The sequence below is a fragment of the Coffea eugenioides genome, chromosome 10 (genome assembly GCF_003713205.1).
Source record: "Coffea eugenioides isolate CCC68of chromosome 10, Ceug_1.0, whole genome shotgun sequence".
NCBI lineage: Eukaryota > Viridiplantae > Streptophyta > Magnoliopsida > Gentianales > Rubiaceae > Coffea > Coffea eugenioides.
In genome coordinates, this window is record NC_040044.1 from 12,166,280 (window position 1) to 12,310,458 (window position 144,179).

The following is a 144,179-nucleotide window of genomic DNA, read 5'->3' on the forward strand; positions in this document are numbered from 1 at the left end:
ATTCTTTGACTGGTATGAGTCTCAACCAGCCTAAGTTTTCACACCAAAACTCGTAGATACAGTCCAAACTAAGTCAAAATTCATAAATCTATCCATAGATATATCTCAATCAACTCATCTGTTAGAATACTCAGTAGAATCTATAGATCCAACAAAATCAATCTATGTATCCACAGCAGAATTTATTAACCTTCCAGATTTACAAGAATTCCTGAAAAACAATTTTATAGAGCTACTATATTCTCTAGTAGATCTATCAAACCTGGTAGAACTACCAAATCAAAAGTCTATCAATACTTCAAAACTTCCGGTATCTAGTCAACTAATAAACAATTCTAACAATAACACTAGTCTTGAAACAGAAAAAGACATAGAAGATCCCACAGTAAATGTTTTGGCAAAAATTCAACCCCTTGTCAAACCTATAACTGTTAAAGATCTTCAAGTAGAAATTATTTCTCTCAAACAGGAAGCTAAGACAATTGAGACTACAGCTCAGTCTGCCACTGAAGTCTATCTTATTACTGGTTATCAGTAATAATTATATTGCAGAAATAGAAACTTTATTTGATACAGGAGCTGATTTTAGTTATATTCAAAAAGGGTTTATTCCAACAATATTTCTTGAAAAAATAAAAGAAAGCCTTAGAGGACCTAATGGTTCCCAACTAAATATCTAGTTCAAATGTCCAAATCCAGTTTTCATCTGTATCGATTAAAGAGACATTCCTCTAGCAAAAGACCTAACCAACAATGTCATATTTGGTACAACCTTTGTCACCAAACTTATTCCATACTTAATCACTGATGAGGGGATCATACCCCAAAAATATGGTCAAAACGCTCTTTTATCCTTCTCTAGACTAACAGTCCAAAAAATACTGAATAATTTATCCCTTAAATACAGCCAAATCAATTTCTTGAAAGAAGAATTGTTTACAAAAGAATAGATAAACAACTCCAGAAGTCAGAATTCAACAAAAAATTCAGAATCTACAAGCAAGAGTTCAAGAAATGGTTTGTGCAGAAATTTCAAATGCATTTTGGGTAAGAAAATAACACATTGTCCACCTTCCTTATGGACCTAATTTTGAGGAAAAGAGTATTTCAACAAAGGTTAGACCTATACAAATGAATCAAGATTAACTTCAACATTTTCAAAAGGAGTTTAATGTCCTCATGTCTAAAAGAATTATTAGTCCAAACCAATCTCCACGGAGCTGTTCAACATTCTATGTCAATAAACATTTAGAAATCAAAAGAGGATTTCCAAAAACATGTAATCAACTACAAAGCTCTGAACAAAGCTCTCCGATAAATCAGATATCCCATACCAAACAAGAAAGATCTACTTCAAAGGATTTATTCTGCCAAAATATTCTCAAAATTCAACATGAAGTTTGGATTCTGGTAAACACATATTCATATTGTAGATAGATACAAGACAACATTCATAGTACCATTCGGGCATTAAGAATGGAATATAATACCGTTTAGTCTCAAGAATGCACCTTTAAAATTTTAAAGAATCATGAATGAGATATTCGGCCCCTACTTTTCATTCATCATTGTTTACATTGATGACATCCTGGTGTTTTCAGAAAATATTGAACAACACTTTAAACACTTAAACACTTTCCTTTATGTTACATAGAAAAATGGTCTAGTTGTATCTCAAAAGAAAATTAGTCTTTTCCAAATAAAAATTAGGTTTCTTGGACATTATATTCACCAAGAAACTATTACCCCCATAAATAGGTGTTGATAAATTTTTTGATCAAATCCTTGACAAACAACTCTAGAGATTCTTGGAATGTCTAAACTATGTTCAGATTTCATTTCAAATCTCAGCAATATAGCAAAACATTTATATGACAGACTAAAAATCACTCATACTTGTGGACGGATATTCATACAGAAACAGTCAGGAAAATTAAAATCCAACTCAAAGCTATTCCTTCTTTAATTCTTCCAGATCTAATAGCTCAGAAAATCATAGAAACAGGTGTTTCTGATTTAAGCTATGGTGGTATTCTTAAACAAATAAAATAATAATAAGGAACAGATCATTGCTTTTGCTTCTAAACATTGGAACATTTTCCAATAATAATATTCTATTATTAAAAAAGGAATTTTAGCAATAGTTTTATGCATCACAAAATTTCAGGCTGAATTACTAAATTAGAAGTTTTTATTTCGGGTTGATCGTAAATCAGCCAAAGATGTTAAAAATCTTGCATCTAAACAAATTTTTGCAAGATGACAAGCAATTTTATCAATTTTTTATTTTAACATCGAATATATTAAAGGATCTTCAAACTCTATTCTTGATTATTTAACTCGTGAATTCTTGCAGGGAATAAAAGATGCCCACAAAGAAAAAATAACAAGAAAAATTTTTAGACAAACCAAGGCCATCTTCTCAAACAACTAAATAAGACTCTTCAAATCCATCCAGTTCATTCCAAACAGAAAAGAAACCCTCTTCAAACAGATTTTAAATCCTCTCTTCACTCTAACCTATATCCATAACTACTCCTAAAACATGGGGTAAATAGCCAAAGAGGAAGATGAAAAACAAGCGTACTTTGACTGTCTCAAACAATGAATTGAATCACTACGATATCAGTCTGAACCAATAAAATACCCTGTTTGGTGAATACAAAGTCATGTCAAAATAGTTCTAATCTAAAACACCAAATCCAAACCACTCATTATCCGTGAGCTCAAAACTTTAACTATTTCTGAACCAAAATCAAACAAAATTTCTAACTAATGTGTCAAATCTAGCACCTATGTTCTTATGATCCAAACAGAGTTCGATTTTTGGCATGATGATCCAAACACATTAACTCAGATCATTCTCCCAAATACCTACAATTTTATACCTCAAATCCTTACTAAAATATTAAAATATTACAAATTTATTCTTACAGATTCAAAATCTTTGATTCTCAAGTCCCATAGAATAGACGTAAAAGACAAAAATGAAAAGTCAATCGAAAAATTTATCATCACCCATTCTAGTGCCCCAGATATTAAAAATAATCAAACCATCAGAATGAGGAACAAACTTGAATAAATCCAAATTTTTTATCACCACCTTTAATCCACCATGATATACTTATTGGGACTACAAGGCAACATGGTTCCATACCTTCTCGTTTCAAAATTATTTAAACCAACATTCTTATCTTTTCTATTTTCTGAAAACAAACAAGTATGATTTTTCATCTTAGTTTGTAGTATGGTGGAAGACATTTGGATCCAACTTGAAAATCTTTCCTCAAAATGTAAAACAAAACTACAAACTATTTGAAGAAAGGTTTAAGTCTCCAAATAATTATATTTCAAATAGCCTATATTTCTTCTCCATATTTTCGGTAGCATGGATCTATCAATGGAAAAATGAATACATACAACAAACTCAACTTCTGCCACTACTAGTTTGGCAAGAATATTCAAAATGGTAGGCTGCATTCAATAGAGATTATATTTAACCAGCAAACATCTAGGCTTGATTTCAAAAGAATTCTCGAACAATAATATCTAGAGATAGCCAAACAAGCCAATTTCTGCAACAAAAGTTCATATCTGCAACCAAATTGGCATCAATCATCGACAAGCAGGAATATGTTAAACAGTTCAAAGAAATACTCTTACAACTAGATTAATTTGAAGAAAAATCAAAGATTTTAAAGGAAATTTTGACAAATATGAAGGACAATAAAATGAGGATGATTGCTATGCAATCTTCTCACAAATTTCATAAAATCACAAATAAATTGGTTCAACTGAAACGAGGATAAAATCCAGAGAATATCAACTAGAATTAATTCTCAATGTAGTACCGGAGGTTACTGTAGCGGTTCGATAAGTTACTGTACAACTATGGGCAAAAAGATAAAATGTATACTGTAGCGGTACTGTACACTATAGCAAACAGTAAAAAATACTATAGCAGGTATGTTGTAACTTGAAAATTTTGCTATAAATAACCTTTAATCCCAATTCAAACACACATGATTCCAAACATTATTTCTTTGACTCAACTTTTCTTTCTAAATTAAAGAATTCTCTCCTCCTTCTCTCTAGAATATAAATTATTTTTTAGGGTACAAACTTAGGAGCAATCTTTGATCAAGAATCAAGCAAGTTTCTCAAATTTTGTAAGTTTTCTGACAAATTTTGTATTCAATAATATTCTGTTGAATGGTCAGCTGAGCCTAAAAACTCATAATCTAACTATCTAACTAACGATAGTCCGATTGCGACTCACTTCCTTACTCTTATTTTTTACTTTTCTATTCTTTATTTTCCTGATTTAAGAGGCTAACCCTTCATCTTGTCTGGTATCAGATCCATTACCCCTCGTCTCTTCCTCCCGTTTGGCTCTAATATCAGACGGAATGAGAGGTTAACTACTTAAATCAGAAAAATAAAGAACATAAACAATAAGGATTAGGAAATGGGTAACAATTAAACTGTCACTAGTTAGATTGTTAGATTAAGCAGTAGAACCAGCCATAAAAAGAATATACAAACAAACTATATAAAACAAGTTAGTATGTTATTTCAAGCGGTATAACCAATCATAGATTATTAGTATAAATAGAATAAATAAAACAAGTAAATGAATATGAATATGAGGTGGTTTAATTGACCATTCAACAAAATATTATTGAATATAAAGTTTGTAAGAAAACTTACAAAATTTGAGAAGTTTGCTTGATTCTTGATCAAAGTTTACTCCTTAATTTGTAGTTTGAAAACTAATTTACATTCTAGAGAGAAAAATGTGAGAATTCGTCAACTTAGAGTGAGAAGTTGAGTTGAAAAAATAGTAAGTGTTTGTGTTGGAATTGAGTGGTATTTATAGCAAATTTTTTAAGTTGCTACAATACCTGCTACAATGATTTTTACTGTTTGGTTCAGTATATAGTACCGCTATAGTGCGCGCTATAGTGTACGGTTTCTCTTTTTACTTCCATAGTTGCATAGTAACTTATCGGACTGTTACAGTGAGAATAATAATTTTTTGTTGATTTTTTTTGGATTTGTTTATTCCTGTTCTGGTTGACCAACTTGAATATCCTTTTAAAGCATCTGTTTAGCAACTAGTTGCGGATAATTCTTGTGGTGTTTCTCGAATCATTTCATCATACCCAGGTGTCTTAACTCTCCAGTTCTTGAGCCAATATTTGTTGAGGATCAGTCTTTGAACTTTTCTTATTGTCATAAAATTTTGATCCTTTAGGTTTCGATGTGTAGTTTACTACTCTTGTACCGACGTTATCATGTTTACGTATAAGGTACGGAGGGATCCGATCACCAGTTTTCAAGTTGTAGAATACAACATCATAGTGTCTGACTCTGTCTTCTCTACATCCTTGTTGGTAGGAATAGTAGTCATTTACGAAGAGCGATATTGAATCATCAGAAAGTCTTATTGGATAATTTTTAATTCTTCTAGAACTAATTTTTCTAGTGTTTAAGTTTTCTGCGGCTGCCATGTTTTTTGCAAAATAGAATTGGTTAGTTTTAATCTTTTGAAAAATGGTTGGGGGCATTTGGATCGAGAAGTTGAGATATTATGCCCTCATATGTGGTTAGATAAGGAACTAGTTGGCTGATAAAAGATATTTCTCATATAACATTGTTGGTTAATTTTTTGGTTAGAAAAAGGTGTCAGGGATGGATAAGAAGGAGAATTGGATTTGGACATCTGACAATTTGAAGCTGATTTCGAGTTTAGAATCATTGGCTCCCCTAAACCCTTCTTGGATTTTTTCAAAGAATTGGATTGAAACAAGGTTTTTAAAAATACAATTTTGGTTTGTTCCAATATCAAATAAGGCTTCAGTTTTGATTACATAATTATTACTACTTAGTAATCGGACTTGGACCAAGTAGTCTTTATCATTCTGGATTTTCTTAGATAATTGATTTAAGAACACAGTGTAATCCTAAGTGTTTGAAATTGTGGGTTTTTTGGCTGGTACTAGATTTTGAAGAACAAGACTATCAAGTTCTTGCTTAGCTTTGATTGCTCTGATATCTTCTTTAAGAAGATCAATTTCTATTTGAAGACTTTGAAGGGTTAATGGCTTAGAAAGTTTAGAAGGAAACATATCAAGAATGTTTGTGAGATTATAGGTTTTGAGGAGTCTTGTGTCTTTATTTAGCGGATTTAAGAAGGTTGAAACTTGGTTCAGGAATTTTTTGAATTTGTTCAAGTAGAGTTGTCTTTTTTCTATTTTAAAAATATCTTCAATGATGTCGAGGAGAAGATTTTGCTCCTTCGTCAACACATTGACTATATCATTTTCATCACTTGTGGTTTGGAAAGACGGTGTTGAAATATCATCATCTAACTGATGGACATAGTCTTCTTCTCATTCAGAATCATCAGTATTTGATTCAATCAGAAGATTTGATATTTGGGTTTTGATCTGGTCTTCTAGATCTAGTGTATTGATTTTTTGATTGATTTTGCAATATCGGGTTATATGTCCAGATTTATGACATTTGTGGCAAATGATTATAGGTAGGGCTGATCCTATGACTTTTGGTGGTTGTGTAGAAGGTAGTTGTTTATTGGACTGGTATCTCTTTTTCTAAAAGGAGAGTTTTTCAAGATGTTTTGTGGGTTTGGGTCATTTATGGAATTTTTTGTAACAGTTAGGTAGGCCAAACAGTTCATAGAAGGATCCAAGATCTTTTCTTCTTTGGGTTCCATCATTTGCAAGTTGTCTGAGCATCTTATCATGTCGACATACTTTGAGTGCAACCTGTTAAATTTGGCTGGTTAACTGTCCATAGGTTATTGCCTCCCATGGTGCAGTTTCATTATATTGAGTCCTGAGTTCTTCTCGAACTAGGTCTCTTAGTGATTTAGGAAGGCCATCAAGAAATGTTTCCTTTCAATAGGCTTTATTGTCATATGATCTTGTATATATTCTAGTTAAGAATGTATCTTTGTACCATTTGAAGTCTAAGAGACTTTTACATTTGAGATTGTTTAACAATTCTAATGATTTTTCTCCGAATATTTCTGAGTCACTGACGAATGTCTTTGCGATAGTGAATATTAACGTTGGTACTGCATCTGAGATGGTGTCTCCATCTTGAAGAATTGGTTCACTATTGATATCGATTTTGAATGCATTGAAAATGATGTCCCTGTCTTCTGTAGTGAGGTGTTCATCCCACCAACCTTTGAGTTGCCCAGTAAATCCTATTATTAGAATATGAGCAGCTAATTGGTTAGTACAACTATGTGATGTCCGATAGGCTGTGGTCATCATTGTCATTTGTTGAAGGATTGCAAGAATATTGTATTTGAAAACTCCGTCTATGCTCCATTCATAGATGTTGTTTGCATTATATGAATTTTGCAAGATGTTGGATTTTTCTTCAACAAGGATATCTGGATAGGTAGTTCGGGAGTAGTATAATTTTTTAAAAAATTTTCAATTGAAAATTTGGTTTTGTGAAGAAGAAGTTTGATGTAATTTGTTTAAAATCAAAGATTCTTGGAATTCTTCTTTGGTTATTGTGCAGTCTGATTGGCTATTGGGGTAGAAAAGGATTGTTCAATTTTTGCTATTCATTTTTCTAATTGGTCTAGAGGTTTGATTTGAAGGTCTTTATGAAACTTAATTGGTATTTCATGAGGTTTAAAAATGGGTTTGGTGAAAAAGTGTTTATTGAAGGAGTTTTGGAAATAGGTCGGGTCAGGAGATACTTTCTGAGTGTTTGTAAGTACTTATTGGTGTAGTTATTCTGTTCATAGATTCTCTGGATGTCCTTGGCATTGACTGTTCCTTCATACTGGGCAGTTTTGAGCTTGAATGGTTTGGTATTGATTTCTGTTGATTTGTATGAGAAAGTAATTGATTTTGACGGTGGACGTTCTGCTTGGACTTCTCCTTCAACTATCTGCCACATTTTTACTACATTTATTGTTTGGAAAAAAGGATAATCAATTTCATTGTTCTGCGAATATACTTCAAACCAATTGAAGAACTGGATGTGTTGTTTTGTTCTTCTCAGGAAATAGTAGAATTCTTCTTGTATTTCTTGTCAAGGTTGTCCCTTGTATTTGTTGAAGAACCATGTTCTCTTAGTATAGTTATATTATGCATAAAACTCTGTCCTGAGGTTTTGTTTGTCGATTCGGTACTCCATTGTAAGTACCCTCAACTCATCAAGTTGAGGTCAATTATCCGTTACGAAAGAATATGTAAGAGATCTAGGAAGTCTTCTCGATCCACGTCATAAGAGGATCCGTCTTGAATTTCTGAAGGGTTAGGCCTGCTAGTTGCATGCCCTGTTTGTGAAATTTTGGAAAAGAAATCCAAATCTTGGAGTCAGGTTGAGATAGAGGATGTTGGTGATCTTTCTGGCACTGATCTTCTTCCTGTTGTTGAGTGTTTAGGTATATCTATACTGGTTGTTGATGAAGATGATACCCTAAAACTCATTGATTTGGATAGCTTCGGAAGCAAATTGTTGGATGCTTTAAACTATTGTATTTTGTATTGGTTTTGCTGGTGCTACTTTAGAAAGTATCCAACTTTTTGGGAGTGTGATTTGGTTCCACGTGATAGATCTTGGGACTGCGATCCGAGATCTAGCTAGATATGTTTGAAATAAGACTGTTTCTCCATTTTATAATGTTTTTAGGGCTCCTGTCCTGAATGCTAAATTCATAACCTTGTGTTGAATTCTATAAATAATAACTACTGAAAGAGTCCCTGTCTTGACTCTATAGTTAGTAGTTTTTATCTTTAATGATAAAGTATCTAGAATATTTCTGTCTTTTAAAGAGACTGTAAAGTTTGGAAAATAATTAAAATATACTGGTCCTCCGCAGAGGTTGGTTTCTGCCATTCCTAGGAGGGAACCATTGAATTCTAAGAATATGCTATCTCTAAGGCAAAGGAATGGGGATGTGTCTAGTCCTTCTCTTGTTAATGGTTTGGCTGCAATTTATACAATTCAAAATGAACATAATTGTATTTTTCTCTATTTTTTTCGATTGTTCTTTTGGATAACAGTTTGATTTCTTTATGATCAGTATCTAAGTCTATAGTTTGTTCTACTGTTTTGATTGTATAGTCTGAAGTAGAAAATATCCATTTTTTGTCTCTTTCGTAAATATCGGTTTGAGTATATTTAGAAAATTTTCAATTTTTTATGTCTTGATTAATGTCTGATATATTTTTTTTTTTCTTTTAGTATAGTGTTTGAAAAAGAACTAGAAGAGTTAGAATTGGTTTTAAAAAAGAAGGCCATAAATAATGACAAGTAAATAAACAGTTAAACAAATAAATAAACTTGCAATCCTCTTCCCTTTAGCATAGAATTCTTCGGAATCCATGGAGGATAACTATATTTCTAGACTGATTATAACAAAGGTAGTACGGATCTTGCAAGGCTAGTCTGGACTTTTGAGAGAAGCTAACTATAAATAACGACTATACTTTTAAACAAATTTTAATGAAATTAAGATCTAAAAAAATAAATTTGTTCTTTTGAACACTTTACCGTCTTGGATCTCGGACCATAGGAATTTTAACATTCCTCCAGGACTTACTGCTAAATTTCATGGCCTTATTACCTGGACCGGTAGTTGGCAATTATATGTTTCATACTCATGATCCCATATCTATATTTTTAGATTAATATTAACAATATTATAATATATATTTGGAAATATAGTAATTACCAAGTTAACCAATCTCATTAGTTAGATCCAAACTTGTAGATCTTATACTAACAATATCATAATAACTAAAAATAGATAGCCATCACCCTATTTCATCCTCTAACTCTGATATCAGACGGGATGAGGGGTTAACCTTTTAAATCAAGAAAATAAAGAACAGAAAAGTAAAGAACATAAACAATAAAGGTTAGTAAGTGGGTCGCAGTCAAATCGCCACTAGTTAGATTATCAGATTAGGCGGTAGAACCAGACATAAAAAGAATATATAAACAAAATATGTAAAAACAAGTTAGTATGTTAATTTAGGCGATATAAACGGCCATGCATTGTTAGTATAAATAGAATAAAAAAAATAAATAAATATGAATACAAGGCGGTTTAGTCGACCATTCAATAGAATATTATTGAATATAAAGTTTGTAAGAAGACTTACAAAATTTGAGAAATTTACTTGATTCTTGATCAAAGTTTGCTCCTAAAGTTGTATCTTAAAAAACTAGTTTATATTATAGAGAGAAGGAGGAGAGAATTTTTCAATTTAGAGACAAAAGTTGAGTTGAAGAAATCATACTAGGAATGGTGTGTGTTTGTGTTGGAATTGAGGAGTATTTATAGCAAATTTTTCAAGTTGCTACAGTACCCATTATAGTGATTTTTACTGTTTGTTACAGTGTACAGTACCACTACAATGCACGCTACAGTGTACTGTTTGTCTTCTTACAGTGACTTCCAATGTTACAATGAGAATAAGTTTTTGCTGATCTTTTTTGGATTTTATCCTTGTTGAACCAGTTTATTTGTGATTTTATGAAATTTGTAAAAAGATTTCATAGCAATCATTCTCATTTTGTTGTCCTTCATATTCGTCGAAATTTCCTTCAGGGCTTGAGGTCCTTCTTGCTTTTAAATTTTTTTTTTCAAATTGATCTAGTTGTAAAGTATTTCTTTGAATTGTTTAACATATTCCTCTTTTTGTCGGTGATTAATGCCAATTTGACTACATACATGGACTTTTGTTGCAGAAATTGACTTGTTTAACTGTCTCCAGGTTTTATTGTTCAAGAATTCTTTTGGAACCAGGTCTAGATGTTTGAAGGTTGAATATAATCTCTATTGAATGCAACCCACCATTTTGAATATCGTTGCCGAACTAGTAATGGCAAAAGTTTAGTTTGTTGTATGTATTCGTACTTTCATTGGTAGACCCATGCTACCGAGAATATGGAGAAGAAATGTAGGATATTTGAGATATAATTGTTTGGAGGTTCAAACCTTTCTTTAAATAGTTTGTAACTTTGTTTCATATCTGGAGAAAGCTTTTTTCAAGTTGGGTCCAAGTGCCTTCCACCATGTTACAAACCAAGATGAAAAATTATACTTTTTTTATTTTCAAAAAAATAGAAGAGATAAAAATGTTGGTTTAAATCATTTTGGAAGGAGAAAATATGGAACCATACTACCTTGTAGTCCCAATAAGTATATTCTGATGGATTAAAAATGGTGGTAAAAAGTTTAGGTTTACTTAAGTTTATTTCCCATTTTGATGATTTGATTATTTTTAATATCTGGGCACTAGAATGGGTGTTGATGAATTTTTTGATTGGCTTTTCATTTTCTTTTACTTCTATTTCGTGGGGTTTGAGAATCAAAGATTTTGAATCTGTAAGAATAAGTTTGTAATATTCTAATGTTTTAGTAAGAGTTTGAGATATGAAGTTGTAGGTATTTGAGAGAATGGTCCGGACTAATATATTTGGATCATCATGCCAATAATCGAGCTCTATTTGGAGCATAGGTGCTAGATTTGACATATTGACTAGAGATTTTGTTTGATTTTAGTTCAGAATTAGTTAGAATTTTGGACTTACGGATAGTGAGTGGTTTGGGTTTAGTGTTTTGGATCAGGACTGTTTTGACATGACTTTGTGTACATCAAACAAGGTATCCTATTGGTTCAGACTGATATTCTAGTGATCCAACCCATTGTTTGAGACGATCAAAGTATGCTTGTTTTTCATTTTCCTCTTGGCTATATCAGTCCATGTTTTAGGGGTAGTTATGGATATAGGTTGGGGTGAAGAGAGGATTTGAAATCTATTTGAAGGTAAGTTTGAAGAGAATTTCTTTTCTGTTTGGGATGAATTGGATGAACTTGAAGAGCCTTGTTTAGTTGTTTGAGAAGATGGCCCTGGTTTGTCTAAAGATTTTTCTTGTTATTTTTCTTTCTGTGCATCTCATATTCCCTGCAAGAATTCACGAGTTAGATAATCAGGAATAGAGTTTGAAGATCCTTTAATATATTTGATGTCAAAATAAAAAATTAATAAAATTACTTGTCATCTTGTAAAAATTTATTTAGAAGCAAGATTTTTAACATCTTTTTGTAAAACATCTTTGGCTAACTTACAATCAAGTCGAAGTAAAAACTTCTGATTTAGTAATTCAGTCTAAAATTTTTTAATGCATAAAACTATTGCTAAGACTTTTTTTTTTAATAGTCAAATAGTTTTGTTGAAAATTGTTCCAATATTTAGAAGCAAAAACAATTATTTGTTCCTTATTATTTTTTATTTGTTTAAAAATAACACCATAGCCTAAATCAGAAACATTTTTTCTATGATTTTTGGAAGAATTAGACAAGAAATAGATCTGACTTAGGTTTTAATTTTTCTAACTGTTTCTATATGAATATCCGTCCACAAGGGTGGAGTAGTTTTAGTCTGTCATATAAAAGTTTTGCTATGTTGCTGAGATTTGGAATGAAATCTGAGACATAGTTTAGGCATCCCAAGAATCTCTGGAGTTGTTGTTTTTCAAGAATTTGGTCAGAAAATTTATCAGTAAACTAGATTGACCTATTTATGGGGGTAATAGTTCCTTGGTAATTATGATGTCCAAGAAACCTAATTTTTGTTTGGAAAAGGCTAATTTTCTTTTGGGATACAACCAGACCATTTTTCTGAATAACATAAAGGAAAGTGTTTAGGTGTTTGAAGTGTTATTCAATATTTTCTAAAAATACCAGGATGTCATCAATGTAAACAATGATGAATGAGAACTAGGGGCTAAATATCTCATTCATGATTCTTTGAAATTCTGAGGATGGATTCTTGAGACCAAATGACATTACATTCCATTCATAATGTTCGAATGGTACTGTGAATGTTGTCTTGTATCTATCTGTAATATGAATTTGTATTTGACTGAATCTAGATTTCATGTTGAATTTTGAGAATATTTTGACAGAATAAAGCCTTTGAAGTAGATCCTTCTTGGTTGGTATGGGATACCTGATCCATCGAAGGGTTTTGTTCAAAGTTTTGTAGTTGATTACAAGTCTTGGAACTCTTCTTTTGATTTTTGATTGTTCATTGACATAGAATACTGGACAGCTCCATGGAGATTGGTTTGGACTAATAATTCCTTTAGACAAGAGGTCATTAATCTCCATTTAGCAATGTTAGAGTAATTCTTGATTCATCTGTATAGGTCTTACCTTTATTGGAATATTCTTTTCCTCAAAATCAGATCCATAGGGAAGGTGAACAGTGTGTTATTTTCTTATCCAAAATGCATTTGAAATTTCTACATAAACCATTCCTTGAATCCTTGTTTGTAGATTCTGAATTTTTTGTTGAATTTCTGACTTCTGGAGTTGTTTCTCTATCCTTTTGTAAGCAATTTCTTTTTGCAAGAAATTGATTTGGTTGTATTTGAGGGATAAATAATTCAGTATTTTTTTGGACTATTTATCTGGAGAAAGGTAAAAGAGCACCTTGACCATATTTTTGGGGTATAATCTCCACATCAGTGGTTAAATATGGAATAAGTTTGGTGACAAAGGTTGTACCAAGTATGACATTGTTGGTTAGGTCTTTTGCTAGGAGAAATATCTCTTTAATGGGTACTGATGAAAACTGGATTTGGACATTTGAAAATTTGAATTGGATATTTATCTAGGAACCATTGGCTCCTTTAAGGCTTTCTTTTGTTTTTTCAAAGAATCTTGTTAGAATAAGCCCTTCTTAAATATAGCTAAAATCAGCTCATGTATCAAATAAAGTTTCTATTTCTGCAATATTTACTGATAACTAGTTTTATAAGAATAAAATGCTTTTTATAAGATATTATGTTTGGTTGAGAAGGATCCTAGGGATCTTCAGTGGCAGACTAAGCTGTAGTCTCAATTATCTTAGCTTCCCGTTTGATAGAAGCAATTTCTGCTTTAAAATCTTTAACAGTTTCAGGTTTGACAAGGGGTTGAGTTTTTGTCAAGACATTTACTGTGAAATCTTCTATATCTTTCTCTGTTTCAAGACTTGTGGTATTATCAAAATTGTTTATTGGTTGACTGGATACCAAAAGTTTTGAAGTATCGATAGACTCTTGATTTGGTAGTTCTACTAGGTTTGATAGATCTACTGGAGAATCTGGTAGATCTATAAGTTTGTGTTTCAAGGATTCTTGTGGATTTGGTAAGTTTATAAATTCTGGTATGGATACATCGATTGATTTTGTTAGATTTATGGATTCTACTGAAAATTTATAAAAGGATTCTAGTAGATGAGTTAATTGAGATAGATCTATGGATAGATTTATGGGTTTTGGCTTAGTTTGGAGTGGATCTATGAGTTCTGGTGTGGAAATCTAGGCTGTTTGGGACTTATACCGGTCAAAAAATTGGATATGTTGCTTTGTTTTCCTTAAGAAGTCATAGAAGTCTTCTTATATGTTTTTTCGGACTTCTCCCTGATATTTCTCAATAAACTGTTTTCTTTTAAATTGGTTGTAGTTTGCAAAGAATTCAAATCTAAGTTTTTACTTGTCGATTTGGAATTCAGGAGGTTTGTTTTCTAGTTTCTTTTGAATGATTGCTCGATCCGAACAATTCGGATTTGTAGATCATCTATTAGTTTGGTGTTTAGGGAGGATTTGAGAAGGTTAGACTTTGTTCTATAAAAAGAAGCCATAAAATAAAATAATCCTCTTCTTTGCTACAGAATCCTTTGGGATCTATGGAAGATGACTATATTTATAAACTGATTATAACAAAGACAATATGGATCTTGCAAGATTAGATCTGGACTTTTGAGACAAGTTAACTAAAAATAACGACTATACTTTCAAACAAATTATAATGAATTTAGTATATAGATCTAGAAAAATAAATCTGTACTTTGGAACACTTACTGCCAAATCCTGTGGCCTTACTGCCTGGACCGGTGGTTGGTAATTACAGGTTCCATGCTCATAATCGCATATCTATATTTTTAGATTAATGCTAAGAATATTATAATATATATTTTCAAATATAGTAATTACCAAATTAACCAATCTCATCAGTTAGATCTAAACTTGTAGATCTTATATTAGCAATATCATAATAAGTAGAGAAAGATAGTCATCACCCCACTTCCCCTTCTGGCTCTAATACCAGACGGAACGAGGGATTAGCCCTATTATAATTATATAATATATTAGTATAATTAATATTTATATATATTATATATATATATTTATATTTATATTATAATATTAGTATAATTATATTTATTTATATATAATATTTAATTTAATTAGTTACAAACTTATAGTAATGATATTATTAGTTATATGTGTTATACAATGTATATTAGTATATGTAATATAATTAATATTATCAATTATACTAATAATTATACATGTTTACTAATTGAAATTATTAATTAGTTAGACTAAATTTATTAATACATTTAATTAGTGAAAATTTTTTATATCCCATTTCGAAAGAGCCAATGAAGCAAACATCGATTATAGTAATGATATACATTCCTGGTACTGAATCAAACAGATGTATTGGAATGACTGACTCTATTCCAAACCCAAGATGAGTGATCCCAAATTCAAATTTGATTCAAATGTGCTAACCAAACGCCTACTAATTTTTTGGATTCATGGCTTGAGTGATGCTACTTTCTATGCAATAGTTGTTGTAATTAATGTAAAGGTATAGTAATTAGTCATCCTCTCAATATTAATGTAAGAATATTTTAGAAAAATAATAGGTCAGATACTTTTTCAATAGAGTTAACTAATTTTTCTTAAATTATATGAAAATAAATCATGACTATTAAAATGGGACAGAGTGAGTATATAAATAAGAAAAGTACATTTAAGCAGCCACGGATTTAAGGGGGGGCTGGTGGGGGCTTAAGCCCCCCCCAAGCCGCCGGAAAACCCCCTATATATAGGGGATTCCGGCGGCCAGTGATAGAAAGCAACTGATGTTTACCTTATGCCATGTCAAAGAGATGAAACGTACTAACTTGAGAACAGATATACCACAGACTACTATAATTATCCAAGTAAATGTTCCGGCACCAAAGAGGGGAAGGAAGAAATCAGTAAGTGTTCAACAAAGAAACAGCCTATGATTCTCAAGGGAATCAAATTATTTTTCAAAAAAAAAAAAACTGTATACCTCCTAAAAAAGAAAGAGCACTACAAAAATGTTAGTATCTAGTTATCCAAACTGATTGTATCAAGCAACAAACATCAAGAAGTACACGAGCAAACGCACTTGCCTTGCATGTCGTAAAAACCCATGTGTATTCTAGAGCTGTTTCGTGAGATAATGTTCTCACCTGTTTGCAATGATGGAGCCAAGGGGGCAGAGGGGGGCCATGACCCCCCTAAGTTTTGAGAATTTTAATTCATAATATATAAATATGTGTGTAAAATAAAATTGGCCCTCCTAATTTTAGTCATTATGAGAGTTAATTTTTACAATTTTAGTTTATATTATGAGAGTTGATATATATATATATATATGTATATGAATTAGTCATCTTTGAATGGAATGGCTTGCAAGCTTTAATTTGCCATGAATGTCCATATGCCTGTTACATTCATTGTTTGGCTCATAGGCTTCAATTTGCTTTAGTTGCAGCTTCTAGAGAAGTAGTTTCTGTTCACCAATTCTTCTCCAATTTAGTTGCAGAGAAGTTCTATCCGAATGATTTTATGGAGCAAGAACTAGTACGTCTAAAAATAGAACTTCAACATTTTGAACTCGACATTCCAAATCATCATGAATTGCAAGAATTATCTGGTATTCATGAGTTATGTCAAGGCTTGGTGAAGACAAAAAAATCAGTGATGTATCCTCTTATTGATAGATTGATTAGACTTGTTCTTACTCTTCCTGTATCGATTGCAATTACAGAGTGGGCATTTTCAATTATGAAAATAATCAAGACAAAGCTCCAAAACAAGATGGAAGATAATTTCTTAAATGATTATCTAATTGTGTATATAGAAAAGGAAGTTGCTGAAAAATTTAGCAGTGATTCAATCATAGATGAATTTAGTTCTATGAAAGATGTTGAGCTCAATTTACTTCTAAGAAAAGATGTTGAAATTTCAAAATATGTTAACATAACTTTTATCTTTTTTCAATTGAAAATGGTTATATTTATATTACATGGTTATATATATATATATATTGCATAGGTGACATATTGGAGAGCATCTTCTCATAATGTGCAATTGGATGGTTTGTAATGTTATAAGATATTTAATCAAAGATTATCTTTTTTGTTAATTTTTGTTATGACTGTACCGTATATTTATGAATAGACGTACCTTTATAATTAAATTTAATATTTGATATTTTTAGATGTCATATATTTAAATAGAAGAAAATTATTTTGAACATAATATATTAAGATAATTTTATTAGGAAAAAATTTTGGCCCCCCCCAAAAAAAATTCCTGACTCCGTCACTGCATTTAAGAGCTTACAAGACTGAAAGAGCAGCAATAAAAAAAAAGGAAGCAACATTAAACTCTTTACATGATGAAAAACCAGAATATTAACGTCATCGATGATGAGGATGATGATGACATCTACGGAATTGACAAATAAAATATGGTGGCATCCGAGGGAAAAAAAAAAGAGGAGCACATTTCAAGCAATCTATCTAAAAGAGTCATTACTTGCAATGTTTAGAAAAGCAACAAAGGCATTCATTATAAAAAAGTCAATCTTCTATGCCTATGCCAGATATTACTTGTAAAGTAAGTTGTTACAAAATTGTTCACATCTAAATATTATTTTTAAAAAAAGTAGAGGTCTTGAGTTTTAATTCGCTTATCCCTTTTTCGCTTCTTAAGTCTTATTTCTTCTCTGCTAGAAAAAAATTTTAAAAATATTTTTTTTATTTGAAAATTGCAACTTTAGGATATGTTTATTCTGCTACCTCAAAATTAACTACTTCTGGAAGTAAAAGAAGACCATCACACAGCTGTACCATCAAACAAGGTGTTGAATTTTCATTTAGAGTGCTAACCCAAGTATGTTTCATTGCAAACAAAATCGATAAAATCTCATTTGTGGAGGAAAATATAAAGAGAGTCAGTACGGCAAGTTTAATTTTTAAAAAAAAAATTTTGATGCTATACCGTTTCATGCAGCTGATATTGACCAATACTACAATCAGTTATTGATTAGATTGCTAAAGTTGATCATAGTATTAAAGGTTCCTCAACTTACCAAGTTAGGGATGAATTGAATGAGGAATTAGAAGAACTTGAGAACTATGTATAAGGTAATTATAATAAATTGCCAACTTTTGGATGTATAATTATATGTGATGGGAGGAGCATTCATACAAAATATCCAATAATAATCAACCTTATGATATGTCGACATATGATATATCATAGTTCTACTGACTGTGCCAATGTTAACAAAACTGCTCAATTTATTTTCACTTTAATGGATAAATTAGTAAGGGACATTGGGAAGAAAATGTTCTACATGGTGTTGTGAATAACGAGTCTAGAATGAAAGCAGCTGAGAAGCTGTTAAGGAAAAGGAAAAATACCTGTTTTGGTCAACTTGTGCTGTTTATTGTACTGGTTCAATGTTATAAGACATTGGTAAATAGACACTGTTATAAGACATTTGATTTAATATGGATGCTATAAAAGAAACCATTGCCTGTTGAAGAAGATAAAAACTTTCATATACACTAGTGACAGGGTAGTGAATCTCATGAAGTCAGGTATACAAAAGATGGAACTCTTTAATCAAGCATTACGAAGATAAAGGACTTTTTTGAATTTGAACACGCCTGATGAAATTAAGAAATAATTTTAATATACGAAAAAATAAACATATTATCAATCAAGAACATGCCTCTACTTTTTATTAAATCAAGAACCATTTCACTAGAAAAGAAATTTGTGAAGGTTGTAGGCGAGAAACTTTAAAGATGGATTTAGGAAATAGATTTTAAAATAATGAAAAAAGAACAAAATAAGTAAGATTTAATAGGAGGAGTTTAGAAGGAGTTTGGTCCTTTGCAAAATCTCTCTTCTCATCTATCAGCTTTACATCCCAATCTTTTTCTTTTTCTTTTTTTTATCGCTGGGTATCGGTCACTCCGGACTGGTAATACCGTCTGTGCCACTATTCCCATCGCCCGAGGAGAGCGGGCCCCACCGATCCCCGAGAGTATCACCCCGAACACTCAGCCTTGGGGTCGAACCCCAGACCTGTCTCACCTGAAGAGGCTACACAAGCCAGCTGAGCTGCCCGCGGGGGGCACCTTTACATCCCAATCTCCTTGCGCTATTTCTCAGTCTTCTCTGTAGTTTGGGTCTTCTAATGGGAAGTTCGAGTTCATCAAATATATAGACCCAGTCCTTACCACCTCTGTTAGTCAGATAAGGCTACACAAAATGGTGGTCACCTTTCACTACAACTTATATTCAATCGCAGCATATTCAAGCATGGTTCGAAAGGAACCCCAAAACTATTAAAAAGGCAGATCACCAAGTATCCTAGTTTCTGCAACAAAAGACTTTATCAGCACCAAAATTGGCATCTGTCACCAACAAAGAAGAATCTGTCAGATAACGTAAACAGATTCTACAGCAACTAGACCAATCGCAATCACAAGGTCTATTTAGAATCATCAAAGAACAAACAGGCAGAAGAATCCTTGGACTCTATAGGCAGTTACGACGGAGTTCAATAAAAAGAAGATGACTGTTATGGGATTTTTGGCAAATTTCATAGAATTATACAAAAGTTGTAATATGTATTAGTAAGACCTATAGGACTTACTATTACATGTTACAAATTTTGCAGCAAGCCCTTTTCCATCAAGCAAAGTAATATACAAGAGGGGTTTTGGTATCAGAGCCAAATGGGGGTTCCACCAGGTTGGAAAGTCATCCTTGTTTGTTTTCTTGAAACAGAATAAATATGAATACTGTATTGGTTTATGTGGCTCTGAAATGAAAAAGTTTGGAACCAAACTGTCTTGTAGGTGTAGCCTGGGGGATCAAAAGGATTTGAAATGCTCGGAGTCAATTGAGATTGGTTTCTCATTTACAAGGTTTAATGACCTTAAGATTTCGGCCACGTGAATGGGTGGCACATTCCTCATTGCTATCCTTTAGGTTACTAGTGAATGATCTAAAGGAGACTGATTGGGGATCTATCAAAACTTGTTTGTAATATTCTTGTGTTTAGGTAAAGGTGGAAGGGACGAAGTTACAATTTGGAGGTAAGATTGTCCTGGCCAACAAAATAGGTCATTTTTCTTTATTTTGTTTATTGTCATTGTCTACATCTACTCTTATTTTTATCCTAACACATATTAAGGGAGTGACTTAACAGGGTTACGGAGAATAGACGAGGGTTGAATCACCATCGGATCATATGAGTGCAAGAAGTATTTATATGGATCTAAAAGAAGTCACGTTAAGTGACAACTTTTAATAAAAGATAGGACAGTGCTACAGTGCCTATAGTTATGGTAATGATGGTAGGGAAACCTACTATTACAGGTTTCTATTACCTTTAGTGACAAATCGAATTTTTTAGCGACTTTTTAAATATTATATTAAAATAATTAATATTAACTTTAGTAAGTTTTTAATTAAAACTAGTAAGTATATGCCTGAAAGATAAGTTTTAGTCAAAAATGGAAATTTTTTAACTTTAGTAAGTTTTTAATTAAAACTAGTAAGTATATGCCTGAAAGATAAGTTTTAGTCAAAAATGGAAATTTACCCTTTCAGTAATTTAATTTACTTATTATTTGACAAATGTTACTTTTGTTTAATTTAAACTTACTAATACTAAAAGTAAAAAATTGACATATTAAAGTAAGAAAATAATTGGTTTCTGAAAACGGTTTGGGTTTCCGCATCTCTCTAAAGTTGCTTCCCTTCTTTTTATTATCTTCTCACCTCACGGAAGATTGTAGAAATTTTTTCCTGGAAAAGGAAGGAGTACGATCATCATCTTATGGAACGGGATTAGCTTTTGCTAAAATTTAGAAAATTGATCAAGCGGGCTAAGCAATTCTATCATATCTTCAGGCTGAACTCTTCTGGTAGGTTTCATGCGTCAGTCTCTGTTTCTGCCTTCTACTAAGCATTGATTCTCATTTCGGTCAATCAATTGGCCTGCCTAGGCATGGAGGAAAAGCTAAATATGCTTTATAGATAGCACAGGTTCAGGAGAAAGGGTTTCCCCCCTATGCAATTATTGATGATACGGGTACACCTCTATCTAATACTATGTATCGATCGTACTTCGAATTAAGAAATTTAAAAATGCCGATTATATGCATTACTGCACATTTTTATGATAATTATTGTGTAGTGTTTTACTGAGTGATCTCATCTTTAAAGCACAATGATTTTGATGCCAGATTTCAATTTTACTGTTACAAGTAGTGTCTCCTGTTTTGCTCTGTGATTTGGAGTGAACTAATTTGTCGTCTCCAATCATCCATTGCACTTATTGCAAATCATTAGTCACTGTTTAATTAGCAAAATTTTGGTTGTCAAATCGGTTTTTAAGAGCCAGGGGGCGCACATTAATTGGATCAATATGGAGATTTCTCGGCAGCAAGTTTTCATCACATGTTAGTATAGATTTTTCTATGTAGACTGTATGCCAGAGAGTGATTGTTTTAGTTTGAACTTTCCTCCTCTTGGTGAAATCCTTAGAATCTGCAGTTTGTTTGGCTACAATTACATGACTGGTCGATACACCAGCACTTTTTTTTTTTTTATGTATCCTATCAGACAACAAGGATTCTCCCTCCAATATAGAGTTGAATCTGTGAGCCAGCTTAATCTGCATCTGCTAACCGACGATTTTGTGCCTCATTCCAGGTGTGGATTTTAAGATCAAGCTGCTCACTGTTGGTGGGAAGAAGTTGAAGCTTACAATTTGGGATACCGGTAAGCAGATCCTATCATTTATAGTTTTGCTAACTGTTTATGGCAGCTTTCCGAATTCTCTTTATGAAGTTCTTTTGTGCAAATATGATGATACACCTTTACTTTTATTTGTTTTTTTTTTCCTATCATAGGCTCAAGTGGTAAATCTCTTTGGACATAGAACTAGCTGTAATTTCACAAAATACAGCAGGACATTTTGCGCTTTACCTAGTACAAGTCAAATGTTTGTACTTTCTCTACTGTTCTCAACATGCCGTGCCATCCTAATTAACATTTTCCCCAGAAGTTGTTATTATATGTAAATCTTCTTATCTGTCAGAAGGTTTTGTCTTGCCATCGCAGCTGATCATGCAACTTCTTCCTCCTTAAGATTAGAAACTGACAATCAGTCCTACTTCACCATGATCAGACCCAATTTGGGTTTGTATTCCTCTTTTTCCTAGTGCTGCTAATGGAAATTTATTGTTGGGATCCCTGATTCATGACTTAAATTTATTTTCTTTTATTCATGGAAATTTTAAATTTATTGTTGGAAGTTACATGTGCTATTTTATTTTAAAACATATTTCAAAATAGTATTAGGAAATTTATTTGAAATAACGATAAGATGTTTTATTAATGATTAATTCTTAGTACCTTAGTTAGTAAGTACTCATAATATACTTGTATAATACATGATTATAGGTATAATTTAAAAAAATTATTTATATATTTTAAAATACTATGAAAAATAGTTTGACTTTTCACATAATCTTGTGAAATATGTAAAAAAATTTTGTCGTATTATAAGCTTTTAATCATTTTCCATTTTTGAAAAGTTTGAAAGTTCGAATAACAATAACAACAAATCTTCCTAGTTATATATAGAATATTACTTGTTTATATATCAAAATTTTTATAATTTAACACCTATGAATATAATAAGATGATAAAGTTTTAATAAATTTACATCTGAGACACAAGAAATAATAAGAGTAAAAGCCTAAACAAAATGAGAAATAATATAATAATAAAAATGACAAAATTAGTATAACAATTAATATAAGAAAATCAGTATGATCTGGATTTTTTCCCTTGGGAGATTGTTCATAAGAATAGGATCCAATAATTATAAATGAAAATCACATGCATGTATAATCTATTGTATAATTTAAATTAAATTTAGTTCACCTATAAAATGGTCCTAAAATAATTAGTACACTATGATATATGTTATTTTAACAACAAATTTTTTTTTTACTAAAAGTCTGAAATATCCATGACATATGTATGAGGGATATTTTACCATATTTGTATCTCACATCTAATCATGAAAGTTAATTTGAGAAAAACTATTTTTGACAATAGAATTATTTTGAATTTAACCAACAAGTTGAGATTTTTTAAACAATAAAAGTGAAATATTTTGGGAACTTAGTTGTTTATTTTCCCATAATTAAAAATTTAAATATGACAAATTATTCTTACATATTTTATAAGGTCATATGCAAAAAAAAAAGGTTTTCATAGTATATTTAAAATGCTTCAAACATATAACATTTATAAATGATACGTACAATTGTAAGTTTCTTTAAGTAAAATAGTAAATTTATGCCACAAACTATTAAGTTTTGATGATTAACCAAATTTACTATTCTATCAACAATATTTACTATTAATCTATAAAAACTTACTATTAATTGAACTAAGCTTACTCTCCAAAAACTAAGTTTCAGATATAGAGTAGTATTTTACTTCAAAAAAATAAAGTTAGTTCCATATTTATTCAAGTTTACTTTTTGAGACATAAAAGTTACTAATATATCGAGTTCACTTACTATTTTTTATGCAAAACTTACTAACCAAAACTTTAGGAACTATTTCATTTAGATGACCAGTACAACAGGTAATCAAATGGTCGCTAAAAGTATTTTTACCTGTTATATCAGGTAAAAATAGTTTCGTTACCATAACTATCGTTACTTTAGACTTTTCCTAAAAGATAAGTTTTGAACTCTTAAACCCCCATTTCAAAAAGACATGTGTGGCCAACTATTAGAGAGGTAGTTGGTTAACAAAATAGGGTCATTGTGCCAAAAATTTGGTTCAATTGGGTAACTAATCATGTATGTTGCTGTTTTGATATAATGGCTAGGCGGAGTGTTTGACAATGATGGTGCAATTGAAACTAATGATTGATCAATAATGGTTTGCTTTTGTCTGGGTTGAAGTAGCTATTTGTTTGGCATGGGCTGGACTTTGGACTGAAGCCTTTCTAGTGGCTTGAAATTGCCATGAAAAATAGTCCAAAGTTTCAGCCCACTGTTTAATACTTTACAAGAATAAAATGTGTGTAGTTCAGTTGGTGTTAATTTGATGTTAACTTGGTGTCATCATAAGTATATGCATAATTCTAGACTCGACTCCAAACAAATAGGGCAACTACTTTGATACCACTCAGGTGTCTAGGTTAGAGTTCAGAAAAATTACTTTGTTGTCAAAGAAGAGATTTTATCAATTGATGCATTTCTAAATTTCAAGATGATTTAATAAATAAAAATTTTCTGTAACAAGTTGATTGCAAGATAAACAAAATATGTTAAAATTTTAATTTCTAAACAAATTTTTACAAGATGGCAAGCGATATTATCCAGCTTGGAGTTTGATATTGAATACATCAAAGGAGAAGAGAATTCATTGCCAAATTTCTCAACTCAAGAATTTTAGAAACGTAATGGCAAGATAGCTTGATTGCAGGGCTAACAGACCATTGCTAAGCTATCCTAACTCCGCAAGTCCAAGGCCTACTACACCAAGAACTACACCATCATCGAGCCCAACGCCTTTTACTCTAAAGATATTTGTCCAAGGCTCCAAGCACTCACTCAAATAGCCTAAGCTCACCCATTCTACGGCCTTTTTTTTTAGTAAATTTTATATACATTGACAAGTGTATACATTATCACAGTTGAATGCACGACATATATGTAAAATTTAGATATCAAACTCAAATTTGAATTAACCACTAGGCCAATGGCTCAGTGATCACCAGGGAGGGACTTCCCTCCTTAGACTGTAGGTGAGGGTTCGAACCTCACCTGCAGCGAAAAAAATCTAAAAGTTGTGCCATAGCACTCCCTTGGTCTAGTTGGGTCTGTATATCCACTAACCCCTACAACAGCCTCTTTAGGCGCCCCCTCCCCCCTAAATTAGGATAAAATAGGTTATACAAATGTATCGTTGCTGACAAAAAAAAAAAAAAAAACTCAAATTTGAATTATGTGTTATACATCCAATGGCGAAAGTGTATACATTGTCAATATATAGAAGATTAATCCTTTTTTTTCTAATCAGAAACACCTCCACAAACACGTGATTAGACAAATATTTCTACCCCTATTCAGGCCAATACCTCTTCCTATTTACAAAATTATTTTCTTAAAGAAAGGAAGGCTTCTATTACCAAAACTAAACTAGATTATTTTTCAAAAAATTTTTGCAAAATTGATCCAAACCTACTTTCACAATGACTATTATTATACCACTGAATGCCTATTCAAGACCCGCAAATTCTATGAACAAGTTCTTTTACAGACAGAGTCCATTAAAAGAGTTGAATGGTCTCTGAAGGAATTAAGTGAAGAAAAAGTCAGCTACTACTAGATAAAATTTAAAAAATTACTCAAGATTACAAAATGGCTTGTTTTTGGGTATGGTACTTTTATCCAATTTAAGACTCCAAGGAAACCACCTGTATAAACTTAATGGCCTAGCAAAATATATTCTTCTTTGGGCCACATTTCCATACTCGATTTATCCAATTAATACCAACAATTACACATGATATTTGCCAATGGTTCTACAATTGGTAGGAGAATTTTGGAGAATTTGGGACTGAATCTGACTCTACACATTAAGGGTTCAAAGGATCTGGTGCTGTATTTGATTGATCCAAGACGGATCCTTGGACCAGATCTAAAACCGCAAATTTGAGACCTCTCAAACCACTATTCCATACCTAAGACCTTCAATTCAATACTTACTTTCCACTCAAAGTAAGCATCTGATCCCAAAGCATATCTTTTTCATGTCTTTGCATCCCACTAGTATCCATATGCAGAATCCCTTTACAGACTTCTTGAATCATGAAAACTGAAAGGGTCTTCTTGCTATACATATACCTTTTTATTCTCCTCATATCCACAGATTATCTGGATATTCAAAGATCACAGATATTCGCACTTTATTGCATTCCTTTCGAAAGATACTAAGATATATTCACACACTCATGTTAGTACAAACCTCTTCCTGATTTACCATTTCAGTGATGTATTTAAGTTCCTGAACGATGTGAGTCATGCTTGGTCTGTCCACCTTCTTTTCCTTTAAACAGGCAAGAGCAAGCTCAGAGAAGGCCCTAATACTAGACATCATTTCTACTGAAGGTTTCTCTACTAGCAATTTTTTGTCCACAACTTCCATGATGAGGCCACTATTAGCTTTCTGACTCACATAAATGGCTAAATTTACATCATCATCATCTCGTGAAAAATCAATTGCTTTCGCTGAAGTCAAAATTTCTAGGAGCACAACCCCAAAGCTATAAACATCACTTTTGTCAGTCAGCTGGTAGTTGCGGTAATACTCAGGATCTAAGTACCCTAATGTTCCTTGGGCACAAGTGGATATGTGACTCAATCCTGGGCAAGCCAATCTTGATAGCCCGAAGTCTGACACTTTAGAATTGAAGTCATCATCTAAGAGTATGTTTGTCGACTTGACATCTCTGTGGTAGATTGGAGTATATGCTGCTGAGTGCAGATAAGCCAATGCTTCAGCTGTTCCTAAAGCAATTTTTAATCTTGTTTTCCAGTCCAGAGAATGGGAGTATTTGCCATGCAGATGGTCATGGAGGGTTCCATTGGAAATGTACTCATAAATAATCAGTGGTTGTTCAGCTTCAACACAATACCCTAAAAGTTTTACTAAGTTCTTGTGATTGACTTGAGAAAGTATGCGTAGTTCATTGAGGACTTGCTCTGTGCTTTTTACGTTGCCCACCTTTGCTGATTTTATCGCAACAACAGTTCCATCTTGAAGCTCACCTTTATAAACTTCTCCAAATCCACCACTCCCCAAAATCCTGTTTTTAGAGAAACCATTTGTAGCTTTTATTACCTCTTTGAAACTGAACATCCTTGCAGATTTTCCATCATTCTCAAGCTTCAACATGTCTTCTCTTGCTTTAGCAAGCTTCGGCTGGCCAGAAAATCTGACTGACTTTCTCAAAGTAAACGTAGTTAGTGCCACAACAAAAGTTAAAAATGCAGAAATCCCAAGAGAAACTTTCAGAGCGAGACTAGAGTTTGAGGTCTTCTTGTTCGTCGTCAAGCAAGTTGCTGAGCCATGATTCCAATAATATCCTTTATTGCAAACACAACGAAGATTGCCAGATTTACCAGCTGTTGAACATGTCGAAGGCCCAGTGCAGTCAACTTGGGATTTGCAGAGGGGTTCAGCTGGGGGAGCCCATTGTAGTTCCAGTCCCTCCTCCCACTCACTTGCAGGTTTTTCAGCATCCAAGTGAAGGATGCTTCTAAATGCTTGGCAGCCCGAACTATGCAGCCTTATCTTGTATGCTGATGGCATGCCACCAGCAATAAAGGTGCAGCATGGTTTAGGACCACTTGCACACTTTGGTGCACGTTCTTCATCAACATGTTCAGAGCTCTCCAGGTACCTGTGGCAAAGACTAGATGGAGTGCAATTGAGAGGAGAGACCATGAGACGAGGTGAACAATTGAATAGGAATATAGTATTAGAAGAAGTTAGGTTAAAAGGGAGTGTCTGGTTCAACCAGAATCCCTCACTCCTTGGCATGTCTTGAGTGATGCAAGTGCCAGGCACCCAGGGTGATGGTTGCAAAACCATGCGTTGCAAAGAAGGCATAACTCTGAGGACAAGGTAAGAGCTCCCGTTGAGGGAATCAAAATAGAGTTTCTGAGAGTTTGGGTCACAACGTACATGATAATCTGAATCACCACAGGTAGGATTGGTGCTTAATGGATATGGAATTTGTAGAGAGCCACAGCTTGGGCAGGTTTTCTGGGGTGAAGAATAATGAAAGAAGTGGAGAAATAGCAGAGAGACGCACAAACTAGATAGTTTCCACTGGGTAACGCTCATGGTCATGCTGTAGGAGAATGGGAAGAGGTCAAAAACACAGCCATACAAAGAAGAAAGCAGGGGTTAGATAAAGGCTAAGCTAAAAGAATAATATGTGAAGTGAAAATGAAAAAGTTGGTGGACGAATCCATGATAACAATAATGACAACTATGGTACGGGTGGGACACACACTGTGTGTGTATATTTAAAAAAAATAAAAAATAAAAAATTAGTTAGAGAGATTTTTGGAAGGAATACAATGTTCATTAATAGATTAATTAATCAGCTAATTGACAAGTGTAATGATAGTTATGTAGTGATAATTATATAACAGTAGAAAATTTTTTAGATAAATAATAGTAAATGTTATAAGGGTTTTTTTGAAAGAAAAAATGTTAACACTTTTTTATTAGCATCAAACTCCTACATACGTTTTATTATATAATACGATATTACCGTCACGAGTTACTGGATTCTTAAATCAAAAAAAAATAAAAAATTGAGAATCATAAAAGGAAAAATTGTGTGTTTAGACAAGAGATTATTTGCTCAAATATATTTGCTTACGTCACCATTACAATTTTTAATACATTTTTTTATTTTTTTAATTATCTTTTTATCTCACATACATCACATCAGAAAAAATGCTACAGTAAAAATATCTCAAACAATTTACAATTCAAACACAATTGTACTTAATAAAGCTTGCCATATATGTTCTATAACTTCAGTTACATTCATATACATTACAAACAACCCAAAATAGAAAACTTCGGCTTTGTTTGGATTGCCGGTTTTCGTCGAAAAATTACGTCGTTTTCCGTGATCACATTTCCCTATTACCTTTTTTCCTCACATACATCAAATCGCTACAGTATTTTTTCCATGAAAAATCACGGAAAATGCAATCCAAACACAACCTTCATCTCAACTCAAAAGCATGAAAAAACCTCAAATTTGCTTTCATAAATGCCTTTAAGGAATCCAGTCCAACGCAAAAAAGTCAAGTAATGTTGACCTTTATATACACGTAAAGTTAAACTACACGTCAAGAAACCAAATGGTCCTGCAAAACAGAACAAATGCCATCACCTGTTTTACACTTTTACTAATTCCAATTCCACACCCCCCAAAAAAAATTACGTAGAAGGGCTTTTACTACCAAAATATTCTACATCGGCCTCTAAAATCTCTTCCTCTTCGTCATCATCATCGTCCCCGTACAAAGATCTGGCAACAAGCATCAGCTGATCTTCAAGATACCTCTGCAACAGCCTCTCTCCGTTTCCTCCATCTTCCCCCCGGATCTTCCCATCTCCGGCGCAACCCTCCTCAGCAGCCGGGCTGCTCTTCCTCCTCCTCCTCCAACACCCCCAGCGGCTGAGGTGGAAGAACAGCTCCAAAGCACAAAGAAACGGAAACGTGGCACAAATCAAAGGAAGAAGCAACGGGGAGAAAAGGGCTAGAATTAAATACTTAACAAAAGCACTAGCGTTATTACTAGAACCAAATAGCCAAGATGCTAAAAACATCTTGCAAGAAGAAAGTGGTGGGACGTCTTCGTATTCATCTGGGATTCGAATGGGTAGCAGATTCTCTTGATTGCTCTGTTTCTTGTGGTTCTGGCACTTAGGGTGGCCGTTGAGGTTGAAATAGGAACAGAATACCTTGCACAAGCCCCACATGATAGATGATGACTTGTGGAGCTGTGCTTAATTAGTACGGCATCATTGATAGTTAACGTGTCTCTGTTTCTTGTATTCCCTTTTTTGTTTTGGCGAACAGAGATGAAATGTGTTGAATTGAGTGACAGTCACGACTTTTTATTTACAGTGCGGAATGTTGGGATGAGTCAGGTTGAGGTGACAGCCATTCTGGTGTGTGACTGTGTGTTGTTGAGGCATGTGGAAGGCTGGAAGGAAGGGATTAGGATGGGAAGGGTGGTTGGTCGGTTAGACATGTTCCCAAATTTAAAGGTGATTTCATGATATGTACTTCACCAATTATACTTCAATTTTTCAAAAGATTTTAAAATTTGAGTAAGGATAATGACATACTTTTTGAATTATATACTAAATAAGAGTGATGTATAGCATAATAAATGTAGATATATGCATATTTTAGGTAATAAGGTGATAAAATTTTAATAAATGTAATGTCTCATACATAAAAATAAATTTAAAATTGGTACAAATGTAGCATTGTCTTTGAAAATTATAGCAAATTTATCCGTACTTTTAGTTCCATAACTTTCAAATATGTTCATACTATTCATATACGAACTTATATACTTAATTCTATCGAATACTTATTTTTATAGCGAACCTTTTATCGTACTTTTGAGAAAAAATTCATATAATATACGTATGTTTAATATTTTGTATTATATTCATCCCATAATTTACTAACTATGGTGCCAAATTGGGAATTAGAATTTTAAATTTAAAATCAGGTTTCATGATATCACATTATACCCTAATTTGGATTTTTTTTTTATTATCATCAGAGGAGGGGTATTTTCTGAACTAGGTTATAAGGCATCTAGACTTCTGTGGTTCCTCTTAGTATCTTCATCAAATTTAGGAGAGAATTTTATAAGTTAACTAGTTCTAGATAACTGATTGCTAGTCACTACTGTTGAGATTTTGTGTTTAGGATATAGTATCAGAGATATTTACGCCTTGTTTGGATTGCTTGTTTTCGTCGGAAAATATTGTCGTTTTCCGTGATCATATTTCCCTATCACCATTTTCCCTCACATATATCAAATCGCTACAGTAATTTTTCCATGAAAAATGACGAAAAATGCAATCCAAACACAACCTTAGTACTGCGTACTTCTGTACTTACTAACGATAAACTATTACTCATTTCTAAATTTTACTCAAATTCCAAGGAATTCTGCTTCAAAATGAATTTAACCAAATATTCCACACACAAAAGCTTTCCAAGGCCTTTTTGTGTACCCCTCTTTGGAGGCAGTTTTCCAAGGCCATATAATTTATGTCCAAAAGTGAAGATAAAAGACACAAAACATGGACATAAATAGCTCGGGTTAGACACCGGCTAAAATACTTGAATTTTGAGGTTGAGCTCAAAATTCTAAAACTCAACCTCTGTAATTTGGGCATTGGACATTTGAAAATCGGATCCATTCAAGTGTGAGCCGAATTCTAGAGGTTGAGCTGATTGTATTTTGAAACTTAATCTTGAGACAGCTTAGATGAACTCCATCAAGTCTATACCTATATCGGGTTCAACAGAGGTTAATGTAATAATTATAAACAAGAGATACAAAAAACATTTCATAACAATAAATATTAAAAAATAAAAGATATACATTCAAAAACCCAATTATGTTTGACAGTTTTCTAACGACTCCGATGTAAGCGACAACTCAAAGTCAAACTCATTAAATTATTCGAGCTACTTGTAAGAGGTTTGACCAAGCAAACTCTTACCAGGATTAAAGCTCAATTAGTTTCCACTCCACTTAGGTTCTCCACAGGTATGTTTTCTCAAAATAGTACAGATATGACAAATTCAAATATCAACTATTGACCTTATCAAAAAAATTAAGGACTTGTTTGGATTGCTGCTTGTCGCAGAAAAATTGAAATGCTAGTTTTCGCAAAAAAAAAAAAAAAAAGTTACCTCGATGCATTTTTTAATTTTTTTTTTTGTTAAGTCAAATCAAATTATTTGGACTGCATCCTTGATAGGCCAAAATTAATATTTCAAGTTGGATTTGAAGGCTAAAACCATAGTTATTAAACCCGGCCCGGCCCGGCGATCGAACCGGTCAAACCGGTGGACCGGTCATTAGACCGGGCCGGGTTTGGAATCAGATCGTTTGTGCAAAGAGACCGTTGACTTAGTCAACGACCCGGCGGTCGAACCGGATTAAACCGAAAACCCGGCCGGTTTTGTCACTAACCGGATTTTGTGGAAAAATTATATTGCTATTGTTGGAACTCGAACTTCGGACCTCTGCCCCAACACTACCACCTGCTTACCACCAAACTACTTCCAAATATGTTGATATAGTAGCTTTATTATGATATATAAATGGTTTTTCAATTCTATCTTTTTTTCTCTAAAACAAATTTATTTGGAATCTTTTAATAAAAATTTATTACCCTCCAAACTCTATAAGTTATAAAATGGATTCCAAAAATAACATATTACATGATTCATTTAAAGACAAATATTATTTTTAATAATTTTTTACACTTAAAATTCATAAATAAGCTAGATAATTACACTAAATATAGATAAAATTTTACACTTGAAGTTTGGTATATTAATAAATAACTTTATATTTGATTGATTCTTATATGAATTAATTATTTTATAACAAATTAAATTAAATGAGCTTTTGTTATGGCATTATTTATTACAATTTATATCATATATCTTATATAAATAATTATGAAATATAATATTTAAATATATGTAGTTACCCACCGGTTCAACCAGTAACACGTTGACCCACCTCCTTCGCCGGATTCCTTCCCGGGTTGAGTTTAATAACTATGGCTAAAACTCAATTTATGTAACGATCCATAATAAGGCAAATTTTACCTCACTTAAAAAATACTAATAATAACTACGTCCTAATGCTCTCACACATGGGTCACATGGTCCCGCTTTAGAGTCAAAAGGACGAGAGCCGCCGCACTTCAAGCTAAGTGTGCTGAGCTGACCGGCTGAGCCAGAGCCCCACATGACTGAACTCTATCGCCTATGTCAACCGGAACAGATATTGCCGATGCCGACGCCGGGATTCCGCTGCTCAACGACGTCGTTGATGGCTCAGTCGACTATAAGGGTCCTCCAGTCTACCGATCCCAATCCGGTGGATGGAAACCCGCTTCATTTATCATATGTAAGTTTCAACTCCCAAATCCCAATTCTCTTACTACTAGCAAATTTGATGTTAATTTCATCAATTTAATACAGGCGTTGAGATGTCTGGGAGATTTACGTATTACTGGATAAATTCGGATTTAATAAATTACCTGACCGGACACTTGGGCCAGTCCACTGCCACCGCCGCCGAGAATGTCAACGCCTGGTTTGGAATGGGGTCGCTTTTGCCCCTTTTGGGTGCCTTTCTTGCTGACTCGTTTCCGGGCTGATATCGTACTTTCATTCTTGCTTCATTGCTCTACATTTTGGTTAGTAAATAGCATACCCACCACCCCCTTTCCTTCCTAGATTTGATTATGTTTTACTGTGATTTATGTTGTTGTTATTATCTAATTTTTGAGAGCATAGTTTAATTGGCCTGGGCAGATCACCCTTCGTTCTCGAATTTTTTTGGTTTTATAGACGTTATGTCAAATGTTGTCACATTTTACTGGAATGAACTTTGGTCTGGAACCCAGAAAGTTTTGATAGATAAGATAGCTCCCTTGACTTTCTTTGAGGTATTTTGTCTAATTTGCAATGGCTGTTTGATTTGTTTTTGTGTTTTTATCATTCTTTCTTGTGTATATGATAGTAAATGATTATTATTTTGGACTGATAACAGGGACTTAGTTTCTTGTCCCTTTTGGCTGTGCTCCATTCTGACTGTAACAGTCCTGCTAGTGTCATTAAATGTTTTCCTCCCTTGACTTTCTTTTCCTCTGCGGTTGCCAATCTATCTTATTTTAACTAACTTGAGTTGGTGTACTACATGTTTGCAATTTCACAGAAGCATTTCTTGTTCTACGGGTTCATTGATTTTCGCAATCTTTCAGTTGTTTGGGCTTCACAATAGAGAGGGCAAAGATGACCTCTCCACTCTGTTACAGTTATGGGTTAGAGATTAATATTGTTTTCCTGTAATTCAAATCCATTGTCTTGAAATCTGCTTTTAAGACATCATTGAATCAGGCAAACAGATGGGCCAAACGTGGGCCAATGCAGGGGCATTGTTTGAATTTCCTTCCTTTTTCTTGGTTTTGTTGGTCCGTGATTCGTCATTGAACCCTGTTTTGTCTTTTTGCAACTCAATCTTACCATTTTTATCGACTCATGCACCTGTGGAAATCAATTTTGGCATTGCTAATTGTGATAATTGAACAAACATGGCTTTACATATCTGCTTCAAAGTCCTGTTTGAAATGCCCCTCACCTGCTTAATCAAATCATCTTTACACATTTGTCTTTAGAACTTTCCAATGACTGTATAAACAAAGATTATCTTTTGGCTGTGAAGACGTAAAAGAGGGCTTGCAGGAGCTTTTTCTTTACCCTCGTCTTTGTTGACTACGTTAGGACGCCATTGCTGACTGAGCTATTAAAAGGCTGGCAGGATTAGAAATATTGCAAGAAAAGCAATCATTTATTATAATATTACAAACAGCTTGACCGTTAAATGCATTATTATTAGTCTATCACTGCTCCTATAAAGAAGAAAAACTAAGCCTGGCACCCCATTCCCCTAGAAGATCAAATGGATAAAGAAGTGAAGCTTCATGGCTTTTGGTCAAGCCCCTTTGTTTATTGGGTGGTATGGGCGCTGAAATTGAAGGGCATCGAGTATGATTACATAGAAGAAGACCTGCCTAACAAGAGTGAATTGCTGTTACGTTACAATCCAGTTTACAAGAAAGTTCCCGTGCTGGTTCATGCTGGAAAACCCATTTCTGAGTCCCCTGTAATCCTTGAATATATTGAGGAGGTGTGGCCGCATAACCCACTGCTGCCAAAAGATCCCTATGAGAGATCTGTAGCTCGGTTTTGGATAAATTTTGCAACAGACAAGGTAATCTCATCCTCGCAAAACTCCTAGATAGCCTTTTATCTTCTGGCTTTTCAAGCAAGCAGGTTTTAATAGGATTACATTGTAGAAAACATTGAATTGGATATCTTTGGGGTAAGCTCTTATTTCAAAAAAAAGCATCATGTTAATCTTTACTTAAAATAATACTATTAGTTTAACTAACTTCTGATGATTAGAAAAAAATTATCATGGTTTAGGTACGTAGTGCTCTGGTATCCTTCTTCTGGGCAAGAGAAGATGACAAGAAAGAGGCAGCAGAACAAATGTTTGACTATCTGAAAATTAGCGAAGAGCAAGCTCTCGGCGACAAGAAGTTTTTTGGTGGCAACTCGATCAATATGGTGGACTTGATATTTGCCTTGTTTACCTGTTGGATTCAAACCATGCAACAGGTGGTGGGGATCAAGGTTTTGGAACCGAGTCGTTTACCACGCTTGCATGCATGGGTCAACAATTTCAAGGAAGAGCCCATCATCAAAGAAAATCTTCCTGACACTGAGAGAATGTTGGAGCATTATACGAGGATAAGGTCAAATCCTAATTAGTATCACGGGATGGTATCCTTATTAGCTGGTGGGGATATTGAACTTCTTCCAACATTACTAAAATTTACCGATATGTCTATTGAAATTTCACTTAGAAAAATTAGTCTATGTGGTTCACAGAGTTACTTTGTAAGAATAAAGTGTTTTCCACGTCTTCAGGTTGCAGAATTTAGAAGTCTTGGATTCAAATCCCCGTCTTGTTCTCTACTTTTTAAATCCTACCCTGCAAGAAAAAAAAATTACTCGAATTTATGTTTAAATTTTAATTTTAGGTGTTAAATCCATGTTAAATGGATTTTGCTAATATCCATGTTAAATGGATTTTGCTAATATATTAGCAAGTACCTTTTTAATTATGCATGACAATCTTCACCGATCTTACTCATTCAATGGCATATTTTGTTCTCCATTTACTTTTATTTTCCAAATCAGAATTATGAGCGCAAATTACTGTTGTAAAAGGCGGCCTGAACAATGCTAACACTTGAACACTTGAGTCGTGCTTGAAAGCACTGTCCTAAGAAACTATTTCAGGGGTATTGAAATGTTTCCCCAGGATTAAACAAGCCTTCCTCTTCTATCAAGAGGGAATTTGAACCAGCTAATTTTTAGTCCAGCAATTAGCGAGAGAGGGAGTAGAGAGAGCAGAGAGTAGAAGTTGAGAATTACAATGTGTGTGTCATCCGAATGAATCTGCCCAAGGCCTCTATGTATAGCCTCTGTAATGGTTTTAAACGTTAGTAAAGAATCTCTTTGTTTGTTTAGAAAATCAGGACACGTGCAATTTCAAAGCCTTTTGAAATCGTCAAACAAACTTCAAGGAACAAGCTTTAAATGTCAGAGCCTTCGGTTTGTTTGTTTGATCGAAAGTTGTGGGATAACATAATGCTCCACGTTTCCGTTTAAACCCATGTGCCTGCCAACAACTTTTCCTATCTGATAGAAACAATCTGATAGAGTTTGAAATTGTCAAAGCATGACCATGGGTTTTAAAATAACACGTGTAGTAACAAATCTTTTGAAATATACAACAATCTCCCACCTATTTCAAAAGATTTTTATATAGAATAATGAAAAGAAAATATGCTGGACTTGTTTGGATTCAATGTAATTAATTTGGTGTCTTTTGGACTATGAACCAAATTTAGATTGATAAAACATGTCTTACAGAATTATTGGTGAAATATGAATTTCTATGAACCAATAACTCTTATTGTATGACAGAAATTCTATCAATCACATTGTAACCCATAATTTGCTGTTCAATGCGATGTCGCGCTTTTTAGGCCGTGCGCCTGCCTGGTTGTTCATGAGAGCTCTAAAGATTCGGCCAAAAAATCTTATAGGAGCGGCCCCACTCCACTCACATATAGGTGAATTTATCAAGTGTATACTGCCCTAAATACACCTCCCTAAAGGGATATAAACTTATTAAGAGTATTAAACTCAGCCTCACAATTACTGGCAGTCAAAGCACTTAATTTTGAAGGGACTTAAATTTCAAGTGCTTTTACAGTCAATATCGACTTGTTATTACCCATATGAACCTATTTCATGGGATCACCAGTCACATAGGTTGGGTTACCATCTCTATTGACAACTGTTGGCCTAAGTCCCATCTCCCTTGTAGTTTGAAGAATTAATTTTCTTCCTACAGGTTTAGTCAGAAGATCGGCCAAATTCAACTCTGATTTCACAAAATCAATGGAAATAATTCCATCTCTAAGCAGCTGCTTTACGACATCATGTCTCAATCTCATGTGTCGACTTTTACAATTATACGATTTATTTTTAGCTATGGCAATCGCTGCTTGACAGTCACAATGTATGGACATAGGAGGCAACAAATCCTTAGTTGAAGAAATATTAGCTAAGAAATTTCTCAACCACTCGGCCTCAGTCCCTGTCAGTTCCAGAGCTACAAACTCTGACTCCATTGTTGATCTAGCAATGATTGTCTGTCTAGCAGATTTCCATGCTATTGCACCACCACCAAGGGTGAACACATAACCACTAGTGGATTTCGTATCATTTGAATCAGAGATCCAATTAGCATCACTGTAACCCTCTAATACAGTGGGAAATCCACTATACAGGATACCAAAATTCATGGTACCTCTCAAATATTTCATTAGTCTGACTAATGCAAACCAATGCTCACGGTTGGGATTATGAGTATATCTACTCAGTCGACATACAGCATAAGCTATATCAGGTCTAGTGAAATTCATCAGATGCATCAGACTCCCAATAATCTGAGCATATTTAGACTGAGCAATTGGGTCACCATTATTTTTCTTTAATTGAGTGTTAGCATCATAAGGAGTACTCACAGGTGTCACATCATAATTTTCAAACTTCCTAAGAAGTCTCTCTGTATAATGTTCTTGTGACAACATTATACCATCACCTTTCCTTATGATTTTAACACCCAATATTATTTTGGCTTCACCCAAATCTTTCATATCAAAATTAGAAGACAAAAAATATTTAGTACTATTTACAATATCTAGACTAGTACCAAATATAAGCATGTCATCCACATATAAACTGATTATCACATATTGATCATTTATAATTTTGACATATACACATTTATCCACTTCTACAGACGAAAATCCATCTTTCATCAATACTTGATCAAATTTCTCATGCCACTGTTTAGGAGCTTGTTTTAGGCCATAAAGAGATTTAATTAATTTACAAACTTTATTTTCTTGTCCAGAACAATACATCCCTCAGGTTGAAACATATAAATTTCTTCTTCTAAATCACCATTTAAAAAGCTGTTTTGACATCCATTTGATGAATAACAAGTTTATGGATAGAAGCTAAAGCAAATAAGACTCGAATAGACGCAATTCTAGTTACTGGTGCAAATGTATCAAAATAATCAATATTTTGTTTTTGAGAAAATCCTTTTGCTACTAAACGAGCTTTGTACTTTTCTATAGAGCCATCAGAGTTATATTTTCTTTTAAAAATCCATTTGCACCCAATAGGTTTTGCACCAGGGTAAGTCTACCAAAATCCAAGTTTTATTTGTCAAGATAGAATCAATTTCAGATTTAATTGCTTCTTTCCAAAATTTACACTCAGGAGAAGAAATAGCATCGGAGTATGTTAAAGGATCATTATCAACAAGAAAGGTTTGGAAATCATTTCCAAATGAAAATTCTTTTCTTGGCCTTTTGCTCCTTCTTAATTCCTCAATTGGAATAATTTCCTTATTTATTTCAACAGGTGCATGAGAAATTTTACTAAATAGTGGAAAAATATGTTCAAAAAATTCAGCATTCTTTGTCTCAATAATTGTATTACAATCAAGTATATCACTTCTTAACACAAGAAATCTATATGCAGCACTATGTTCAGCATATCCAATAAACATACAATCAGAAGTTTTAGAACCTATTTTCCTTTTCTTAGGTTCAGGCAACAAGACTTTAGCAAGACACCCCCAAACTTTTAAATATTTCAAATTTGGTTTATAATTTTTCCATAACTCATAAGGTGTTTTGCCAGTCTTTTTATGTGGGATTCTATTTTGTAAGTGACATGCAGATAATATAGCTTCTCCCCATAAATTATCTGGAGCATGAGAACTAATTAACATAGAGTTCATCATTTCTTTTAACGTTCTATTTCTCCTTTCAGCTACTCCATTAGATTCTGGTGAATAAGGTGGAGTTATTTCATGTATTATACCTTCCTGTTCACAAAGGTTATCTAAAGTTAAGTATTCTCCACCCCTATCTGATCTAATTCTTTTTATCCTTTTATTAAGTTGATTTTCTACTTCAGACTTATAGGATAAAAAGGCATTATAAGTATCATCTTTATTTCTAAGTAAATAAACTTTGGTATATCTAGAATAGTCATCTATAAAGGTGACATAATACCTTTTCCCACCTCTAGTCATTGTTTGTTTTAAATCACCTAAATCAGTATGAATTAAATTTAATAATTCAGTTTCTCTATGGACAGTTATACAACTTTTTTTTTGTTATTTTAGCTTCTGCACATATTTCACATTTGTCCATATTATCATTAATACCAGAAATTAGGCCACATGATTGCATTTTCTTTATATAACCAATATTAACATGTCCTAATCTAGCATGCCATAAAGAAATGGAATCAACAATATAAGCAGAAGAAGATGCATTTTCATTGATCACATTGGAAATATTAAGTACAAAAAGTCCCTGATTACAATAGCCCTTGCCCACAAATACATTATTTTTGGTCATTATAATCTTTCCAGATTCAAATGACACTTTCACTCCAACTTTTCCTAGCAATGCTACGGAAACCAGATTTGCCCGAATGTTGGGCACATGCAGCACATCATTGAGGGCCAAAGTTTTTCCTGAAGTGAGTTTCAAGAATACTTTGCCCTTACCCAGAACATTAGCCGTTCGTGAGTCACCAAGGTAGACCACTTCTTCATCATCCCCTATAGGAGTATAGGAGGAAAATGCTTCTCGATTCGCACATATGTGCCGAGTAGCCCCAGAGTCTACCACCCACTCTTTGACATTGGCTGCAATGTTCACTTGAGAGATGACAGCAGCAATTATATCATCTCCTTCGGTTAAGTGCACCTTAGGAGGATTACCATTTGCTCTGTCACCTTTATTAAGTCTGCATTGGACTGCATAGTGTCCTGGTTTTCCACAATAAAAGCAATTGCCTTTCTTCTTCTTAAAGTTGGGATTGTTAGGCTTGAAATTAAAATTTTTGGGCTTGTAATTCTGGGATTTATTGGCGTACCTTTTATTATTGCTTTGCACCAGATTGGCTTTGAAAGCCATCTCCTTTGCCTTGGTAGCTCTTAACTCCCTTTTGTTTGAATCCTCAATGAGGATGTGCTTCACGAGCTTATCCATGGTATAATTTTTCTCCTTGTGTTTCAAGTTGTTTTTATAGTCAGCCCATGATTCAGGTAGCTTTTCAATCAGCATGCCTGCAGCGAATTTCTCAGGAAGATTGATGTCTTCATTTTTCAAGTCCTCTAGCAGCATTTGATATTCGGTGATTTGAATTTTCATCTCCTTGTCATCGGTCATTTGCCATTGGTTGTATTTTCCTACGACGAATTTTTGCTTGGTTGCATCTTCGGCAGTAAACTTTGTTACCAAGGCTTCCCAAATTGCCTTGGCTTCTTTGCTGCTACAGTAGACGTCAAATAATTCATTAGAAAGTGTTTGAAGGATAGTGTGTCGACATACCTTATTGGCATATTGCCATGTTTCTTGAGTCTTGGCATCCGTAGTTGCAGAAGGTTGAGATTCAGTGAGCGCATAAGCTACTCCATGGATGTCAAGTAGAGAGTACACACGTTCTTGCCATCTTTTAAAATTTTCATTGGCGAAAATTTCAATTTTGGATACATCCGGAAAGGGCTTGGCGAATGGTAGTGCCACTGCAACAGTTGCTGATGAAGGCTGTGGGGTGCTAACATTGTCAGATGCCATAGTTTCTTAGATTGTTGTAAAAGGCGGCCTGAACAATGCTAACACTTGAACACTTGAGTCGTGCTTGAAAGCACTGTCCTAAGAAACTATTTCAGGGGTATTGAAATGTTTCCCCAGGATTAAACAAGCCTTCCTCTTCTATCAAGAGGGAATTTGAACCAGCTAATTTTTAGTCCAGCAATTAGCGAGAGAGGGAGTAGAGAGAGCAGAGAGTAGAAGTTGAGAATTACAATGTGTGTGTCATCCGAATGAATCTGCCCAAGGCCTCTATGTATAGCCTCTGTAATGGTTTTAAACGTTAGTAAAGAATCTCTTTGTTTGTTTAGAAAATCAGGACACGTGCAATTTCAAAGCCTTTTGAAATCGTCAAACAAACTTCAAGGAACAAGCTTTAAATGTCAGAGCCTTCGGTTTGTTTGTTTGATCGAAAGTTGTGGGATAACATAATGCTCCACGTTTCCGTTTAAACCCATGTGCCTGCCAACAACTTTTCCTATCTGATAGAAACAATCTGATAGAGTTTGAAATTGTCAAAGCATGACCATGGGTTTTAAAATAACACGTGTAGTAACAAATCTTTTGAAATATACAACAATTACCACATAATAGATAAATGCAACAAGTAATGTAACATATTAAACAATAGATCGTATTGACCACAAACTCAAATTATCCCAATTACTCACATTCATTTGTTACAAATTAAGCATAACAATGTGGAAACAGTTTCAATAAGTTTCTCTTCTAATTAATAATCTCTTTTCCGTATTTGTTAACTTGGATTTTTTTGAAAGGCATATCTACCACTAATTATCTTCTGCAAATTTACAAAATTTTACATTCCCTTTCGGCTGATAACTAATTGCACCTTTTCTTAATCATCCTCTAATGCGTTCACTAACTACATGATAAATCAACTTAATTTCCTCTCAATTGCTTTAGAAATTCATCCCAATAGTTTTTACCAAAAGAAAAAAGAAAAAACTTCATCCCAACAACGCTCGGGCCAATTAAGTTGGCATGCACTCCTACTGAACTTGACCAGTGAGTTCGGCACAGTTACTCCACTCCACGCATGGCAATCTCTACAGCCCCGCAGGCCAACCTTTCCGACGCCATCGACACTCCGACGTTACTAAACAACATTGTCGTCGTCGAAGGAAATGTTGACTACAAAGGCCGCCCTGCCAACCGGTCCAAATCCGGCCGCTGGAAATCCGCAGCTTTCATCATAGGTGAAGTGACCATCATAAAGTATTAACATCCTCACCGTACTATGATAAAATGAAATACTGCAGGTTAATTATTTGTTTTAATGCAGGTATGGAGATGGCAGAGAGGTTTGCTCATCACGGAATAAGTTCGAATTTGATCAGTTACTTGACCGGGCCACTCGGCCAGTCCGCTGCTACAGCAGCGGAGAACGTGAATGCTTGGTCCGGTACAGCGTTGCTTTTGCCGCTCTTGGGTGCATTCGTCGCCGAGTCGTTTCTGGGTCGATATTGGACCGTCATAATCTCTTCATTGCTGTATATCATGGTTAGTTGAACTTGAACTTTCTACTGCTGTTTAACAGTAACTCCGTAGTTGTGCTTTGTGCTCTATCTTTGCAAGGCGCCTTCTTTACTTTTCTTTTATTTGGGATGCGATTTTTTAACTTTTAATGTGCTTGAAAAGATGCTCGAATTTACTATGCTGTATGTTTTGTCAATTGATATGTTATCACAGCTTGACAGCACCTGTCATATTGTGCCACAGCAAAGTTTTTCCAATTATAATCGTGGAGCTATAAACATTTCACGGTGGACAATTGTTCTCCGCAAATATTTAAAATCCTCTTTTGTAGTTTAAAATTATTACTAATTGTATCTTACTTTAATTATAGTTTAATAGTTTGTGCCCCTCAAACGACAAAACTTACGTATTGCATCCCCTCAAATAAAATAATTAGGGGTACTTGCTAAACTTTAAATTTATCAAAATCCATGTTATGGGATTTGCACTAGCCAATTTCTTGCTGCAAACTACGACCTACAGATTTAGCAGCAAAAGTGATGAGAAAAACCCATTCGTGGGAATTGGTTCTGGGGTTGTTAAAGCTGCTAGGAACTGGCGAAGTTGAGTTCCGAGTGAAGAGCAAATTTGGGAAACACTGTCTCATCAAGGTTCTCAACAATTCAAGTAAGCAGGCTAAAATGTCTGGTTATTACCTACCATATATGCAGTTGCAATGAGTACTTTTCACCTGATTATGTTATAGTTAATTTTCTCGATAAAGTTGTTTGATCTCATACAACAAGAACTCAGAAGGAGAACATCTGGAAGTTGAAACATAGAGGAAGACCCTCTAGCAATATGTCTATTTTGAGTTGTAGTTATACTTGACTTTTTTCTTGTTTCAAATTGACCTTTCTGCTGAAGCGTGGTGATTTTGTCTTGTTGAGAGAGAGAGAGAGAGAAATTTTCCTTAAATGTTCACTAAGGGAAGTAGTAATTTTCCTTAAATATCCTAGTGTTGAGATGCTCTTTGTCTGCAAAGTACTAAAATTTTCATTTGCACCGTCACTGAATCTGAGTTCTGGTATAGGTTTCTTAACAAAGCACTGCTTGCACACCTGATTGTTCCAAGGATGAGGGGGAAGTTTGCATGACAAGTGAGCTTGAAGATGCAAAAGCAATTTTCAGACTGATTCTGATATGGTTTACATGTTTGTCTTATGCTGTAATATTTGTTCAAGCATTCATCTCACCAAGAAAGGATTCAGATCACTTGGCTCAAGTTTTGAAGCACCGTCTGCTGCACTACAATCTTTCATCAACGTTTCAGTTGTCATCTTCATTCCTATCTATGACCGGGTTTTGGTCCTTGTTGCCAGAGTTATTACTGCGAAACCTTCGGGTATAGAAGCGCTTCAAGTCAAAGAATTGGGCTTGGCCTATTATTATCTTTGGTTTACATGGTGATTGCTGCTTTAGTTGAGAGGTAACGTCTTGAAACTGCTCTTGAATATGGGCTGGTTCATTTGCCAGATGCTACAGTTCCAATGAGCGTATTCTGGTTGACTCCTCAATATATGTTGTTTGGGATTGTAGAAGTATTTACAATGGTTGGTTTACGAGAGTTTTTCTATGATCAGGTTCCTGGTGACTTGAGAAGTATAGGTATGTCTCTATACCTCAGTATCTTTGGAGTAGGGAGTTTCCTAAGTAGTTTTCTAATCTGTGTCATTCAGAAAGCCACAAGTGGAGGGGATCAAGGCGGTTGGTTTGCAGACTTCTTGAATCGGGCACATTTGGATTACTCTTATTGGTTTCTTGCTGCACTTTGCATGTTAGCATTCACTGCCTGCATGTATTTTGCTCAATCCTTTGTCTATAGTTGAGGAACTCTCGCTGGCGTTTTCTAAAAGGGATACAAATTAGGAACACTGCAGGAAAAATTGGGAGTCAATCTCTCCAGCAGGATCAATGGTAAGTTACTTGTAGACAAAAAATCTGAGAGGTTGAATTGCTACAGTCAAAATTAAGTTGTCATCCCAAATGCAGTGCAGCTCGCCTCTGAGGTTGTTAAAATAGTTTTGGTTTGGAATTGAAATTCTTCTCAAGTGCAACTGAAGGAAAGGTCTGGCTGGTTGTTTTGTTGTACCACATCACTCTGCGGTTGCCAATCTATATAATTTTAACTGACTTGAGTTGGTGGTACTACATGTTTGCAATTTCACGGAAGCATTTCTTGTTCTAAGGGTTCATTGATTTTCGCAATCTTTTATCAGTTGTTTGGGCTTCACAATGGAGAGGGCAAAGATGAGCTACTAATTGCCCTTTGATTGCAGGATGGAGTTAGACTTTTGAGGGGTAGTTGAAACTGTGCTGAAGTTTTTAATGCTCAATAACCAGCCAGTCTGATAGCGGTTAAAGTCACTTGGGATCTCGGTTACATTTTTTTTAGTGCCATCCCAATGCCACCACTAGAATTGCGCCAAATGTCTTGTTGTCATTAGCACTTTAATTTTTTATTAACTCAAATTGGTTCAAAGTTAACACAAATTTTCTTATTCTCTAAAACTCTGAACCAAAAGGCACCCGGCCGGTCTAACTCGAGCATCAATAATTTTGTACAGCTACTGCTTTGGGGAAAAAGAATAAGAAAACCCTCTGTTTCGCAGCATCTCGGCCGAGAGACAGGTTTGAAACAGGAAAACAGCATTGCCCATAACATTCCCTAAGAACCAACTGTGAACATCCCAGTACACTTCCACCGGCAGTCCATCCACCAAAATAGTCTGGTTCCCCCTGAACTTCCACCGCAGCCGCTTCACCTGCAACACCGCTCTGCTATCCACGCTGATGGCCAGAGATGGATCGTTAATCCCCCCAGTATCGCACTCAATTTCGATGTCATGTATCGGCCCGTGGTCACAGAATTGAGCCTTTGTAGTGTATACTCGCTTCCCAAAGATGTGCTCTCTTTTGGCAATAAACACCGTATTAGATGCAACAGGGCTAGGACCTATTTTCTTATACACTTCCTTTTGCAAATCCCCGAGGAGCAGGACAAGTTCTTGGTTAAATGCAACAGCTAAATAGAACCCCTCTAGCGGTTCCGGGCCAAAACCAAATTTTGCGGATGAAAAATCCCAATATATGTCAATTGCAGTGGAATTGGCCTCTGAACTTCTGAACCCTTTTCTTGGAGTAAATAACCAAGGCTTAATATCAACCTTGCAGACGCATTCATTGGTTGAACTCCGAATCCCAATGCTAACTCCTTGCCGCATCAAATTCTTGGACCAAAGAAATCCGAAACCAACTGATGCGGCGGATCCACGACACAAAGCTCTTGGGCTAATGGTTTACTGGAGCACCATCGATCAAGCCACAAATGAAGGCAATCATCGGAAACAGAGGGTTTTCTTATTCTTTTTCCCCAAAGCAGCAGATTCCCCAAAGGGTGCCTTTTGGTTCAGAGTTTTAGAGAATAAGAAAATTTGTGTTAATTTTGAACCAATTTGAATTAATAAAAAATTAAAGTGCTAATGATAACAAGACACTTGGCACAATTCTAGTGGTGACATTGGATTGGCACTAAAAAGATGTAATCGAGGATCCAAGTGGATTAAAGTGCCCCAAAACACGAAAATACCAACAGCAGAACTAAACACCCTGTCCCACGATGCAGGGGCATTGTTTGAATTTCCTTCCCTTTTCTTGGTTTTGTTGGTCTGTGATTCGTCATTGAACCTTGTTTTGTCTTTTTGCAACTCAATCTTACCATCTTCATTGACTCATTCACCTGTGGAAATCAATTTTGGCATTGCTAATTGTGATAATTGAACAAACATGGCCTTACATGTCTGCTTCAAAATACTGTTTGAATTGCCCCTCTAAGGAATCAAATCATCTTTACACATTGGTCTTTGGAACCTTCCAATGACTGTATAAACAAGATTATCTTTTGGCTTTTTCTTTACCCTCATCTTTGTTGACTATGTTAGGCCGCCATTGCTGACTAAACTAGAAATATTGCAAGAAAAGCAAGCATTTATTATAATATTAAAAACAACTTGACATTTAAATGCATTATTATTAGTCTATCACTGCTCCTATAAAGAAAAATTAAGCCTGGCACCCCATTCCCCTAGAAGATCAAATGGACAACGAAGTGAAGCTTCATGGCTTTTGGCCAAGCCCCTTTGTTTATGGGGTGATATGGGCACTGAAATTGAAGGGCATCGAGTATGATTACATAGAAGAAGACCTGGCTAACAAGAGTGAGTTGCTGTTACTTTACAATCCAGTTTACAAGAAAGTTCCCGTTCTGGTTCATGCTGGAAAACCTATTTCTGAGTCCCTTGTAATCCTTGAATATATTGAAGAGGTGTGGCCCCATACCCCACTGCTGCCAAAAGATCCCTATCAGAGATCTGTAGCTCGGTTTTGGATAAATTTTGCAACAGACAAGGTAATCTCATCTTCGCAAAACTCCTTGATAGCCTTTTATCTTCTTGTTTTCAAGCAAGCAGATTTTAATAGGATTACATTGTAGAAAACATTGAATTGGTTATCTTTGGGGTAAGCTCTTATTTCAAAAAAAAAAAAAAAGGATCATGTTAATCTTTTACTTAAAATAATATTAGCTTAACTAACTTCTGATGATTTGAAAAAATTATCATGATTTAGGGACGTAGTGCTGTTAGATCCCTCTTCTGGGGAGGAGAAGATGGCAAGAAAGAGGCTGCAGAACAAATGTTTGACTTTCTGAAAATTATTGAAGAGCAAGCTCTTGGGGACAAGAAGTTTTTTGGTGGCAACTCGATCAATATGGTGGACTTGATATTTGCCTGGTTTGCCTGCTGGATTCAACCCATGGAGCAGTTGGTGGGGATCAAGGTTTTGGAACCAAGTCGTTTACCACGCTTGCACGCATGGGTCAAGAATTTCAAGGAAGAGCCCATCATCAAAGAAAATCTTCCTGACCCTGAGAAATTGTTGGAGTATTATGCGAGGCTGAGGTCAAATCTTGTGTCAAAGCCTAATTAGTATCACAGGATGGTATGCTTATTAGCTGGTGGGGATATTGAACTTCTTCCAATATTACTAAATTTACCAATATGTCTATTGAAATTTACCAATATGTCTAATGATCTTGAAGATTTGCCAGATATGTAGTCAGTTAAGTTCACCTTGACTAGGTAACAAGAAATTCTCCCCCACCCACACACACACACGCACACCCCCCCCCCCCCAAAAAAAAAAAAAAACAAAAGAAGGGGAAAAAAAACGAAAGAAAGAAAAGAATAATTAGACAACACAAACAAACAATTGAAAAAGAACATGTCGTTCCCACTTCCAATTTTAACTTTTGTTGGTTCACCACAAATCTATTCACAATGTATGCAAATAAAGCACTCAATATAGCAAGCCATCTGCCTTCCTTAAAAAACAGCCAACTTTAATGATCTCAAAACTTGTCCCCTTGACACATATTGACTAAATCATCTCAGTTTCTTTCCCACTTGCATTAGGTTCATCTTCTTGATTCCTTGTTCTTTCTTTTAGCATTTTATCCCTCAGCATTTCCAAATCTATCTCTTCCAGAGTCAATCTCTCTTTTGAAAAGCAATTTGCACTAGTAATTATTCTTGGACCATTATCACTGTTGTATTTTAATAAAACTGTCTAATTGACAAATATAAAAATTACTCTGTGCGTTACTTTGTAAGAATTAAGTGTTTTGCACATTTCAAGGTCACAGAATTTAGAAGTTCTAAATTCAAATTCTTCTTTTTGTTCTCAACTTTTTAAATCCTACCCTGCAAGAAAAAAAAATTACTCGAATTTATGTTTAAAATTTTATTTTAGGTGTTTTCAAGGAACTAAAAAATATTTTCTTCATTCGAAAGAGATGACAGTGGTTAGATTTTTACAAATTGGCGCTGGATGAGTTAGAAATACATCTAAATTAAATCCATGTTAAATGGCTTTTGCTAATATATTACCAGATATCTTCCTAATTATGCATGACAATCTTTACAGTTCTTACTCATTCAATGGTATATTTTGTTCTCCATTTACTTTTATTTTCCAAATCAGAATTATGAGCGCAAATTACCATATAATAGATAAATGCGACAAGTAACGTAACATATTAAACAATAGATCGTATTGACCACAAACTCAAATTATCCCAATTACTCACTTTCATTTGTTACAAATTAAGCATAACAATGCGGAAACAGTTTCAATAAGTTTCTCTTCTAATTAATAATCTCTTTTCAGTATTTGTTAACTTGGATTTTTTTCAAGGCATATCTACCACTAATTATCTTCTGCAAATTTACAAAATTTTGCATTCCTTTTCTGCTGATAACTAATTGTACCTTTTCTTAATCATCCTCTAATGCGTTCACTAACTGCATGATAAATCAACTTAATTTCCTCTCAATTGCTTTAGAAATTCATCCCATAGTTTTTATCAAAAGAAAAAAGAAAAAAACTTCATCCCAACAACTTTTCGGCCCAATTAAGTTGCCATGCATTCCTACTGAACTTGACAAGTTGTCTAATCATTAGGCCTGTTAATTACCTTTTTCAGTCAAAGCTATTCCTTAATATTTTGTTTTCCTTTTCTTCTACATTAGTATCTGCAATATTGCAACTTGTGCCGGTACCATTGTGCAATTGGGGTAGTGTCACCTCAAACTCTATGCCATCGATGTCATTGAGTTTCGTGTTCAATCACATGTCATGAATATATCAATCGATGTGACTTTGACCATCAAATGGTGGAAATCTCTTACCATTTTGTAGAATTTTCATTGATTTCAAGTGTTAGTTTGTTAAGGCTAACCATTATCCTGAGGAACAGCAATACGATGCCACATGCTGTGAGTTTCACACTCACATACGCTTATCAAGACAGTTTCATTAATTTAGCAAATTTAGTTCCTTGATTATACTTAATTATTCATTTTTTCCGAACACGAGAAATTTTATTCGACACCTATTTCTACTTTACATTAAGAGGAATTGATGGATCCAAGGGAGTTAATGAAGAATCCGGAGGGGATTGAACCTTTATCGTACCAAACGAGTGCCTTTGCACCTGCTAGTAAAATCTTCAGAAAATCTTGGATAAGAATGCAGTCGATTCATTAACCTATATTCAAAGAGAGTTTTTCAAAGGGATCAATGGAGAATCCGGAAGAAACTAAATCGCTACCGGACCAAAGGAGTATCTTTGTACATACTGGTGAAATTTTCAAGAAATCCTTGACAAGAATGCAGATCAAGAGATTCGATTAATTGACCTACACCTACGGAGAGTTTTGAAACTCTTCCTGCTAGCCAACTACTCTTAAAGTAGTTGGATAAGAGTAGTTGGATAAGAGTAGTTGGATAAGAGTCGTTGGTTAATTATACTTAATTATTCAAAGACCTAGAATATTTTTTTTCCTCCACTAGATTCTACCTATCTGCTCCTTTTTGTTGCCTGACTCCTAGTTTCTCTTAATTAAGGAGAATGGAATTGGAGCAGAGTAGAGATGGGCAGGGCAAAGAATTATAGAGTTGGGAACATGTAAAATGTAAAAAAAAAGGGCAAAGAGAAGACAATGTGAAATAAGACGATTGTTCCCGGACAAGCTAGTAGTCCGGGCACCCAAATTAGGGGTCCGTTTGGAACCTAAGTTTTTTAGGAATTTGTCTAAAACTTTACTGTAGTGCACTGTAGAAGTTTTTGAAAAAATTTTGTAGAAGTTTTTGTAAGGTGAAAAACTTTTTTGTAGAAGTTTTTGTGATGTGAAAAATTTTATAGAAGTTTTTGTAAGGTGAAAAACATTTTTTCCCTTTTCTTTTTCTCTTTTTCTTTCCTTTTTCTCTTCTTTCCTCTCTTCTTCTTCTTCTTTTTCTTCCTTCCCCCTCCCCCTTCCCCGTTACCTCTGCCTCGCCACCCCCAAACTTTTCCACCATCCCTTTCCTCTCTCCTCTACCCGCCATCCCCCTAGGCCCGCTACCCCTCTCTCTCCCTCCCCCGCCACCCCCTCTGCCCACCATCCCTTTCCTCCCCTCTCCCCCGCTAACCCTCTCTACCCGCCACCCCTCCCTCTCCCTCCACCGCCACCCCTTTCCTCCCCTCTCCCTCTCCCCTCCCCCTCGCACTCCGACAACAGAGGAAGGCCGGCCATGGACCATTAATTTTTTTTAGCTTTTTTTCTTAGGCCCGCCACCCCTCCCCTCTTCTCATCTCCCTCCTCCGCCACCCTCCCCCTCTCCTTTTGCGATCTGGTCGCGAGACTAGATCGCACCTAGCAGGAGGGGGAGGGTGGCGGGGGAGGAGAGGGGGTGAGGGTGAGGGACAGAAAAAAAAATTTGAGATGATTGGCGCCGGGAGAGGTGGTGGAGGTGGTGGCTGGCGTGGTGGGTGAGGGAGAAAAAAGAAGAAAAGTTTTTGAAAAATTTTTTGTGTATTAGATTTTTGGGAGTGTGTAGGTAAAAAATTTTGAAAAATTTTTTGGGGTTCTTGTAGCAAAAGTTATTAAAAAACTAATAGCTAAAAAACTTAGGTAAAAAACTCAGTTCCAAATAGGGCCTAGAATGAGTGGCTAGAAATTGTCTGTAACTTCCGTGATGCTCCCATTATCCTATCATGAGTGATGGTCAACAGAATAAGCAGCCATTGAAAAACATGTAAGCCACGTGCTTGACATCAAAGACTACACTGTGGGAACTCGAGAGAATATAAACCGGAAAGCAGCCCGGTCTTTATGGATTAGTAGTAGAAAACTACAACAATTAATTGAACGGCATACACTACTGAGTTTAAATATATGATAGATATTCAAATTTTGAGTTTTAAGTTTAAATTAAAAAATATCATGCACACATCCTGATCATGATGGTGTATATAATGTTAATATAAAAAAGATTAGGAAAATTTCATATCCAATTCGTCTAGAAAAACTCTTCCTTCAATGATGATTGTAGTTTATATTTTAAATATTTGAAATTATTAATTTTTTTAGTATAAATTGTAAGGTTCGAATTCAAGATCTCTCATTTAGACTCTCTCCTCTCAAACCACCCAATCCATTCCTCCCCTTGAAATTATTAAAATTTAAGGGGATAAAACACTGTATAATACTTGTAAGAGACTATAGAATCTCATGTTATACACAAAGGCGATGGTAGAACTTACTTTTCCAAACTAGAAATGCAATACTGCCACCAAAATACTCCCTGTAATTTGTCAACTGTTCAATTTAACTCTCTTTGGTTTAAAAACCTACACTATAACTTTCTGTGGTTTCAACTAAATTGAAAATTAGACAAAAAGCATTCAATCTAATGGTTGTATATGAAATTTCAATATTGCCCCTATCTAAATGAACTCACTGTGATTTGCCGAATGTTCAATTTAATTCCTTATGATTTGAAAAATTACACTATAGCTCCTGGCAGTTTTGACTAAATTGAAAATTAAACGGAAAGCATTTCACGTATTGTAAGGGCAATATTGACATTTCATGCACAAATCATCAAATTGGATGTCTTCCGTCCAATTTTCAATTTAGTCGAAACCACAATGAGCTATAGTGTAGGTTTCCAAATCAGAAATAGTTAAATTAAACATTCAACAACCCACAAAGAGTTTTTTTTTTTTTGGTATTTTACCCTAAATTTTTGCGTTGCTCGTTACCGTGTCGGAGTATCTTACCTACTCAATAAATATTTGGAAAAATTTCAAAAACTTCCCTTAAGGTTTCTAACAATCTCACTGTCCTCCCCTAAGGTTTTCAAAATATCAAAGACTTCCCCTAAAAGTGAATAGGTAGTATCAAATCCAACCCAATTCAAAAAGAGAAACAATAAAAAATTGAGGTATGGAGAGAGAACACAGCCTGATACCACAAATGCCCTCAAGTCTTACATTAGTGAGATAATTTCATATGACCAGTATTAACAGTACTTAGACAATTTAACAAGAATGAAAGTTCAGGATTGTAAGTGGAACTAATGGCTCAAGGAAGGTCTGAACTTCAGTTTGACACCTGGAAACCAACGGTTGTTTCTGCTTGTCATTTTTAACATCTACGTGCAATGGCCATTTCGGCAAACTATTTATAAGAGCAAAATGAAGCAGCAAGATAGGACTCTGTGTATCAGCCTCTATGCAATTAAAGTGCTTGGTGTTGGATGAGTTAAAAGTAATAGCAGCAAATGAAGTAAGCAATTGTAGTATCAACAAACACACACATAAATAGCCAGTTCAAGCAATAGAGGTGAATTTTGGAATTCACCTACATCATTTACAATTAGAAACAGATATTGTTGATGTAATCGCCAAGCGAGAATTAAAATTTTTTAGAGTGAATGGAATCTTCACAAGCGGTACTTTTGCTACACAAATTATAGATTCTTTGAATAGTATGAAGGTTCTGAAGAGGAAGAGGTGAGTAACCAAAGAGAAGGAAGACATTTAGCAATGCAAAGGGAAGAATAGGTCCATATTGCACTTCTAAATTGTCGTCAATTACATTAATCATATTTATAATTAACTTAAGTAAATTTGTCCAAATAATTGCAAAATATTTGCTAAGTTATGTGGGTATTTGAGTCATTTCACTCATGATGATGTAAGAATTGAGACCCAATATTCTATTAGGGAAGGTCTCTCATATTTTTGAAATCTTAAGGGAAGGGAGTGAGACTGCTAGAAACCTCAAGGGAGGTTTCTCAAATTATCCCTAAATATTTTCAACCTTCAACAATAATAGCTTGCGCGTTTGAAACTAAACCCAAGTTCCCAAGTCAAGTGACCTTAGCTAGCTCAGCACGGTTGCTCTACTTCACATATGGGCCTCCACAGCCACAGAGGGCAACCTTTCCGATGCGATCGAAGCTCCAGCATTACCAGACGACGTCGCCCAAGCAAATGTTGACTACAAAGGCCTCCCTGTTAACCGATCCAAATCTGGCCGTTGGAAATCCGCTTCTTTCATTACAGGTGAAGTGACCATCATAAAAGATTGAAATCCTAACCATAGTACAATAAAATGCAAAACAAGTTAGTTATTTACTTTTGGATAAATTATCTTTTATCCCCTGTGATTTGGTGCTTTACTACATAATCTTCCTATGAATTAAAAATCTTAGATAACTCCCTTAGGTCAAATATCATCGTTAGTTTTTCCGTTAAAACTAGCGATTAATAGTAAAAAGTCAAAATCAAACTAATAAATTGACAAATTCACTCTTGCACTACTTTCTTTCTTTTTTCCTTTTCCTTCTTTCCCTCCCTTTCTCTGTTGTTATTAGAAGAAAAGAAATGATTTTGAAAATCTATACTATGGCCTATAAATCTTAATTTTCTCCAAATGCCAAAAAGATGGAGAGGAAATAAAAAAATAAACAAGAAACAAAAAAGATGGAAGGGAAATATAAAATAAATAAATAAAAATAGATAAATTTTTTTGACTACAAATATTACTATAGGTTTTTAAACGAAATTTTTAATGGTATTTTCTAGTTCTTAGTTATCTATTTTTTTTCAATTTCTTTTTTTTTTATATTTGGAGGAAAAAAGAAGTAATGAAAGGATAAATTTGTCAATTAATTAATTTGATTTTAATTTTTTACTATTGACCATTAATTTTAACAAAAAAACTAATGGTAATACATTAACCCAAACCATGAGAGGATTATATATAATTTTTAAATGTAGGAGGGTTAAAAATAAAAGATTAAAAATATTGATACTATTACAAAATAAAAGTGCTTTTGGGACAGAGAATGCTTTTATTGCTTCTGCAATTATGTTGGTTATGGCAAACCAAGTTTAGAAAAAAAAAATAGAAATATTAAATATCACATGTTTTTGTCTCAATTACATTTATTATTTCAAAACAATTGATTTTTAAAAAATTTTTAAAAAAAATCTAAAAGCATCATGTTCACGTCCGAAGAACGTGATCCATCACTAGTATAAAAAAAATTAAGAAAATTCTATAATTTCTTTAGAGAAACCATTCCCTCAACGATGATGATAGCAGTTTACATTTTAAATATTTGAAACTATTAAAATTCAAGGGTGTAAAACACTTATTTCATCGTTCAACGATGAATTTAATCTTACTGTATAACACCAAAGGATCGGTGGAATCTCCTATTATTATTTTGACAAGGAAAAAAAAACAACAATCTCCTGTTATTAGTCCAACCAATAAATTAGTGCCACTGCCACCAAAATACCGATAGATTTGACCGTTGTTCGTTAACGTGCAGGTGTATCTTAACCTACTCAATAATACCCAGGCCGAGCCAACAATTATAGCTTCAAACTGAAGCCAAAGTTGGGTGAGTTCGGCACAGTTACTCCACTCCACGCATGGCAATCTCTACAGCCCCGCAGGCCAACCTTTCCGACGCCAGCGACACTCCGACGTTACCAAACAACATTGTCGTCGTCGAAGGAAATGTTGACTACAAAGGCCGCCCTGCCAACCGGTCCCAATCCGGCCGCTGGAAATCCGCAGCTTTCATCATAGGTGAAGTAACCATCATAAAGTATTAACATCCTCACCGTACTATGATAAAATGAAATACTGCAGGTTAATTATTTGTTTTTAATGCAGGTGTGGAGATGGCAGAGAGGTTTGCTCATCACGGAATAAGTGCGAATTTGATCAGTTACTTGACCGGGCCACTCGGCCAGTCCACTGCTACGGCAGCGGAGAACGTGAATGCTTGGTCCGGTACAGCGCTGCTTCTGCCGCTCTTGGGTGCATTCGTCGCCGAGTCGTTTCTGGGTCAATATTGGACCGTCATAATCTCTTCATTGCTGTATATCATGGTTAGTTGAACTTGAACTTTCTACTGCTGTTTAACAGTAACTCTATAGTTATACTTTGTGCTCTATCTTTGGAAGGCGCCTTCTTTACTTTACTCTTATTTTTTTTTTGTTTTTTTTTACTTTACTCTTATTTGGGATGCGATTTTTTAACTCTTAATGAGCTTGAAAAGATGCTCGGATTTACTATGCTGTACGTCGTGTCAATTGATATGTTGTCACAGCATGACAGCACCTGTCATATCGTGCCACAGCAAAGTTTTCCCAATTATAATCGTGGAGCTATAAACATTTTACGGTGGACAATTGTTCTCCGCAAATATTTAAAATCCTCTTTTGTAGTTTAAAATTATTACTAATTGTATCTTACTTTAATTATAGTTTAATAGTTTGTGCCCCTCAAACGACAAAACTTACGTATTGCATCCCCTCAAATTAAATAATTAGGGGTACTCGCTAAACTTTAAATTAACCAAAATCCATAATGTATAATGAGAAACAATTGAAGCAAAATCGAAAAAAATAAGAAAGAAGATAATACATGCTTAAAACGTCATCTAATGCCATATTAGATTGAGACTAATACGGAAGGGATAGCCAATTAGTTGAATGTGTTTAAGAGTGAAAACAGCTAATTATGAGAAAAGAAGAATAAAGAAAAATAAACTTAGAATATTTCTTTCTTTACTAAATTTGATTTATCTTGTACTACTACTCTTTTATTTGATTGATTTATCAACTCACTCTTGGATGATTTGTAATTATGTAGCTTATTTTTGGATATTAAATACGTACACTGCAATTTAATACTCACAAATTATGCATATGATTTCGTAAAACACTAATATTAGTTATTCAACTAGCCAATAAAATAAGTGAAAATGCTAATTCTAATTTTTGCTTTTCAAGGAAACATATATAAGTGAATTCACTAGCTAACTTTGGTTAGTTTGACAAATTTTATTGGCCACACTAGATTTCTTAAGATTAGTCACTTTATGCTGACTATCAATTAATAATATAATACATTACATATTATATAAAAGAATTAGACATTTTTGCATTTTGTAGTTACTCATATCACCAAGATAGTTGTTTTGAACCTTGGGCAACTTCAACTATCACTAATATAGATGGTTCTCAATCCAACCCCTACATTTCCCAATAATAGACTGTTGTTTCCCCCGATTTTAGTTCCTCGCTCTGCCACTGTCTAAGGTCACTTTGAGAATAAGAAATTTCCAAAATTTAAAAGAATTCTCAAATGAGAGTTGAAAAAAATATATTTCTGTGATTACAATTTTTAAACAATTTATTTAGTGATTGGATTGTTTAAAAAATAAATGTATGCAGAAATCAACATCGATTGTGTAAAAAACAAAAAAGACAGCTCATCCTTTGGGAATTTTTTTAAAAAAATTTATCACTTTGAGTCATTTCACTCACTGTGAGAAGGACAAAGCTAGAGTTAAAATAAGTCTTTTGGCATCACTACGGCTATTTTTTTTTTTTTTTTTTTTTACCATTAGTTTGATGGGTATGTGGGCCAAATGGACTGGAGGGGTTCAAGCTTGGTTTTATGACATCTATTTCTTTAAAAACTCAGATGTATTTTCTTTCTTTTTTTTGGGGGGGGGGGGGTGTGTGTGTGTGTGTGTGGAGAGGAGAGGAGGTAGATGAGGGAGAGGGTTTGAATTAGATAATAGTAAGCACATCCAAGAAGGGGAGGTGAATGTAGTCAAGCATAAGCTTGTTGACTACCATGCTTATAGTAGAAATAACTAAATAAGGTGATGTTCCAGCAAGCCTACGTTACTCCCCTTGGTATTACGTATTATAAGGAGTATAGTTACTGAAGTGAGATATGTTGGTGCTACTTGGCGCGGAATTCCGAGGTCAAGAGTAAATTGGAGCTTGATCAAGGATTGGGGGATTACACACAAGTATTTTGCTCACGAGTACATAGGTGTTTTGTAGATTTTTGTAGTTCTTTGTATATATAGGTATAGGTGATAGTAGGATGAAAAGGCTGCTCATTGCTGCAATGTGTAAGCTTTCTTGCTCTATTTTATAAAAGGTTAATTTTTGCTCAAAAAAGGGAAAAAAGAAGCGTAATCTGTTGAACAATTATGAACATAAACAGAATAGCTAACAAAAGAAGCTAAACAATTGGAGCCATTTGTAGCATTTTCGGAGAAGTGAACATATTTCCTCCTTTATTTCTCGCACTCATCTATGGGAGTGCTATCGATGCTATTATTCTAGTGCAAAATGAAGAGTAAAACACGAGTATGACAAGATAAAGTGAAGAGTTCGGATAAATAGATTTTTCCCACCGGAAACTATTCGATGGTTTTAGCCTCTTTGACTATCATTATGCTGTTCCTTAACTTCTGATTTTGTTTTGATGTTATAATGCTCTAGATCTTTCAGCCTAGCTGATGTTTCAACTATGAATAAGAATAAGTCCAGGGGTTAAATATAAGCCACATAATTCCATATTAGTGGTAGAATTAATAAACGAGCTTAATTCTGATGTAAGAGGGTGATTCTTCAAATCTCAAGATAAAAAAGATAACATTTGAAAGGAGAACTAACAGAAGAACAGAAAAATTATGAAGTGAACTTCATGCTCCCGTTTCAAATATTTGACTTAATCAAGAGAAATGGCCATTACTCAAACAAAAACTTAGGCCTTGTTTGAATTTCATTTTTCTGAATTTTTTGTAGAAAAATTACTGTAACAATTTGATATATGTGAGATAAAGAGGTGATTGAAAAATGTGTTCACGGAAACGTATTGAAAAATTGCTGTCCAAACAAGGCCTTACTTTCTTTTGATAACAATTTCTTAAGCCATGCATTGCTGTGAATCACAGGGACTTGGCTTCTTGACCCTTTCAACAGTTCTTCCCTCTTTCAACTCATCTGGGTGTCAACATGCAGAAAATGCTGTGACATGTTCACCTTCTGAATTCCCAATCATTTTCTGCTTCTTTTCATTGTATCTAATAGCTGTAGCCCAAGGAGGGCATAAGCCTTGTGTACAAGCTTTTGGAGCCGACCAATTTGATGGACAAGATCCAGAAGAATGCAAAGCCAAGAGCTCGTTTTTCAACTGGTGGTATTTTGGTATGTGCTCGGCTATTTTGGTCGCATTAGTGATTTTAACCTACATTCAAGATAATTTAAGTTGGAGCCTTGGATTTGCGATTCCCTGCCTTGTAATGGGTTTTGGACTTATCTTGTTCTTGCTCGGAACTGTCACCTACCGGTTTAGCGTCAATAGTGAGGGGAAGAGCCCTTTTATGAGAATTGGTCGAGTATTTGTGAATGCAGCTAGAAATTGGAGAGCCACCTCTTCAACATTGTCCATGCAACTGGAGTCTCAGGGCTCTGTTCCTTACCAAGGTCCTCAAGAATTCAAGTGAGAAACCAACCTGTTCTAAGCTTTTAGTAACTAAGACTTTAATTTTATGTCCTTGGCCGTACGAGTTTGGTGTTTTTGGGGAGTATTGTTAAAAACATTTTCTGTAACGATGTATATAAAAACTTGACGCTGTAAATGCATTTGGGGTGTTTTTTAAAATTTAAAATTTAATTGGAATATTTTTAAAAATTTTATTAAAAAATTTTTTATCACAACAACTCACCACCTCATCCATCACCATCCGTTGCCGCCACGACCCCTCCCTCCTTCACCGCTGCCACCACCCTCCCCCCTCCTCCTCCTTCTTCCCCTTCCTCCCCTCCCTCCTTTCTTCCTCTCCCATCCCCTCCCTTCCTCCTCTCCCCTGCGATCTGGTTGCTAATTTCTTGTGTTTTCAAAAGATTGGCAAATAGAAAAATGTGTAAGGTTGTTTCCACTTTACAAATTAATGAACTTGTTTGAATGGGATAATGTTGCTAGATCATGCTTCACTGACTTCTTGAACTGTATCCTTGATCTTTATGATAAAAAATCTCAAACCAAATTTAAATGTTTTAGTTTTTTTTTTTATTGCAATCGACGTAGGTTTCTGAACAAAGCATTGCTAGTACCTGATGGTTCAGAGGAAAATGGGAACATTTGTAGCATCAGCGAGGTTGAGGATGCAAAGGCAATTCTCAGGCTATTTCCGATATGGGCAACATGTTTGACATATGGGATTGTATTTTCACAGTCATCCACTTTGTTTATCAAGCAAGGAGTTACAATGGACAGATCTATCAGTCCAAGCTTTGAAGTACCAGCCGCTTCACTACGATCATTTATCACTCTTTCGATAATTGTGTTTATCCCTATATATGATCGTATTTTGGTTCCTACTGCAAGAGCTATAACCACAAAACCTTCAGGTATAACTATGCTCCAACGGATTGGAGCAGGGCTATTTATCTCAAATCTTTCAATGGTCATAGCTGCTCTAGTTGAGATGAAGCGTCTTGAAACTGCTCAAGAGTACGGTTTGGTTGATAAGCCAAAGGCTACGATTCCCATGAGTGTGGTCTGGTTGATACCTCAGTATTTGATTTATGGAGTTTCTGAAGCACTTGCTATGGTTGGTTTGCAAGAACTTTTCTACGATCAAATGCCGAATCAATTGAAAAGCACAGGTCTCGCTCTATACCTCAGTATCTTAGGGATAGGAAGTTTTCTAAGCAGCTTTCTCATCTCTGTTATTGAGAAAGCCACAAGCAGGCATGGACACGAGAGCTGGTTCTCAGACAACTTGAACAAGGCACACCTGGATTACTTTTACTGGCTGCTTGCCGGACTTAGCGCTATTGCATTAGCTGCTTATGTATATTTTGCGAAGTCCTATGCTTATAATCGAGGAAGTAATATCTGAAGTTGCCTAAACCACACCTAGTTTGCTAGATGGGTGCATATATAGAAATTAAAAGGCTGTTACAGTATGTAGGTTTGTCCAAGACATTGCTGGTAATCTGTGTTGCAGCGTGCTAATCTCTTAGGTCTATTCTCAGCTGTGCTTTTTCATCCAATAAACAGCGGTAAGTACGAACTCAGGCATCGATATATGGGTATTGTATGTACATTCACTGGTTGAAACTGGTTCATGCTGCAATATTAGTAGCGGCATGTTTCTGAATATTGTCTAGGTATAATGGTTTTTACTCGTACTGCTTTCCATCATTGAAATGTTTTCCATATAATTTTTGATGTTCATTTTAGTCGATTAGCAAGATTAGCAGTTTCATATCTGTTTTCCTTCATTGTACGATTCACTCTTGTTCCCTTGTTGTAGCATTTAGATCTTTAGAAAGCAGTGGTCTTCTGGTAGTTTATTAGTATATTTCAAGATATTGTGTGCGATGGACAGTTTTTTTTGTTTCTTGAAAACTTTCAATCTTGTTGCTTTGTTGTTGCTCTGGCATCAAGTTGAAAATTGTGATTATGCCTAACATATATAATTGTCAAAAAAGCTATTTCACGAATTACTTAATCGAAGGGATTAAATCCATATTCCTCCATCATAAATCCACACCTCTGATGATGCATTTGTGATTTGTACCATATTGAAACTCCAACAAGGTGCGAATTAAAAATTGAGAGGTGTAGAAGCCCCTCCATTAACTTACCTGACAACTTCTACATCATCATAATATGCATGCATATCTAACTTTTACGTGAAAAGCATCAGCCGAGCACCTCCACTCCTGCAAATTCCCATCCCAAATCCCTCGTAAAAAGCACAAATCAATTCAAGCAACAAAAGACATGAACAACAGGGAATTCTGATCCTTTATGCATAGATCAAAAAGCAAATGTACATAGCAGATGATTTTGTTACTTCATTTTCCCGCGACTTCGCTGCATGACTGAAACAGATATCATTTATAAGTCAACTGTTAGCATCCACCAGATTTCCTCTGAACCACGTTCTTCTACCACAATTTGACAATCCTCTGAGCATCTCATGTATGACATTATTCTATCATAGCTAGAAGGTTGCAAAGATCCACGTAGCACCATCTTCTTCAAAGCTTTTCCATTTTGCAGAAGATACTCAACTAGCTTGAATTCATAGTGCTTCTCGTAAAATTTTGTGAATTCTATTTCCTTGAGATGTTCAATGGAGTGTTTGGGCATGAATTCTGGAAATAGAAGCTCAAATTCTTTTTCTACACGCTCAGAGTGAAACATCTTTCGACCGAAGACTAGCTTTTCGAGGTGAGGGGCACTTTTAATTAAGATTGGCATGAGTTTCCAGGATTCAACAGCATGGCAATTGAGGAGAATGAACTCCAAGCTGATCAAATTGCTGAAAGTTGGCACCACATAATTGGAAATATCGACCTTCATGTGCATGAGAAAAATAATCAAAACTCACGTACGAACTTAGAAGTATGATCGTCCAATTACTCTAAGACAACTCAAAAGGAAGGAAAAGCTTTCAAAGTGGGAGAGAAATATGAAAGTTCAAAACAAAAATCATACCGTTAAAACCTTGGGCTGTATTAGAGTAAGTGATTCCACACTTTTCACCTCGTTGACAAGATTGTAAAAAATCTCAGAATTAGAGATTTCAAGGAGGAAGCCAATTTTGGCACTAACAAGAGAATTCAGGTCTAGAATAAAGTTTACTCAATTTATATCGCCTCCACAACCAAGGTATTTAAGATTTGGAGCATTTATGCTCATCTTATACTCCGCACCTGCGAAATGGTATTCCAAACTCTCAAGATTGTTCGACTCCACTACAACCTTAGTATCCAGACCTCCATCTAAATCCAGCACTACTTTCTTCAGAAAAGGACTAGAAATATCACGAATTTCAATTTGCATACATGCATCCTCAGCAAAAATTTGATCCAAATCCCCCAGTGCACAATGCAGCTCTAGTTCTTGAAGCAAAGGACAACCCTGGATAAGCCTCTGCAGGGAATCATCATGATCTCCTAATTGAAACATCGGTCCTATCAAGCACAAGAGCTTAAGATTAGGCAAACAAACTGGACTGGTGAGTTTGAAATCCACACCGCGCCACAATAGTCTCAAGGAAGTCAGTGTTTTGCAGGTGAATATTCCCTCCGGTGATAATCGTTCCCTATAACTACTCCGGTTGTCCACAGAAATTTCGAGTTCTTGAAGTTGACACAAAAGTGCAGCAGATATCAGTGAATCGAGTGCCCCACGATAGCTTTCCACAACCCTCATAAGGGAGAGCTTAAATTTCCTTAATGGAGACCTGTTTCGTAGCAAAATTAGTCTATTGCCAAAATTTACGAACTCAGAAAACAGCTTATCAGCTTGGTTACGGTTACGTTCAGGATGGAATCCGAGATCGATATCAGCGTCAGAATGGGTACGTTCAGATTCAGGATGGAATTCGAGATCGATCTCAGGGCGTGACGCAAAAAGGTATCTCCATCGAGTGGACAAAAGTGAGGTAACCGATCGATCTCAGGGCGTGACGCAAAAAGGTATCTCCATCGAGTGGACAAAAGTGAGGTAACCGCTGATTCTCTTGTTGGTAGAAATGATAAGATGTGGGAAAGAAGTTCGTCCGGAATGGCACTGATTCTATTAACTTGACTATCATCACCATCACCATCATCATGATCATCTGGGGTGGTTTCAACAGCCTTCTCCAGTATTTAATAATAATGTTATCACACCAAATGGAAACTCGAATTAATTAGTGATCTGACATTAGCTCAAGATGATCTGGAACAAGACGATCTAATTTGCTAAAGAGATATCAGCTAAAAACTAATTTCCTAAAGCAATTAAGGGCAAAAAGAAAAAGCACCTGTTTGCTGTTTTCGCTGAAGAGATTCAATGGCTCAAGGGTGTTGAACGAATACCTAATGTCTTCGCTGTAGTAAAGAGCAGCAGCAGGGGCGGCGGCGGCGGCGACAGAAGAAGCTCCAGCCCCCATCATTAATGCATTATTCATCATCTAATGGCCCAACTTCGCTCTTTTTGGTCAACCCCCTCCCCTCTGCTCTGCATTTCGTGCTTTTGCTTCTGGTCAATTAAAAGTACATCCGTATGTTTTTTTTTTTTTTTTGGTGATTATGGTTATTACTTATTTCCTACGCGAGTAGTTGGATAGAATATTATTTGTAATATTATTTAAAATAATTATTATTTTCTTCGTTTCAATTAATTAGTTATATTTAGAATATTTAATCTTTTAAAAATAGTGATTTGATTGTAATATTTATATTTCTCTTTTCAATTTTATCCTCATAAATTCAAAATTCAAATTAAATAGTAACATGCATATAATTAGAAAGAAAAACTCTATTAGAAAAAGAGACTAAAATGTGTTTTAACTTTTTTAACATGACAAATATTTTAGGACATCTCAAAATGAAAAGTACGACACTTTTAATGGAACGAAGGGAATATTATATTAATATTTTTTTGTGATGTGATATACGTGACATAAAAAATTGATTCGAAATATAAAAAGGTAGATTGAAAAATATGTTTTTGATATCATAAATCACAATGGTGCCATAAATATATTTAATGATATATAAAAATAAAATAGTACAAAATAAATATCTCTAGACTTCATATACTTGGTGAGTTTACAAATAATACAAATAATAAAACCGTACAAATTAAATCCTTATAACTTACTTGAAGTCAGATACCGAATTAAGGTTGCAAACAAATAATAGAGAATGTTATGGCAAAAATTATGACTATCCAAAACATTTGGGGGTAAAAGTGAAGTACTATGAAACTTTGAGCGTTCATCTCTAATTCCTCAAGTTGTGGACTTCTTCAAGCTGTCATACTCTGTCAGTTGAGCAAGGGCATGATCCAGAATCATCAACAACACAAGCGTCCATTGCCTCAACCTACAGTCATGGGAAACCTTCACGGTAGGAAGGCGTCCTACGGTGGGTAGAGGAGCAGAGCATGACACGTGTATTTGAAAATAAAGGTGCTAATAGACCGATTATGTTGTAGTCCTAACGCGTGGAGAATGTCAGCCATATAGAAGCATTGTATGTGATTTGGTATATTTTAATACTCTACCATTTTCAAGACATTTATCAAACATGATCAGTTCAATTTCTTTCATTTTCTCCAAAAACTCTCATTTTTTCTTCTTGTATCTTTTTCGTTTTCAATACATCAATTTGGACCAAAAAAATAAAATAAAATTGAAAATATGTAAAAGATTCATAAATTAACTCAAAAACACTTTATAGACTACCCAAAACATTATCTTTGTAACTTGCAAAAACTTCAAATAAACATTCAAATATTAGCTATTGGTATTTAAAAAATGCACTATATTTTATCGAATCAGAATAAATCCTTATACTTTTTTATTTTTATTTGTTTTTAATATACTCAAGTTTTGGTAATAAAAAGTAAGACAACAAAAGGTTAATTTGGAATTACATTTTTTAATGTACTCAAAATGAATTTTTTAAATAGTATATTTTAAAATGAGCTGTAAATAAACAAATAGTTTAAAGTAAGGGAGGCAAGTGAGTTTCACACCCCAAAAAAACAAAAAAGAGAGGCAAGTGAGATTTTTCAATATTTGTGAGTGCCAAGTAAAATTGTTAGAAACCTCCGGGGAGGTTTATGAAATTATCCCAAACAAAAATTTAGAATGAATAAGTTGCTTTTTATAACGGTTCTAAAGGTTGCTTGAGACTTTATAAATCAGGTATCTTGAGTTTGCAAAAACAATTTCTTGCATATCTATAGCTAGTGGAAACGGAGTTTAAACTTGTTATAGGTTAGTTTCTTGTTTTCCATTGTATCATAAAGGATAATTTGCCATTCAACCTAATTTTATTCTAATTTTATCCAAGTAATAAATTAGCTTATGGAAAAATGGGTAAATGGATAATTTATGGAGGAAAGCCATAAAGAGTTGGTGTTTTATTGGAAAACGGGTTTATTTTTATTTTATCCGATAAATAAATTTGTTTATGGAAAAATGGGTACTCTGTTCTTATAATGAAGGAAAGCTATAAAGAGCTGGTGTTTTATTGGAAAATGAATTTATTTTTATTTTATCCGATAAATAAATTTGTGTATGGGAAAATGGGTACTCTGTTCTTATAATGGAGGAAAGCCATAAAGAGCTGGTGTTTTATTGGAAACGGGTTTATTTTTATTTTATCTGATAAATAAATTTGTTTATGGGAACATAGGTACTCTGTTCTTATAATGGAGGAAAGCTATAAAGAGCTGATATTTGATGGGAAAATGATACTTTAGGATACCAATGGATAACAGTTAAAACACATTCACAGATTTGGTATTTTAAATAATGAGATTGTTTTTAGGGGTGTTTTTATGGTTGTATTTTGGGATATTTTTAGAATTTAAGAATTATTTGAGATATTTTATAAAAAATTCAACCACCCACCACCACCCACTGGGACCACGGGCTAGCGATTTTATGTATTTTGCACACCGCAAAATTTTGTTTGCACACAACGTAACTTTATTTATACAACGCGTAACTTTAGAACAAATTTTTGTGAGCCCCACACACGTTGTTAAAAACGAGGTACAAGAAGTGATCTGAACTGTACAATTTTTTTGGGCCGTTGTTCATGAACAGCTCAGGAGCGGTCCATCTGATGACCACTCTTGCTCCTCATCCCACCCACTGCCACCCCCCTTCTCCTCCCTCTCTCCCCCCTTCCCCCTTTTTTCTTCCTCTTTCACTCTTCTCTCTTCTCCCTCTCCTTCCTCCCTTTTCTTCTCCCTCCCACCACCACCCCTGTCACCACCCACCACACACTGCTACTGCCACTCCCACCCCAATTGGCCCCCTCTCCCCCTCACGTTACGTATTTTTATTAATAAAAATTTTTCCCGAAAATGGCCTGCTCTTTATAGCTTTCCTTCATTATATGATCAAAGTACCAGCTTTTAACGAGTATTTTACATCTATTTATTTAGTACTTAAAACAATGATATTCAGTTGTTTCTTTCCCTTTTAGACCAACTCTTTTGACTCGTAAATTTTTGTGCTCTCGAAAAAAAAATTTTGATTAATTTTTTATTGAAATGCAAAAGAAAAAAAATTAATTATGTATAGATTCCAAAAAATACTAATTTATTCACAGGATAAAATCAAAGTAAAATTTTTAGTGAATAAATGGGTTTAACATGTAATACCCGTGTTCCCATTAATTACTATTTATTTTTGACTTTCCTCCATAAAGTGCTCATTTTCCCCTTTTTCCATGAATTACCAGCTCTTTATATCACTCCTCCATGAATTATTTATTTAATTCATGTTGCATGCATAACCCACCAGTCTCCATTTCATAAGTCTAGGGTACCGAAGGATTAATAATTTATTTATCAGATACAGTCAGAGTAAATTGCGAATATGTGGGTTTAACACGTTATACCCATTTTTCCATAAATTTTTTATTAATTATGCAGGGTATTATAGGATTAATAATTTATTTATTAGATAAAATCAGAGCAAATGCCCAATTATACCCGTTTTTCATTTATTCTTTATAGAAATGCTACCAATTTACAGCTTTGCTGCATGAAGTGCCCATTTACCCATAACATACCAGTTCTTTATGACACTCCTCCAACATATGAACAAAGCACCCGCTCTTTATGGGTCGGTGTGCAAAATACACAAAATCGCTAGCTCGTGGTTCCAGTGGGTGGTGGTGGGTGGTTGAAATTTTTATAAAATATTTCAAATAATTCTTAAATTCTAAAAATATCCCAAAATACAACCATAAAAACACCCCTAAAAACAATCTCATTATTTAAAATACCAAATCTGTGAATGTGTTTTAACTGTTATCCATTGGTATCCTAAAGTATCATTTTCCTATCAAATATCAGCTCTTTATGGCTTTCCTCCATTATAAGAACAGAGTACCTATGTTCTCATAAACAAATTTATTTATCAGATACAATAAAAATAAACCCGTTTCTAATAAAACACCAGCTCTTTATGGCTTTCCTCCATTATAAGAATAGAGTACCCATTTTCCCATACACAAATTTATTTATCGGATAAAATAAAATAAAATTTTTTTCCAATAAAACACCAGCTCTTTATGGCTTTTCTCCATTATAAGAACAGAGTACCCATTTTTCCATAAATAAATTTATTTATCGGATAAAATAAAAATAAACCCGTTTTCCAATAAAACACCAGTTCTTTATGGCTTTCCTCCATAAATTATCCATTTACCCATTTTTCCATAAGCTAATTTATTAGTTGGATAAAATCAGAATAAAATTAGATTGAATGGCAAATTACCCTTTAGGATACAATGGAAAATAAGAAACTAAACTATAGCAAGTTTAAACTCCGTTTCCACTAGCTATAGATATGCAAGAAAGTGTTTTTGCAAACTCAAGACACCTAATTTATAAAGTCTCAAGCAACCTTTAGAACCGTTATAAAAAGCAACTTATTCATTCTAAATTTTTGTTTGGGATAATTTCTTAAACCTCCCCGGAGGTTTCTAACAATTTTACTTGGCACTCACAAATATTGAAAAATCTCACTTGCCTCTCTTTTTTTTTTTAGGGGGTGTGAAACTCACTTGCCTCCCTTACTTTAAACTATTTGTTTATTTATAGCTCATTTTAAAATATAATATTTAAAAAATTCATTTTGAGTACATTAAAAAATGTAATTCCAAATTTACCCTTTTGTTGTCTTACTTTTTATTACCAAAACTTGAGTATATTAAAAACAAATAAAAATAAAAAAGTATAAGAATTTATTCTGATTCGATAAAATATAGTGCATTTTTTAAATACCAATAGTTAGTATTTGAATGTTTATTTGAAGTTTTTGCAAGTTACAAAGATAATATTTTGGGTAGTCTATAAAGTGTTTTTGAGTTAATTTATGAATCTTTTACATATTTTCAATTTTATTTTATTTTTTGGTCCAAACTGATGTATTGAAAATGAAAAAGATACAAGAAGAAAAAATGAGAGTTTTTGGAGAAAATGAAAGAAATTGAACTGATCATGTTTGATCAATGTCTTGAAAATGGTAGAGTATTAGAATATACCAAATTACATACAATGCTTTTATATGGCTGACATTCTCCACGCGCGTTAGGACTACTACATAACCGGTCCGTTAGCACATTTATTTCTAAATACACGTGTCATGCTCTGCTCCTCTACCTACGGTAGGATGGTCAATGCCCTTCCTACCATAAAGGTATCCACAGTCATGGAGGCAAAAGTCAAAACAACTAGCTGACTCAATATGAGATGAGATCAAGTACAGATTCGCCATGCCTAGCTGTGCCATGTCGCTGAATGTGCTCTTTTTATTAATTTAGTTTGGATCCATGTCACTGGATGTGCTTTTTTTCTTCGTCTTCTCCTTCTATTTTTCTTTTTAAGCATTGTTTAGGTGCTTAGATTTGAAAATGATAGCAACTTCACCACCTTGGCCTCTTCCCTACCAGATGTTGAATGGCTTGAAATTTTTGAGAGAAGAAAGGTTTCTTTTTTTTTGGGAGAAACACAAGATAAAGGATTTTTAAGAACCAGTTTTTTCAGCTTTTACTGGTTAAACCTCATTTTTTATCGAATCTTTGGATAGCCGGTTTTTCATATACTTTCGAACCAGAAGCCTTCCCAATTCTCGGTTCGATCGGTTGAACCGATCAGTCCGATTTGAGTTTGAAAACACTGCTTATAAGACATGTCAATGGATAAGGTTTAAATTGGATTTCTTTGATCAAAATTTAGACCCATTAAATTTAGTCAAACTCAGATCTAGATCCTGATTTATACCCAGATCCTTGTGGGTTTGAAAAAGTAAATTAAAACTCGGACCCTTATGAATCTGAGTATCTAATTGGTACCTGTGAATATTTTTTTGAGCATACAATAAGAACTAAAATAAAAATATTTTGAAAATATATAGAGTCAAAAAATAACATAAATGCCATTTAAATTTTATTTTCAAATAGTAAAATTAACATTCAAGATGTTGAATGCAATATTATAGACTCAAAAAAGAACTATTATAAACTAAAACTATTTATTCTCAAAGTTTCATCTAAATGATACAGAATATTAGATTATTTTATGAATTTACTAATATATATGCACACACACAATTTATTTACACATGGATCTGAATAGAGTCTGATCTAGATCTAAATTTAGGTTTAAATTATAGAAAATCAAATCTTACCTAGACTCATGACTCTCTTATAGGGTCTGGATTTAGATTTGACAAATTAAAATAAAATCCTACCAAAGTATATTGTAAAAGTCGACCAATTCACATACCTATTTCTTATTAGTGGAAGAGGCACACCTTATGAGTATAGGGCGTACAAATATATTTTGAACATACAAAGAAGAACTAAAACAAAAGTATTTTGAAGATATTTTTTTTTTCTAAACGTAAAATGAAGAACTAAAATAAAAATATTTTGAAAATATATAGAATTCAAAAATAGCATAAATACCATCTATTTTTTTTTATTTTTAAATGGTAAAATTAACATTCAAGATTTTGAATGCAATATTATAAACTCAAAAAAAAGAACTATTATCAACTAAAATTACTTATTTTCAAAGTTTTATCTACATGTACATTCAATCTTTCATTTGTTTGCTTTTCATTTTTTCCTTTCCCTAAAAAAGTTTGTATCGATTACAATGACATAGAATATTGGATTATTTTATAAATTTTAATATATATATATATATATGTATATGTATATGTATATGTATATGTGTGTGTCTATATATATATAGACACAAACATATACAACTCTCACATAGGAGAGGAAAACTTGCATGTGCAAAAGGTCGACCCAAATAAAGGAAGCCCTCATGGGAATGTCCTGGGCAACCTTGTACATTCATCTATTCATCTGTCCTGTATCGGACTTGCTCTCTAGAGTTAATTAACAACACTTTTGTGCTCTTTGGAACTAATTAGTAACTAATATGATGGGATTGTCAATTGACCTATGTGGTTGGTTTAAACTTTTAAAGACAAGAGTTCATTTATATGACCGGATAATCTAATTGCTTTTAATTTCTCTAACCAAAAATTTGAATTATTATTTAGCTACTCTTTTTTTTTTCTTGTTTTTTGTCAAAAAAAAAAAATGGAAGCTATAGGCTGCTTATGTAAAATTAAAATGGAAAAGAAGCTGACTCTAACAAAAGCATTTGCCCATGTTCGTACTTGGGCCTGCGAACACGGGTAAGGAACTAGTACTTGGGCCCCTTGCCACCAGTAATTGATTCTAGACACAGTGAACTGGCCGTAAGGGAAAATTTCCACGAAAGATGATGCACATACAAATTAGAGAAGCATGTTATACAATCAGACGATAGTACCCAGTCCACTGCCCAGAAAATTAAGTAAAGGCATCTAGAAACTCCTCTAAAAAGTTTCCATTTTTCCATTTTTTTTTTGGGGTGAGAAGTGCATCTAGAAATTACTCTATCTGGATGACAATCAAACTGGTTGTACTTGGAATGAACAGTGTAATACTTTTTGAACAATTTGTAATTTTACAAATTATTTGTTAAACTTCGCAGCAAACAAATAATTATTATTATGCATAAAATCCACATGAACAGTAATAAGATAACACGCTTCTATTATAAAAATTATTTAAACAATTACAAAGGAGTTACAACTTGCTTAAACAAATGTTCACCATTCAAAACCGAACAATCGTTCTTGTCCCCCATCCCATTCAAAAAGATGCATGTCAGAAAAAAAAATTCATTATACCTCAATTGGCTCAAAACGAATTATTTGTAGGAGTGATTCCAATTGTATGATAAAGATACCCAAACTAATATGCTGCCAGCTTATTCTATAATAAAGAAATCTATGGATGATTAAACCCCCAGACATGCAAGTCACATGTTTGGTTGGTGAATGCTAATGACAGATAGGCCCAATTAGAGGCTATTTGGCTTGAGAGATCGATCTTGGTACCACCCTGAAAGAATAGAATATTGTAACGTCTCCACTTATTCTAAGTAGATTTCTGCATAGAATTTTCCTATACTTGTTAACTTCGTTTAAGCTTAACCCGTTCATAGAGGCAAGTATCATGCTTAAACAAGGTAATGGTGTTGCTTGAAAAAAAAATTATCATTTAAATATTCAGAGCGAATTGGTAGGTTCAATCGGTTAAACTGTGACTCGAACATGACGCTGGTCCAATTTTATATGCAATTTGAAAAAGCCAAAAGAATCGATAAAATCTGATCAAGAACATATTAAATCAATAAAAATCTAACTATTAAATCGATTTTCACTTCTTTTTTTTTTCTCTTCTTTTTTCATATCTCAATATTATCCAAATTATTCAATCCCACAATAATTTTTTTTTTTTTAAAAAAACTTTGATGGTTGAATCAATTGAATCGCGAAGCTCATCCAACAAGTTCACCCATCTGTTTGGGTTTGAAAACATTAAAAACAAAATCCAAAAGCGTCATTTTCGTGGTGGACTATATTACTTACGCAATATCATAGCTCGTACGAGTTTTTTATATGATCCCACTGACCAAACAATAAAGGCCAAGGTCAAGTGAGCTCAGCGCAGCTGTACCAGACAATGGCGTCCTCTACAGCCACAGCCGCTAACATTTCCAACGCCATTGAAGCTCCAACATTACTGGACGACGTCGTCCAAGGAAACGTCGACTACAAAGGCCGCCCAGTCAACCGTTCCAAATCCGGCCGCTGGAAATCCGCATCTTTCATCATAGGTAAAATAACCATCTGTATAAAGATGAAAAACTAGTCAAACAACATATATCCCGGCCCATTTTTTTTTCTTCTGATTTTACTATAATTTTCCTGCACTGCAGGTGTAGAGATGGCGGAGAGGTTTGCTTATTACGGAATAAATTCGAATTTGATAAGTTACTTGACAGGCCCTCTCGGCCAATCCACTGCCACGGCGGCCGAGAACGCCAATGCTTTGTCCGGTACGTCGCAGCTCTTGCCGCTTTTGGGTGCATTTGTCGCCGACTCGTTTCTGGGTCGTTACCGCACCATCATACTTTCCTCTCTGCTATACATCATGGTTAGTAGTTGTACTTTGTGCTTACCCATTGCTGCCTTGTTAATACCAAGTGTGCATAGTTTTGTACTTCCTATTTGATGCCTCTTTAAATTATTTGTGTGCTTTTGATAAGACGCTTGGTTAAAAAGAGTATTTTGTGCACTAATCAACACAAAAATGAATAAAATTCAACTTGCCAAGTCATTTGTTCAAGTCTAATTTCCGAGCCAAACTCGACAAATTTGTCCGTATGGACTTTTGCTTGTGGATAGGGAACACTAGTTACCCGGATCAAGGGCCTCTACAATTACCGGTAACAACTGCACAGTACGGTGCAGTCCTTCGCAGAGCAAATGTAGACATTATTGCAATAATAAATATAGATACTAACACAACAATAAGTAAAAACACAATAAGTTTTTTCTTTGTTGAAATTTGTGTCTTAAAATTTGTTGTGTTTTTACATGTGCCTACTTTTAAAATTCGTTGAAATTTGGTGTATTAGTGCCTACTTTTATTATTCTAGTGTCTACATATATTGTGCTATAGTTTAGGCCTGCAAACAAATTGATCCGCTCGCGAGCAGTTTGAGCCAAAACTCAACTCGAGTTCGGTTAACATCGAGCTCGAGTTCGACTTATTCTAGTGTCTACATATATTGTGCTATAGTTTAGGCCTGCAAACAAATCGAGCTGTTCGTGATCAGCTTGAGTCAAAACTCGACTCGAGCTTGGTCAACATCGAACTCGAGTTCGAGCTGAATAAGTCGAACTCGATCTCAAAGATACTCAACTCATTAGCTCGCAAGTTGACTCAATTATATATATATTTTTGAATTTTTATTTTAATAGTAAAAGTACATATATATTTCTAATATTTTATTATTTATTAAGAAAATTATTATTTTATTTATTTTTTATAAAATAAAATAAATTTTTTTAAGCTCGAGCTTGAGCTGTTACATTGAGACCTTGTCGAGCTCGAGTTAAAGTTGGAATTTGAGAAAACTAAATCGAGACGTGATTCGATTAGGACAACACTCGATTCGTTTGCAGCCCTACTAGAGTCTACACTGTACGGCGCCATTGCGACTGGTAATTATAGAGGCCCCTCATCCCTAGTTACCCAAGGCTGTGATAACTCCACCACAACACTTATTTGTCTCGACGGTATCGTGCAGTTTAGACATTAGTATAATAAATATAGTTACTAGAACAATAAAAGTAAACACTAACACAACTGAATTGTAGAAACACAACAAATGATGTGGGGTGGTTGTAGGGGCGAGACAGTTGAAATGATGTTATTGTCTATAGTGAAGTTGTAGTTTTTTTTAGAGAAGTAATAGTTAATTCAATAGGAAGTGGGGTGGTTGTAGGGGCGAGACAGTTGAAATGATGTTATTGCCTATAGAAATAAGGGTAGATTAGGTAAAGCACTGACATAATTTATTTACACCAAATTCCTCTTTCCTGTTTTATATACAGTGAGGTGTCAAAGTAAATTTTTAACTCACAAATTTATCCATTTCAAAATAAGGCCATAATAATGTCACAGCACATGTTTACCATCCAAATAAATTTTTACCCTATCCAAAATGAACTCTGTCTTTGACTAAGGCAGAGTGCAAATTTATTTGAGTAAATCTTATATATATTGGATTTTTGACATATGTACGAAAGTTGGATTTAAATTTAAATTTTGCATAATTGTCATTTATTTAATACTGACGATGTATACATTGTTAGTGTAGGAAAGATTAATCCAATTTATTTTAGGAAAAAACTTACTATACCATCTACACTAACACTTTAAAACATCTACAAGTGTCAGAAAAACATAAATAAATAAATAAGGTATCAGTAGAGGAGATGGGTAACGATGGTGGACAGCGGGTGTTGGGAGAGGGGGAAGGGGTGTAAACCAATCTTGTTCAACCTTGGCTCAATTAACAATTCACCAAGAACCAATCTTACTTTTACAACTCTTACACTGGTGAAGAGCTTGATTTGGTTGTCTGCAATCTCGGCGGATAATATAGCCTTAATGTTACTGTAAAAAGTTTGCCCTTAAAAGATTTGGTTGTCTGCAATCTCGGCGGATAATATAGCCTTAATGTTACTGTAAAAAGTTTGCCCTTAAAAGATTCAAAAAAAGTCTGGTTTATATTGTGATTTCAAAGGACCCTCATAAAAGGCCTTCTGTACTTGTTGCTTTTCTTTAATTTTTTTTCTTTTTTTTTTCCGTTGTTATTTGTCTAGTTTTGCTCTATAAGCAAATATGGCAAATTGAAACACCAAAATAAATTGGTAATATTGGTGAACTTTTATATATGGAGGTATTGGAATATAAACTCTAACTTCTTGTTTTTTGAAATTTTAAAGGCACTCCCCAATTGCATATCGGCATTTACTATCTTTTTCTTCTGCACTAACTGATAAATATACCCGTGTATCCATAAAACCTTTTTGCCTTTATATGCTCATTACTGGAAAACCTGCACCTGCTATAGCCATTGAAAATTTAAAAACTCTTCTGCAGAAAAGTCAAAGAATGCTAAAAATCACTTCTTGGCAATCTTAGCTACGTTGACATGTTTTAGGACTTAAATACAGTGCCTTTAATTATGTTAAAAAGCCATTTGCAAAACAATGCTTGTACAACATAATCTAAGGTGGATGTATGTCTGCCTAAGCTTGATTTTGGTGATTCAGAGGGAAGTTAGTTAATAGTGATACCAAAACAGTGACTCTTCGTTCTAAGAAGCAGGATTCATGTGCAAGCTACAAAGAAAAAGATATCGTTTTGTAGATGTATTTTCTTAAAATTGAATATACAGCATCACTTAAGCCTTGTCCACAGTTCTCTTTGTTGTTGCCTGTTGAAATCTAGTTTCTTTTCGATCAAATTATGTGCCAAATTTGATAGTTTGACTGCTTATGTTCTACATGTTTGAGGCCTCGTTACTTGATGTTTCCATTCCGGAAGTAAAAATAGGAAGAACAGAGTAGTTAGGGATTTCTTCATGGATACTTCCAGAATTTTTGCAACAATTTGTTAAGCCTTGCACTACTTTGAATCACAGGGACTTGGCTTCTTGACCCTTTCAACAGTTTTTACCGCTTCCAAGTCATCTGACTATCAACATGCAGCAAATGCTATGAATTGTTCTCCTTCTGAGTTCCAAGTTATCTTCTTCTTTTTTGCATTGTACATCATAGCAGTAGCTGAAGGAGGGCATAAGCCTTGTGTACAAGCTTTTGGAGCTGACCAATTCGATGGGCAAGATCCTGAAGAATGCAAAGCCAAAAGCTCGTTTTTCAACTGGTGGTATTTCGGTATGTGTGGGGCTATAACAGTCACATTAGTGGTTTTGACCTATATTCAAGATAACCTTAGTTGGGGCCTTGGATTTGGAATTCCCTGCCTTGTAATGGTTTTTGCACTCATATTGTTCTTGCTTGGGACTTTTACCTACCGATTTTGCGTCACAAGTGAGGAGATAAGCCCTTTTGTGAGAATTGGGCAGGTATTTCTGAAAGCAGCTAGGAATTGGAGAATCACCTCTTTATCATTATCCGTGGAAGGGGAGTCTCAGGGCTTTCTGCCTTGCCAAGGTTCACAAGAGTTCAAGTGAGAAACAATCTTGTTCTAAACTCTTAGTTACCGAGACTTTAAGTTCTTTCCTTCATTAGTATGCTCTAAAGTTGCTTGATCTTTAGGTCCTTGTAAGTAGGGTGTTAATGACTTCTGATGACTTAGTCCATATGACTTTAAGGGTGTCATTATTGGCTTCTGGCTTGAATGGATTGGTAAATATAGCATGGATAAAGTCAGTTTCCACTTAACAAATTAAGGGACTTATTTGAATGTAATTGGTGTTTTCACTGCAAAGTTGAATCTTGAGAAATCATGCCTCATCACGAGTATCTTGTTTAGAATGTGGTTAAATTAAGACTTCTACAGTCTGATCTTCACCATCAGTACCCTGAAATCAACATCTCTTCCTTTAAACATTTTGGTTGTCTTTTGTTAAATTGTCATAGGTTTCTGAACAAAGCATTGCTAGCACCTGAGGGCTCAAAGGAAGGTGGCAATGGTTGTAGTGTCAGGGAGGTTGAAGAGGCTAAGGCATTTCTGAGGTTATTTCCGATTTGGGCCACATGTTTGGTCTATGGAATTGTATTTGCGCAATCATCCACTGTGTTTACAAAGCAAGGTGCTACAATGGACAGATCTATTAGTCCAAGCCTTGAACTACCAGCTGCATCGCTGCAGTCTGTTGTCACTCTTTCGATAGTTGTGTTTATACCTATATACGACCGAATCTTAGTCCCTATTGCAAGGGCTATAACCTCAAGACCTTCAGGTATAACAATGCTGCAGCGAATTGGAATTGGAATACTTCTGTCAACTGTTTCTATGTGTATAGCTGCTGCGGTTGAGATGAAGCGTCTTGAAATGGCTCAAGAGTATGGGTTGGTTGATAAACCAGAGGCAACAATTCCTATGAGTGTGATCTGGATGATACCTCAATACTTAATTCTGGGAGTATCTGAATCACTTACCATGGTTGGTTTGCAAGAATTTTTCTATGATCAAGTGCCTAATCAATTGAAAAGTACAGGTCTGGCTCTATACCTCAGTATCTTAGGGATAGGAAGCTTTCTGAGCAGCTTTCTCATTTCTGTAATTGACAAAGCCACAAGCAGGCATGGACATCAGAGTTGGTTCTCGGACAACTTGAACAAAGGACACCTGGATTACTTTTACTGGCTCCTTGCCGGACTTAGTGCTATTGCATTAACTGCTTACCTATATTTTGCAAAATCCTATGTTTATAACAGAGGAGGAAGTAATATATGAAGTTGCCTGCCATGTCTATCCTGCTCAATGGTTTGGTAGAAAGGAGACGACAGTACAGGATGTAAGACATTTATATGGAAAGTGTTTATATAAACCATGATGGCAAAATGATGGACGGACATTGGTAAGAAAACGGGACTTTTCCCCTTTGCCATTTATTACTGATTTTATGCGACAGTTTTGAGTTACTTTGTAAAAAACTTTGACAGAATAAAGTTGCCTTAAGATTCAAATCAACAAATTTAAACATTAATCAGCTAATCCTGAGATTCCTTATTTAACTCTCAAGTTTCCATCTAACAAGTAACAAATCGAAACCGTAACTTGGAGGAAATTCTTCCAGAACAATCTACTTCGAGGCTATTTGATGAGAAGGAGAGGCAGGTTTGGGGAGAATTAGATAGAGAAGGCGTTGCAAGAAAGAGAAGAAGAGAAGTAGGATTGGAAAGTAATCGAGTCGAACTTCAAAACTGTCAAAACTCAAATCAAAATTTTGAGTTCAAATAATATTCATATTACAATATACAGAAGGACAGAAGGATGTTGGTGCAAACTTTTTGTATCACCTTACATCATATCAAAAATACCTTTTAAAGTAAGTTTTCACACTATTCACATTCCCTATTTTTCTCTTTCATAATTTTAAAGAGTAAATTTTATATATACTGACAGTATATACACTATTATCGTTTGATTCATGATATGTGTGCAAAATTTGAATTTCAAATTAAAATTTTGCATAGTTATTATTCATTCAACGCTGACAGTGTCAGTGTAGAAAAGATTAATCCAATTTTAAATACAATAACTTCCTACAATAATTCACCCTTGGCACACGCCTAGGGCGTGCCAAAAGCACTAATACAAATTTAAGATTGAGTTGGAGCCCCATTAGATCTGGGTTAGGATCCCCACCATTAGTTTTCTTTCCATTATTTTCTCCATTTATTTATATCTAAAATTTTATAACTCTATAAATTAATCTAATTGTGTCATTACTTTTCTTTTGATCTTAGATCAGCATACTTAAAAAATGATATTCTTTTGCAAATGACATTCAATTTACATGAAACATTTGAACGGTTAAAAATAAATTAAAATTATAACAAATTTTGTAATGATTAATTAGAGGGCAAAACTCAGTTAATTTCACACAAAATTTTATATATAATTAAAAAATGTGATGAAATTTATTGCAAAAGGTGCTATTTTTTAATATAATTTTATTAGGGAGTAATGGAGAGAAATTCTTTTCCAAGGCAATGGAAAGGAGCCTAGTCCATTAGATCTTAATATAATTTATTTTTCATTTATATGGAGTGACTTTAGTCAGTAAATTTTAATTGTTACATCATCACTAACATTGCTATAGTCAGAAGCTTCATCCGTGATAAAACAAAATATACTAATTTTCAAAAATAAATCATAATTAAAAGTTAAGAATACTTTTATTATCTTTTTCATGGATCATTTATAATTACCAAGTTCGAAGACTAATAAAAAACTGTGCATTAACCTAAGTTATACCATAGTTAGTAAAATAAAGGACGGGTATGATATGGGACATTATACATATGCATATTATACGAATTTTTTTTCCAAAAGTATAATTAAATGTTTGTCACAAAAAATACGAATTCAGCAAAATAACATTTCTAAATTCATACTTTGAATCGTGCATGTATATGTGAAAGTTATGGAACTAAAGATACACGTAAAAGTAACATAGTGTTTAGAAATTATGCTACATTTACACCAATTTTAACTCTTCTTTTTATATATGAGACGTTAAATTTATTAAGATTTTATCACCTTATTATTGTCGTATGTATGTGTCTATAAAAATCAAGATATATATATATATATATGTCGTTCTTATTTTGTATATAATTTGGAAAGTTGGCATTATCCTTACTCAAATAGTTCATGTAGTATAATACGTCAAAACTTTATTACGTGTTTTATAAGATTAGTTGAAAAGTACAATTATTTTTTGGAGTATTTTTAAAAGGTTCGAAAGACAATTTTTTTGAATTATACACATAAATATGTATTATATGAGTGTAATACGAGTTTTTATTAACTAGGATTAGTACACGCTAAATCGTGATGTAAAAAAAACACTTACAATATTTTATGTTTAATGTGTAACTATTAGGATTGCAAACGAATCGAACTCCTCGCGAGCAATTCAAGTCAAAGCTCGAGTCGAACTTGAGCCGACCAAGTTGAGCTCGAACTCAAGGCCAAAGATACTTAATTCGTTGGTTCGTGAGCCAACTTGATTATATATATATATATATATATATATTATTTAATTAATAAAATTACATATATATTCCTAATATTTGTTAAAAAATTATTATTTTATTTTATTTTTTATTTTTTAACCTTGAACTCAACTCGAATTTGAGTCGAATGCGAGTTTGAGTTTGATAAAACTAAGTTGAGACTCAACTCAATTTGATTGGGTCAAAGATCGATTCGACATGACTCATTGCACATGTAGCAGTAACTCTAATGAGTCAACTACCAGGAAAATAATGGAAAAAATGTAGTTTTAGTCCTTAATATTTAGTCTATGTGTCAATCTAATACTCAATGTTTTAGACAAAACAATTCTAGTCCCCCAAAGTTTTTGATATTAGGCATATTTAGGACAATGGCGAAAATTCAACATTGACTAACACTTAAAGTCTAATTACGTTAGTCAACAACCTTGATTTTGCACTTTCAATCCCTAATGTTCGGAATTTGAGTCACTATAGTCTCATAAAATTTAAATAGTTATATTGAGATTTTTAGAATGAAGCGAGATGCAAATTAGACTAAATTACTTGAATGGGCAATAGAAATTCTAATTAAACATTTTTTCTTTTTTATTTTTATTGCATTTATTTATGCAACTAATTGGTCACATTCTTCCCTTCTTTTGCATATTTAGTTTTACATTTGGTATAATATTAAATAATTAGCTAATTATAAGTTCTATCATTTTTCACTTTTAGTGATAATTAAAAAACTTAATTAAATATATCTTTAGAATATGAAGAATATATTCTATAAAAATATATTACATTGATCCTTTTTATTTTTGTATTCATTAGGTTATAAATTGAATTTGAAATGAAGTCAGTATTTTGTAAAATTATATGAATTAGTCATAATTATCAAGGTACGGAATATTAAAAATAAATTTTAAAACTTTAGTATTGAAATGTTAAATTTTTAATAGGTAGGAAGACAACAATAAACCAAAAAAAATTCAAAAGTTCCTAAAGTTGTTTCATAATGGTACTTACCTTGGCTACATTTTATTATTACAACCCCTAACTACAACAATGTAAGGATCAAAGACAACCTAAGAGGGGGGTGAATTAGGTTGATTAAGAAACTAATCAGATTATGGGCACTTTTTTGTTTAATATGAAATTTACCCTCTTTTCTAAGTGATCATACAATGAATTAATCAATGAAGGAACAATATCACTTGAGAGAAGTAGAAGAGATATGCAATTTAAGAATCACAAGATAATAATCAATAAATAAGAAGGGAAGAGTTGTAAACCAATTGACTACCAAGCTCTTCTTGAGCTCGAAGTTCAATTCACAAAACAACCTTCTTCAAGTTGGTGAAATACAACCAATCTTGTGTACAAAGGAAGGTTCACTTCTTCCTTACCCCAAGTTTCACTCAATCAAGTTAGAAAGTTTTACTATCCCTCAGGACAACTCTCCCAGAGTTACACTATTGAAGTATTCACTCACAAATGAAAAGTTTACAATGAACTTCACACCATCAAGACTACAAATCTTCTTTGGTGAGTGTTTTTTCACTAAAACTATTCTAAATCTTTTGTATCTTCAGTGTGCAAAAGTTATTTGAAATTTCTGACCATGCTCTATTTATAGAAGACCAAAAAAAGTGCTTCATTAATACTTCCAACGGATAGAAAGTAGCTGCAGAATCAACTAGCCGTTGGGAGTATCGGATGTCCGGTACATCCGAAGCATGCGTCCGATAGCAGGCAGTGACTTTGAAAAATCTTCTTTAATTCTATCGGACGTCCGGTGCTTGCGTCCGAAAGCAGACAATGAGTTAGAAGGAATATCTCAATTCTAATGGACATCCGGTATTGTCTTTGTGAGCGCCCGATAGCTTTCGTCGAATTTCAAGGATCCTATCGGATATCCGGTACTTCCGTCCGATAGCAGACAAAAAGTTTGAAGAATTCTATCGGACGTCCGATACTTGCGTCCGATCGATATCAGTGAGTTATGGGGAATATCTTATTTCCTTCGGACATCATGCGTCCGAAGTTGCGCAATGATTATCGGACGTCCGATCTTATCTTCACAAGCGTCCGACAACTTTCAGCAACCTTTGTTTCTTTCAATTGTACTTGATCTTTGAATTTGATTTGTTTCATAACTGAAAGTATATGTTGAAGAGATATTAGTATCATCCATTTGTTTTGAAAATACCAAAAGTTAGGGACTAAAATCAACAAACAATTTGAGACCAATGTCCAACAAGACATGCAAGAATTTGTATAATAGTGGTGATAATAAACTTTTACATTAAAAGGTATAATTTCAGAAACCTCCCTTGAGATTTGTGACAATATCAATTAGCACTGTTGAACTTTAAAAAGTATCACTTGCCTCCCATATTTTCAATTTTTCAAATATTTTAAACCTATTTTAAATATATTATTAAAAGCTCATTTTTGGATGGAGAATATGTATGTGCCAACATTGCCCTTTTCTTGTGCACCTTTTTTGTTTTTTTTTTTATAACAAATCTAGTTAATTCTTTAAACTTTTAAAAAACTTTTAAAAACTTCTTCGATATGGTTTTGTAGTTAAGAATTATAGGTGTTAACAAGATTTAAAAACATTTAAACACTTTTCATGCCAATAGTTGGCATAATAAATATTAAATTTAGAAATTCAAAAACACTTTTTCGGTAAAAGAGTAACTTCTTTCAATCTTTGAAAACATATCAAATGAGTTTATGAACACAATTTTAAATTTTTTTTCTAGTTTTTAGAAACTCTAACAATTTGAAAAGCTCCTCAAGTTGACTGTAAACACTTTGTAGTTAATAAAATAAATTATTTATACCTTAAAGCACCTATCATTATATTGTATTCCACTAAAATTGTGCATTCACTCAATTTGTCTCAAGCTTTTCTTACTATACTTTTAATTTTGAGAAAATAAGTAGGACAACAAAGGGTACTTTTGGATTGAAAACATCCTCTCTATCCAAAAATGAGTTTTATAATATTTTATTTTGACATGAGTCGATAATGTTACAAAAAGTCAAAAGTAGGAAAGTAAATAATATTTTTCAAAGTTTAAGAGTACTAAGTGAAATTATTAGAAACCTCAAAAGAGGATTTTGAAATGATCCCACATTAAAATTAGAATCTTCTTTTCTTTGAGTAAATTTATTTTATATATTACCCTTATATTATCATTCAATTGTAACTTATTCATGAAATAGATTAAACAATAATGTTGTTTTCATATAATATGTTTTCATAAGATTTTGTGGGGATTTAGGAATACATATTTTAATTCATCTTAAAACCCCTAATTATGACTACTAGAAACTTAAGGAACCACAATGACTAAAGCTTCAAATATTAGGGACAAAAAATGTAAAGTCAAAAATTTTGACTAACTTTTTTTTTTGCAAGAAGCTGTTGACTAACATTAAATTGAATTTGACGTTAGTTGTCTTAAATTTGTTTAAAACAAGAAACTTAGGGGACTAAAAATGTAAAGTGAAAATTTTTGACTAACTTTTTTTTTTTTTTTGGAAGAAACTTTTGACTAATTTTAAATTGAATTTGACATTAGTTGTCTAAAATTTGTTTAAAACAAGAAACTTTGGGGACTAGATTTATTTTGATCAAAACTTTAAAGACCAGTTTAGCACACAAACCAAAAATTAGGGACCAAAACTGCAATGCTTTTAGGAAAATAATTAAAACCAACAGTAGATTAAACACAAAAAAAAAAAAATTTCTCTTCCACGTAACCGGCAAGTGACGCTGCCAGGAACATGGCTGGATCTCCCGCCACGGAGGCCAACATTTCCGACGCCATTGAAACTCCGTTACTGGACGACGTCGTGGATGGAAACGTCGACTATAAAGGCCGCCCTGTCAAGCGGTCCAAATCAGGTCGTTGGAAATCGGCATCTTTCATCATATGTAGGAAGCCAAAACTATCTTATACTTTCAAATTCAGAGCTAGTAAAATTTGAAGCAAAATAAAAATCAATCACCCAAATTTGATTTGTTGTCTTTATTGCAGGTGTGGAGATGGCAGAGAGGTTTGTTTATTATGGAATAAGCGTGAATTTGATCAGTTACTTGACGGGGCCACTCGGCCAGTCCACAGCTACGGCGGCGGAGAACGTGAATGCTTGGTCCGGCACGGCGCAGATGTTGCCGCTCTTGGGTGCTTTTGTGGCCGACTCATTTCTCGGTCGATATCGCACCATTTTAATCTCTTCCTTGCTCTATATCCTGGTTAGTAATTACTACTTGTACTTTGTGCTTTACCTTCGGTACTACTTCGATACTAGAGTTGTAATTGAGTTAAATTAAGGATGTGTCTTTGTTTACTAGTTACTAGTCTGTTGATAATTTGATATTATCCATATGTGAATGAAGCTCCATCTAGAAGACGCCCGAAAAGTGACAAGTAGGCGTTGAATAATGATTTACAAAGGAAAAAGTTATACTAAATTAAGGTGGCAAGATGCGTCCATGAAAAAGGACAAGCTTTGTTAAGGTTTTGATATCATGAGTTGAGCTAGACAAGTTGATCAATGCTAAATCTCATCCTAGCTCCGTGCGATTAGTTAGTTAACTAGCCACAGGTCAAGCTTGATTCGATCATCGATGAACTTGCTATGTAGTTCATATCATGAGCTCAGTGTTAGGGCTGAAAAGAAAATGAAATTGTGATTATTCTTGTGGAATTTAAGGAATCCTCCATCTAATACTTGTTGCTTTGTTTTCATTCTTTTTTCCCTTTTGTATCTTGTTTTGCTCCTTGAGCAAAATACGGCAACTATACGAGAAATTAGCTGGTATTCTTGATGACCACTAATTTGTGGATTAAGATCAAAGTCAAATCTCTAAAAAGAGAAGGTGCGTGAGTTTATGCCTAAGCTTTCCTCCGATGTTTATGGGGAAAGCTGTCACAAAAGAATATAAACATGTTGGTAGTAAATAGGAACACTGGATCAGTTACTCTTTGTTCTAAGAAGCTATCATTATACCAGAAAGAAGCTTAAAAGAACAAAGAAATCATTATAGATTACTACTGCTTTGCTTTAGCTCGTCTATAGTTCTTTTAGTTGCTGTTAAAAATTTAATATATTTTGGATACAATAATCCTCTGCATCTGGTAGTACAATAGTTTATGTTTCACAACAGTGAGACCTAGCTATGTTTAAATTATGAGAATGAGATTAGATTGAGTGGTTAATTATTACTAAAGGAAGTAGATAATAGTTCAGGAGAGAACTTACATCCTGGTTCCAGATTTTTTACTTAGACAACTAAAGTGGTCAATAATCCTGCAACAAAAAGCTTACATTATTATTACAATTTGTTAAGCCTTGCATTGCTGTGAATAACAGGGGCTTGGCTTCTTGACTCTTTCAACAGTTTTTACCTCTGTCAAGTTATCTGAGTGTCAAAATGCAGCAAAAGTTACGACATGTTCTCCTTCTGAGTTCCAAGTTATCTTCTTCATTTTTGCATTGTATCTAATAGCAGTAGCCCAAGGAGGGCATAAGCCTTGTGTACAAGCTTTTGGAGCTGACCAATTTGATGGACGAGATCCCAAAGAGAGCAAAGCTAAAAGTTCGTTTTTCAACTGGTTGTTTTCTGCTAGCTGTGGGGCAATCACTGTTGCATTGGTGATTTTGACCTATATTCAAGATAACCTTAGTTGGGGCCTTGGATTTGGAATTCCCTGCTTCATCATGTGTTTCGCATTAATCCTGTTCTTGCTTGGGACTACTACCTACAGGTTTCAGGTGAACAGTGCTGAGATGAGCCCCTTTGTGAGCATTGGTCGTGTATTTCTGAAAGCAGCTAGGAATTGGATAACCACCTCTTCAGCATCATCAATGCAAGAAGAGTCTCAGGGCTTTCTGCCTTACCAAGGTTCTCAAGAATTTCAGTGAGAAATTCTTGTTCTTTACTTTTGAATACCGAGAATTTTTCTTTGCCTATGCTGCTACATGAGATAAAGTTTCTTGATCTTTCGCTTCTTGGAAGTTTGGTGCTATTGAGTTCTAATGACTTTTTCGATATGCTTAATGTATTTTGTTAAGTTCTCCTGGTTTCAAAAGATTAGTAATGGCAACATGGGTAAGATAATTTCCACTTAATAAAATAATGAATCAGTTTAAATGTGACAAGGTGTTTTAAGTTGAAATTTAAAAGTTGTGAGAACTTGCTTGATTGACCTCTTGCTTGTCAAACCTCATGCGGTGTATTGTTGATGTTTATGATCAGAAATCTGAAACCAAATTCTCTTCCTTTAAATGTTTAAGTTATTTTTTTTTTGTTTAATGAATCGTTATAGGTTTCTGAACAAAGCACTGCTTGTACCTGATGGTTCAGAGGAAGAGAGAAACCTTTGTAGCATTGGTGAGGTTGAAGAGGCAAAGGCAATTCTGAGGCTATTTCCGATTTGGGCCACATGTTTGGTGTATGGAATTGTATATGCACAGTCATCCACATTGTTTACCAAGCAAGGAGTTACAATGGACAGATCTATCGGTCCAAGCTTTGAAGTACCAGCTGCTTCACTAGAATCTTTCATCAGCGTTTCTATTGTTGTGTTTATCGCAATCTATGACCGTATTTTGGTTCCTATTGCAAGATCTATAACCACAAGACCTTCAGGTATAACATTGCTGCAACGGATTGGAACTGGAATAGTTCTCTCATTTCTTTCTATGGTTATAGCTGCTCTAGTTGAGACAAAGCGCCTTCAAACTGCTCAGGAATATGGATTGGATGATAAACCAAAGGCTACGATTCCTATGAGTGTGTTTTGGTTGACACCTCAATATTTATTTCTGGGAGTTTCTGAAGTATTTGCTATAGTTGGTATGCAAGAATTTTTCTATGATCAAGTACCTAGTGGACTGAAAAGTACAGGTTTCGCTCTATACCTCAGTATCTTGGGCATAGGAAGCTTTCTAAGCAGCATTCTCATTTCTGTACTTCAGAAAGCCACAAGCAGGCATGGACATGAGAGTTGGTTCTCTGACAACTTAAATAAGGCACACCTTGATTACTTTTACTTCCTGCTTGCTGGACTTAGTGCTATTGCATTAGCTGCTTTTGCATATTTTGCAAAATCCTATGTTTATAATCAAGCAAGTAATACCTGAAGTTGCCCTAACCATGTCTACCTTGCAAAAAGGTGTACAGATAGCGGATGACAGTACAGATTGTAAGATTTTTCTAAGACAGCACTGGCAAATTGTGTTGCAGCTTGTGCTAAACTCAAGCTGTTTGTGCTGCTGCTGATCATGACAGCAATAGATGAGCCTGCAGCCCGTCACGACGAGCAAGGGACAATTAGAAGCTTTTTCCTCCAGTAAAGAGAGCAAAGTGCATACGGTGCATACACTGCATCCCCAACTTGTATGAGGGTACAATATGCTTTGGTAAGTCGAGACTGGTCATGGTGAAACCTGAACAGCGGCGTACTTCTAAATATGGTTTAGGGCAAACTTCATCTTTCCCCTTGAGGGGAATCTTTTTGCTTGAACTTGTATATATCATTGAATTGTTTATATAAGATTCCATTTTTCTTTTTGTCAATCAGCATGAAAGGTATCTCAAGTTTTGTGAGTCGACCACGGAAGCCTTGGTGCCAAGTTCCTCCAAAATATGGGTAGATTACCATTCGTAATGGGCGACTTGGAGTTAGCAAGATGAGATCCTTTTTAATTTAACTTTGTCGGGACGTAGGTAAGGAAATAGGAAGTGGGACTTTGGCATGCTACTTTTTTCTCCCCCCCAAACTTTTGCATGCCGAGGAAATTAGTTACTTAACTTATCTTTCAACGAGCATTTTGTATTTCATAAAAATTGGAGGGGCAAAAAAGCTAAACGATCATTATACTAATACTCACGTTGATTTTTTATCATCAAACAATTTTTCATCATAAATTAGCCACTAAATTAACTAATCGGCACATCCATGGTTATTTCGTCGATTATTAGTTAGTCTAGTGGTTTTAACTTAGTGTATAGTAAAGAAAAATTTGAAAATTAATAATGTTTCCACCTATTCTATGGACATTTCTCCTATCGAAGTGTGGGACTCTAAGTAGTCAATTTTTTTTGTTGGCATGTAACAAGGATGCAATTGCTATAAGACAATGACTTACGTACCAAGTTGAAGTCCGACAAAAGAGTAAGTGGGTGGTGAGGGTTTACAAACCAGGTTAATTTAAAAGTTTGATGATGACACCAAAATCACTGCCGTTAGTGATGGAAAATATGGTCTAGTGTGTTTCTTCTTCTTTTTTTTTTTTTTTGTTATTTGGTGAAAAATAAAAAAAAAGTTTAGATGGTTTCGACTTCAGTCAGTTACTGTCATAGGCAAGATGTGTTTCTAAAAGATTAAATATCGATGACAATAGAATTTAACATATGATCTTTTGTGTGAAAGTGACTCATCTTTATTAACTACAATAACATTTGTTAACAAACATGGTTTAGTTGAAGCCGTGAAGAACCAGACGTTAGCTTCGGAAAGGTGTGTTAGAAAAAATGTGCATGGAAACTGTGTGAAAGAAGAAGAAATAAAAAGAAGGGATTTAATGGATGTCTATGTTGTAGGTAAAACAAGTTAGAGACTTCGAATGGCCAGCCTAGATTCTGTGCTTTATAGCAAGATATCCAACAATTAAGTGGTGGTCGAGGAAGTTTTAGTTTAGTAGTCAAAATCGAGCTCCAAATATTAGAGGTTTTGAATTTAAGTTTTCTTTTTTCTCTTCATTTCTTAAATTTCTTTCATTTTCTGTCTTTTTTTCTGAGTAAGAGAAGGATGAAATTTAAAAAACGAGAAAAAGATTGGAGGATTAGAACCCAAAACTTCTACGTTTTGGGCATCAATCACTCATTGTCTACTTAAAGAAAATAAAAAAAATCTAACAATTAAGTGGTTTTGGCACTTCATAATTAGCTTCAGGCATTCTGTTCTTACAAATGCAGTCGGAAAAATTTGTTTAGCACATGCCACGTGCTTTGTTCGTCATTCTGCAGGAATAACTCACCCACCCATTATAATAAAAGGCAGATCTTCCGAAAACAACAATAGCATGCGCTAAAACAACCAAGGAGGGGATTTATTACGAAGAGAACGTCAAATGAATAAATTAATCAAGTGGGTACGACCTCTCGAAGATTATTAGGAAGAGCAAGAAATAAGAAAATGTACTACGCATGTAAAAGAAAAAATAATATTAAGTTCATGTATTTGCATACGCTTCAATGGATTTTTTTTGAGGGTTTTCTTTTAAAAAAAATAATATTATGATGAGGGTTTTATGATTATAGAAGGGTAAAATTCAGAAAACCCCGTTATGATATCGTAAAAATTTGGGAAACCTCCCTATTTTTCAGAAAGACCCATAAAACCCCATCGTAGTTCAAACTGATCTGAAAATTAACCTCTTACTAGCTAAGTTGCTTGCAAGTGATGTGCACGCAACTAAACAACACAATCTTTTATCCAAATTAATAATTTTTTTATCCCTTTGTAATTTTTTCATTTTTTCTTTACTTCTTTTTTTTTTAATTCACTCTTGTGATTGTTCATCCCCTTTCCCCCTCCCTTTTTTTTTTTGTTTCTCCTTCTATCTTGCATCAACACCGGACAGTAGTAACGTTTTCTAAACACCAAGTCATCATCTCTACCACCTATCGCTACCATTTTCACCACCATCTCCATCACTAATCAATAGCACTAGCACCACATACAAACATGATTTCAAAATTAGATTTTCTCAATTAGCATAAAAAACTCCAATTGTATAAAAATCTGTCGTGCCTTTGTCATAACCATGTTCCAGTCCTAATTTGAGTAAACTTTTGATAGGAAAATAAAATGTAGAGCGATGGATTTTGCTTGCTCTACCACCACTTTCCTCTTCCCCATGCCACCCACCCTTCCTCCTTCTCTTCCCCGATCCCCCTTTCCCTTACTCTCTCCTCCTTTGCTCATTGTTCCCCCCTTCTTCGCTTTTAGATCACCATATCTAGTCGTGAGGAAGGGGGGGGGGGGGTGCAACGGGAAAAGGTAGAAAGAGGGAGGAGAAGGCAGATGGTCTCTCTTTTGAGAGTCTCCTTTCTCTCTCTTGGGAGTTGTGCTTTCTTCTTCCTGGGTGTGGGAGTTTATGTCTGAAAGGTCAAACAGTTTCAAAAGTTTTCAAAAGCTCACAAACCCGGGACATTGAATTCCCAAATGCCTTGCTACCAACAAAATCAGATTATGTAGGGACCGGCGACAAATCTGCACTTTTCTGTCTAGAACCACTTAACTACCAACATCATTTATTGCTGACAAATGAAGAGCATACTGGTAACGAAAACAGAGCTCATACCTGCATGGGTGCAACAAAAAACTGAGTCTTTCCACTCGACCATCCCATTAGCTTTGACAGGTAAAGGGTTAACATCTCCCTGCTGAACTTTGTCCGATCGTGTTTTTGTCTTTTATTTCTTCTTCGTTTTTTTTCCTCTGGTGGCTATAGGTCTTATTTTCTGCTTGTGTAAGTCTTAGGAGTAGTAGTCCTTTTTGGTCAGTAAAGGTCAGACTTTTCTCTTGCTTGGCGAGATCAGCTCTTGGTTAGCTTTGCTTTCAAAATCAAAAGTTGTGTTTGGTATTTTCCTGGGAGGTAAAGTGTCAATGGCAGAGAAACTAGTTTCTATAATGCAGAGATCCGCACTCTCTGAGCAAGAGTTGGGAGGTACAACACTTGAACTGGGAGATGCTAACACGGGTATTCAGGAGTGCCAACTGAGTCTGGTAGGAAGAGTGATAGGGGAGAAGATGATTAACTTTGTGGGGGTGAAAAATTTTGTAAGCCTGGCTTGGGGCTATCCTCGTGGGTTGACTGTTATGGAGTTAGGACCTAACTTATTTCAGTTTATCATTCCGAGTACTACTGATAGAGAGAGGATTCTGAATGGAGGACCTTGGATAGTAGATAGCCAAATATTGATCCTCAGAAGGTGGTACAATGGGATAGAGGAGGACAATGGTGCTTTTAAGTTGGCTCCTTTGTGGATACAGGTGTGGAATCTTCCTGTACATTGGATCTCAAAAGAGGTTGGGTGGAAAATTGGATCCATTTTTCCAGAAGTGAAGGAGGTTATAATACCCCAAACGGGAGGAAAGGAAGGGAGGCACTTGAAGATGTTGGTGATCGTAGATATTTCCCGTCCACTGGTGAGAGGATCAGTAGTAAAGCTTAGTGGAGTAGGGAAATGGATTAGTTTCAAGTATGAACGGTGCCCGGACTTCTGTTATGGGTGTGGTATAGTTGGACATAGTGAGAGAAATTGTAAAACTTCTTCTACCATAGGGAGAGGACTATCAGATAACCAATACGGACCTTAGCTAAGAGGTAACTGGAATAAAAGAATTCCACAGGCTGAACAGACCATAAGTAGAGGAAGACAAGATGAGGTGCTGTAGGGTTTTAAGGATGGGGAACTAGTGCGAAAAGGAGGAAGTGAGGACCCTCAGGGTTTGGAGAATGGCACGAAGGGGGGCTATGAACAAAGGATTATGAGAAAAGAGGTGCCAACCAAGGTGATAGAAGGACAGGAAAGGGAGACCCAAGCAATTCCAAGTATAATGAGCCAGGAGGATAGTTTAAAGGGGACAAGCAGAAATCCGAGAGTTTCAGCACATGTTGAGGTACAAGACAAGGAGACAAATAGCATTACTGAAGGACAGGATATGAGGTCAGGAGATCAATGTAACATTGAGAGGGAGAGGAGAAACGAGGCAACAAATGTTGTAACTGTGGATGAGGGGGATGTAGGGATGGAAGAAATGCTGTTGGTAGAAAATGAGATACAAGAGAGGAAACATGTGGCTATCCAGAAGATGAACACTAGGATTAGAAGACAACTTAAGCCTCCGAGCAGGAAGAGGACTCCTTTAGGTGAAATGGATGGAAATGTCAGTAAAATAGAGACTAGAGGAAAGAGGAAGTCGTGTCAAGAGGATACTGAAATGGAAGAAACTGAAGGTAAGTGCTTGAATTTAAAAAGGAATAAGATGGATCAGTCCTTGGAAATACGGTTAGAGATTGCTAAAGGTGGGAGGGGGACCAGCCTTAATGGGTCCCCAAGTGGACAATGAGAGTGCTGGTGTGGAATTGCCAAGGTGCAGGGAGTCCCTTGTGTGGCACCCCCACTTCTCCCTAAAGCGAACCAGAGGGTATCCGCGGGACGCCCGCCCAGCTCTCGCCAGGATTCAAGCAGTTTCCGTTCAAGTTTAATGCAAAACTATTCGACAGCACTGGATAAATAAGAAAGTGCGAAAAACTTCCAAACTTAACAATATATATTACGTTTATCCACCCTTACATGAAATTTTCGAAAGTTACATCAATACCCAAAATATACCACATCTGGGTATATCAAATATCCAAATCATACATAAAGTTTCCAAGAGTACAACCAATAAGAGGTCTAGCCCAAATTACATTAGAAACCCTAAACCAGATGTGCATCAAAAGGGGTTTCTCCAAATTCATTCCATGTCCATTCCTGTTAAGGAAAATAAATCTATGGGGTGAGCAAAACGCTCGTGAGGCCAAGAACACACATACAAGCACATAATCCAAGTAACAAACCCAAATAACAGGTCAATGGATAAATACAAGTAATTGACAATTCCAATAAAATGTAAACAGAAACAATTCAAGGATATGGTAGTTTTCATGAGTTAAGTTCTACTTGCTTTGTCAGGGCCATTAGTATACCTTCCCGCGATGACACTCCGTCAACCGGGTTGGTATTTCCAATCTGTAGATCACCACTTACTTCCATCCGTCCACCGTACATACCCCTATCGGGCTCGAACGTCATTTATAAGGCGATACTTCAACGAGTATGCCAAGCAAGATCTCTCCAATAGATCAAGCTTATCAGTTTTCTTATGGCTCGCCAAGGTTCCCGACCAAACCCATGCCGGCTCGAGTACAAGGTCTGCCTATGAGTTTGGGCGTCCCCCAGTTAACATTTATAAGTTGAGGAGATTCACTCCAGCGACGTATGCAGCCATAGCATACCATTACATTTCATTCAATACATTTCAGTCATTCATTTAAATCATTCATAATTCATTCGTTTCATTTTAATCATGAGTCATTCATTTCAAATAAGAACGAGTGCGGTAAAGTACACACTCGCCTTCATTTTCAAAAATCTCCAAACAATTATAACAATTAAGCATGTATCAAGTATTCATACACTTGACACTCCCCAAGTAACAAGAGCAAGTAGATTCAATTGAAGTTCAAGGGTCCATCGTGGGGTCCTCTGGAAGGTCCTCGTGTGCGTCTGAGCAAAATATAATAGACTATCATTTTTAAACCCCTACTATTAAAGGAGATCGTATCATAGTACAATCTTAGAAAGTCTCGTGAAACGAGCCTTATTTATCCTAAATCGAGGCTCTCAAGTGGGGTTTCAAAGTACAGGAGAAATTTAGTTTTCATCTTGGAAATCAAGTATAAAACGTTCAAGTAGTGTCGAAGGAATAAGGAGTACTCGAAAAACTCCATTTTCTTGAAATTCGAAAAATTTCAGTTTTGATATGATACATTTGAAAAATCGTATCTGACGCTTTACAAGTCAAAAATTGGAAAACTTGGTATCGTTGGAAACCTCTTCCAAGGTACTAAAAGTTCATAGAATACTCTCTTCCATGATTCCAAACGGAGAGTATTCAAAAATTGGCTCAAAGTTGCTGTTTTAAACAAGAGGACAGCTTTCGGGGTTGATTTTTGGCCAACTTTGGAAATTCGGCAAAATTCACCCAATTTGAACAAGCCTTTGGAATTTAGAACTCAATTAGAGTTGCAAACAAGGTTTAAAATAAAATAAGCGGAATGAGAATTGAAATTTCGAGCACCAACATATGGTAGCTCAAAATTACCCAAATTTCTTTGTTAAACGAGGGTTTTTCAACATCAAGTCATGAACTTTGGAAATTTATTTGAACCATGAAACGACCTCGGAATAACACCAAAATTAGCAGTATAATACTAACATGTAAGGGTCGTTCCTCTACCAAATTTCATGGAGAAATAAGCACAGAAAGTGGGTTAACAAAACCATTTAAATTTCAAGAAATTCTAAGGCTAAGTTGCCTTTGAACTTCCGTTTTGCTGTTTCCAAACATTTGGTCAAGGAACATCTCAAACATGGTTCATTCCAGTAGGAAATTTTCAAAATATGTTCAAGGTACATTCGATAGATGATTTACAATAAGAAGCTTTGGATAACAAGTCCCAAACCGTAGTTAGTTTCAAATCTGTCCAAAACGCTGTTTTTATTCACAAAGTCAGTTTTGAATTTCGATCATAAATCACTCAATTCAACTCAGAATTGAGCGTGGTTGGTGGCGTTAGAAAATAGACTCATAAGGATATATTTTCTCAGAAGAAACCATTTTCAAAATCTATCCATAAACAGCTCATTCGTGAGCATCAATTTGCAACTCGTGTGCTGCCTTCCAGGAAGCAACGAAACATGACAGTGGATTTCAAACGAATGGTTTGGCTCACTCAAATGGAATCAGAACGTGCATTTTATACCGTTAGAAATCTGGGAACATCTAATTTCCAGTGCCACAAACGGAACTCGATTCCGATACCGAAGTAAAAGGATATAGCCGAAACAAATACACTGCCTAGGTGAATACGGGATAAATTTTCAGATTGCTAAGCTGTCGTAAATCCAACATTTGGGTGACCAAATCAAGTTATTTTTCAATGAAACTTTTTACACAACCAATATAACATGTAAAAAACATAATCAAGCCATTAGAACCTCAAAATTTTGCACAAAAGTGGTCGGACAAGGTAGGGGTAAAATGGTCACTTTTGCTCCAAGCACCTCCTTTGATTTTCTACCAACAATTCAATATTAATCCACTAATATAAGCACTAAACCACCATTAATTTCATCATCAATCATCAAATCAGTCTTTCCATCAAAGTGGGAGTTCATAGAGCCCACTCACCAATTTTACAACAATTTAAAGTTACCCATGAGAATCCAAGAGCTCATGAGTGTAATCTAACTTCCACAAATCAAGAATTAAGAGGTTGATCGTCCATTACCTCTCTTGATGTGCAAGACAGAAATTTCGGCTCTCCTTAGCTCTAGAAAACCCGTGGATTGCAACTCCTTTTCTTAGTTAGATGAAATCTCCAAGTGTTAAACTAAGTGTGGGTGAAATTTAAAGTGAATTGGAGGAAGTTTGATGAAGATTTGATGAAGGAATTTGAAGAACTCTTGAGCTGTTTTTCTTCTTCTTGTTCGGCTGTTAGGAGAGAGAATAGAGAGGGAAAAATCTGATGGAACTTGCTTCTTGAAGATAGCTTAATGGTTAAGTATTAGGTGCACAAAGTCAACCGCAAATAGTGCGCGTACGCGCGCGTTTTGTGCTCGATTCCTCTTAAATTTGTTATACTACTGCACTAAACCTATAATGCACTTACATTCATATCATCATTATTCACTCTTAGTAGTCCCAAAATAAACGTCTAAGGTCATTCAATTAATCGCGCGCGTAAAAACGCGTATTTCCAATTTAAGCGCGATAACGCGAAATTTCTAAGAAATTCTTATAACGATAATATTACTAACTAATATGTGAGCACTTAAACATAAAATACCTAGTTTAGAACTAATGTACATGTCTTCAATTTTTTCAAACTTATTGTATCCTCGATTCAATTATTTACTCCAATCGCGTATTCACTATTTTCACTTAACGAGTCTTCAGAAATTAAATTTTGAAACGAGTCACTTTAAAAATATAACTAAGCCATAGATCCCTTTAATTAGGTCTAAAAAGGTTAGAAAATAATATTTGGGGCAATTGGCCAAATAAATAATTAAATGAGTTAGAATTTGGAGTTTAAAATAGGTAAATTTTTGTGAGTCTTTACATGAGTCCAGTATTAATTCCTCAATTAACCTTTCTTAATCTAATATTGATCATTCTTAATTCTCCAATATTAATATACTCCCGATTCAAGTATAGCCCCGAAAAAGGTGTACTTGTTATTCCAATCTAAACGAATTTTTCGAAAAAATGAATTTTCCAACAAGACGCTTTAAAATATAAAAGAGGCGTTGTTCTATATAAATGAATTTTTTTTGTATGATCGAAATAAACAATTCAGAGAAAATGCGTAAATAAATATTTAAGTAAAATTATAATATTCGATAAATAAGAAAATTTTCGAGTCCTCACATCCTTCCCTTCTTAAAAAGAATTTCGTCCTCGAAATTCACACTTAGGACAATATCATTCTCGTAGTGGTTAAGTCTACCAGATCAATCACTAACTTATGTTTTCTAACCCATCTTGCACAATTTCTATTCATTCAGCTAGCAATCAAACCTTGATTTTCCTCAGTAGATATTTTAATTCCCAGATCATAGGGCAACATAATCGGCCTTATGTCTACCACACTTAGGTAACGTCTTTACTCTTAATGCTACTATTACCGCCACTAATTCCAAATCATGAGTTGGCTACTTTCTCTCGTGATTTATTAACTTTCTAGAGACATACACAATCGCCTCACCATGTATCGTTAGTATATATTCTAATCCATCCTTTAAAGCATTTGGATAAATCACAAAACTATCTCCTCCGCTCGATAGGACTAACACAAGTGCATCGGTTAAACACCTTTCACTTTTAAAATTTTAAATAACTTGCCAAGTCTTGCACTCTTAGAAAATTCTTTAATCAAACCAAAGGAAGGTTCGACTACCACCAAGAACTCCAAATTTCGGTAGGATTTTCTAGTCGTTTCCTTTTAAACAACTTTCACTGTAGTTGAGTCAACAACAATTCCTTCCTTAGATATTGTATAATCTAGAAAGGCTATTTTCTTCCAATCGAACTCACATTTATCGGACTTAACGAAAGTTGGCGTTCTCTCAGGGTTGGTAAAACTATTTTCAGGTGTCTTTCGTGATCTTCTCAAACCTTAGAGTATACCGATATATTATCAACAAATGTCACCACCGATTCATCCAAATACGGTTTAACTCCGATGCATTAGGCCCATAAATGCTACTAGTGTATCAGTCAACTCGAAGGGTGTACTGACAATTCAAAGTGTCCATGTCTTAAATTGAAAGCGATGATAACCACATCAGTTTCTAGGATCCTCAACTGGTAATAGCTCTGCTTTAAATTCAACTTGAATAATATCACGGCTCCTTGCCATTGGTCAAAATTCCCGCTTATGCGAGGCTATGGAGTATTTGTGCTTCGTAGTCACATCGTTCAAGTCTCGATAATCTATATATATAGCCTCCAGCTTCCATTCCACATGTAATATCCGATCCTTTAATCGTTAGACTCGTTAAATCTATCAAAGATTTCCTTTCACTAACCCAATTTCCATAATCTTAATATATCAATTTGGCAACCAAATATTGGATCCCAACTTCAACCCTAAGTTCTCCACTTTTTTTTTTTTTTTCATTACCGATCCCTGGTTATCTCCAAAATCTCGGGGTTGCCTACGCTCTCAAGTACCGTTTCGATCACGTCTACTACCATCCATGTCTCATTACCAATCTAAAGGTATGGCAAAGTGTAAATATACATATAAGCCATGAAATCGATTAAAAGTAAGATAACTTTTCATATCTTATACAAGATCACAATAGTACATCAAGTTGGAATAGGTTTATCAAATCATTTTAAAAAGGAAAAAGGGAAACAACAAGATCGTAACAAAACATGCCAAATTGCCAAGATACAAAACAACAAAAGACTTTTCCCCTTTTTACAAGATTAAATTTCCAAAAGTGCTAGTCTAATCTAGGGTAAACTACAACCCCTACCCCTCGAGTGTAGTCAAAACATCTTCACTCGTAAAACTTCCACTACTAGAACCCCCCCTTCATAACCATTAGTACTATTTACTTTCATCTGGCACTTGATTGCTTTGTAGCGGATCTAACTGGCTGTTGAGTATTTCCTCTTTTTGTTAGGCTTACCAGGGCAATTCGAAAACTTATGCTCGACACTACCGCACTTAAAATATTTTCCTTGCTTTCTCCAGCACCCGGCTTCAGTGTGGTTAATCTTGCCACTGTATCCACAAGTTACATGAGAAGTGACTGCCTGACTAGTTTGAGAATTTCCTTTGTGTTTCTTCTCCAGTTCTACGTTCTGGCGTAACAGCTTAGTTTTCTCTGCATATTCTTGTTTCCACAGTCCTTCCCAGTACTCAGCTAATTTTCTTTGAAATTCTACCTCATTTCGAAGAATGTTCATCTCTTTATGCATTTTTTCCAAATTTGTCATCTTACCGGTTGGTTCAAGTCAAATGCTAGCCTGCCAGGCAAATCAAAGAATCGAAATGAGTAGCCATTCATAGGGGAGGCTCGAGCCATATTACTCTTGCATTCTTTTGCTTATAGATTGCTCCGGATTATAAATCTTAACTATTCTCCACTTAACACGGGCGAGTTCTTAGTCTCCACAAGATTACTATCGTTACTTACAAACACAACCAGATACGGAGACCTTATTCCTTACTATAAAATTTCATGTCTTAGTTCACTCTCCAATACTTATCTACAAAGTTGTCCGAGAAGAAATCATAACCTCTTGCTCTCACTAGTGCCTTATTGTATCCTTTTAAATCAATCTTACTATTTCGAAATTAGGTTCTTCATGAAGCTTAGATAGGCGAACTTAAAGAATCATTCCATTTTCACACCTCACTTAATTCTTAGGTTGACTTATTGATCTAGAGTTTGGGTGCTCAACCAACCATGCTAGGACATCAATCGTATGGCCAATAGCAGTAACTACGTGATTGTTTTCCTTCATTTCTAGGGTTTCGGTTCAGTCCAACAGTCGTTCCCTAATCATCTCCTTGAGATTGGGGTTGCTTAATCCCTCGTCCTCAGTCTCTTTTCACTTGTTCGGCCACTCATAAATTTAACATGTTTAAAGGCATGACATAAAGTGAGTGCAGATAACTGAAATTTGAAAAGTGATACCTTTACCACGTCAAACAAATACAAGAATAAAAGAAAAGACACCAAAATAATCACAAATGTGTACATCCCAATCATGGATTTGAAATCATGAAGCAATAAAGTCAAGCATGTCATGAGTAACATTTATTTGCCTCAAAAGATAGGAAACATAGTAAAACAAAATACAAAATGCAATGGCCTTTAAGCGAGCGCCACCCTGTCTATCTTTGGTAAAACTATTAAGATAGTTTAAATCACTAACTTAGTGATTGGCGAAACCAAAAATTTTCACTACTCCGTAGGATCATTTTCATTTCCAGCACTAGGAGTTTTAGATCTCATGTCCCTTATCGAATATCTTGTCATTCGCCACTTATTCAACTAAGGTAACACATCCAGCTATCGACTTATCCACCATATCTTTAATTTCGAGCACTACCCTAACAAGTCGATTCTTTTTTTTTTTTTTTTAACTTCTCACAAGGAGCTTTTGTCTTTCTCGCTCCTTAAGTATCTCAATCTCCACTTCAGGAATTCTAATAGTCTAGGCATCCGCAATTGCCCTCAATTCTCGATTATCCCCTCGAATCACCCTAACTTCCTCGGATAGCCACTTTTAATGATCGATCATTATTAACACCCAATTATTTGGGTGCGAGCAAGTCCTTTGAAAATCACATAAAGTCCTAATTCTGTGAATTGGATTATCTCTCCAATGCTCCCTTAGATCTTTCTCGATAATGGACCATCGGAAGGCGCCCTGAGACAATTTAATATCACCCTTACCTTCCATAGCTTACACTTAAAAGTAAAAGCTCATGTGGGTCCAGATATATTCAATAAACTATATTTGATCATTTCGTACTAAGCCATATGTATCACACAAGATCAAGACTTCTTGTCATCCACTAATTCAAACCTAGGTTCTAGTTTTCATTTTCACACACTGTCGCTTAACTTCCCAACCTACTCCACAGTCCAGGATCCTAAACTTTTAAGTTTAGGATACACTACAGAGATCTAAAACCTAAACTCTGATACCAATTGTGGCGCCCCCACTTCTCCCTAAAGCGAACCAGAGGGTATCCGCGGGACGCCTGCCCAGCTCTCGCCAGGATTCAAGCAGTTTCCGTTCAAGTTTAATGCAAAACTATTCGACAGCACTGGATAAATAAGAAAGTGTGAAAAACTTCCAAACTTAACAATATATATAACGTTTTTCCACCCTTACATGAAATTTTCGAAAGTTACATCAATACCCAAAATATACCACATCTGGGTGCATCAAATATCCAAATCATACATAAAGTTCCCAAGAGTACAACCAATAAGAGGTCTAGCCCAAATTACATTAGAAACCCTAAACCAGATGTGCATCAAAAGGGGTTTCTCCAAATTCATTCCATGTCCATTCCTGTTAAGGAAAACAAATCTATGGGGTGAGCAAAACGCTCGTGAGGCCAAGAACACACATGCAAGCACATAATCCAAGTAACAAACCCAAATAACAGGTCAATGGATAAATACAAGTAATTGACAATTCCAATAAAATGTAAACAGAAATAATTTAAGGATATGGTAGTTTTCATGAGTTAAGTTCTACTTGCTTTGTCAGGGCCATTAGTATACCTTCCCGCGATGACACTCCGTCAACCGGGTTGGTATTTTCAATCTGTAGATCACCACTTACTTCCATCCGTCTACCGTACATACCCCCATCGGGCTCGAACGTCATTTATAAGGCGATACTTCAACGAGTATGCCAAGCAAGATCTCTCCAATAGATCAAACTTATCAGTTTTCTTATGGCTCGCCAAGGTTCCCGACCAAACCCATGCCGGCTCGAGTCCAAGGTCTGCCTATGAGTTTGGGCGTCCCCCAGTTAACATTTATAAGTTGAGGAGATTCACTCCAGCGACGTATGCAGCCATAGCATACCATTACATTTTATTCAATACATTTCAGTCATTCATTTAAATCATTCATAATTCATTCGTTTCATTTTAATCATGAGTCATTCATTTCAAATAAGAACGAGTGCGGTAAAGTACACACTCGCCTTCATTTTCAAAAATCTCCAAACAATTATAACAATTAAGCATGTATCAAGTATTCATACACTTGACACTCCCCAAGTAACAAGAGCAAGTAGATTCAATTGAAGTTCAAGGGTCCATCGTGGGGTTCTCTGGAAGGTCCTCGTGTGCGTCTGAGCAAAATATAATAGACTATCATTTTTAAACCCCTACTATTAAAGGAGATCGTACCATAGTACAATCTTAGAAAGTCTCGTGAAACGAGCCATATTTATCCTAAATCGAGGCTCTCAAGTGGGGTTTCAAAGTACAGGAAAAATTTAGTTTTCATCTTGGAAATCAAGTATAAAACGTTCAAGTAGTGTCGAAGGAATAAGGAGTACTCGAAAAACTCCATTTCCTTGAAATTCGAAAAATTTCAGTTTTGACATGATACATTTGAAAAATCGTATCTGACGCTTTACAAGTCAAAAATTGGAAAACTTGGTACCGTTGGAAACCTCTTCCAAGGTACTAAAAGTTCATAGAATACTCTCTTCCATGATTCCAGACGGAGAGTATTCAAAAATTGGCTCAAAGTTGCTGTTTTAAACATGAGAACAACTTTCGGGGTTGGTTTTTGGCCAATTTTGGAAATTCGGCAAAATTCACCCTATTTGAACTAGCCTTTCGAATTTAGAACTCAATTAGAGTTGCAAACAAGGTTTAAAATAAAACAAGCGGAATGAGAATTGAAATTTCGAGCACCAACATATGGTAGCTCAAAGTTACCCAAATTTCCTTGTTAAACGAGGGTTTTTCAACACCAAGTCATGAACTTTGAAAATTTATTTGAACCATGAAACGGCCTCGGAATAACACCAAAATTAGCAGTATAATACTAACATGTAAGGGTCGTTCCTCTACCAAATTTCATGGAGAAATAAGCACAGAAAGTGGGTTAACAAAACCATTTAAATTTCAAGAAATTCTAAGGCTAAGTTGCCTTTGAACTTCCGTTTTGCTGTTTCCAAACATTTGGTCAAGGAACATCTCAAACATGGTTCATTCCAGTAGGAAATTTTCAAAATATGTTCAAGGTACATTCGATAGATGATTTACAATAAGAAGCTTTGGATAACAAGTCCCAAACCGTAGTTAGTTTCAAATCTGTCCAAAACGCTGTTTTTATTCACAAAGTCAGTTTTGAATTTCGATCATAAATCACTCAATTCAACTCAGAATTGAGCGTGGTTGGTGGCGTTAGAAAATAGACTCATAAGGATATATTTTCTCAGAAGAAACCATTTTCAAAATCTATCCATAAACAGCTCATTCGTGAGCATCAATTTGCAACTCGTGTGCTGCCTTCCAGGAAGCAACGAAACATGACAGTGGATTTCAAACGAATGGTTTGGCTCACTCAAATGGAATCAGAACGTGCATTTTATACCGTTAGAAATCTGGGAACATCTAATTTCCAGTGCCACAAACGGAACTCGATTCCGATACCGAAGTAAAAGGATATAGCCGAAACAAATACACTGCCTAGGTGAATACGGGATAAATTTTCAGATTGCTAAGCTGTCGTAAATCCAACATTTGGGTGACCAAATCAAGTTATTTTTCAATGAAACTTTTTACACAACCAATATAACATGTAAAAAACATAATCAAGCCATTAGAACCTCAAAATTTTGCACAAAAGTGGTCGGACAAGGTAGGGGTAAAATGGTCACTTTTGCTCCAAGCACCTCCTTTGATTTTCTACCAACAATTCAATATTAATCCACTAATATAAGCACTAAACCACCATTAATTTCATCATCAATCATCAAATCAGTCTTTCCATCAAAGTGGGAGTTCATAGAGCCCACTCACCAATTTTACAACAATTTAAAGTTACCCATGAGAATCCAAGAGCTCATGAGTGTAATCTAACTTCCACAAATCAAGAATTAAGAGGTTGATCGTCCATTACCTCTCTTGATGTGCAAGACAGAAATTTCGGCTCTCCTTAGCTCTAGAAAACCCGTGGATTGCAACTCCTTTTCTTAGTTAGATGAAATCTCCAAGTGTTAAACTAAGTGTGGGTGAAATTTAAAGTGAATTGGAGGAAGTTTGATGAAGATTTGATGAAGGAATTTGAAGAACTCTTGAGCTGTTTTTCTTCTTCTTGTTCGGCTGTTAGGAGAGAGAATAGAGAGGGAAAAATCTGATGGAACTTGCTTCTTGAAGATAGCTTAATGGTTAAGTATTAGGTGCACAAAGTCAACCGCAAATAGTGCGCGTACGCGCGCGTTTTGTGCTCGATTCCTCTTAAATTTGTTATACTACTGCACTAAACCTATAATGCACTTACATTCATATCATCATTATTCACTCTTAGTAGTCCCAAAATAAACGTCTAAGGTCATTCAATTAATCGCGCGCGTAAAAACGCGTATTTCCAATTTAAGCGCGATAACGCGAAATTTCTAAGAAATTCTTATAACGATAATATTACTAACTAATATGTGAGCACTTAAACATAAAATACCTAGTTTAGAACTAATGTACATGTCTTCAATTTTTTCAAACTTATTGTATCCTCGATTCAATTATTTACTCCAATCGCGTATTCACTATTTTCACTTAACGAGTCTTCAGAAATTAAATTTTGAAACGAGTCACTTTAAAAATATAACTAAGCCATAGATCCCTTTAATTAGGTCTAAAAAGGTTAGAAAATAATATTTGGGGCAATTGGCCAAATAAATAATTAAATGAGTTAGAATTTGGAGTTTAAAATAGGTAAATTTTTGTGAGTCTTTACATGAGTCCAGTATTAATTCCTCAATTAACCTTTCTTAATCTAATATTGATCATTCTTAATTCTCCAATATTAATATACTCCCGATTCAAGTATAGCCCCGAAAAAGGTGTACTTGTTATTCCAATCTAAACGAATTTTTCGAAAAAATGAATTTTCCAACAAGACGCTTTAAAATATAAAAGAGGCGTTGTTCTATATAAATGAATTTTTTTTGTATGATCGAAATAAACAATTCAGAGAAAATGCGTAAATAAATATTTAAGTAAAATTATAATATTCGATAAATAAGAAAATTTTCGAGTCCTCACATCCTTCCCTTCTTAAAAAGAATTTCGTCCTCGAAATTCACACTTAGGACAATATCATTCTCGTAGTGGTTAAGTCTACCAGATCAATCACTAACTTATGTTTTCTAACCCATCTTGCACAATTTCTATTCATTCAGCTAGCAATCAAACCTTGATTTTCCTCAGTAGATATTTTAATTCCCAGATCATAGGGCAACATAATCGGCCTTATGTCTACCACACTTAGGTAACGTCTTTACTCTTAATGCTACTATTACCGCCACTAATTCCAAATCATGAGTTGGCTACTTTCTCTCGTGATTTATTAACTTTCTAGAGACATACACAATCGCCTCACCATGTATCGTTAGTATATATTCTAATCCATCCTTTAAAGCATTTGGATAAATCACAAAACTATCTCCTCCGCTCGATAGGACTAACACAAGTGCATCGGTTAAACACCTTTCACTTTTAAAATTTTAAATAACTTGCCAAGTCTTGCACTCTTAGAAAATTCTTTAATCAAACCAAAGGAAGGTTCGACTACCACCAAGAACTCCAAATTTCGGTAGGATTTTCTAGTCGTTTCCTTTTAAACAACTTTCACTGTAGTTGAGTCAACAACAATTCCTTCCTTAGATATTGTATAATCTAGAAAGGCTATTTTCTTCCAATCGAACTCACATTTATCGGACTTAACGAAAGTTGGCGTTCTCTCAGGGTTGGTAAAACTATTTTCAGGTGTCTTTCGTGATCTTCTCAAACCTTAGAGTATACCGATATATTATCAACAAATGTCACCACCGATTCATCCAAATACGGTTTAACTCCGATGCATTAGGCCCATAAATGCTACTAGTGTATCAGTCAACTCGAAGGGTGTACTGACAATTCAAAGTGTCCATGTCTTAAATTGAAAGCGATGATAACCACATCAGTTTCTAGGATCCTCAACTGGTAATAGCTCTGCTTTAAATTCAACTTGAATAATATCACGGCTCCTTGCCATTGGTCAAAATTCCCGCTTATGCGAGGCTATGGAGTATTTGTGCTTCGTAGTCACATCGTTCAAGTCTCGATAATCTATATATATAGCCTCCAGCTTCCATTCCACATGTAATATCCGATCCTTTAATCGTTAGACTCGTTAAATCTATCAAAGATTTCCTTTCACTAACCCAATTTCCATAATCTTAATATATCAATTTGGCAACCAAATATTGGATCCCAACTTCAACCCTAAGTTCTCCACTTTTTTTTTTTTTTTCATTACCGATCCCTGGTTATCTCCAAAATCTCGGGGTTGCCTACGCTCTCAAGTACCGTTTCGATCACGTCTACTACCATCCATGTCTCATTACCAATCTAAAGGTATGGCAAAGTGTAAATATACATATAAGCCATGAAATCGATTAAAAGTAAGATAACTTTTCATATCTTATACAAGATCACAATAGTACATCAAGTTGGAATAGGTTTATCAAATCATTTTAAAAAGGAAAAAGGGAAACAACAAGATCGTAACAAAACATGCCAAATTGCCAAGATACAAAACAACAAAAGACTTTTCCCCTTTTTACAAGATTAAATTTCCAAAAGTGCTAGTCTAATCTAGGGTAAACTACAACCCCTACCCCTCGAGTGTAGTCAAAACATCTTCACTCGTAAAACTTCCACTACTAGAACCCCCCCTTCATAACCATTAGTACTATTTACTTTCATCTGGCACTTGATTGCTTTGTAGCGGATCTAACTGGCTGTTGAGTATTTCCTCTTTTTGTTAGGGTTACCAGGGCAATTCGAAAACTTATGCTCGACACTACCGCACTTAAAATATTTTCCTTGCTTTCTCCAGCACCCGGCTTCAGTGTGGTTAATCTTGCCACTGTATCCACAAGTTACATGAGAAGTGACTGCCTGACTAGTTTGAGAATTTCCTTTGTGTTTCTTCTCCAGTTCTACGTTCTGGCGTAACAGCTTAGTTTTCTCTGCATATTCTTGTTTCCACAGTCCTTCCCAGTACTCAGCTAATTTTCTTTGAAATTCTACCTCATTTCGAAGAATGTTCATCTCTTTATGCATTTTTTCCAAATTTGTCATCTTACCGGTTGGTTCAAGTCAAATGCTAGCCTGCCAGGCAAATCAAAGAATCGAAATGAGTAGCCATTCATAGGGGAGGCTCGAGCCATATTACTCTTGCATTCTTTTGCTTATAGATTGCTCCGGATTATAAATCTTAACTATTCTCCACTTAACACGGGCGAGCTCTTAGTCTCCACAAGATTACTATCGTTACTTACAAACACAACCAGATACGGAGACCTTATTCCTTACTATAAAATTTCATGTCTTAGTTCACTCTCCAATACTTATCTACAAAGTTGTCCGAGAAGAAATCATAACCTCTTGCTCTCACTAGTGCCTTATTGTATCCTTTTAAATCAATCTTACTATTTCGAAATTAGGTTCTTCATGAAGCTTAGATAGGCGAACTTAAAGAATCATTCCATTTTCACACCTCACTTAATTCTTAGGTTGACTTATTGATCTAGAGTTTGGGTGCTCAACCAACCATGCTAGGACATCAATCGTATGGCCAATAGCAGTAACTACGTGATTGTTTTCCTTCATTTCTAGGGTTTCGGTTCAGTCCAACAGTCGTTCCCTAATCATCTCCTTGAGATTGGGGTTGCTTAATCCCTCGTCCTCAGTCTCTTTTCACTTGTTCGGCCACTCATAAATTTAACATGTTTAAAGGCATGACATAAAGTGAGTGCAGATAACTGAAATTTGAAAAGTGATACCTTTACCACGTCAAACAAATACAAGAATAAAAGAAAAGACACCAAAATAATCACAAATGTGTACATCCCAATCATGGATTTGAAATCATGAAGCAATAAAGTCAAGCATGTCATGAGTAACATTTATTTGCCTCAAAAGATAGGAAACATAGTAAAACAAAATACAAAATGCAATGGCCTTTAAGCGAGCGCCACCCTGTCTATCTTTGGTAAAACTATTAAGATAGTTTAAATCACTAACTTAGTGATTGGCGAAACCAAAAATTTTCACTACTCCGTAGGATCATTTTCATTTCCAGCACTAGGAGTTTTAGATCTCATGTCCCTTATCGAATATCTTGTCATTCGCCACTTATTCAACTAAGGTAACACATCCAGCTATCGACTTATCCACCATATCTTTAATTTCGAGCACTACCCTAACAAGTCGATTCTTTTTTTTTTTTTTTTAACTTCTCACAAGGAGCTTTTGTCTTTCTCGCTCCTTAAGTATCTCAATCTCCACTTCAGGAATTCTAATAGTCTAGGCATCCGCAATTGCCCTCAATTCTCGATTATCCCCTCGAATCACCCTAACTTCCTCGGATAGCCACTTTTAATGATCGATCATTATTAACACCCAATTATTTGGGTGCGAGCAAGTCCTTTGAAAATCACATAAAGTCCTAATTCTGTGAATTGGATTATCTCTCCAATGCTCCCTTAGATCTTTCTCGATAATGGACCATCGGAAGGCGCCCTGAGACAATTTAATATCACCCTTACCTTCCATAGCTTACACTTAAAAGTAAAAGCTCATGTGGGTCCAGATATATTCAATAAACTATATTTGATCATTTCGTACTAAGCCATATGTATCACACAAGATCAAGACTTCTTGTCATCCACTAATTCAAACCTAGGTTCTAGTTTTCATTTTCACACACTGTCGCTTAACTTCCCAACCTACTCCACAGTCCAGGATCCTAAACTTTTAAGTTTAGGATACACTACAGAGATCTAAAACCTAAACTCTGATACCAATTGTGGCGCCCCCACTTCTCCCTAAAGCGAACCAGAGGGTATCCGCGGGACGCCTGCCCAGCTCTCGCCAGGATTCAAGCAGTTTCCGTTCAAGTTTAATGCAAAACTATTCGACAGCACTGGATAAATAAGAAAGTGTGAAAAACTTCCAAACTTAACAATATATATAACGTTTTTCCACCCTTACATGAAATTTTCGAAAGTTACATCAATACCCAAAATATACCACATCTGGGTGCATCAAATATCCAAATCATACATAAAGTTCCCAAGAGTACAACCAATAAGAGGTCTAGCCCAAATTACATTAGAAACCCTAAACCAGATGTGCATCAAAAGGGGTTTCTCCAAATTCATTCCATGTCCATTCCTGTTAAGGAAAACAAATCTATGGGGTGAGCAAAACGCTCGTGAGGCCAAGAACACACATGCAAGCACATAATCCAAGTAACAAACCCAAATAACAGGTCAATGGATAAATACAAGTAATTGACAATTCCAATAAAATGTAAACAGAAATAATTTAAGGATATGGTAGTTTTCATGAGTTAAGTTCTACTTGCTTTGTCAGGGCCATTAGTATACCTTCCCGCGATGACACTCCGTCAACCGGGTTGGTATTTTCAATCTGTAGATCACCACTTACTTCCATCCGTCTACCGTACATACCCCCATCGGGCTCGAACGTCATTTATAAGGCGATACTTCAACGAGTATGCCAAGCAAGATCTCTCCAATAGATCAAACTTATCAGTTTTCTTATGGCTCGCCAAGGTTCCCGACCAAACCCATGCCGGCTCGAGTCCAAGGTCTGCCTATGAGTTTGGGCGTCCCCCAGTTAACATTTATAAGTTGAGGAGATTCACTCCAGCGACGTATGCAGCCATAGCATACCATTACATTTTATTCAATACATTTCAGTCATTCATTTAAATCATTCATAATTCATTCGTTTCATTTTAATCATGAGTCATTCATTTCAAATAAGAACGAGTGCGGTAAAGTACACACTCGCCTTCATTTTCAAAAATCTCCAAACAATTATAACAATTAAGCATGTATCAAGTATTCATACACTTGACACTCCCCAAGTAACAAGAGCAAGTAGATTCAATTGAAGTTCAAGGGTCCATCGTGGGGTTCTCTGGAAGGTCCTCGTGTGCGTCTGAGCAAAATATAATAGACTATCATTTTTAAACCCCTACTATTAAAGGAGATCGTACCATAGTACAATCTTAGAAAGTCTCGTGAAACGAGCCATATTTATCCTAAATCGAGGCTCTCAAGTGGGGTTTCAAAGTACAGGAAAAATTTAGTTTTCATCTTGGAAATCAAGTATAAAACGTTCAAGTAGTGTCGAAGGAATAAGGAGTACTCGAAAAACTCCATTTCCTTGAAATTCGAAAAATTTCAGTTTTGACATGATACATTTGAAAAATCGTATCTGACGCTTTACAAGTCAAAAATTGGAAAACTTGGTACCGTTGGAAACCTCTTCCAAGGTACTAAAAGTTCATAGAATACTCTCTTCCATGATTCCAGACGGAGAGTATTCAAAAATTGGCTCAAAGTTGCTGTTTTAAACATGAGAACAACTTTCGGGGTTGGTTTTTGGCCAATTTTGGAAATTCGGCAAAATTCACCCTATTTGAACTAGCCTTTCGAATTTAGAACTCAATTAGAGTTGCAAACAAGGTTTAAAATAAAACAAGCGGAATGAGAATTGAAATTTCGAGCACCAACATATGGTAGCTCAAAGTTACCCAAATTTCCTTGTTAAACGAGGGTTTTTCAACACCAAGTCATGAACTTTGAAAATTTATTTGAACCATGAAACGGCCTCGGAATAACACCAAAATTAGCAGTATAATACTAACATGTAAGGGTCGTTCCTCTACCAAATTTCATGGAGAAATAAGCACAGAAAGTGGGTTAACAAAACCATTTAAATTTCAAGAAATTCTAAGGCTAAGTTGCCTTTGAACTTCCGTTTTGCTGTTTCCAAACATTTGGTCAAGGAACATCTCAAACATGGTTCATTCCAGTAGGAAATTTTCAAAATATGTTCAAGGTACATTCGATAGATGATTTACAATAAGAAGCTTTGGATAACAAGTCCCAAACCGTAGTTAGTTTCAAATCTGTCCAAAACGCTGTTTTTATTCACAAAGTCAGTTTTGAATTTCGATCATAAATCACTCAATTCAACTCAGAATTGAGCGTGGTTGGTGGCGTTAGAAAATAGACTCATAAGGATATATTTTCTCAGAAGAAACCATTTTCAAAATCTATCCATAAACAGCTCATTCGTGAGCATCAATTTGCAACTCGTGTGCTGCCTTCCAGGAAGCAACGAAACATGACAGTGGATTTCAAACGAATGGTTTGGCTCACTCAAATGGAATCAGAACGTGCATTTTATACCGTTAGAAATCTGGGAACATCTAATTTCCAGTGCCACAAACGGAACTCGATTCCGATACCGAAGTAAAAGGATATAGCCGAAACAAATACACTGCCTAGGTGAATACGGGATAAATTTTCAGATTGCTAAGCTGTCGTAAATCCAACATTTGGGTGACCAAATCAAGTTATTTTTCAATGAAACTTTTTACACAACCAATATAACATGTAAAAAACATAATCAAGCCATTAGAACCTCAAAATTTTGCACAAAAGTGGTCGGACAAGGTAGGGGTAAAATGGTCACTTTTGCTCCAAGCACCTCCTTTGATTTTCTACCAACAATTCAATATTAATCCACTAATATAAGCACTAAACCACCATTAATTTCATCATCAATCATCAAATCAGTCTTTCCATCAAAGTGGGAGTTCATAGAGCCCACTCACCAATTTTACAACAATTTAAAGTTACCCATGAGAATCCAAGAGCTCATGAGTGTAATCTAACTTCCACAAATCAAGAATTAAGAGGTTGATCGTCCATTACCTCTCTTGATGTGCAAGACAGAAATTTCGGCTCTCCTTAGCTCTAGAAAACCCGTGGATTGCAACTCCTTTTCTTAGTTAGATGAAATCTCCAAGTGTTAAACTAAGTGTGGGTGAAATTTAAAGTGAATTGGAGGAAGTTTGATGAAGATTTGATGAAGGAATTTGAAGAACTCTTGAGCTGTTTTTCTTCTTCTTGTTCGGCTGTTAGGAGAGAGAATAGAGAGGGAAAAATCTGATGGAACTTGCTTCTTGAAGATAGCTTAATGGTTAAGTATTAGGTGCACAAAGTCAACCGCAAATAGTGCGCGTACGCGCGCGTTTTGTGCTCGATTCCTCTTAAATTTGTTATACTACTGCACTAAACCTATAATGCACTTACATTCATATCATCATTATTCACTCTTAGTAGTCCCAAAATAAACGTCTAAGGTCATTCAATTAATCGCGCGCGTAAAAACGCGTATTTCCAATTTAAGCGCGATAACGCGAAATTTCTAAGAAATTCTTATAACGATAATATTACTAACTAATATGTGAGCACTTAAACATAAAATACCTAGTTTAGAACTAATGTACATGTCTTCAATTTTTTCAAACTTATTGTATCCTCGATTCAATTATTTACTCCAATCGCGTATTCACTATTTTCACTTAACGAGTCTTCAGAAATTAAATTTTGAAACGAGTCACTTTAAAAATATAACTAAGCCATAGATCCCTTTAATTAGGTCTAAAAAGGTTAGAAAATAATATTTGGGGCAATTGGCCAAATAAATAATTAAATGAGTTAGAATTTGGAGTTTAAAATAGGTAAATTTTTGTGAGTCTTTACATGAGTCCAGTATTAATTCCTCAATTAACCTTTCTTAATCTAATATTGATCATTCTTAATTCTCCAATATTAATATACTCCCGATTCAAGTATAGCCCCGAAAAAGGTGTACTTGTTATTCCAATCTAAACGAATTTTTCGAAAAAATGAATTTTCCAACAAGACGCTTTAAAATATAAAAGAGGCGTTGTTCTATATAAATGAATTTTTTTTGTATGATCGAAATAAACAATTCAGAGAAAATGCGTAAATAAATATTTAAGTAAAATTATAATATTCGATAAATAAGAAAATTTTCGAGTCCTCACACCTTGACTGAGGGAGGCTTGCAACCTCCTCTCCCCAAGTGTTGTTTTCTTGTGTGAAACTAAAAAATAGGGACAAATATATGGAGACTGTTAGGAAAAGGCTGAATTTTGATCATAGTGCGATTGTAGAGTCTATGAATAGGTCTGGGGGGATGGCCCTTTTGTGGAAATAGGAAGTGAAAATTACAGAAATACATAAGACAGAGTTTACCATTGAGGCTCATATAGTGGACCACAGCCAACATACCGACTGGTGGCTGATTGGTATATATGCAAGTTGTGATGCGGCAACTAGGAATCAGTAGAAAGTGTTGAATGAAAGGAAAAGACTATGGGGACAAAGGTGGATAGTTGCAGGAGATTTTAGTGATATAGTGTCCAATGAAGAGAAATGGGGAGGAAGAAGAAGAGAGGAGTGGACCTTTAGAGATTTTAAGCAATTCATTGCTGATAATGAGCTGATCGATGTAGGTTTTGATGGAAATCCTTGGACTTGGTGTAATAACTGGGAAAATGAAGGAGAAATTAAACAAAGGCTGGATAGAATGCTTTGTACTCATACCTGGTTCCAGATTTTTGACAAAACAAGGTGCAAACATGTCGACAATTACAGCTCGGATCATAGTATGATTATGGTTGATACTGAACCTGAACAGGCCAAAAGAAGGAAAAAATTCATTTTTGACAAAAGATAGATACAACAAGAAGGGATTACACAAGTGATTGAGGAAGTTTGGAAATTAGAAGTGGAAGGATCAAGAATGTACCAAGTCACTAGAAAGATTTCTAATTGTAGAGTGGCTCTTCTGAAGTGAAAAAATAGTTTTCAGCATAACTCTGGGAAAAAGATTAACAGAATCAAGGCAGGCATGGAGAGGCTTAGAGAGTCAACTGAGTTTCACAGAGGAGCTATGGATGACCTTAAGACTCAACTTAAGAGAGCTTACTCTAATGAAGAAATGTACTGGTCTCAAAAATCTAGAGTTACTTGGTTGAAGGAGGGGGACAAAAATTCACAGTTTTTCCATGCTTGTGTCAAAGGTAGAATGAAAAGGAATAGGATGGTTAATGTACAAAGAGATGATGGATCATGGACTTCAAGTGAGAAGGAACTAGGAGAGAAAGTGGCTAGCTACTACCAACAACTCTTTGATAGTCAGGGCACTGAAGGCGTTGAGGATATCCCGAGGGGAATACCAAACACAATTTCTGATCAAATGAACACAAATTTGACTAGAACTGTCACTGAGGTTGAGATTAAGTCTGCATTTTTTTCTATGAATCCCAACAAAGCCCCCGGGCCTGATGGGATGACACCTCTATTTTTCCAAAAATTCTGGAGGGTTATCAGGTCTGATGTTGTTCCAGCTATCTAGAGTTTTTTCCACTCAGGTTTCATGCTAAAGTCTCTTAATCACACGGTTGTCTCTTTGATTCCCAAAGTTGAGATGCCAATCAATCTTAAACAGTACAGACCCATAAGTCTTTGCAATGTGTTGTATAAAATCATTTCCAAAGTGCTTGCCAACAGACTTAAACATGTTCTGGACTATTGTATAAGCAAGAACCAGGCAGCTTTTGTTCCAGGGAGACAAATATTAGATAATGTCATTGTGTCCCATGAATATCTCCATTATCTGAAAAACAAAAGACAAGGTTCAGTAGGGCCTATGGCATTAAAACTTGACATGGCAAAATCCTATGATAGGGTTGAGTCAAAATTCTTAGGTGCAATCATGCAGAAAATGGGATTCTCAGAGAGATGGATAAATTGGATATGGAAATGCGTATCAACTATCTCATACTCGTTCAAGATTAATGGTGATCAAAAAGGCTATGTCACTCCCAAGAGAGGTATAAGACAAGGGGATCCTCTGTCCCCCTATTTGTTCTTAATCTGTTCTGAGGGCCTATCAAACCTGCTGCGAAGAGCCGAGGCAAGCAAACTGATGTCAGGTATTAGTATCAGTAGAGAGGCCCATCAGTATCACATTTGTTCTTTGCTGATGATACTTTAGTTATTGCAAAGCAAGCCCAGATCAAGTTGAGAAGCTCATGAACATTATAGCCAAATATGAAAAAGGCTCTGGTCAGATGGTAAACTATGACAAATCATCCGTGTTCTTCAGTAAGAACACACCGGAGGGGGAGAAAGTTGCTATGTGTAGAAAGTTACGAAATGTCCAAATGGTAAACCAAGGTAAATATCTTGGACTACCTATGGTCATTACAAGGACGAAGGAGCTGCTGTTTGGTTTTATCAGAAATAATTGCCAACAAAGGATGGCAAGCTGGAAAAACAAAATGCTCAGCAATGCAGGGAAGGAAGTGCTACTGAAAGCCATCACAATAGCCTTGCCTACATATGCCATGTCTTGTTTCAAACTTCCAGGAAAACTCTGTAAAGATATTAGTGCTATGATGGCAAGGTACTGGTGGGGAGAAGACAAGGGAAAAAAGAAGATGCATTGGTGTTCCTGGTCAAAACTTACAAATGACAAAGGCAGAGGGGGAATGGGATTCAGGGACCTGCAAAATTTTAATAAAGCTCTCCTTGGCAAGCAACTCTGGAGAATGGTAACATGCCCAAATTTATTGCTAAGCAAAATTATAAAGACGAAGTACTTTCTAGACAGATCATTATTCCAGTGTAAGGTGAGCCCAACTGCTTCATGGGTTTAGAAGAGTATGGCCAGTGTTAGAGATGAAGTGGGGAAAGGAATTTGGAGGAAAATTGTGGATGGTAGCAGTACCAACATTTGGAAAGATCGTTGGATCCCAAATAACAAAGGAGGGACACCTACTACTCCTAAACCCCAACGCTGCCTAAAAAAAGTGAAAGAACTGATAACAAACTTCAGGTGGAATAGACCACTGATTTTCAGTACTTTCAATGGCAAAGATGCTGAAGAAATCCTCAAAATCCCAATAAATGTGGCAGGAAGGGTAGATAGCAGTTACTGGATAGCAAGCAACAATGGAAACTACACTGTGAAGTCAGCCTACAAGATGTTGGAAGGGGAGGAGAAACCTACTAATATTTGAAGAGGAGTAGCTAGAGGGCAAGGGGAAACCAGCTTTAATGGACAGAAGGAGAAAGATTGGAGCAAAATGTGGAGAATGGACATTAAGGGTAAACACAAGACCTTTCTTTGGAAATGTCTGAACCAAGCTCTACCAGTGAACGAGCTCATATACTACAGAACTAGAATGGGGGAACCAATTTGCCAAGTATGTGGTGTAGGAGAGGAAACCATAGAACACTTGTTTTCTTTTGCAATCCAGCAAAGGAAGTATGGAAGTTCACACCAGTGCAGTGGGATGGCATTGCTGACAGTAGAGGCAATTTCAACAAATGGTGGAGTGGACTAATGGAAGCCACAAGCAGAAATGAAGGTCACCGCACCAAGCTCTTACTGTGAACATTCTCTGGCAACTGTGGAAAGCGAGAAATGAGAAGGTCTTTAACAACAAGTGCAGGAATCCTTTTGACATTGTACAGAAAGCTCATCTAGAATGGATAGAGTACACTGAAGTGACAAGTAGAGAGAAGCGGGTGAGCAGCCAGGAAACATTAGCTAGTGATGAAGAGGGACCGTGTCACATTATACACAGCAACAAGATGACAATTGAAGTGGAGGTGAGCCAGCTGAAGGAAAGCAAAAATGTTGACATTGGCATAGTGGCAACAAAAGACAACAATGTGCACACTACATGGGCCATGCAAGACAGAAGTACAGGTGACATTTTATTGGATTATACTGTTGCGCTCAAATTATCATTGTGCAAAATCAGACAAATGCCTTGGCTAGTTGTTAATCTGCTAGTTTCATCCGCTCAGTTGTTACGAATGCTGCAAACTCACAAGACACAAGACACAAGACATCAGACTTTTTGCTCAATTGGAAGACATTCACATGCTCAAAACTTTGTTTATGAACTGCTCATTCAGCTTGGTTGAAAACCAGTATAATAGATTAGGGAGAAGAATTAGCAAGTATGCTACTACATTAGTGCAAGATGAGAAATATCTAAGTCCTCTGTGTCAAACGACACAATTGTAAAGCTCGTGATGGGCCTTTGCTCAAGTTTATATAGCTTGTTTTTGAGATCAATATATTTCCCATCGTTTCCGTAAAAAAAAGGGGGGGAGAAGGCAGATCAGGAAAAAGGTGGTAGAAGGAGGAGAGAAAAAGAGGAGGAGAAATGGAGGTCGTGGCTGGGTTAGAAAAAAGGAGAAGAAGAGAGGGAAAGGAAAGGTGACAAGGGGAAGAGGAGGAAGGTGGCTGGAACTTGCAATAGTGGTGGTGAGAGTGGTGAGGGGTAGAGTTTGTAGCAATAGCAAAGATGACAACTCGGATAGCGGGAGTGATGAGGAAGAAGAAGAAGAGAATGAAAAGGAAATAAAGAAAGAGTTAATCTTATATACACTGATAGTATATATACACAATGATTGGATGCATGACATATATATAAATTTTAAATTTTAAATTCAAATTTAGATTATGTATTATACATTCAATGGTGAAAGTGTATATATTGTCAGTATTTAGAACATTAATTCATAAAGAAATATATAAAAAAGGAAAAGAATGGCATTTCAGAATAAAGAAAAGGAAAAATTATAAAGAATGAATAAATAAAATATATATGACCTGCTACCACAAGGAGTGTTTTGGATTTAACCCTTTAAAGAACTATAATTTAGGGGTTTTAGAAATTTACATAATAAACTTAAAACTTAGTAATATTTTTAATGCAGCATATTTGCTTCCTTGCAATATTGTAAATTTTCTTTGTTAACTACATTGCCCTATTCAAATTTTACATACTCCACTCTATCGCCTACATTTCCCTTTTGCATTTTATAAAATTTTCATATCCATAGAAGAATTTTATAGTAATTACCTTTAACAAAAGTTTTGGAACTATTCTAAACTAAACATGAATGCTATTTTATGGTGAAAAAAAAGAAAAAAAAATGAAAGGTTTCGACTTTTTAGAGCTTAAACACTATAGGATGTATTTGGATAGGAGATTAGTTTTAAAAAAATTATTTGAAAGAGTAGTGTAGCAATCTTTGTGATGTGATGAATGTGATATAAAAAGGTAGTTGGTGATTGTATTTATGATGCAAGATGAACAATATTCATTTCTTTTTATTTTTTTGCAAATTATTGTAACAAAACAAACCATATGATTTTCACAATAAATTTACATTAACAAGTCAAACACTTGCAACTTGACAATTACGCCAACGAGTAGGATCCTACCTCCAACAATAGGAATTTTTTGGATTCACATGTTAAGATAAAAAGGTGTTTGGATATCAAATCTACGATTTGTTAAGGATGTACTTTTGAAACAGGTTAATTACATCTACTTTCCTTGAGATTTAACCAAATTACAAAATGTGCCCTATACTTTGGTCAAATTACAATCAAATCCCACAAATGGCAAAACGTTTATTAGAAGCTCCTCTCATGCTAATTGCTGTAAGAAATGATGCTCGCAGTGTTTGATGAGTGAAAAGTAAGGAGATAGAGGTCTGATTGAGGTATGAGAGAGTGAAAGTATAGTGGCCACTGACTAATATGGTTGAGAGAGAGAGAGAGAGAGAGAGAGAGAGAGAGAGAGAGAGAGAGAGAGAGAGAGAGAGAGAGAGAGAGAGAGAGAGAGAGAGAGAGGGAGGGAGGGAGAGAGAGAGAATTAAGTAATATATAGAGGAGCGACACATATACATGAACACATACATACATGTACATATATATACATAGATACATCTACATCTATATATACATATATATATATATATATATATATATATATGTTTCAACGGATGGGAGGGGTGAGATTTAAGATTTAAGAAATGGGGATGGAAAAAGGATAATTGAATCCAAGATCTTTAATTCCTAGAACCTATATTAATTTATACTTGTAGCTTCGAATTGAAAAAATCCACGGCCATATTTAATCTTAATTCGATTATCTATACTTCGGGATTTCTAAATTATCAATCAAATTATAAATAATCGAATTCAAGTTTCGAAATTTATTTCAAATTTAGTAAATTTTGGAGTTGCTCATCCCTAATCACTCATAAGAGAGACTTTTAAGCATTTGTAGAGTGAGAGATCAAAAATTTAAACCTTGTCTTCTATTAATATGCCACTATATATGACTTATTCTAAATTTATATAAATGCATAGTGTATCCATCTGATTCGATGGTGATTTGCTCTCTATTGATCTCTCTGTCCTGCTGAGCCTTTCCCCACTAAGTTTCACTCACAATTGAATCAGGTATACTAACATTTCCGACGCTATCGAAGGCCCACACAATTCACTATAGAGTAAGTAGCTGTAGTTTTGCCTTTGTCAGAGGACAAGGTAATCAGGTTAGTAATTGTGTGGAATTGTGCGGAAAAGTTTGCCTCAAATCTGATATATGATGTCGTGCCTTTGTCTGGATTGGATATGAATTTATTTGAACTATTATTTAGAATAATTACTGTATTACTTTTTAATCTATCTGTTGCTATGTTCGTAGGGCCGATTGGATTAATGGCTTACGTGATTTTCGGATCTAATTGCCTATGAAAAAGAGAACTAAGGGACAAGTACATCAGCCATTGTCTCCTAAAAACAGAACAAAGTGGATAATCAACTCAGAAAACAGAAAAGGTGACTGTTTTATGTTGTAGTCGAAGTAGCAGCTGGTTTCTAAATTTGGTATTTGTAACCTAGTTGTAAATTATGACGGGGTGCTTGATCATTTCCCATTCAGGAAATTTCACTTGGACTTGTTTATAATACCCCCTACTACTAGTTTGGGAGTTTTGGAGAGAAGAGGAAGAAAAAAGAGTAAATAAAGAAATAAAGAAATAAAAATAAAAGTTTAAGTTTGGGGAAAAGAAAAGAGAAGAAGAGATTTGAGTGTGTTCTCACGTAGTTTGGGAACCATGGAAAACTTCCTTTCACCTTAGGATCCTGATATCATATTATTAATATGTACCTACAAAATAAATAAATAAATAAAGTGAAGATAGAAGTTTTCTCTATTGCAAAAGGGACAACCATAAAAATAAAATAAAATAGGCTTCTTCCAGATATTTGTTCTAATAGTTATTAGAAATAATTACATTTAAAGAGCAACTGTAATCTTGAACATAAATTGTAGAAGATAAACATTTCGTCCTCATCAAGTGTATACAATATCGGTCTTTATTATAATATGGGCTTGCTATTCGCTGATTATTTTGAATGATTATGGATTCTGATTATAAATAATTAGTTTTTATATTCTTGTTTGCTTTTATATTCAGATTATCAATTTTTTTAATAATAAAAATGGTAAAATCCATAATCACCTAAAGGATAATTTTCGCTGATTGTGATAATTTTTTTTTGTAATTACTTTTTATAATCAAATTTTGCAAAATCTAAACTAATTGATCGAGAACAAGTCCTATATGAGCATCCAACTTCCAAAAAATCACAACACTCAAGGGCAGAGTCAAATGGTTGTAAGGGTTGCCAATTGTCTCCCCTCTCTCTAACTTTCAAAAAATTAGATATTAATTAGCGTTAGAAGTTTCTATTATTTTTAATTTATCTCACATTCTACCCCTGAATTTTGCAACATTTTCTTTTATTCTCATATTGCCCCACCTAAAAATATAAAAAATTTCCACTATCCTATTTGAAAAATGAAAAATAGCACTTGAATCATTAAGATTGTGAAGACTTTTGAAACTAAGTGATAGAGAGATAATTATGCATTTTATTTGTGAATGTTTCATCATAAATTTGGCAAAATATGGTGTTAATTGATAGATTATGCTTATATTTTGTGCTTTGTGGTGTTTACAGACATTTTAGGTTAAAAGGAGTTTAAAAAGGAGAATTTTCTAGAAAACTACTAGAATTCTGGTATGGGCACGCTTGCTTATTTGTGAAATCCAAAATTTGCAAGATTTGGGAAGATGTTTTTATTCCTAGAGCTATTAAACGAGCTTAAACGAACCGAGCTGTTAGTTAGCTTGGCTCGTTTAGACTCATTTGTGTTAGATAAAGGCTCATTCTAAATTTTATATAAGGTGAGTTCGAACAAATATTTTGATTCAATAAGTAATTAAACGAATCGAACAAACACGAACTCGTTCACGAATTTAAACGGTTGTTCACAAAAATGGACTTAATTGTCATTTCACAAAATTTATGGTTAATATTGTATTCCTAATCCCTAATTCTAGGCTTAATTGCTTGCGAATATTGGCCTAATTGTTTGTGAATAGCTCATTTATGTTAAACGAGTAGAGCTTGAGCTCGAAATCAAACTAGAATTTTGCTTACGAGCCAAATATAAACATAGATTTGGAGCTCAAATATTATCGAGCGAACTTGAGATTTAGTTTAATGAATAGAGTTCAACATGAGATATTCAAGTTGGCTTAGTTCGTTTTTAGCTCTATTTATTGCTAGATAAGAAATCTTGAAGCCGACTCTTTTCCTTATCAGCAGTGGACTTTGAAGCCAACTTTGTTTAGGAAACTTTTATTTTTAGATAGTAACCAATTAGTCTTGTACATTTATTACTTATTCCTTTTTAGAAGAGGTTTTAGTTAGGTATAATATTATAAAATAAGAGTGATTTGTTTTTAGTAGGGGATTAATTTTGGGGAGAGAGTCTTATATAAAGAGAGAGGCGACAGATGTAAGAACATTCTTTTTAGAGGGCGGCTCTGTCTATCTCTCTCACTCTCTTGTGAATCCCATTTTTCTATGTTTTTCTCTTGTTACTTTCATGTCTAGTTGATGGATAATAAAGGCTTTTGGTATTACAATGACATCTAATTTGATTTTTTTTTTATGTTTCATTAGTTCATGGGTATTTATAAATTTTCTGTGCTTTCTTGAGATAATTATTTTGCATGATTAAATAGCCGGTCAATATTTAAATGTTGGAATAATCTATCAGCATCTAAAATATCAAATCTGTAATTGTTTGATAGTTTTAGTATTTGTGGAAAGTGATATAATTTGATTGTAGTAGAAACTTTTGAATATATGCCATGGGAATATATAAACCAATCTAAATAAATCGAATTTGTGAGTTAGTTGGCTAGAATTGGCTTTTCTAATTCTTAATGATCTTGAAAGATCAAATCCTAATAACTTGTTTAGGGTTGTTTTTTGATTAGGAAAGTAATTATAGAGCCTATTGTGATTATTGAGAAAGTAAGGAAAGACTGGTTATTAGAGTTTGTTGACAACTATAACCAATTTATTTATGAATATATGATTTTTATCCTTGCATCAATATTTAGTTAACTAGAAGTTTGTATGTTATTAATTTAGTATTATTATGTTGTTGCATTTTTATTTACTTTTAATTAAGTTATTTATTCTAAAAATCTCTCTCTCTCATGTTACTTGTAGTTTTTGCAAAAAAATAAATTAGCCAATCCCTATGGATATGACCTTACTCACCATTGCACTCAAAAATAGATATTAAGAGTAGATATTTTATTTTTGGCGATATCAACTCCCATCAACAAGCACAAAGAATAACTTTTGTCTAATTTTTCTTTTGTATAACAAGAATTAAAACTTAAAGTCGTATGTTATTAGCTTAGGTGATTATTTCGCTCCCTCTAATTATGAAGTTTTGACTCCGTCACTGCCTACACTCGTAAGTTTGTAATGACTGCATCGGAGGACATGAATCCCTGCATTTAGCTTATGATGCTTTGACATTTAAAACTGAGATGATGCTTTGGCATGTTTGTGAATTTTATATCCATTTTTGGATGGTACAGTATTTCATTATAAATATTAATATAACTTAAGGTGCAATGAAAATCATAGGAAAAATCAATGTGGAAATAATACCCTGCTTTGTTTTGACTAGGGCAATTATAGCCACAAATGGAACCAAGAGTTTCTCCAACTTTTGCTAATAACTGATGACCTTTATAGAGTAGTTGGTAAATTATAAAGACTATAAACGTTAAGAGGTTAACATGTATTGCATGCTCTTTTGTATATAACTTATTAAGGTATATTTACTGATGGGATACCTCTATTTTGAAAGCAATTCGAGAGTATGTGACTGTATAATGGTTGCATATTTTCTACGCTTGAAATGAAACTAAGAAAGATAATGGGATTCTTTAACATCCTAAATGAATTAACATAATGTGAAAAAATTTATTTCCAATATATTGGAAAATATTTGGAATCAACAAAAAATAAAATGGAAAAACATGGGCAATCAACTACAGGCAGAAAAACTGCAAGGCAGCCTTCTAATTATAAGCACTTCTGTCATTTCTAGTTACTGGAGTACAAATACGTATTGAATCCCTGAAGGCCATGTTTGAGCATGTTTGCATTGAACCAGCAACAAAGACTTTCGGGCATCTCATTTCCTTAACGTAAGTTCATATATCATTTTCAATAACGCGGTTGGAATTAACTACTTTCTATATTTTTAAAAACGGTTGGTATTTAGGTTGCAATCATGACCTTTTTTAATCAACTAACACCACCAACTGAATATTAAAAAGACCTGATTAGTTGTGGCACGAAATTTGTGCATGAATGTTAACTTCTTAACTTCTAGAATTGACTAGGTGATATGGAAAATTACAATGGCGTGGGATGGTACGTTTTATCACAAAACCTTTTTGAGTTTGGATCAAATTTATGCTCTAATTTATTATTGCACATCCAACTAAGTATATTTAGTCAAAGGATCGAATCTAAAAAGGATAATTAAGATTGAATTTCTGGCTGCTTCTCATTGCTAACTCTTTTGCGCTAAGGACTAATTTCGAAGTATTAGTTGTACTCTGAACATTCAAACAAAGCATATCATTAGGAACCTGTTGGAAGTAGTCGATATCAGTTGGAGGATGTTCAACAGAAAAAAAGTCATTGTATCTAGAACTACAAGGATTTCAAGAATAGCTTCATGACCTTTTCAAACTTTTTACCATCAAAGTAAAAGTTCAATCAAGAAATTAACACTGATAGGAGACCGTTCCAATTGGTATATACCTTTCTTGCTCTTTCTTTTTTTCTTGTAGGAACAGGAAAGGAAAAACCGACACTGAATACTTCGAATAATTGGCCATAAGGAGATGTAGCCTTATAAATTTGGAGCAACATGCTCTCATACAATACAAATCGAGTGGCCTCAAATCTAGACATTCCATGCTTGTTAGATCGTACGCTATCAGCCCAAACCAATTTTATTAAAAGAAGCTAATGTGCCCAATGAAAGTCGAAACATTTTCCAGTAAAGCGCTAGCAATGGAGAATGATCGGGTTGGTTGGTGCGTAACATCGAGAAAAGAAAAATGGTAAATTACATATAACCCTCCTGTGGTTTCGTCCATTGCCACATGACCTCTTCAGCGTTTTAAAATATCCACGTCACTCCTCTATGATTTTGTGTAAAGCGGGATTTGATAGAAAATAACCTATATAACGTTGTTAGTTAAAATACTAATAGTACCCTTACTTAAATGCTAAATTAATCGACGCGTAACTAGCTTGTATAAAAGTATAAGGAGATTACGTGGATAAATATAAAAATCATAGAAGGATAAAATGAATATTTATACAAATCATAAGGGAGTTACGTGGATTTTAGGATTTTATCACATACATTTTTAAAGCACTTTTGATACAAATGCCATAACTAATTGTGTATTCCATCCATTTTCCACTTTATATAAAGTCACAGGGGGTTATGTGGTTATTTTAATACCTTTGAGGGGTCATCTAGTTTTAGGTAAAATCATAGGGGGTAATAAATAATTTATCAAAAGAAAAAAGATTCAAGAAAAAGGCAAAAAAAAAAAAAAACAGTTCAGATAAGAGACTTAGGGAGCTAAATGCATGTGCCTAGTTGTTGGGGAAAGTTCGCTCTTGCTGACTAACTTGCAATTTTAAAAAGTCACCAACCTAACATGATGGCCTAGTTGTCAAGGAATCTGATTTTCTTCATTTCAATTGAAACATGCCTATATATATACCTTCAATCTTTGCCCAAATCCCTCAAACCATCAACCAAAGAGTTAGTGTAAGAAATACTAGATCTCATCCACAACTACCATGGGAACTCCATTCCTGATAACCATAGCCACAATGGCACTACTTTCATTCCTTGCTATCGCTTCTGATCCGAGCCCTTTGCAGGATTTTTGTGTTGCAATCAATGATCCCAAAACTGCTGGTAATTCCTTATGCCCGTCAGAACATGTTGCAAAACATTTTTCTTTTTCTAAGCACAATTTTCGTATCCTATCATGTTTGCTTTAACCTGTGAGTTCTCTCTTCATTATTATTATTATTATTTTCACAACATCGTGCATGATACCTAATAAGACATGCAAAATTCAATGTGGGTTTTTCTTGTCTCATTATTACATTATTAACAGCTAGTTTTTTTAATGCAGTGTTTGTGAACGGAAAGATTTGTAAGGACCCAAAGGTTGTGAACGCCAACGATTTTTTCTTTCAGGGACTGAACATACCTAGAAATACAGCAAATCGACAAGGTTCTAATGTTACTGCTGTGAACGTCAACAATCTAGCTGGGCTCAACACTTTGGGAGTTTCCCTAGCTCGTCTCGATTTCGGTCCTTATGGTCTAAACCCACCCCATACTCATCCTCGTGCAACCGAGGTCCTATTCGTGTTAGAGGGCACTCTTAATGTTGGGTTTGTCACTTCAAATCCACCAAATAACATGAAAAATCAACTCTTTACGAAAACGTTGAATCCAGGAGATGTTTTCGTGTTCCCTGAAGGTCTGATTCACTTCCAATTTAATGTTGGGAAGACGAATGCTGTTGCATTTGCTGGTTTTGGCAGCCAAAATCCAGGAGTCATTACTATTGCAAATGCAGTCTTTGGATCAGATCCTCTCATTTCTGCAGATGTTCTCGCCAAGGCATTCCAAGTCGACAGGAAAGTCATTGACTTACTTGAGGCACAGTTTTTGAAATGATCCATGGATTTGTTCTAAATTTCTACTAGCATGACTCTTGTGCTATATATGCACAGGGCATTGCAATGATTGATTTGTAATACTACTTTATTAAATGTATGAGAATAAAGTGATATTTTGTTAATTACTTAATCTGACCTTTTAGATCAAGTAATTTTTGCATATACAAGTCAACGAGGAAGAAAAAAGGAGTTATGTTGAATTACCAAACGTCACGTGGCTTGTCCAAGCTCAAAATAAAATGGTTAGTACACAAATTGAAGGTGACAGCGTTAGAAAATAATGACCTTGCTGAGTTTTATTGATTAGACTTCAATCCAACGTTGTCGAGTAGAGGATTGAATTATTAAAATTTGAGAAACGTAAATTAATTGGCATCAAATAACTCGCTACAAAATTCTCTTAGAAGAGTTAGCTTAACACCAAAGTTATCTCTTCTGTTTGCTAAACAAAAAAATTTGCACCGGGTTAATGTTCTTTTATGGATATAACAAATAAAATGGCTGAACAAAAACAAAGTTTAAGATACAAAGATGGCTTCAAATAGTAATTCTAAATCACTTTCCTTTAGATTTTATTTGTCCAAAATTCGTGTACAAAAGAATTTGGACAAATATCCTTTAGAATAATTTGAAATTTGTTTGTCTTCTACTTTTGCACTAAATGAGACAAACACAAACTTGAAATATGATGCATTTTTTTGCACATAATTCTAGGTAGTAGAAAAGTGATTTTCTACTGCTAACCACTTTTTACTTGACCTTTTATAAAAGAGAGATTGTAAAGTGATCAATTGTTGCAACTTTTGTCGAACTAATTTGTTACTTTTCTTTGAATTATATTGGTCAAAAGGTTTCTCGATACTAATGCAAGTGTTCAGATATTCTTCAATGGTTTAGACATCATTTGGAGGTTAATTAAGCACCAAAATACAAAAATGTGCCAAAACAAAAAATTGAAACTTTTTTATTGCTACTAAGAATTCGACCGCGATCCTAATGGATCCAGTTTGACAGATTTCGACAAAATTTTCACAATTCTCTGGATTGAATCCGGACATTAAATCCATTTCAGTTTCCATAGAATCCAACCCCGGATTCTCAATAATCCATGGCCGGATTCTCAATTTTGAAAAATCTTCAGCATGTTCTTAGGCAAGGCAGAACTAAGGGCAGGGAGGGGCCACCATCTCATAAATTCTAGAAATTCATGTTTTGTCTTCTATAAAAGTTTAAGAATTTTTAAAATATTCTATATAAATTAAGCTATTTGTCCCTCGAAACTTTTCAAAAATTTTTATATTGACTCCAAAGTTTATATGCGTATGCATTTCACACCCTCAAATTAAATTTTCTAATTCTGCTACTATTATCAGCAAAAATTTGATCAGGATCTAACATGTCAAATATTTTTTTTTTATACTCCTAAAGGAAGTGTATAAAAACGGGAATATTGTTTGTACTTCTTTAAACAAGGAACCACATTGTTTGCGGTTTATACGTGATGAATAGCATAATTTACTGCATTAATCCAAAGGAAAAATTTTATGGTACATCTTTAAGCCTTTATATTACAGGCCATGTACATCACGATCAAATCTTAAAGGACTTTTGCATAGACATAACTATCTAGAATATCTGCAACATGAGATGTAAGCTTGATCAGTGGCCTAAACGTGGGGCTTCAACAGTGACGGAGCCAGAAATAATTGTCAGTGGGAGCAAAAATAATATCAAAATTTCTTCCTTGTCTTTCCTAAAAGTAGTACATAACAACATTATTCACATAAACTATATTACATCACATGGAACTCTTTTATTGGTTTTGGAGCAACAATTGGACATGCCAAGTAGTCGCTTTGAACAGATATAAAGATTTCTGTTTAATGAGTAATATAACACAAAATTACACAATAATTTTCTTTAAAAAATATATGAAAAACCTTTTAAAGTAACCACAGACCTATAGTTTTCTAAGGTAGAAGGATCCAAAATTTCTTGTTTTATTAAAAAGTCACCTCTACTTTCTTGAAAAAAAATTAGGTTTACTTTATTTTTACTAAGCAACACAATTACTCTATATTTTTACTTTTACTGAAAAATTCACAAAATTCATTTTATTGATGTGGAAGGCCATTGTTTAGAATTTTGTAACATTTCATTGTCATTAAGTTACAAAACTAATTATACACACACACACACACACTTTTCTAAACAACATAATGGGGGTACAATTGGAAAAATTTTCAAAATTGCATGGGTCATAATAGGGGCATAACTGAAAAATTCTGCTATTATATGAATAATAGTAAAAATATATTATGAATGGTGTTGATTTTTGAATATAATTTTGAAATTAATTTTATTGGGGTGTAATGGAGAAAAATTCTCTTCAATGCAGTGAAGAGGAGCCTAGCCTATTAGATCTTATCTCCCATAAAATCAAGATCTATTCAAAATTGAATTTGTTTATTTATTATTAATTTTTAATGTAATTTTATCACTTTATAAAATATATGTTAATTAAGAGCTATTTAAAAAATTATTCAAGCCTTGTTGAGTCATAACAAACCAAATGGTATATAAATTTGAACTCAATTTGATAACATAGATCTTAATCACTAGGCTCAGCTGAGTGGCCAAAAAAGGGGTTTAAGAGTCTTCAAGTTGCTATCACAATTGAACCAGTAGGAAGATTTTAGTAGCTTAGAATTAAAGATGAAGAAGAATATAGAGGCAGGAGTGCAGAACGAAGATAGAAAGAGAAAGAGAAAAACAAAGAAAGATAGGAAGAGTGAAAGAGAGAGAGAATTGAGCAAGGAGGAAGAATATATATATATTTTTTGTTTGGTGCGTTGGAGGGCTTAAGGCCCACTAGCTTTTTACAAGCTTTGGGATAGCAACCCCTATAATATTTTCAAGTAAAAGACTCCTCACACTATCCGGTGGTTCTTGCAAAATTGTCAATCCCATGTCCTGTTCCAGATTGCGCTTAGCCAGACAATCAACTACTCTATTTCCTTCTCTCCATGTATGGATTATCTTGCACTCCCAATCTCCTTTCAGCCCCTCTAGAATAATCTTCACCAAGTTTGCATATGGTCCCTCCCTATTCTCCTCCTTTATCAGCATAATACTAGTTAGTGAATCTGTTTCTACCTCAATCTTCCTCATGCCTTGCTCCCATGCTAGTTCCAACCCCTGATTATGCCCCATAGCTCATCAGTGACATTGCTAATTATTCCTAAGTTTGTGCAAAATCCCTTTTCCAGATTCCCATTTCATCCCTAATTACTCCTCCTACCCCAACTTTCCCAGAATCTTTCATTCAGTTATCCGATACCAATTTCTTTTTTTTTTTTTTTTTGGCAAACCCCGTCCCGGGGGTGGGGATGCTAGCCCCCATTTTATTAATAAAAAGCCACGTTACAAAGATCTAATGCAATCTAGAAATAACAAAAGCTACACCCTTTCAACTTCCATACGAACAAAAGAAAATTCCCTACTATCAAAATGTATAGCTGCTTTAATGACCCCAAGATGCTTTATCCGATACCAATTTCTGTTGTATCTCTTGCCTTTAATACGTAGCCACTAGTATTCTGACTCGTGCTATGCATAGATTTATATTTCAATTCAAAACAATACTTATATATTATAGTATAAGATAAAGTATATGAAGAGACAAAAAAAAAATTCAAAGAAGTGTATACCTAGCATGTTAAAAAAAGTTCATTTCGTAACTACAAAATGGACTTTCTTAATTTTAATATTTTAAATAAGTTGAAACCAAATTTTGTTAACCTATTGTTTGTTGATATATGATAACAATTTGAATGAAATAATTTAATATATAACGATTTATATGATAGAGCAATTGTAAACTTATTTATCAATATATCATGTTATACCTATACATCAAACTTTTTAACATTAAAAATATAAAGTATAACTAATTCATTTTCCTCAATTTTAGAAATTATTCTCCTATCTTTTACTTGCTAACTGGCTATCTGCTACCTTCTATGATTTTCAGATCTCTTACCACGGTGCCATCCTTCCTGCCATATCCTCACAATCCCATCCTTTCTTCTCCCCTCTCTCCGTCCAATCTTGTAATAGTCCACCTTTCTTTTTCGACTTTTCCCACCACTCTTTACCTTGTTATTGTCTTTCCCTCGCCTACAGCTAGCCTCTAGCTTTCTATCATTGCTCCCCTCCCCCCAATTTCCTATTATTTTCCCTTCACCATTCTCCCAAACCCTTTAAATCCATAATTTGTTTTTTTAGGCTAGTAATACTTTGTTTTTTATTCAGTGATTTCATAATTTAGAATTCACTAATGGTACCATTATTGATATTTTAAATCCATGACCAATGAACATTATTTTCTTGTTGTTTTCTATATAATTTGCCCTTTTAGTTAGGATTACTAAGTTGAAGGGTAAAATATTGTTATTTACTTTTTTACTCCTAGTAGGGTTGGTGATTTTTCCTCTTTATTTACCCTCACATTAATATATTTCAAATCAAATTCCTATATAAGTGGGCCACTTCTTACTTTTAAATTCAAAAAACATGAAAGGATATATAACAATTAAACAAATTCAAAATTCTATAAAAAAAAAATGAGGAGTTGTAAGCATTCTGATTTAACCATCCTAAAAACCATCCCTGCAATACATATAGATATATAGATTATTTGTAAAAATAACTGCCACTAAAGTAAAAGACCTAGTTTAGGGTTCGTAATCACTCTTATTACAAAAGGCAGGTTACTCTATGTAAAATGACAATTATAATAATTTTAAGTTCTTGGCATTCCCTTCCCCTTAGAACACAGCTTCTTCTCAAGCTTGAAAAGTTGGAAATTGATGGTTGATAAAACTCTTATCTTCCTATGAAGCTTTATCTTCCCCCTTGATGGTTCAAAATTTTTTTTTTTGTGGTAACATTATTATTATCTAATCTATCCTAATTTAGGGGGAGGGGGAGCTAATAGGAGTAGAAACTCCATCGGAAAAAGTCACTAAAAGCACCCACATATAATGACAATTTGGCCACCAAAACTTAAGTGCTTTGCGGTGACCACCAGGCCAAAAGGCTGGTGGCTGATGTTTCCATTTTATTAGGTACTAAATAACTGGCTTTGAGTTTCTCAAAATAATCCTCCTCTGTAACACTTTCTGTAGTTCCAAAAGACAATGGTCAAAAAGTATCCATTTCTGGCAACGTAGAAGTAATACTATGATCAGTCCCAATTTTCTTTTTTAGTAACGAAACATGAAAACACTCGATGAATATGTGGTCCTGGTGGAAGTTTGAGGTTATAAGCAACATTTCCAACCTCAAGATCTAGTATGGGCCATAATATTTGGTTGACAGTTTTAAATTTTTCCTAATGGCCACTGTTTGCTGTTTGTAAGGTTACAATTTGAGAAATACCCAATCTCCAACCAAAAACTCTCTTTCAGTCCTTTGCTACTCAACACAGTACTTCATTCGATTCTGTGCCTTAACCAAGTTCTCCTTGATATTGGATAATACTTGAAGTCTGTCCTATACTAAAGCAGCTGCAGTAGGTATTGTAGCATCATGGAATGGCCCCAAAGGAAGATGATTTGGTTGATAGCCACATAATACTTCAAAAGGAGTGAGCTGCAAACTAGTATGGAATTTGGTGTTATACCAGAATTCTGCCAAAGGGATCCAATTACTCCATTGCCTAGGATGCTCACTGCACTTGCACCTTAGGTAATTTTCAAGGCACTGATTCACCCTTTCATTTTGGCCATCTGATTGAGGATGGTAAGAAGAGCTATAATGAAGGTCTGTGCCTATCATTTTAATCAATTCCTGCCAGAATCTGCTAGTAAACACCATATCCTTAATGTTTCTGGTAAATCATGAAGTCTATAAATATTGTCAATGAACAACCGAGCCATTTGTTTGGTATTAAAAGGATGAGTGAGTGCAATGAAGTGACTGAATTTTGTCAAACGGTCCACCACCACTAATCTGGTGTCAAAACCCATAGATAGTGGCAATTGTTCAATAAAATCCATTTTTAAATGGGACCAAGCTTGAGTAAGTACAGGAGTTGGTTGCAGTAGACATGGATAAGGCATGTTTTCACTTTTTCTTCTTTGGCAAACATCACAAGTTCTCACGAACTATGGCACATCATTTTTCATGTGAGGCCAATAAATTGACTTTATGTATTGACATTATGTAGGCATCCTTTTTGGGACCAAGCTTCAGTGTATTGAATTTATGTATTGACTTTAAATGGGACCAAGCTTGAGTGTATTGACTTTATGTAGGCATCTTTTTTGCCCAGAGTGTCCTCCTACGGCTGAGATATGTAAAGCTTTGATTAATTTGATTTTGGTCTCATTGGCAGTCCATACATGTAGTCTACTTTTGAACTTAAGCAGTCCATTCTCCAAACAATACCTAGGATTGGAGTTTGGATCCAACATAAGTTGAGCAATGATATCCTGAGCAAACACATCTCCCTCATAACTTTGTCATAACTCATTCATCCATATTGTTGAGCTGAGGATGAGGCATACAGGGTTCCAATTTATGATCCAGACTCTATATTCTCCAAGATCCTCCTTTTAGAGAGAGCATCTGCTGCCCTATTGTCGGTCCTCTTTTTGTCTGGATTTCATAATCCAATCCCAACATTTTTGTGTCAGGCACTTAAACTGTTGCAGTGAGTGAGTGAGCCTTTGTTCCAACAAGTATTTGAGAGCTTGATGATCTGTCCTGATTACAAAATGATCGCCATCCAAGTGATGTTTCCACTTAGTTAATGCCATTACTGAATCAAGCAGCTCTTTTCCATAAACTAATATACGGAGGCTTTGAGGTGATGAAGCTTTACTGAGAAAAGCTATTGGTTGTCATTTTGCATCAAGACTGCCCAATTTCCAATCGATAGTTATCAGTTTCTATTATAAGTGGAATTTCAAAGTTAGGCATGCTTAAAACTGAGGTTGTAGTCATTGCCTGGTTTAATGCCTCAAATGCTGATGGAGGATCAGAATCCCAAACAAAGCCATATTTTTTGAGTAATTGAGTCAATGGTTACATATGATTCCATAGCCCTTGATAAACCTTCTATAGTAGCCTGGGGTTCCATTAACTCCTTCGCAGTCTTTGGAACTTTTCTAAGGAAGATTGCACTCGACTTTTAAACCATCAATCTTTTTCAAATATAATATGTCCTAAATACTCCATAGAAGTCTAAGCAAAAGTGTATTTAGACTGCTTACAGTAAAGCTGATTTTCTGCTAATAATCCTTGTACAATCTGTGGGTGCTGTACATGCATTTCTAAGGTGCGACTATAAACAAGAATATCGTCAAAGAAGACTAATACAAATTTCCTCAAGTATGGTTAAAAGATTTGGTTCAATCGAGTTTGAAAAGTAGTTGGAGCACTTGTCAATCCAAAAGGCATCACCAAGAATTCAAAGCATCCATGGTGAGTCTGAAAAGCTATTTTGGGAACATCTATAGCTTTAACCCTCAATTGATGATATCCAACTGTAAGTTCTTGTTTAGAGAGATACTTTGTGCCATGCAGTTCATGTAATAGCTCATCAATATTGGGAATAAGAAATCTATCCTTGACAGTCATTTCATTCAATTTCCTGTAGTCTACATACAACCTCCAAGTGTTGTCCTTCTTTTTAACCAACAAAACAGGAGATGCAAAGGCGCTACCACTATGTGTTATAATTCCATTGGTTAGCATTTCTGCAACTTGCTACTCAATTTCAGTTTTATGGGCATAAGGATACCTGCATGGTTTTAATTTGAAAGGCTTAGCTCCTAGTTTGAGTGTAATTTGGTGATCCGATGATCTCTCTAGTGGCAAGCCTTGTGGAGTCTCAAATACTTTGGAAAATTGTTGCAACACAGCTTTGACTTCTCCAAGAGTTTCACTAACTCGTACATTTATCTTGTCCAATTGCATGGAAGCACGACATCTTTGTTTGTCCCGTATAAATGTCCTGAGGTCCTTCCTTTCACCAACCTCATCACTGGTTAATTAATAAAGCCAAATGTACCAGTTCCCTCTCATTGCTGAGAGCAATGCTTAACTCATGGAAATCAAAGGTAATTGGGCTGAAATGGCACATCCAATCAACACCTAGGATTATGTCCCAACCACCAAGCTCCATGTTTCTCCTTCAACATTAGCTTAACGGAAGCATTGAACTTCTGATCTAAGTTCCTAATCATGGCTTCTAACTGCCTATTGTTTCCTTCCAACTCTTCGTGGAATTGCTGCTGCAAATTCTGCTATAGAGTCTGCTGGCGTTCACTTGAAATGCAGCCATTGAATCCAACCCTCCTTGAAGGCGAGTTTCTTGTTGCTTGATTTGTTCCTCAAGAGAGCAATATCTGGCAATGTTGTTAAACTCGGACCGAATAATGACTCAGCTAAAATATTAGATCAGTGGTCAACTGGTCGGATCGGTCAGACCATTCTAAAAAATTCATTGATATCAGCATGATGTCATAATTATTTTATATTTATATGAGTTTCAAAAATATTGAAATTAAGTTCTTGGTTATGCCGGCCAACTATATAAAATATTCCAAACATATTAGACTTACAATCAAACAGACACCTAAAAATTATATATAAAAATGTAATTTCATGGCTAAAATATGTCCATTCTACAAAACTATTGGAAAAATTAAATTAAAACAAATTAATGCAAGTTGGAATCACTGATACTAAATTGATAAGATGATAGGAATGAAAACTTCTTGATTTAAATCATTTAGGGAAGCAAGTGATTTTGGTGTTTACACTAAGTGAGTTGCATTTTCTTATTTATATTAATAAATGAAAGTTTTAATTTCGGTAACTGACGGGTTTTTAGTATAAGTACAAGTTTAATTCCGAAATATATTCATTTTGACTGCAAGTATACAGGTCAAATTAGTAGTTTATGACATATATCGGGTCGATCCCATAAGGAAGATTGGACAATTATTGGCACTACTAAAACATCTTTATTATTTAGACGATCAATGAATTAAAAGAGACAAAACTATGCTAAACTTATGCAAGATACTAACAAACGAAAGCTCCTTAGGTTATGGTATTCCTAACTATTCATGCAAGTGCTATTTTTGGATCATTGAATACTATTATCTTGGCTAACTATGACGTAATTTTCTTATGCATATGAAACCTACTTTCGTAGTGAATTAACTATACTTATAACTAATCCATACCTACTCTCGTGATTATGAAATTAGCTATAAGTTCATTTCTTCTATGAAATTATATGAAATGAATCACTAAAGCCACAAAGGTGCACCTCTACTCTCATGAGTATACTCCCTAGGTTTAGCTTTTCTTGAACTAGTGTTAAATCTCAATTTTTATTGAAAAAATAACACCTTTAGATAATCACAATTAATGGTACCAAGTTAATCATGATTTAGAGAGCTAAAGTACTAAATAACTTGCTCAAAATAATAGTTTCAAATGGCCAAATAATAAACACTAACAATCATAAAAAGTTCAACCAAATCCAAGGCATAAACTTTAGAAACACATAATAGATATAAAATCCAAAACTTGTATATTAACTAAAATTAGAATCAAATACAAAAGATAAAGAGTTTGGAAAGAAATGTAACCCTTGTCACATGAGTTCATCTCCTCCATCTTCATCTCTTTCTTCATCTTTGTCTAGCTAATACATAAGAGTGGATAACACACATAACTACCTAAACTATTCTTTACTATACTAACCTAACTAATGAACTAAGAAAAACTAGTAAAGACAACATTTTTGTGGAGTTTCTCTAGCCTTCCAAAGATGTGAAAATGTTCTCTAAAGGCCTCTATTTATAGAGGATTCAAGAGCCAAATGAGTTGTTTCTAGTTGTTATTTTTTACTCTTGAAACTCCTATGAGTTGTCTTTCCAACTTTTCACACTTTTCTTGATCAGATATAGCCAAAATTGATAGCTAGAATTGAGTTAGAAAAGTTGTGTGAAAGCAGGACAACTGATATTTTTTCAATGATGGAGGCCGAACTAACTCTTGTGTAAAACATAACAGTTGTAGCCCTTTGTGTTAGCTTTCCAATGCCTCAAGAATCATCTCATTTGGAGCTCTGTGGACAGAGATATGATTAAAATACCACCAACTGGTCAGAGCTTTATTTCAGCTTTCCACAACAGAGTTGTACTTCTGTATTTTGACTTTTTGACAATGAAAACGGCTGAATTGGGCTTTGATGTCTTCATACCAAATGTAGATATATCTCGTAGCTTCAAAATGGTTAAAGAATCACTTCAATCCAATGCGTGTATCTCAAGATATAGCCAAAATACTACAAGGTGTCAAAGCTGTTTTCACTTGCTTCTTTTGTTCTTGATTACATTTCCTCTCTTGCTCTTCATATTCTCTTTTTATTACTTTAAACCATCATCAATCATCTAATTATCTTCTCAATTCATACAATTTAATGTTTGAATCATTAAACCTAAAAAAATATGAAGTTTTCACTATTAAAATCCATATAAATGCAATTTTTACCACTTTAAACCATAAAATGCATATTTTTACCAGAAACCTAGTTAATTAGCTATAAAAGTAGTTAAAACACACCAAAACTAACTAATAAAACACACTAAAAACACATAAAATTTATACTTATCAGTAACTTAAATTATGTTTGGAGAAAACAAGAAAAAAGTTTGAGAATCGAGTTAATCAGTTAAATTGAATCACTGGTTTAGTCGATTTTGACTGATTTTTGACCACAATGATTTTGCATTATAACTCAATTTGAAAAGAAGGCCGATTCACGGTCAGACCGGCCATTCTGATTTGGGTCTAACAAGACTGATGTCTAGGTTTTCCACCGTGAAATTAGTCTTAGTGCGGCAAGGATTCGACGGCTCTGATATCAATTGTCATAACTAGAATCAATAGGAAGATTTTAGTAGCTTAGAATTGAAGATGAAGAAGAATAAGTGTAGAAATGAAGACATAAAGAGAAAAGGAAAAGAAGACGGAAAGAAAAAGAGGAAAAGAAAGAGAGATATGAAGAGAGCGATAATTGAGCAGGAAGGGTGAATCTTTCATTAAGTTATCAAATACCAATTTCAGTTACATCCCTTGCCTTTAATACACAGCCATTATTTATAAAAATAACTGCCACTAAAATAAACGATGAAGTTTGGGGCTTTTAATCACCCTTATTACAAAGAGATAATTTCATAAACTCCCTTTGAGATTTTTGACTATTTCACAAATTCCTGACTATTTCCTCCAAATTTCAAAAATTACACTAATCTCCCTTAAAATTAATTATCTTGTAACATTATAAGCTTGGACATGTAAGTTAACTATTTGGTTGGTGAATGTCCCGGATAATTACAAACTATTACAATCATTGGTTAGTTGGCTTGAGGCTTTAACTTAGTACTATATAGTGCAGAAAAATTTTGAAAATTAGTAAATGTTTCCACCAACTCTATGCACATTTCTCCTATCGAATTGTGGGACTCTAAGTAGACAAATTTTTTTCTTGGCATGTATTAATGATACAATTGCTATAAGACAGACTTACCTACCAAAGTTGAAATCCGACAGAAGCGTAAATGACTGGTGAGGGGCTACAAACCTGTGGTGACACGAGAGCCATCGCCGTTGGTGATGAAACTTTGATGGTGACACCACTGCCACTACTGTCAGTGATGGTTTAGAGAGTGATTTTTTTTTTTTTTTTGTCAATTGTCATCCCTGCACCTACTCCTACTCTATCTACGGGGGAGGTCAACTGAGTCTATGGGACCGATGGTTTAGAGAGTGATTGGTGACTATAAACGTTAAGAGGCTTTGGCATGTATTGCATGCTCTCTTGTACTATATAACTTATTACCGTATATATACTGATGAGATACCTCCGTTTGGAAAGCACTTAGAGAGAATGTGACTGTATAATGGTTGCATAGTTACGCTTGATATTAAACTAAGAAAGAGAATAATGGCCTTCTTTAATATCCTGAACGAATGAGAATGATGCAAAAGAAAAATTATTTCCACTATATTGGAAAATATTTGGAATCAACCAAAAGTAAAGTGGAAAAATATGGGCACTCAACCACGGGCAGGAAAACTGCAAGGCATATAATATAGGGATAATTTTAGAAACTTCTCTTGAGGCTTCTGACAATTTCACTTAGCATTTTTGAATTTTGAAAAAATCACTTGTCTTCCCTGTTTTCTAAATTTTGTGACATTATCGGCCCATTTCAAAATAAATTATTAACAAACTCATTTTTGAAGGTTCAAAATTAAAAGTATATTAACAAAAGCTTGAAATCAATAGACAAATTGAGTGAATGTGCAATTTTACAGGATACAATATAACAGTAGTTGCTTTAAGGTATAAATAATTTATTTTAAGAGCATATTTAAGGTGTTTTCAAGCCAAAAAAATATTATTAACTATAAAGTGTTCATAGTCTACTTGAGGAGTTTTTCAAATTAATATAATTTTAGAAAAATTGGAAAAAATTTAAATTATGTTTACAAACTCATTTGATATGTTTTCAAAGATCAAAAGAAGTTATTATTTTACTAAAAAGTGCTTTTGAATTTATAAATTTAATATTTATTGCGCCAACTAATGGCATGAACACTATTAAAATGTTTTTCAATCTTGTTAATATCCTATAATTCTTAACTACAAAACCATATATGCAAAGTTTTTAAAAGTTTAAAGGATTAACTACATTTGTTATGAAAACAAAATGGTGCCGAAGAAAAGTGCAATATTAGATTGACTTCAAATTCTCTATCCAAAAATGAGTTTTTCTAATAATATATTTTAAAATGGATTTATAATGTTATAAAAAGTTTAAAATAAGAGAGACAAGTGATATCTTTCAAATTTCAAGGATGTTAAATGATATTGTCACAAATCTCAGGGGAGGTTTCTGAAATTATCCCTATATTATATGTAGTCTGCTTATTATAAGCACGTCTATCATTTCTAGTTCAAAGCCCCGAACTAATATGTAACATAAACTCGAGAACGAATATGTTTTGAATCCCTGAAGATCATGTTTGAGCATGTTGGCATAGAAATTATGTTCAGTTCCTCTTATTTATTATTACATATCAACTTTTTTTTGCTTGATTTGCTTCAATTAATTCAATGTCTGACAATCACATAGTGGGTTTTTATTTTAGGACTTGTATTGGAGGAATGGGGCTAATAAAGCATCCAGCTATTTAATCAAGTGTTGGTTAATTGAATTTTCAAAGTTCTCTAGTTTTTTGTTAAATTCTGCTGAAAAAGATTGAATTTTCGGTGATTTTCCAACTATGGTGGTGATATTAAATGTAGTTATTTGGATGTTAATTCCAATGGGAAATGCATAATGGGGCGCCAGTCAGGATTGCCAATTTCAATTATTATTGGGCAATAGTTAGCTAGCTTTGCTAAATTTTTCTCTATTAGGTGATCGATATTGAACCTCTCAACTGTTACGGCGGCTAATTATTAGTTGTAAGATATGTGATTTGACAAATGAATTGATAACAAGGTTGTTGAAATTAGAAACAAAGTCGTCATGTTTTTTAATAACATGGTAATAGTTGAAGTCTACTTAATCTCCCCTTGGCTTTTCAATGTTCTATGAATGTATACGTAAATTAAAAGCTGCGTTTTATGATGATTGAACATAACATTTAACTTCCTGTAGAGCTCGCTGATAAGTATATATTTTACGTGTTTTTTGTGTGTTTTATACTTTAGTTTTGGTGTGTTTTATTTACTTTTATAGCTAATTAACTAATTTTCTAGTGAAAATATGCATTTTGTGGTTTAAGTGGTAAAAATTACATTTTTATGGATTGTAATTGTAAAAACTTCATGTTTTTGTAGATTTAATGATTCAATCATCAATTGGAGTGATTTCAGAATATAATTGGATAATTGATGATGATTTAAAGTGATAAAAAAAAAAAGACATGAAGTGCAAAATACTCAAAGGATGAAATGCAAATGAAGACATCTTTGATACCTTGTGGTATTTCGGCTATATCTTGAGATACAAGTATTGAATTGAGGTAATTTTTATACCATTTTGAAACTAAGAGATAGATCTACATTTGGTATGAAGACATCGAAGTCCAGTTCAGTCATTTTCATTGTCAAAAAATTGAAATACAAAAGTGCAATTTCATGGTCGAAAGCTGAAATAGAGCGCTGACCAGTTAAAGGTATTTTGGTCATTTATCAATATACAGAGCTCTAAATTGGATGATTCTTGATACATTGGAAAGCTAACTCAAAGGGCTACAACTTTTATGTTTTATACAAGAGCTAGTTCTGTTCTTGTAGTAGTTTTTTCCCTGACTTTAGCGGGAATAGATTAGTTTTCTTGTAGTAGTGTCTTGCTCCCTTTCCTGTAATAACTTCAAACTCTCCTGAGTGTGGAGAAGGAAATACCGCCTAGACAGACTGGTACTATCAATGGAGGGTGACCTGACTGAGCTGATGCAAAAATTCTCTCTTGCTAGGAATGAGCTCTCAGGAGCTATGCTGGAGCTTGAAGATCTACATAGTGGAGTGAGGGAATGTGAAGGTAGCCTAATAGGGAGAATTATGGGAGACAAAGTAGCAAACTTCACAGGGGTTAAGAACTTTGTGGTTGCAGCATAGGGGTATCCTAGAAAAATAACATTGATGGAACTGCGGCCTAACTTGTTTCAATTCAACATCCCTAATCAAGATGACAAAGACAGAATTGTAGAAGGAGGCCCTTGGATGATAGATAGTCAAATGTTAGTGTTGAATAGGTGGTCAGAAGGAATTGAAGAGAATTATGGAGCCTTTGTGACTGCACCTCTGTGGGTGCAGATCTGGAACCTGCTAGTACACTGGCTAACCAAAGAGGTAGGTAGAAAGATTGGGGTTGTGTTCAAAGAAGTAAAAGAGGTCCTAATTCCTCAGACAAGGGGTAAAGAGGGTAGACATTTGAAAATCTTAACCTTAACAGATTTGTCAAAGCCCCTTCTCAGAGGAACAATGGTGAAATTGGCAGGGTCTATCAAATGGGTAGCCTTTAAGTATGAAAGATGCCCAGACTTTTGCTATAGTTGTGGAATAGTAGGTCACAGTGAACGGTCATGCAAAGATAAGAGAGTCATATCAGGAAGCATTTTAGAGAACCAATATGGGCCCCGGTTGAGAGTAGGAAATAACAAAAATTCACCACAGAAAAAACCAATGAGGACTGACATGCCAAATGACAAAAGATACTGGAAATTCCAGAATGGAGAAATGATTGAGCAAGAGAGAACCAGGACACAGCTGAAGGAAAGCTTCTTGGAAACTCTTAAGATCACATGAAAAGAAAGAAAAGGCAATCAGGATCTTATGAAGGAGTTGGAGGATATGAGAATTGAGCATGGTCTAGGAGGTTCACCATATAGACTGGAAGCTAGAGAACCTGCACAAGAGTACAGTAATGGCCCCCTGTACCTAGTTAAGGGAAAACAAGACCACCCACAACATGCACAGGAGGAAGAAGAGAAACAAATTCTAGATGAGGTAGAAGATATGGAGGAGGACAGAGAAACAACTATTCGAGCGAAGGATCAAGAAAATAGAATGAATGAGAAAGCTGCAGGGGAGGAAGTGATACAGGAAGAGCCCCAAAGGAATGTGATGGTACAGGAAGCTATTGAGAAGCAGACCAAAAGAACATTCAGAAAGTTGAAGTCTCCAACTAAAACTAGAAGGCCTTTGAAGGAAATAAATGGAAATGAAAATAACCATTTAAGTATTGCAAAAGGAAGGCACAAATCAGAGATGAAGAAATGGAGGAAGTAAGCCAGGTTACAGTGTTATAGAAAAAGGCCAAACCAATTGATGAATTTGATCCAGCTGAGATGATTGGAGAAGAGGTAGGGTCCTTCCTTAATGGGACCCCCCAAGGGAAATGAGAGTCTTGGTGTGGAACTGCCAAGGAGTGGGGAGCCCACAGTTCCCCATCTGAGGTAGGTGAATAACCTCTCTTCTCCAAATCTGATATTTTTAAGTGAGACTAAGCATAGGAAACAAGTCATAGATAAAGTGGTTAAAGGCCTTAGATTTGACAGTGGTGCAGTAGTAGAAGCAATGAACAAGGCAAGAGGAATGGCTCTGTTATGGAAGGAGGATGCATATATTTTGAAGGTGAACAAAACAGTGTTTACCATTGAAGCTAAATAGAAGACAATGATACTCAGATGGACTGGTGGTTTGTTGGTGTGTATGCTAGTTGTGAGCCTCAGACCAGGAAGGAGCAGTGGAGGGTCCTGAGTGATAGGAAAAGACTGTGGGGAGCTAGATACATGATTGCTGGGGACTTCAATGATATTTTGTCTAACGAAGAAAAACGAGAAGGAGTAGTCAGAGAGGAAAGGAGTTTTAAGGATTTTAAAGACTTCATGGACCAGAATAGTTTAACAGACATAGGATTTGAAGGGCACCCTTGCCCTTGGACATGGAGCAATCACTGGGATAATGAAGGAGAGGTAAGACAAAGATTAGATAGATATTTGTGTAGTTTTGAGTGGTTTCAAACTTTTGATAAGACAAGATGCCAGCACATAGATACTTATGCTTCTGACCATAGTATGCTCCTGCTAGATACAGTTCCAGATAAAGAAAAAAGGAAATAAAAGGTTTTATTTTGATAAAAGATGGCTTCAAAGGGAAGGGGTTCAACAGGTGGTTGAGAGAGCCTGGCAGAAGGAGGAACAAGGATTCAGAATGTTCAAAATCACAAAGAAGATAAAAAATTGCAGAATTAAATTTCTGAAATGGAGAAATACCTTCCAGGCAAACTCTAAAAGTAAAATTTTTGATTTGAAGAAGGAATTGGAGAGTGTAAGAGACTCGGGTGCAGAAAACAAAAAAGGTAGAATTGCAGAACTCAAAGATCAGTTGAAAGAGGCCTACAAAGAGGAAGAAAATTTCTGGAGTCAGAAAGCTAGGATTAGCTGGCTTAGAGATGGAGATAAGAATACTAAGTACTTCCACGCCTATGTCGAGGGGAGAAGAACGAACAACAGGATTAGGAAACTGCAAAGGGAGGATGGTTCTTGGACAGAAAATAAGGATGAGTTAGTGTTTGAAATCTCAGATTTCATTAGAGACCTGTTTAACAGTGGAGGAAGTAGTGATTTGTCAGAAATTCTAGAAGGTATTCCCCACTCCATCATTCAGGAGATGAATGCTAAGCTTACTAAGTGACGGGTTTTTTACTTTAAGTGCAAGTTTAATTCCGAATTATACCCGTTTTTTCTGCAAGTATACAGGCCAAAATCGTAATATTGGGTACGTATCGGGTCGATCCCACGAGCAGCAATTAAAACAATTGTTAGATACTAATTTACTCTATTATCTAGACTCACAATAAATTTGAGCAGAAAATTCAGAATTTAATCCAACTACAAAAATTCTTAACTAGATAAATGCAATTTCACAAAAGGAGTAGAATTCACTAAATATTAAGATTTAGGGATGTAGATTCCACTTATGACACAAAAGATCTAAAATGAATGAATTTAACACTTGTTACAACTCTTGTTTAACCAAGGATTCATTTCCAACAATATCAAAATCACATTCTCATGATAATAATGGGTTAAAACAGATTAGTTTTTCCTAATCTCTTGGAAAATACTAAATCTGTTTTGTGCATACCTGAAATATAGATTTTATCCACTTGAATGTATTTCTATTCTCATGAATATACTACTCAAGCTCTACTTATGTCATTCCATTAGTTTTACCATTTCTCAATGAGTAAAAATAACTATAAACCTGCTATTGGTGATCAACAACAACAAGTAATCAAACATACACAAGTAGATAAGTTAATACAAGATACAACAAGTATAAATCACAATCACTTCATATCACTTGGCCATAAGTTTCATCTACTCCCTAGATAAAGGAAATTAGCTACTCATGAATGATAAAACACTCATAGCTTCATTAATGTAAATCATCATGAATTACAAATACAAAAAGAGTAAAGAAAGTCTTAGCCAAAATATGGTGAAGCCTTCCAAAAATCTCTTTTGTCTTGAACTTAGATGATTACAAGATGAAACCTCAATTGCCCCTTGCAAGTACCTAGCTAGAGAGACTATGTTTTTTTAGTGAGAATACTAGCTACGTCTGGATCTCCAGACCTCCCTCAATGTCTCTGCATAAAAACTACTCAAAGGCTCCATTTTTCCAAGTCAAATTCTAACATTTGATTCCCAAATCTCCACTTTGTTAGCATAGTCAAAAACCAATATTTTTGACTTGAAAATAAGCCTCCTTTCTTGCCCTTTGGTCTTCTGAAGCATGTGCACCGAATTCCCTTGCAGCTTATAGCTGGAAAGTAGTCTGAACACAAGAGGAATGGCTGAGAAAATTGCAGATTTTCGGCTACAAAACGCTCCTACACAAAACGTGGCAACAAATCGCGTTTTGTCTACTCGCATTTTCTCTCTGACCTTATTTCAACTGCGATTTTCTCCATGATAAAGGCCGAACTAGCTTTTGTGCAAAACATAAAAGCTGTAGCCCTTTGAGTTAGCTTTTCAATGCTTCAAAAATCATCCAAATCAGAGTTTTGTAACCTAAGATATGATCGAAATACTAACACCTGGTCAAACCTCTGTTTTAACTTCCGACCACAGAATGCAGTTTTTGTATTCTGACTTTTTGTCCATGAAAATGGCAGAATTGGATTTCAATATCTTCATATGAATTGTAGGTCTCTTTCTTAGCTTTAAAATGTTATAAAGATAACCTCAATCCGATAAGCGTAGCTCCAGATATGGTCAAAATACCAAAGGGTGTCAAAACTGACTTGTATTGCATTTCGTCACTTGAACGTTTTTCACTTCATTCTTCTTGTTACCACTTAAATTTATCACCAAATATCTATTTTTCACCCCATTTGACATCCTTTGGTGATTGAATCATCATTCCTGCATAAAAGTGAAGTTTTTACCATTAAAATCAATAGAAATGCAATATTATCCACCTTTACCAAAAATATATAATTTTACCAAAAATCTCTTTATTTTATTTATAAAACTAAATAATCAACTCAAAATTAACTAATAAAATGCACTTAAAAATACGTAAAATAAACTCTTATCAAATACCCCCACACTTGAATCATTGCTTGTCCTCAAGCAATATAAAATTCCAACTATCAATGAACCAAAAATAGAAAATAAACATATGTAGTATTTCAACTTCATTTCCTTGAATCAAGGTAAATAACCCTTATGTGATCTTTTCATTAATTTCAAGTATTCATAATATCAAGCAAAGAAGAGCCAAATATACCATAATTTTTACCAATTCAACTCAATTTCTTATTTTTATCCAATTTCGCAAGCAAGCAACTCCTATAGTCAATAAAGATGCTAACTAATCTCATGATCAACTTCTTATTTTTCTTTTGAAGAGGGATTTATTTTACTTACTTTTTTTTATATATATATATTTTAAGGGTTAAATATTACTTAAGTTTTGAAAAATGCC

At 34.7% G+C, this 144,179-nt stretch overlaps 11 protein-coding genes and 1 pseudogene across 13 annotated transcripts; 8 read left to right on the plus strand and 4 right to left on the minus strand.

The window, feature by feature from the left end:
• Positions 1–25,785: 25,785 nt before the first annotated feature.
• Positions 25,786–28,150, minus strand: LOC113749920 (wall-associated receptor kinase-like 20). Its single transcript, XM_027293799.1, has one exon. It carries the CDS (start codon positions 28,148–28,150, stop codon positions 26,243–26,245), a length of 1,908 nt encoding a protein of 635 aa, XP_027149600.1. The 3' UTR covers positions 25,786–26,242.
• Positions 28,151–28,834: 684 nt separating this feature from the next.
• On the minus strand, positions 28,835–29,964 carry LOC113750013. The gene is made up of 2 exons (XM_027293915.1): positions 29,051–29,964; positions 28,835–28,900 (listed from the first exon to the last, which is right to left on the minus strand). The coding sequence occupies exon 1, from the start codon at positions 29,813–29,815 to the stop codon at positions 29,270–29,272; it is 546 nt and encodes a 181-aa protein (XP_027149716.1). The 5' UTR covers positions 29,816–29,964; the 3' UTR covers positions 28,835–28,900; positions 29,051–29,269.
• Positions 29,965–32,926: 2,962 nt separating this feature from the next.
• On the plus strand, positions 32,927–35,691 carry LOC113750158 (glutathione transferase GST 23-like). Its single transcript, XM_027294106.1, has 4 exons — positions 32,927–33,018; positions 33,093–33,310; positions 33,832–34,887; positions 35,103–35,691. The coding sequence occupies exons 3-4, from the start codon at positions 34,576–34,578 to the stop codon at positions 35,448–35,450; spliced, it is 660 nt and encodes a 219-aa protein (XP_027149907.1). The 5' UTR covers positions 32,927–33,018; positions 33,093–33,310; positions 33,832–34,575; the 3' UTR covers positions 35,451–35,691.
• A 7,229-nt stretch (positions 35,692–42,920) lies between these two features.
• Positions 42,921–60,109, plus strand: LOC113750444 (annotated as a pseudogene).
• On the minus strand, positions 45,052–46,407 carry LOC113749156. Its single transcript, XM_027292828.1, has 2 exons — positions 46,355–46,407; positions 45,052–45,775 (listed from the first exon to the last, which is right to left on the minus strand). The coding sequence occupies exons 1-2, from the start codon at positions 46,405–46,407 to the stop codon at positions 45,052–45,054; spliced, it is 777 nt and encodes a 258-aa protein (XP_027148629.1).
• On the plus strand, positions 46,523–47,564 carry LOC113750157 (glutathione transferase GST 23-like). The gene is made up of 2 exons (XM_027294105.1): positions 46,523–46,892; positions 47,111–47,564. The coding sequence occupies exons 1-2, from the start codon at positions 46,581–46,583 to the stop codon at positions 47,468–47,470; spliced, it is 672 nt and encodes a 223-aa protein (XP_027149906.1). The 5' UTR covers positions 46,523–46,580; the 3' UTR covers positions 47,471–47,564.
• Positions 60,110–61,116: 1,007 nt separating the features above from the next.
• On the minus strand, positions 61,117–63,163 carry LOC113750445 (F-box protein At4g22280-like). Its single transcript, XM_027294417.1, has 5 exons — positions 63,035–63,163; positions 62,677–62,867; positions 61,938–62,470; positions 61,720–61,850; positions 61,117–61,578 (listed from the first exon to the last, which is right to left on the minus strand). The coding sequence occupies exons 1-5, from the start codon at positions 63,161–63,163 to the stop codon at positions 61,117–61,119; spliced, it is 1,446 nt and encodes a 481-aa protein (XP_027150218.1).
• Positions 63,164–71,911: 8,748 nt separating this feature from the next.
• LOC113750880 (protein NRT1/ PTR FAMILY 5.10-like) lies at positions 71,912–77,316 on the plus strand. 2 transcript variants are annotated; one of them, XM_027294819.1, is made up of 4 exons: positions 71,912–71,997; positions 72,100–72,219; positions 75,521–75,929; positions 76,343–77,316. In XM_027294819.1, exons 2-4 carry the CDS (start codon positions 72,108–72,110, stop codon positions 77,160–77,162), a joined length of 1,341 nt encoding a protein of 446 aa, XP_027150620.1. In that variant the 5' UTR covers positions 71,912–71,997; positions 72,100–72,107; the 3' UTR covers positions 77,163–77,316. The 2 variants fall into 2 exon arrangements, with proteins under 2 accessions (XP_027150620.1, XP_027150619.1); XM_027294818.1 differs by lacking the exon at positions 71,912–71,997 and having other exon boundaries at positions 72,139–72,219; positions 75,382–75,929.
• A 5,919-nt stretch (positions 77,317–83,235) lies between these two features.
• On the plus strand, positions 83,236–87,039 carry LOC113750879 (protein NRT1/ PTR FAMILY 5.10-like). Of its 2 annotated transcripts, none has more exons than XM_027294816.1 (4): positions 83,236–83,390; positions 83,494–83,711; positions 84,833–85,380; positions 85,789–87,039. In XM_027294816.1, exons 1-4 carry the CDS (start codon positions 83,240–83,242, stop codon positions 86,603–86,605), a joined length of 1,734 nt encoding a protein of 577 aa, XP_027150617.1. In that variant the 5' UTR covers positions 83,236–83,239; the 3' UTR covers positions 86,606–87,039. The 2 variants fall into 2 exon arrangements, with proteins under 2 accessions (XP_027150617.1, XP_027150618.1); XM_027294817.1 differs by having other exon boundaries at positions 83,302–83,390; positions 84,972–85,380.
• Positions 87,040–90,138: 3,099 nt separating this feature from the next.
• LOC113750446 lies at positions 90,139–90,852 on the plus strand. Its single transcript, XM_027294418.1, has one exon. The coding sequence runs from the start codon at positions 90,139–90,141 to the stop codon at positions 90,850–90,852; it is 714 nt and encodes a 237-aa protein (XP_027150219.1).
• Positions 90,853–123,688: 32,836 nt separating this feature from the next.
• On the plus strand, positions 123,689–124,665 carry LOC113749862 (germin-like protein subfamily 1 member 7). Its single transcript, XM_027293729.1, has 2 exons — positions 123,689–123,791; positions 124,015–124,665. The coding sequence occupies exons 1-2, from the start codon at positions 123,704–123,706 to the stop codon at positions 124,566–124,568; spliced, it is 642 nt and encodes a 213-aa protein (XP_027149530.1). The 5' UTR covers positions 123,689–123,703; the 3' UTR covers positions 124,569–124,665.
• Positions 124,666–139,319: 14,654 nt separating this feature from the next.
• LOC113750447 lies at positions 139,320–139,985 on the plus strand. The gene has a single exon (XM_027294419.1). The coding sequence runs from the start codon at positions 139,320–139,322 to the stop codon at positions 139,983–139,985; it is 666 nt and encodes a 221-aa protein (XP_027150220.1).
• Positions 139,986–144,179: the final 4,194 nt, after the last annotated feature.

Coding starts and splice junctions, on each gene's coding strand:
- LOC113749920 (XM_027293799.1), bottom strand. CDS start 28,150: ATGAGCGTTACCCAGTGGAAACTATCTAGTTTGTGCGTCTCTCTGCTA.
- LOC113750013 (XM_027293915.1), bottom strand. CDS start 29,815: ATGTGGGGCTTGTGCAAGGTATTCTGTTCCTATTTCAACCTCAACGGC.
- LOC113750158 (XM_027294106.1), top strand. CDS start 34,576: ATGGATAAAGAAGTGAAGCTTCATGGCTTTTGGTCAAGCCCCTTTGTT. Junction 34,888..35,102: donor TAAATTTTGCAACAGACAAG/GTAATCTCATCC, acceptor ATCATGGTTTAG/GTACGTAGTGCTCTGGTATC.
- LOC113749156 (XM_027292828.1), bottom strand. CDS start 46,407: ATGAGGGTAAAGAAAAAGCCAAAAGATAATCTTGTTTATACAGTCATT. Junction 45,776..46,354: donor GTTTATACAGTCATTGGAAG/GTTCCAAAGACC, acceptor GTAAACCATTAG/CCCAAGAGCTTTGTGTCGTG.
- LOC113750157 (XM_027294105.1), top strand. CDS start 46,581: ATGGACAACGAAGTGAAGCTTCATGGCTTTTGGCCAAGCCCCTTTGTT. Junction 46,893..47,110: donor TAAATTTTGCAACAGACAAG/GTAATCTCATCT, acceptor ATCATGATTTAG/GGACGTAGTGCTGTTAGATC.
- LOC113750445 (XM_027294417.1), bottom strand. CDS start 63,163: ATGGGGGCTGGAGCTTCTTCTGTCGCCGCCGCCGCCGCCCCTGCTGCT. Junction 62,868..63,034: donor TCAGCGAAAACAGCAAACAG/GTGCTTTTTCTT, acceptor ATACTGGAGAAG/GCTGTTGAAACCACCCCAGA. Junction 61,579..61,719: donor TACAGCCCAAGGTTTTAACG/GTATGATTTTTG, acceptor ATGCACATGAAG/GTCGATATTTCCAATTATGT.
- LOC113750880 (XM_027294818.1), top strand. Junction 75,930..76,342: donor CAAGGTTCACAAGAGTTCAA/GTGAGAAACAAT, acceptor AAATTGTCATAG/GTTTCTGAACAAAGCATTGC.
- LOC113750879 (XM_027294816.1), top strand. CDS start 83,240: ATGGCTGGATCTCCCGCCACGGAGGCCAACATTTCCGACGCCATTGAA. Junction 83,391..83,493: donor ATCGGCATCTTTCATCATAT/GTAGGAAGCCAA, acceptor TCTTTATTGCAG/GTGTGGAGATGGCAGAGAGG. Junction 83,712..84,832: donor CTTCCTTGCTCTATATCCTG/GTTAGTAATTAC, acceptor TGTGAATAACAG/GGGCTTGGCTTCTTGACTCT.
- LOC113750446 (XM_027294418.1), top strand. CDS start 90,139: ATGGCAGAGAAACTAGTTTCTATAATGCAGAGATCCGCACTCTCTGAG.
- LOC113749862 (XM_027293729.1), top strand. CDS start 123,704: ATGGCACTACTTTCATTCCTTGCTATCGCTTCTGATCCGAGCCCTTTG. Junction 123,792..124,014: donor CAATGATCCCAAAACTGCTG/GTAATTCCTTAT, acceptor TTTTTAATGCAG/TGTTTGTGAACGGAAAGATT.
- LOC113750447 (XM_027294419.1), top strand. CDS start 139,320: ATGGAACTGCGGCCTAACTTGTTTCAATTCAACATCCCTAATCAAGAT.